General features: G+C 41.8%; 1 protein-coding gene and 1 non-coding gene across 3 annotated transcripts; both read right to left on the bottom strand.

The window, feature by feature from the left end:
• Positions 1-20375: 20375 nt before the first annotated feature.
• On the bottom strand, positions 20376-108227 carry zdhhc7 (zDHHC palmitoyltransferase 7). Of its 2 annotated transcripts, XM_080186728.1 has the most exons (9): positions 108084-108227; positions 67742-67854; positions 57089-57159; positions 55317-55638; positions 48049-48173; positions 35577-35673; positions 28861-28942; positions 24826-24956; positions 20376-22091 (listed from the first exon to the last, which is right to left on the bottom strand). In XM_080186728.1, the coding sequence occupies exons 4-9, from the start codon at positions 55620-55622 to the stop codon at positions 21915-21917; spliced, it is 918 nt and encodes a 305-aa protein (XP_080042854.1). In that variant the 5' UTR covers positions 55623-55638; positions 57089-57159; positions 67742-67854; positions 108084-108227; the 3' UTR covers positions 20376-21914. The 2 variants fall into 2 exon arrangements, with proteins under 2 accessions (XP_080042854.1, XP_080042855.1); XM_080186729.1 differs by lacking the exon at positions 67742-67854.
• Positions 89961-90091, bottom strand: LOC145342760 (small nucleolar RNA SNORA71). The gene has a single exon (XR_013886615.1). It is a non-coding gene; the product is annotated as a small nucleolar RNA SNORA71 (small nucleolar RNA).
• Positions 108228-108703: the final 476 nt, after the last annotated feature.

Genomic DNA, 108703 nt, shown 5'->3' with positions numbered 1-108703 from the left:
CTGTAATTAAGGCAATGGGTGTGCAATTTAAATATAAATCAAATCTGCATCTGAGTCCATTGTAACTCATATAACATTATACTATTAGAGAAGCTGTTTTTAATTTGCAGCAGATTTTCAGTTCTAGGTGTGCCAATACATGCAGTATCAGTTGTGTTTTATGATGTAAATGTAAGTGAAACTAGATATAATTGCAAGTGAATTCAGGGTCAGCACTGACATTTAAGAGCGATTTATGATTGGGCTTTCCTGATCTAACACTAAAGCTGGGGTATCGGCCGGGATTCTCCCGATCCGCTCGAGAAGCGCACACACCAGCAGGCACACACCATTTTGCAAGGTCTGCAATCAGCAGCCAGCCGGCCGCGAGTCTCCCCGGCAGGTTTTTTTTTTTGCGCGGTCATCTCCGCGTGGAAAACCAGTGATGAGCTGTGCATCATAAGGAAATGTCATTGAAAGTGACATTTCCAGATAATTAGCAGGCCTGGGATGGTATTCTCCAGGCCTGTTATCACCTACCCGCCACCAACTCCCCCTCCCCTAGCCAGGAGTGGTTCCCACCAGCTCATCGTTAATGTAAGCCTTACTTGTGACTAATAAATGAACTTTACTTCACTTGAGAGGGGATTGGGCCTGGTAGTCGGTGTGGGGAGCGGTCAGGGCTGGCCATTAGAGGAAGGACGGGGGGGGGGTAGATTGGCGCTGGCCATCAGAGGTGGGGCTGGGGTGAGGTAGATTGGGGCTGTTCATCAGAGGAGGGGGGGTAGATTTGGGGCTGGCTCGGGGAGGGTGATGGGGGAAGTGGTCCGGTATGGAAGCAATCGGGGGAGAGTGAAGGGGTCGGGAAAGCCAGCGATGGGGTGGGGTAGGGTGCTTCTGGGGACATTGGGCAGCCAGCAATTCAGGGGGTTGTGGGATGGGAGGGGAGCCAGTGCGCATGTGCCTATCTCTCCACTGACAGATAGGCACACGCGCAGTGGCCTACTCAGCGCTATGTCGCTGGCCTCTCCAACTGGAATAGGTCCTGTCCCCAGCTTTCCAGAGTGAATCAGGCAGAGGCACCCTGCTTTGCTCAGAGTGTCAGAGATTCACTCTGGTGAGTACATCCAAAAAGCAGGCAGGATTAATTCTTGTTTCCCTGCCTGTTGGGCACTTAGTTTTGTTTTGGGAGAATTCCGACCATAGTATTTCCGAATTGAAGAAGAATCAGTGCAGCACCTTGTCATTAAAATAACCTCTCCCATCCAGGAATATCCGAAAGTAAATAACAAATATTAAAAAACTAAACTTGTCATATTTTTGAAAGGCTGGCTATCTCGGTTCCCATCAACGTAGCAACGTTATTTCAGGGGATAATAGAATAAATTCCAATTCCCACTCTGATGACTGTGCCAGGCTGCAGTACTGGAACAATACAATGTCTCCCAAGATTAGCACATTTTGTGCTAATTGGTGAACTGCATAACCGCACCAACTTAATGAGTTTGTTCAGTGGAATCAGGCTTGGTGTGGAAAAAGTAATCATAAAAATAATGAGGTCACTGAAGAAAATGATCAAATAATTAACAATTCCATTCAGAGATGGTTTGATGAGTTTGCACATAAGAGTGGGAAGATGGGCGGCACGGTGGCACAGTGGTTAGCGCTGCTGCCTCACAGCGCTAGGGTCCCGGGTTCAATTCTGGCCTCGGGTCACTGTCTGTGTGGAGTTTGCACATTCTCCCCGTGTCTGCATGGGTTCCCTCCGGGTGCTCTGGTTTCCTCCCACGTTCCAAAGATGTTGCGGGTTAGGTGGACTGGCCATGCTAAATTGTCCCTTAGTGTCAGGGGCACTAGCAGCGTAAATACATGGGGTTATGGGGATAGGCCGAGGTGGGATTGTTGTCAATGCAGGCTCGATGGGCTGAGTGGCCTCCTTCTGTACTGAAGGGATTCTATGATTCGTGCTGGTGCAGCAAACTTAAGAAGCTGGGCTGAGTTGTTTGGTTGAGATGAATTAAAAGGGAGATGATGATTCTGCACCTGAATTAGCTTGACCCTGCCACGAATGATGTGGAGATGCTGGCGTTGGATTGGGGTGGGCACGGTAAGAAGTCTCACAACGCCAGGTTAAAATCCCAATGGGTTTATTTGGAATCACGAGCTTTTAGAGCACTTCTCCTTCATCAGATGTGTGAAGGAACAGCGCTCCGAAAGCTTGTGATACCAAATAAACCTGTTGGGTTTTAACCTGGTGTTGTGAAACTTCTTACTGTGCTTACCAAGAATAGCCTGATACTGATGCTGGCCAACAGGCTGTCCATACCCCCCCACATGTCCTGCATGAGAATGAATGGCAACTGCAGATCAAAAGGAAAATTAACCCAAGGAACATCATTGACTGAAGAATTGCCAGGTTTATTCACTGGCCATTGAGAAAGGTCAGCAATGGGAGTAGGGGAGTGGAATGGTGCACTCGAACCCCAGTGGGGCTGGCTGCACCAAAAATGTTTGGAAACAAGGAGGCCCTCCAGTCCTCAGCAACAAAGCGTCATTTAAAAGGAAAACTCCTCCAGAGTCCCCCCAGACACCTGGTCTGATTCACTTCACTGGCCAGCATGTGGGAGCAGGGAATTTGGTCTCGGTGTCAGGGCAGGAAAGGCCAAGGACTTCTTGAAGAATGTGTAGTGAGTACGCCTGTACTTCCTGGACCACAAAGGAAGCACATTTTCTCAATTGGCTCTATTCTCTCTCCACAGATGCTGTCAGACTTGCTGAGATTTTCCAGCATTTTCAGATTCCAGCATCTGCAGTGTTTTGCTTTTTTTGTCAATTTGCTATGGCTGCTTCTGGCACGTGATGTTGGCAACAGCCTGATGTGAACTTAATACTACATCTTTCTGAGATTTTAATAATGACCCCATTGCAAGATGTTCAGGAGATCTCATGAGGAGGTTTTGTCTTGTCAAGTTTAATGGTAGGTGTTCATTACTGGTGGCACAATAGTATAGTGATATACTGCTGCCTCATAGTGCCACGGACCTGGGTTCAATTCCCAGCTTGGATCACTGTCTACGCGGACTCTGCATGTTCTCCTCGTGTCTGTGTGGGTTTCCTCCAGGTGATCTGGTTTCCACCGACAGTCCAACCACAGTGCTGGTTAAGTGGATTGGCTATGCTAAATTGTCCCTTAGTGTCAGGGGGATTAGCAGGGTAAATGCGTTGGGGTTACAAAGATCGGGCCTGGGTAAGATAATTATCAGTGCAGGCTCAATGGCCTCCTTCTTCACTGTAGGGATTTAATGATTCTATTCATAATTATGTACATATATACGGCCTAAGTTCTAAGATAGGAGCTGTCTCCATGCTTGCCTCTACGCTCTTCTCTCTCTAGTAGACGACTGCCCTCTAGACTTGGGTCAAGTGTTTCTTTGCATCATAGAGTGGGCAGCACTGTAGAATCATAGAACCCTACAGTGCAGAAAGAGGCCCTTTGGCCCATCGAATCTGCACCAGCCACAATCCCACGCAGGCCCTATCCCCATATCCCTACATATTTTATCCGCTAATTCCTCTAACCTAAGCATCTTCGGACACTAAGGGGCAATTTTAGCATGGCCAGTCAACTTAACCCGCACACCTTTGGACTGTGGGAGGCACCCGGAGGAAACCCATGCAGGCATGAAGAGAATGTGCAAACTCCACACAGTGACCCGAGCCGGGAATCAAACCCAGGTCTTGGAGCCGTGAATCAGCAGTGCTAACCACTGTGCTACCATGCCGCCCGTGTGCCCAGTCCAACTTTTAACTTGTCAATGTCGGACGCTGATACAACTGACAGTACCTGTCATCAGCAGGACACTCATCGAATGCGCGATTGACGTTATAAAAATTACGGATGTCAGGAGCATGTTAGGTTGGAGCCCTGAGTTAGAATTTTCATTCCTTTTGGTAAAATACTGAATAGGGATGGAAAGGTTGAGGGAAATCTGGACTTTCTCACCTTTATTTCTTATGTGATTTCTGGAAAGTGGTATGAATGTGGATTCTTTTAAATCCATTCATGGATATGGGTGTGGTTGGCTGGGTCAGTATTTGTTGCCCATCCCTAATTGCCTTTGAACTGAGTGGATTGCCATTTCAGAATCAATCACATTGCTGTGGGTCTGGAGTCACATGTAGGCCAGGCCAGGTAAGGGCAGCAGATTTCCTTCCCAAAAGAGCATTAGCGAACCAGATGGATTCTTAACACAATCGACAATGGTTTCACGGTCGTTATTAGATGTTTTAAATGTCACCATCTGCCACGGTGGGATTTGAACCCAGGTGCCCAGAGCATTACCCTGGGTCTCTGGAATTTCCAGTTCAATGACAATACCACTGCACCACTGCCTCCCCACAATAACACAGATAGAACAAACATAGAACATAGAACATTACAGCACAGAACAGGCCCTTCGGCCCACGATGTTGCACCGACCAGTTAAAAAAAAAACAATGACCCACTAACCTAAACCAATCCCTTTTCGTCCATAAACCTATCCACGGATCTCTTAAACGCCCCCAAACTAGGCGCATTTACAACCGCAGCAGGCAGGGCATTCCAATCCCTCACCACCCTCTGGGTAAAGAACCTACCCCTGACATCCGTCCTATAACTACCCCCCCTTAATTTAAAGCCATGCCCCCTCGTGCTAGCTTTCTCCATCCGAGGAAAAAGGCTATCACTGTCCACCCTACCTAAACCTCTAATCATCTTACATGTTTCAATAAGATCCCCTCTTAGCCGCCTTCTTTCCAGCGAAAACAACCCCAAATCCCTCAGTCTCTCCTCATAGGACCTCCCCTCCATACCAGGCAACATCCTGGTAAACCTCCTCTGCACCCTCTCCAAAGCCTCCACATCCTTCCTGTAATGTGGGGACCAGAACTGCACACAGTACTCCAAGTGCGGCCGCGCCAGAGTTGTGTACAGTTGCAACATAACGCTGCGACTCCTAAATTCAATCCCCCTACCAATAAACGCCAAGACACCGTATGCCTTCTTAACAACCCTATCTACTTGATTCCCAACTTTCAGGGATCTATGTACACATACACCTAGATCCCTCTGTTCATCCACACTATTCAAAGTCCTCCCGTTAGCCCTATACTCAACACATCTGTTATTCCTACCAAAGTGAATTACCTCACACTTCTCCGCATTAAACTCCATCCGCCACCTCTCGGCCCAGCTCTGCAACCTGTCCAAGTCTTCCTGCAAACTATGACACCCTTCCTCACAATCTACCACACCTCCGACTTTGGTGTCATCAGCAAATTTAAAACAGATAAAACAGATAAAACAGAATCGTGCTTGCCTGTGATTCCCCAACCCACAAGTAACTTGGCAATGTGATAAGCTTCACTGTTAGCCTTGTGATAAAAGCATCTCACAATCTGTCTCACCATCTACACTCAGACATGGAAAATAGTCCCAGAGAAATGGATGGCGCCTGACTAAAAGGAATTACACACCCCGGAGAGGGTAGAAGTGAATATATTGAGATGAAAAGTCAGTTAGCTGAGTGGGTATTTTGAAGCTGTGAAGTCAGAGCATTGCCAGGAAAAGCTGCTACGTGATATATTTTCCTTGTGGTTATTTTTTTGAGACTTTTCTTCAGCAAGGAGAAGACATTGGGTGGCAAAGTGGCACTGTGGTCAGCACTGCTGCCTCACAGGCCAGGGACCCGGGTTTGATTCTTTGCTTGGGTCACTATCTATGCAGAATTTGCATGTTCTTCCTGTGTCTGCGTGTATTTCCTCCAGCTGCTCCACTTTCCTCCCACAGTCTGAAAGATGTGCCGGTTAGGTGCAATGAACCTTGCTAAATTCTCCCCCAGTGTACCCAAAGAGGTGCCGGGACGTGGCGACGAGGGGATTTTCACAGTAACTTCATTGCAATGTTAGTGCAAGCCTACTTGTGACACTAGTAAATAAAGTTAAACTTGTTATTGTCTGAAAGTATATCTGCTGGCTCTAAGCATCTTACCCATTTGACTAGGACCAAAATTGAGCAAAGTTCAGGAAGAGGGCAATGCAATCTACATTTCACTTACAATGCAATTTAATGAAAATGTGTAATACAGAATCTAGTCACGATTACCACTTATTTGACATTCAGCAAAGTGCTAAATCAGACTGTCAGATCGTCAAAGTTACAGTATCGGATATTTTTCCCCTTTGGAGAGTTTTCTAAATTTGCCAACATCAGGCAAAATTTTTGAGGATGAAAGCAAACACTGGTTGGGTTCTGCTTCTTGCATCAGTCAAACTGATCGAAAAATCAGCATGCTCCAGTGAAACACATCTGTCAAAGGGAACTATATTGATCTAAAAACACTCACTCTAAAACATTAAGAAATAAAAACAAATTGAATTTAAATAAAAATCTTAAAATGCTAATACTGATTTTGCAATTAAATGCAAAGGCTTTTCTCCTTGCATTAGTAACTGGTAGACTGACATTATCAATAAACATTATATTTTCAGGAGGTTCCGTTAATTCCGCATACAGCTATAGTTTAAGTCTATTTATTAGTGTCATCAGTAGGCATACATTAATACTGCAATGAAATTACTGTCAAAATCCCCTAGTCGCCACACTCCAGTGGCTGTTTGGGTACATTGAGGAAGAATTTACCATGGCTAATGCATCCAACTAGCACATCTTTGGACTGTGGGAGGAAACTGGAGCACCCAGAGGAAACCCATGCAGACATGGGGAGAACTTGCAGACTCCACATAGACAGTGATCCAAGCTGGGAGACGAATCCTGGCCCCTGACGCTGTGAGGCAGCAGTGCTAACCACTGTGCCACCACAGGATGCACGATTAAACATGAATATCTAAAGGTTCTTATCCAATTTGTGCCACTTGTGCCATTTGCATGGCAGCATTGCACTGTCTGCCTCACTGCTGAAAGGCACTGAATAGTGTGAAATTGTTGCACTCGCTAAGTGGATGTGAACATTGCGCAGGAAGTTACATGTTTTCATTTCAAGTCTAAGCACTCTTTTAATAATGTGATGAATGTTAATTCTGACCAGTCAACCTCTTTAGCATTGAAAAACAATGCTGCAGTTTGAAATTTTTATCCTAGTTTTCAAATCTCACCATCAAACTTCTTTCCCTTATTGCCTTCAACCCCATAACCTTCAGAGATGTTTACGCTGATTTAATTCAAGCATTCCTTGTTTTACTGAGCCCACCATTGGTGATAGTGTCTCCACAGTTTCAAGCTCTGCCTAAGCCTTTCCACTGTTTTTCCGGTCTCTAATATCTCCTTACACTGCTCAGTGTCAAATTTTGTTTTACGATGCTCCTGCAAAGAACTTTGGACATTGGATCATGTTAAAAGTGTTATTCAGATACAAGTTATGGGGCAGAATTTTCCCACCCCACTTGCCATGGGAATCATAGCGGGTGGGACACAGACAATGCAAAGATCCATTGACTTTGGACAGGATTTTCCAGCTTTGGGGTGAGCGCGGACAGAAAATCATGCCCATTATTTTTACTAGGTAAAGTCACCATAGCCCCAGATGTCTATAGGCTATCCACCCCTTTGAAAGGGGGGAGCTGACTCGTGGTGATTTAACCTGAGGATCATCACACCTCAGGCAAAGGGCAAGGTTGAGAAAGCAAGGCCCCTTCATGAATAATCTCAGCTGGTATGGGAATTGAACCCACGCTGTTGGCACTGTTCTGCCATCCAGCCAACTGAGCTAACCGACCCCCATATTATTTTTATTACAAGCATGAAATTTTAGTATGCTTTCAGAATGAACTATTTTTGGAGATTTTAGAATTATACATGAATATTTTTACGATTCCTTGTTCTCTCTCTTAGTCAAAACTTCCTTCATTGCTTTTCCTTTACAACATTTGGCACTGAATTCACCCACTGAAGTTTACACGTCTCTAAGCTCATTGAGGTTTACAATGTGAAAACAGGCCCTTCAGCTCAACAAGTCCATGCCTCCCAGTTTTTACCACTGAGCTAGTCCCAGTTGTAGTCATGATGTGGAGATGCCGGCGTTGGACTGGGGTAAACACAATAAGAAGTCTGACAACACCAGGTTTAAGTCCAACCGATTTATTTGATAGTAAACTCGCAAGCTTTCAGGGTTTGCCCCTTCATCAGGCGAATGGAGAGTCTGAGGCCAGATCTCTCCATTTGCCTGATGAAGGGGCAAACCTCGAAAGCTTGCGAGTTTACTATCAAATAAATCAGTTGGACTTAAACCTGGTATTGTCAGACTTTTTACTGTGTCTAGTCCCAATTGCCCACATTTGGCCCATATCCCTCTATACCCATCTTACCTATTAATAGCTGTTAATTTAACAATGCTTCAAACTGATTGATTAAAGGGAAGGACAGTTGTTGGCCCTGTTCACTCAGGCCCCTGAAGCCATGTTTCCCTCACTGCAATGTTAGAGTCACAGAGGTCTACAGAAAAAGCCCTTCAGCCCATTGCGTCAAAAACACTAAATATTATCAATTCACGTTCAGCAACTTGCCATGTAAGACATTCAACGTACAAGACCAAGTGTAATCAACAGTTAGCTGTTCTACTATGATAAAATCTGGGTCATCGTTTCTCAGCCTCTGCCATCTCCCTGATGTCTTCCGACTCATTCAAATAGAAAGTGAGATTAAAAGTGAGTCATCAGCTATTTTGCTTCAAATCATTCCATGGTCAAGATTAATTAGATCACTCTCACACTGTAACTGATGGCAATGATTGATTATGAGTCCACTGCACAGGGATCCATGATTCTCACAGCAGGAAACCTCAATGATGAAAGCTAAACAACATTGCACACTTCCCTTACTGGTCGCATTGGAAATGGGGCCAAGTCACTGAATGGATTGAAGTCCATAATTAGCTATTACTGCAACAATAGTCACTAGTGGCAAAAGCTGAGGGATATCTTTCAGTATGGATGTAATAATGTGCACAGGACTTTGACTTAAAGCCCCATCAGTTTGGTAGAGTAGTCCAGTCTTGGTTTTCTGTAAGACATCAACCTCCACTAAAGTGAACCACCCAGCTATCAGGTTCGCTGTTCATCCTGCTTTTATTTCCTACTTGGATGCAAGGCCTTCTAAAGGTGCCACTGCCACATGGGAATAACCAGGAAGACGGCATGCTGTATACTGCTCTGGTAAAGTGTCAGTCCACATACAATGGGCCGAATGGTGCTTCTTCATGCTGGAAACATATATGGTTCTACTCCTTTCATAAACAAACAACTATTTGTTGAATACCACTACTAGAACTTTGTAAAATACATTTAAAAAAAACACAGACTTGAATAAGAATCTGTTCATGTTGCCATTTTTAACAAATTGTTTGACAGTTACAACTATATTCTTACATTGCAATGAATATTTATCTTTTAATGTGGGAATAAATAATGAACTGTTGGGTGATGGACAGGATTAGGGATATAGTGGACCATTCTTATTATTCTAATGTATATGTACTGTTTGGATATTTGATGGACTGTTTAAGAATGCAATTTTAGACAGCGTAATTGATGAAGAGCATATTGACAGGACAAAAATGTGACTCAGTACATCTCCCTAATCTGTCTTACAAACAGTAGTAAATATTCCCAAGATTCCTGACACGTGGCATATGGCTAAAAAAATCAATAGCTGCACATCATTGGGAGCATCAAACTGCTTTAGTAAGTGAAGCGTACTGATAAAATGGATTGTGATTAATTGTGATTAGAAAATTGGCAAAAGAATAGAAATCTGAGGAATAGGTAATGGATGTTTTCAGATTTTAGAGTTGTAAACATCGATATCCACCAAGAAGGTGCATGTTTGAAATTTTGGTCTTCTGTCGAAGACAGAAAATTGTGAAGAGGGATAACTGAGATCTGGAAGACATGGCTTACACTGCAATGAAGTTGTGAAAATCCCCTAGATGCCACACTCCGGTGCCTGTTCAGGTACACTGAGGGAGAATTTAGCACAGCCAGCACCCAACCAGCACATCTTTTAGACTGTGGGAGGAAACCGGAGCACCCGGAGGCAACCCATGCAGACATGGAGAGAATGTGTAGACTCCACACAGTCAGCGATCCAAACTGGGAATTAAACATGGGTCCCTGGCACTGCGAGGGAGCAGTGCTAACCACTGTGCCACGCAATGATGAGAGTGAACATACACTTATATATATGGATGTCAGATGAGGTGAGAAATTTGGATGAGAAGAATCAGGGCTGAATATTATGTGTGGGAGGGAGGTGGCAGCAGATAGCTTATCCCCTGCCCCCACTCCCCATCCAGCCCTCCAGGCTTATAAAAGGCCAAGAGGGACTTCCATTCCTCACTGAGAGGAGCTTTTGGGCTCAGAGCAGAGACTTGACAAACTCAGGCTCTTTTTATTGTTATAAAGATTAAGAGATATATTAGAGACATTATGGGTTTTGCAGAGGTGCATTGAGAAAAATTATCCTTATTAGTTGGTGAGTTGGCCAAAAGAACAAAGGGAGAGAGAATAAAAAATTCAAAAGCTTATAATTTAATTAAAATTTAAAGGCTTGTGCAAACTTGGAATAACCTTTCAAAAACTGATTTCTTAAATGGGAAGTGGATAAATATTTTAAGAAGAACATTTTTATGTGGATATGGAGAAAGATTAGGGAAATAGGTAGAGTTTTAAAGTTTATTAGTGTCATAAGTTGGCTTGCATTAACACTGCAGTGAAGTTACTGTGAAAATCCCCTAGTTGCCATACTCTGGTGCCTGTTCGGGTACACTGACGGAGAATTTAGCATGGCCAATGCACCTAACAAACACACCTTTCGGACTGTGGGAGGAAACCCATGCAGACACAGGGAGAACACGTAGACTCCACGCAAAGACTGAGCCAAGCTGGGAACTGAATCCAGGTCCCTGGCGCTGTCAGGCAGCAGTACTAATCACTATGCCTCCAATGATATACCAAATGTCACTTTCTATGCTGTAACATTCTGATTTATATGACTGGTTTAGATTTGGAAATTGATGAACAGTGTTACAAATGATAACTTTAATGAACGATCATGATGGGGTATTATAGAATTCTCAGTATGAGGCCTTTCTTTTTAATTTCACAATAATAAGTAGACTAGGTTAAGGTAATTCTAAAGTACCTTATATATATAATGAGAATTCACAATGTGCCTGGAATAAAATTGCAAAGGTATTATAAATTGCAAAGGTATTATTAACTGTATAACCATAAATTAACCACATATTATAAGCTTAAATATATTTTCAAATATATTTATTTTGCGCCTTGGCCAACTTCGTTCTGAACGCAGCACGATGGGAAACACAGTAATAGACAGACTGACTTATTTTAATACAAAAGAGCACAGAAAGGCAGCTTTTCTAGTCTGTTCTTGGATACACAAAAACAAGTTTAATCATTGGCCTGTTATTTAAGGGAGTAAATTCGTCCACAGGTTGCGAGGCTGGGGCAGTCTCTCAAGCTGATAAAGGAGGCCCTGGCTCCAGGAAAAGAGTAACTCCTTTCATCAATTAAAAATCACAGATGGTAATTATGGCCTTGGTTATTACTGTTGATGTGTGTTAGGTTTCCTGAGTAAAGGGGGAGGAACTGACATGGGCAATAAACTAGTAATCCGCTATTCCTGTTGACAGGTGGAACGTTATTGGCTAAAGTAATAATGTTGAATATTGTGATTGGGCCCTCCAGTCTGACTGACAAGACAGGGTGGGATATTGAAATGTTCAGAATAATATAATCATCTTACCTTGCAATACTAACTCAGAGAGGACAGTCAACCCTCATTGACTATGTCTCTCTTCTGGTGCATGCATTAGCAAATTAATTTCTTTTCATTCTTTAACTATATATTCAAATTTCACAGTTTATGTATTGGTTGAGTGGGGTTCAACAAATACAGGGCGCCCGGCGGGGAGTGGTGGAAACTACCTCAGAAAATTGCTCTTACAGATCACAGTTCCCAAAATCCAGCTCTGCAACTGGTTAGCTAATTAGGTTTCAACTTATACCTGGGTTTATTATAACCAAACATAATTACCTTTGGCTAATATTGCCCTCTGAATATTGAGGGAAATCACAATTCATGTTGCAGTTGGATTGACTAACGTTATCCACACCTCAGTGCACTTCATACCCTTGCAAAATTAGGTACCTTATGTAATTGTTGCTTTCTACCCATGCAGTCTTGAAAAAAGGACTTGCAGAACTGGGGCAGTGGTCATCTGAATACTTGCTATGATTCTACTCTGGCAAACAGCAGAGATTCACTTTGTATTGGAAGCAAAAGGTGGACTGAAGTAGCTGCTGTGTCTTTAAGAGCCACAGCTGGGAATCCTAAAGTACTTTCCAGATCACATGGCAATATTTGGCACCTAAGCCAATATGAGCTTGAACCTCACACATGGCACTTTGGCACATCAAGAAATTTAGCCATGGCTGGCAAACTTCTTTCCTGGATGACATCTGACTCTTTGCTTATCACTCAATATTTTTTATTCATGTGTTTCCTGCCTCCCAGTAAATTAGTGATAATTTCCCTAACAGTTTTGCATTAAAGTTGTCATTTGTGAATTAGGCATAGGTACTCCTCCCCGATTCTTGTCATCATGCCGGCTTTGGCAAGCTTCATTAAAACTTGCCTCAAGCACCAGTCATGGAATATTTAGGAAACAGTGATCATAATATCACAAGGCTTAGATTACCTACGCAAAATGAAAAGGGGCAATCTGCAGCAAAAATACTTATGGGCAGCATGGTGGCACAGTGGCTAGCACTGCTGCCTCACAGCGCCAGTGGCCCATGTTCAATTCCTGGCTTGGGTCACTATCTGTGTGGAGTCTGCACTTTTTCCCCGTGTCTGCGTGGATTTCCTCTGGGAGCTCTGGTTTCCTCCCACAGTCTGAAAGAAATGCTGATTGGGTGCATTGACACGAACAGGCATTGTAGTGTGGCAACTAGGGGACTTTCACAGTAACTTTATTGCAGAGCTCTGTAAATCTACTTGTGACGAATAAATAAACTTTAATTGGAGGACGGTCAATTTCAATGAGTTGAGAAAGGATCTGTCGCAGGAGTGAAACATCAGCAAGAAAAACTGTAAGAAAATAATGGGATGTTCTTAAAGAGGAAATAGTTTGGGTACAGTCACAAAAGGGAAAGGAAGGGCAAACACACCAGGGTTCCCTGGATACAGACAGAGATAGAGTAAAATGAAGCAGAAAAAGAGCATATAAAGCAAATGTCAGGTTGATATTGTAGCAAGAACCAGGCTGAACATAAGAAGTTCAGAGGGGAAGTAAAAAAAAGCAACAAAGAGATTATGAGAAGAGAATGGCAGTAACATAAAGGTAATTCATAACTCTCTCAGGCACACAAATTGCAAATTTTTAAGAGGAGTGGAGCTGAATATGGTTCAAAAAGGAGATCTATGCCTGTAGGTAGAGGAATGGCTGAGATAAATAATCATTTGCATCTGTCTTAGAGTCACATTGTATGAGAAAGTAATTGAGATACTGGAAGGGCAAAAGACTGATGAAGAGCTGTATTAGATTGGCTGGGTTGTCCTTAAAGTTAATGGACAAATTTTCCAACCTCCAGATTGTGAGAAACTGAAGATGTACATTGGGACCCTGTGAAAATCTTGACGTATGGGCCTTTGTGGCAATCTCCCAGCAGTTTAAACTTCTGATGGACAGTTTCCATGCTCGCTGAGACTCTCAAAGAATACCTCCAAATCTGAGTTAAAGTCAGGGCCTTGGGCAGTTCCAGGGTACTTAACTGGAGAGTTATCTGGGGAATGTTAGATAGATTAAAATCTAGTTTAACATCTGGAGAACTACACAACTGATCTCCCCACTCCCCGCTATCTTCCACTCAACTCCTGATTGTCCCCTTGACTACCTAACCCTCGACCCAACTACATCCCTCCAACCAGACCTAATTACACGCCCAACATGTCTCCTGGTTTGATTACCTCCAAATACCCCTGTTTTGACCTTATTGCTCCTGAAGTGGAGAATCACTTACCCATCTTAACCAACTCACCAACTTACCTAGTTCCTCCATTTACCCCACTTCACCTATTGCCCATTGTCATCCACTCACTAACATTCAAACTGAACCTTTAACTTTACCATACAGTAACTAGTGTCGTGTACTGTCTTCTGTTGACTGTACTTCACACTGACAGAGATCCCCAAAGGATTCTGCGCTGTGCATTTCTGTGAAAAATGGGCTCAGAAGATTACAGTAGAAATGAACAGTGGCGTTGAGTTGGGAGAAAGTTACAATGATGGCAATTAAACAATGAACAGTGTCACTATTCAGGATATCTGAGCATTACGTCACCAGGTTCAGATGTGATGCATCTGTGGATGCTGAGGGAAGTAAGGATAGAAATTGTGAGGTGTTGGTCATAACCTTCTAATTGTCCAATGCGTTAGTGGTGCCAAATGGCTGGATAATTGCAAATGTTACACTCTTGTTCAAAGAATGATTGAAGGATAATCCCAGCAACATCAAGCCAGTTAGTTTAACCTTGGTGGTGGGGAAGCTTTTAGAAATAATAATCTAGGACAAAACAAACAGTTATTCGGACAATGGTGGATTAAACGTAAATTGCATTGAACTGACTTGATTAAGTTTTTTGATGAGGTACTTAAAGAGGTGTTATGAGGGTCTGTGTGGATTTACAAAAAGGCCTTTGATAAAGTGCCATATGATAGGCTCATCGGTAAAATTAAAACCAATGGAATGAAAGGGGTAGTGGCAGAATTGATTCAAAGTTGACTAAGTAACAGGAAACAGAGAACAGTAATGAATTATTGTTTTTAAACAGGAGAACTGATTTTCTTGAAGTATAATGAAGACTTAGACTTGGGAATTCAGGACACAACTTCAAAATTTGCAAAGACACGAAGCTTGAACTGTGAGGATAGTTTAGACTGTAACAGAGCATAGACAGGAATGGGTGGACATGAGGCAGATAAAATTAAATGCAGCAAAGACTTCAGTTATGCAAATAGATTGGAGAAGCTGGGATTTATACCTTCAGAGGAGATTGAGAGATTCAATAGAGGTGTTCAAAATCATAAAGGGTCTAAAGAGACAGGAATTAATTAATCACATTAGCGAAAGGGTTGAGAAACAAAGGTTAAGATGGTTTGCGAAAGGACTAAAGTTCACGCAGCTAGTAGTTAGGGTGTGGAATACATTGCCTGAGGAGTTGGTGGAGGCTTTCAAAGGGAGTTGGATAAGCATTTGAAGAGAAAAACAACTGCAAGATTGTTATGTCCAAAGCTATGTCGAAGATGTGTGGGTTAAGAGGATTGGCAATGCGAAATTGCCTTAGTGTCGGAGGGTTTAGCTGGGTAAATACATAGGGTTACGGGAATGGGGGCTGGGTGGGATTGCAGGTGGTGCAGATTGGTTGGGCCAAATGGCCTCCTTCTGCACTGTAGGATTCCATGAAAGGGGATAGTAGGATAGTCAGTTACTCTTTCAAAGGCCCTGCATAGATTTGGCAGGCTGAATAGTCTTGTTCTGTGCTGAAACTAATCATGATTCTACTTATTAAATGAGAGTGGATTGAAACCCCAATAAATGTTTTCAGCCGAGGTTTGAGAGCATGGAACAGTAAGCGTTTACTGCCAAGGTAAACAAACACTGGAAACGAGGAACAGGTGGTGTTAATCCTGCGAAAATTGTTTTCCACAAAAGTTCCTTTGTTGCCTGGCACAAAATTGGCATGACAATAAATGACAGGATTACAGTGGTAACTTTCAAACTATATTGACAGAGTTAAAACAATATTGTTTTCACAGTTTCTAACTCACTGGGCTGAATTTTTCTTTAGGGATCCTGATAGCAGGTGAATCGCAACCCTGCCGCAACTCACGCATAACATAATTTTTGACGCATGGGGAGAGCAGTGATCAGTGTGCCCTTGAGCCTTTTCAATGAGCTCCCTATTGCCACGAGGAGAACCTCCACCATGACCTGTTGGCAGCTCCACCATTGCCATTGGCTGCACCTGTGGCCTGGCAGCCTTAGCTGGTGCAGTGGAGCTTCCCCAGCAGGGAGGCTCCCCACACCTTCAGCCTTCTTTCAAGTAAGGATCCACCTACAGCCCTCTGTGTTTCAGTGCCAGTCGAGGACCTGCAAGCTAACTGGAAAATTCCTGACAAATTCCCCGTCCTGTCAGAGGAACAGCATCGGGCTTGGGTGGGGTTGTTGGCGGTACAAACTTGATGGGCCAAATGGCCTCATTCTGCACATGATTCTTATGGGCGGCATGGTACACATTAGTTAGCACTGCTGCCTCACAGCTCCAGGCTGTGTGGAGTTTGCACATTTGCCCCATGTCTGCGTGGGTTTCCTCCGGGTGCTCCAGTTTCCTCCCACAGTCCAAAGACATGCGGGTTAGGTTGATTGGCCGTGCTAAACAGCCCCTTAGTTTCCCGGGACGTTTAGGTTAGAGGGATTAGCAGTGTAAACGTGTGGAGTTTGTTTCTGGGGTGGAATTGTTGTCGGCGCAGGTTCAATGGGCCGAATGGCCTTCTTCCGCACTGTAGGGTTTCTATGATTCTATATTCTGCAATGCTAGCAGAAAGGCAACATGATCATCAAAATAACATAATGAAATAAATCCTGTGGACACAGAATTACATAAAACACGACTTGCCAGTTTTATATGCTTTAATAAACATGAGAGCGTTGGGATATTTTTCTTGCTTCAGATCTGTGTGATGTAATTAAGTTGAAATTCATAAATTGGAAATGGCATACTCCACGTAGCTGACATGATGATTTGTATTTGTAAAGATTTGTCATTGAAATATGACCCTGTTCTATTTAGCTCTGTGAAGTACTGTAAAAGAATGCAAAGTCTACAGTGAGAAAGTGCTTATTTACAGTTGCGTACAGTTACCTAGCGAGTTACATAGCACAGATATGCAGCATTTGACATCTGGTTCACAATCATCAACTTACATGTTTGCCTTCCAATGAATGTACAGAGAAAATAAATAGGATAATAAATGCCATTTGTTGGCATTTCTGAAGAATATTGCATTACTTGGTTCTTTTTGCTAACGATGAGAAAAATTGGAAGTCTGAATCCTTGTCTGACTGAAAGGTGTAAAGCGTGACAGCAAAAATATTTCTGAATATTCAAATCTCTTTCATGGTAGAATCCTTACAGTGCAGAAGGAGGCACTGACAACAATCCCATCCAGGCCCTATCCCTAAAACCTCACATACTTAACCTGCTAATCCCTCTAACATACACACTAAGGTGCAATTGAACATGGGCAATCAACCTAACCTGTACATCTTTGGACCATTGACAGAAAACTGCAGCACCTGAAGGAAACCCAAGCAGACAAGGGGAGAATGTGCAAACTCCACACAGACAGTGATCCACGCGAGAAATCGAACCCATGTCCCTGGAGCTGTGAGGCAGCAGTGCTAACCACTGTGCTGTCCGATACAGCTGGAGAGAATGCTGTAAGCTCACACATTCTGATCGTTCACTCTCCAAATGATTCCCATTATAGTGAGCATTTATGTTTGTGTAGACAATATTTCAGGTTTCCATTCTGTTATTCAGATGTTTGTAAGATGGAACTTCATCTACCTTAAAAGGAGAAAACAGTAATGTTACAAGTTTAAAAATCATTCTCAGTTCATAAAAAACACAAATTAGAGTGCAAAACAATTGAATAAATAATTGAAATAAAAATAACTAATTGAATCAGTAAACATGCCTTGCTGAACTGAGCTATACGCCATACCTCTCAAAGCTCCCATACAGGTATCAGTTCCTTGCTGGAGTTTGATGCCACAGCAGCCAGGCTCCCGCCAATGCTCACCAAAATGGCCACTATTCATGTGCAAGTCTCAGCAATGAGCATCCAATTACTCATCAATAGCAGGGGGTAACACAGCCTGTTCCTGCCTTCACTCATTCTCTGTCCAAGCTCCCTTCCAAACACAGGGGTTCTGACTATGTTTTTCCCTTCCCTACTGAAGTGGCATACAGGCCATTTGGAGAACACCTATCAATTCCTCAGCTAAAGGCAATGCAGCAAAGATTAAAGCAAGTATCCATGGCTTGTATAACTCTAATAATCCATTGAATTCTAGTTATATTTTTATGGGCCAATATAACCATAATAACGTTGCTGTTATACGTAGTGCTTTATCCAGCTGTTGGGACAGGAAACTTAAGAACTCTAACTGAGGGTTGCAGAAACTGAGCTAACAATATTCCTTTCTCTGAAAAGAGAATCGATCAGATATACTGCCAATATTTTACATCGATGACAAATTACAAAGTGTTATTTCTTCAATATTCCTAAATTTTAACCTGATCATAAGGTAAAATTATTCTAAGTGATGTTTTAAAAAGTGAATCATCATTGAATGTTCTGCCTCATCTCCAAATCTTTTCATCCTGGCACTAAAAAGTCCTGTAACAATCATAGAATCTTACAGTGCAGAAGGAGGCCATTCGGCCCATCGAGTCTGAACCAACCACAATCCCACACAGGCCCTATCTCTATAATTCCATGCATTTACCTTAGCTAGTCCCCCTGACCCTAAGGGTCAATTTAGCTTGGCCAATCCACCTAACTCGCACATCTTTGGAATGTGGGAGGAAATTGGAGCACCTGGAGGAAACCCACTCAGACACAGGGAGTATGTGCAAACTCCACACAGGCAGTGACCTAAGCTGGGAATCGAACCTGGGCCCCTGGCGCTGTGAGGCAGCAGTGCTAACCAATGTGTCACCCCAAATAATTCGTACCATTTAAATTATCAGCATTGAAATTAAAAGCATTTTAATAGTGCAACAGATTTCCAGCCATCCATGAGCACTCTCAGCATACAACTGCAACATTGGCACAAAGCTGTTTTGCATGTTTTGAAAATAATTTTGTTCCTTTTTCAGAGTTACCAAGCCAGAGTCATTAAATGGATGGGGCAAGACCATAATCTGCCACCTCCTTGCTTGCTCCACAAACCAAATCAGATTCAAATTGAATCCAATTCACGGTCCCTACAAAGTTGACATCGTAGATCCAAGCTGATAAAAACAGGCATTAAACCTGATCTCAGGTTTGATCCTAATTAGTTAATATGAATGTAGCTTAAGTCCAATGCCAAGGCCTGGCTCCTGAGGGTGAGGCATTCTTAAGTCTGCTTTCCTTCAGAGTTAGGCTGGGCTCCAACACCAAATCTATAGGACACACAACTAGCTTTGGTGCATAGCAGAAATCACTAAACCGTTGCTGCACATGCACACAAGAAGCATTCAATAAGCACTGCCTGTCTACTGGTGCAGTGGCTAGGTGAATAAACCAAGATGAATAAACCGGGCTGTACAGTAGCACACTAGTTAGCACTGCTGCTTCTCAGCACTAAGGATCTGAGTTTGATTCCCAGCTTCAGTCACTGTCGGTGTGGAGTTTGCACTTTCTCCCCGTGTCTGTGCGGAATTCCTCTGGTTTCCTCCCACATTCTGAAAGGTGTGCTAGTTAGGTGCATTGGCGACTAGGGGAATTTCACAGTAACTTTGTTGCAGTGTTAATATAACTTACTTGTGACTAATAAATAAACAAAAAACTATAAACCAAGTCTAGAAACATAGAAGATAGGAAGAGGCCATTTGGCCCTTTCAGCCTGCTCTGCCGTTCATCACGATCATGGTTGATCGTCCAACTCAATAGCCTAATCCTGCTGTCTCCCCATAACCTTTGATCCCATTTGCACCATGTGTTATATCTAGCCTCCATTTGAATACAGAGAACAGGATCTCCAGTTTTTCCCAATGCTCCAAATACGATTCGAGAATAGAACCTAAAAAAAAAATCATTGGTAGTTGTGACAGCAATTTTCTCTCTCCAGAAGTCTTGGCCTTTTGTTTAATGCAGTCAACTTCCCTCTCACCTTCGCCAAGGGTATCAGCAGCTTACAGCTCAGACTTTCAGGATCATCACAATACAATCACAACAGAAGCACAGTGGAAATGGAATATATATATATCAATGTGGAAATGGAATATATATATATCAATAAACCATATCATGGCACTTAATACATCTCATTAGCTACATTACTCAGCTAAATGCACACTCTCAAAAAATCATTACCCAGGAAGGGACCTCTTAGTTTTCTAGAGTTATAAATGACATTGAATACTCAATCTCTATGCGCTCTATGATTGCTAAATTTCTACACGAGATTTTCCATCTTAGTTTCAGAAATCAAAACATTAAACACTTCCCATCAGTTAAAATTTTAGTAGTTCAAACTTTATTTATTAGTGTCACAAGTAGGTTTACATTGACACTGCATGAAACTACTGTGAAAATCCCCTTTCACCATACTCTAGCGCAGTTTGGGTACACTAGGGAGGATTTAGCACAGTCAATGCACCTGCCCAGCACGTCTTTTGGACTGTGGGAGAAAACCAGAACATTGGAGGAAACGCACGCAGATGCGTGGAGAACGTGCGGACTCCAAACAGGCAGTGACCTAAGCCAGGAATCGAACCTGGATCCCTGACGTTGTGAGACAGCAGTGTTAACCACTGAGCCACGGTGCTACCTGTAATAGGTTCTTTGAAAGAATTTGGTACAGCTGAAAATAATTGGACCCAATTTTTTGGCTGGAAAATCACACCTGAGGTCAATGGACCTTTCTATGGCTCTGTCCCGCCCACTGATTCCTGTGGCGGGCAGGGCAAGAAAATTCCACCCACTGTCTTCCAGTCTGCAGGATAATTCTCATTGATATAGATTCCAGAATGGAGGTATCACCTTTCAAATCACAAAGAATTATCTGGTAAAACTGAGCACGGTCTTATATAGTTTAACCAGATAGGAACGTTAAGGCTTTGCAAACAATGAAAAACTAAATCACTGCACCTGGGTTGGTTTTCAACATTTTTTTTTATGTTGCAGAGGATTAGAAACAGTGAGTAAGACTTGCTCTATCTGTACACTGAACAATCATTCTACATTAAACTGGACTGGAGAGTTGTTGTGAAGGTATTTTATATCAATTTTAGAAACAGCCATCAACAATATTACACTTACAATTCATTTGTGCATTTCAACAAAAATAATAAATAAAATTTTAAAAATGTGATTACGTTCAGGGTAAACTTTGGATTATTGACAAAACAGTGCGCACCCACCCATACCACAGAGAAAAAGAAACTTTCCTGAAATAAAAAAAATACATGAACTGAAAAAATAAAGTTTCCCCTTCTTTAGAGTTCCCTTTTATATATATATATAAAAAAATATAAAAACAGGTTAAAGAAATTATTCAATTCTAACTTATAGTTTATCATATGTATCAATTTGTAAATACAATGCCTGAACTCATTGTTCAAACTGGGTGTAAAGGATTGAATGAAATGGACTACAAATTGTACGTAAAAAAAAACATTTTCAACCAATGCCACTAAATTAACATCAACTGCATTGTGGTTTACGTTCCAATGTTTGAGATTATGTCACAAATGGTACATTGATGCAATACTGCAAGATGAGCAACTATGCAGTGGTTTACACACGTAGAGAATTAGGCTGCATAACTGCCCATTCAAAGCTAGTTTGATCTTTGCAATCCATTCTTTTGATGGCTGATGGAGGTTTCTGTCAGTTCACTAGTTCCAGACATCAGGAAATTTGCTCATAATTAGGTTACTATGTTCAATTTTAGCAGGCAGCATTTATTTAATCCATAGTACCTTAGTAGGCAGTACGTAGAAAGGAACTAAGTCTTGTGCTAATTTTATTTTAATATTAGAAAGGTTACTTTTTCAAAAATGTTCTTCCTCAGAATCAAACAGCAAATTCTGCTCCTCCCTTCATTCTTCTGGGAATGAGCCGTCTAATTCTAATGCCTGAGAAAGGATTAATCCACAGAAATGAGGGCTGTCCTCCAAAAACATTCTTCATTCCCTCCCATCGTAGCTTCCTTTCCCAAGTTGGTTTTTCATTTTTTAATCGTTCAATTTCCTGCATGATAAACAAAAGATGCACTGATTAGTGTGATTGCGTGATAGGCAAACACTCTAATTTAGAGCCTAGCTGTACATTTTGCTCTTTTATCCAGACTTGTATTTTGCAGAGGAATCAATCTATTTGTTATGGGATACTGAAGTAACATTGCAGTTTTCAAAACCATCCTTGATTCCATCAAAATTTTGGGCCCCAGTGAAAGTTCTACTTGAGAAAGAACAATAACCAAACTGGATTCATTTGTTTTCTGCAATGTTAAATTATTTACATCCTTCAAGTACCAGGGAAATGTGGCCATAGCATATGAAAAAAAACACACAACATTGCACCATCATGGTCCATATCAATGGACCAATTGATTTCGTCCCGTAACTACACTGAAATCTTCTTTTTCTTACTATTAGCACCAGAAAAATTAAATGCCTCAACACCTGACTGATTATGCTAAGTAATCATAAATTTTACAGCACAGAAAGAGGCTCATCGCATCTGTGTCGGCCATCAAGTACCTGTGTTTGCTGTGCACAATGGAAATATACACAACTGGTATTAATTGGATCCCCAGCATTCAAGTCACAACATCAGCTGTTGGGACTGATCCACAAAATATCAATGCTATGCCCTGGGTAGTTAAATCTACGGCATAATTTTCTAATCAGTCCTGCTTAGGGCGACCCCCAACCTCGGGTTCCCCAGTGGTGGAGGGTGTGAACAATGAGAAGCTCCATTAACAGTGGCAGGACCAGAAAATCCTTCCGTTGCAATACACATGTGGAGGGGGCCCCTGGACTCTAATGTTGCGTAAATACATCAGAATAGAGTACGCTCATAGCTATACTAACAACCAATTTAAGATCACCAGTCCAGCTCATAACATGGCTTATTTACGCTTGCCAGCAGCAACATACATTTTAATTCTCTGCAAACAAAAGGAATATGACCAAACCTTGTGCCTTTTTCAAACAGAGATTTTGGAGCTTAAGTTTCCCCATTGCTTTCTACATGGAAATAGTTTTGGATGATCAGTCAACTTGTCAACCAATCAGCACCCTTTTTTCCTGTTGTATAAACTATTGCAATTGTTTGAAATTTGGTATTCATGTCTTTGTCCTGATGAGTGCAAGATGAAAAGTTTCACCATGTCTCTCACTTCAGCCACACGGCAGGATTGTTCTAGGTGGTGGCTTGTATATAGAGTCAACTGGAAATTGATTAAGAGATACTCAGGAAATAGCCATGAAATGCATGCATTAATTTTAAAATTTTACCCGGAGCTTCTTTTGAACTGTATTTTAAGATGGGATATTTGCCTTGCAACAAACTATTTTTCTATTCATCAACATTTTGTTTGGGATTTGGGTCCAAGAGAAAACTAACGATGGTTGAAACTGTTGGTGAAGCATAATTGCTCAAAATTCCATGAATAGCTATATAGTGGAAAGTTTCTATTCTGATCACGTTACAAGAAGAAACAATGACACAGCAGTTTCTTCACCTCAGTAAAAGATGAAAGTGCTGAGTTGTGCTTGAAATCTTGCCTGACCTTGCTCCTGAGGACCAGGGATGCTAAAAGTAATTGAGCTATCGCTTGGCTAAGATCGGCTGCCTCAGCACAGACTGGGATCTAGGATTCTCTGACTGTGTCTGGCTCAGTACTCACCATCGTAACTGATGGGGCCACTGTGGATTTCTAAACCAGATGGTCTGGCTGACAAATGGAACATTGCTAATTACCTCACTTTAATATTTTAGTTTAAGCCCAGTAATTGGTGAAGGAGGTCACTTGCAGGTGATGCTGTCCAAGAGCATTATGCATGCTAGCATTCTTCACTTGGTGCTCGTGAGATTCTGATTCCATTGGATTGACTACAAGATTAAACATTAGAAGGAAATTAGTTCATATTGTTTTCTTCCAGGGGAGGCAGAGAAAGCTTTTCTTCAGTGGTACCGTGGAGATCTTTTGTATTCACCCAAGATGGCAGGTGGGGCCTCAGTTTCATGTTTACAGCTCTCCTCTGATGCTGCTGCATTCTCTCTATATTACTAGACTGAAATGTCAGCCTGGATTATAGGCTCATGTTTCTGGAATGGGACATCAAACCCACAGCTTTCTGACTCAGGGTGAGAATGCTTCCAGCTGTACAAAGGCACGTTGCTTTTATCCATTTTTTTGTCAAAGTCAAGATTTTTATTTGAGTTTTTCATTGATTTTAGATCAATCTTTGGTATTCCAACTATGTAATGATATGTATTTGAGCTTTTTGAATCTTTACTGGAGCTTTTAAGCTTAAAGCAAGTCAGCACTTTATCAGACTCTGGTGCCGCACAACAGGAACACTCAACTTTACAACGGTCACACGTGCACCTCCTGGCATAGATTGCTGAATTCTGATCAGTAATCAGGCATCGATTATTAATTATAGTATTCATACTGCCAAAGGTGCCAACTCCAGACGGACAACAGGAGTGAAATTGGAATCTCCCTAGGTTGCAGTTTCACCATAACAAACTTTGAACTTACACATCAGGAAAGCAGCAAAATGCATTTTGAACTGAAATTGAAATAGCAAAGTGAAGGGGAAAAGCAGAATAATGCAGATAAAAATTACTTTGAGAGAGGCAACAGGATCATAGGCCACAAGTTCTCTTTTTGTTGATGTTCTTCAACTGCTTTTATGGATTCAAAAAAAATCATACGTACAAATCTCTGAAAATTCTGAAAATGACATACCGTCTCGTCATTGCATATTGAGTGAAGCTGCGTGCCAAACATCACTGAGGTGAATGTGAGAAACAGAACACCCTCAAGGCACAAAAAGATGATTAGGATTACAGTTACAGGAGGCGAGAAGCCGCTGCATTCTGTGGAGGAAAGCATTTTGTTATCAAAATAGCCTGCAAATGAAACCATAATACTGGATTCAACATGTAATCGCTTTCCTTTCACACAATTAAAGCAGAAGTAATTCCCAGGAGCTTTAATTAATAACTTTCACGTCCAGAAACGCAATGGACAACCAAGGTGGCTGCACACACAAATTTTGAAATTCTCAACAGAGTATTTTACTAATTTGACGCATTTTTGCCAAAACATCAGACACAGGAACCCAGGTTCAATTTCCAAATTGGGTCACTGATTGTGCAGAGACTGCACATTCTCCCTGTGTCTGTGTGGGTTTCCTCCAGGTGCTCTGGTTTCTTCCCACAGTCCAAAGATGTGCAGGTTAGGTGAACTGGCCATGCTAAATTCTCCCTCAGTGTACCTGAACAGGCACCAGAGTGTGGCGACTAGGGGATTTTTACATTAAACTCATTGCTGTATTAATGTAAATCTATTTGTGACACTAATCAACTTTAAAAATCATCGATCCATCTTGCTACATCTATGCGTATTTAAATTGACCATGATATATTACCCTATTAGCTATTAAATACATAAGAATACAGTTTGCATTGCAGGTTGATAATGGTTAAGAGGCTGTCTTTGGCTTACTGGAAATTAATGACTTTGTTTTGGCCATAACTGCATACTCAAGGGTCCTTGTTAGTGTTTATCAATGATAGTCTGTCAAGCAGCAAATGTTTGCTCCACTATATCCTGTTAATACGATTCCTTTGAAGTTAATAGGTTCAACGTTCCTATGTAGCTGTGGAGCTCACAATTAATTAGATTTAAGAGTACTGCTGAACATGGTCTCTATGCTTCAATATTAAATCAAGGTTTCATTAGGTGCATAGCTGACATCACATGGTCAGAAATCAAGTTTGTTTGATATATTGACACAATGAAAAATCAGATATCTATTTATATCAAATGATTTACCACTTGATGACTTAAGTATTGCTGAAAAAAAGAAACAAACTATCAAAGTTTTTTTGTCTTGCATTCATTAAAGCAACTACACAAAATAAAACAACAGTAAAGAGAACAATAATTTATACTGCTTGAGAAGAGAGTGCAGTGGACTCTGGTTGGTAGAGGGGTCATGATGAGGAGATGCCAGCGTTGGACTGGGGTAAACACAGTAGGAAGTTACACAACACCAGGTTAAAGTCCAACCAATTTATTTGATAGTAAATTCACAAACTTTCGGGGTTTGCCCCTTCGTCAGGTGAATGGGGAGTTCTGGCGTCAGTTCAGCTTCAGCTCAGTTCTGGCCAGAACTCTCCATTCACCTGACGAAGGGGCAAACCCCAAAAGCTTGTGAGTTTACTATCGGTTGGACTTTAACCTGGTGTTGTGGGACATCTTATTGTGGTAGATGGGTTGCCATAGAGAATGCAGCAGGGACCAGTTGTTAACTGCCAAGCTTTTGCTTCACATTCAAACCAGGCAGGTCGACTCTGATCGGTCCAGGCATTCCCATGAGGATTCAAGTAAGGAACAGCTGTCCCCCCAAGCTTTTGTTTAGTTGGAAAGGTGTAACGCAAGGACCTGTCTGGTTTGAATTTGAAATACAGGTTAACAGTTAACTGCCCTCTGTTGCATTCTCCATGGCAACATCTCTCCTGATTAGAGTCCACTTGTTACCCAATCAGCACTCTCTTCCCATCAGTCTAACCTGTTGTTGCTTCACTGCTGGTTCATCTTGTGTAACTGTTCTTATGCGTGCAAGACAAAAACCTTTGACAGTATGTCTCTTTTTTCAACAATGCTCAAGTTCAGAATGACCATTCGATAATTTCCAATTTTATAATTTTATTCAGAAAATAGCTGAGCAAAATTTCTGTGAACAAAATGCTGGGAAAAACTGCACAGAAATGAAAAAAAATCACTGTATAGATGTAAAAAAAATCCAAGTGATTCATTATTAAAGAGAATCCAAATATGCCCATTTAATTAATTAAACTTAAAGTAACATCTTACACAATTTGAGACAAGGTCCCGCATACTGATTTAAGGATGCACGAATTTATTACAGAAGGGTCAGGAAATAGATGAGTAATATATCATAGATACTCTACAGTGCAGAAATAGACCATTCGGCCCATCAAGTCTGCACTGACCACAATCCCACCCAGGTCCTATTCCCATATCACTACATATTTACTCACAATTCCTCTAATCTACACATCTCAGGACACTAAAGGGCAATTTTAAAAGGGCAACCTAATCTGCACATCTTTGGCCTGAATTTTATTTATATATACTATAAGTATATATTATTTATGAGACATCCTTCTTTTTCACTATTCCAGAAGATTTTGGGTCAGATTTCGCAATCCTGTGTTTTAACTCAACTGAAATTACAATAAATCAGCAAGTTGAAAGCATTTAAAATGGATCAGAGAGCAACAGATGCTTGTCTTTCACCAAATGGGTCCTCTATACAGGGCTGAAATTGGTTAAAGCCAAAAATGCAAAATGGCCTAATAGTGAATTAGTAGCAATGCATGCGGGGAACATGGTGGCACAGTGATTAGCACTGCTGTCTCACAGCGCCAGGGACCTAGGTTCAATTCCCTTGGATCACTGTCTGTATGGAATTTGCACGTTCTTTCCACATCTGCTTGGATTTCCTCCCAGTGCTCCAGTTTATCCCACAGTCCAAAAGACGTGTTGGTTAGGTGCATTGACCCGAACAAGCGCTGGAGTTTGGCGGCTAGGGGAATTTCACAGTATCTTCATTGCAGTGTTAATGTAAGCCTTACTTGTGACTAATAGATAAACTCTTAACTCTTTTTTGTCCATATTATATCTCAAAAGCATGCAAAATCACTTTTTACAACAAATAAATTCTAAATTCACACCTTTGCTTTTGAATGCCTTTGTCCCACCCTAGCTCTGTACCCTCCCGCAGCTTGGCAAACAATTCTGGAGCTCTCCATTCTTCTGACTGGACTATTGTGCTCCCCTGCCCATCCTTGGTGTTCATGCCTTTAAACATTCAGGTTCCATGTTCTGGAATTTGCTCCATGAATCCCTCTCCTGTCTACCTCCTCCTTTAAAACTCCTTCAAACTCACAATTCTAATTCTTTCTTAATAAGAGACAGTGGCTTAGTTAAAAGAAAATTTTGGTTGAAGAAAAATTTCAGCCAAACAGAAATGTAAGTATCCTAATCTAAAAAGGTATATAAATTTGCATGTATGGTTTCGAATCTTTTTCTACTTTTTTTTATTCATCCATGGGATATGGACATCACTGGCTGGTCAGCATTTATTGTCCATCCTGGTTGACCTTGTTCAGAGGGCAGTTGAGAGTCAGCAACAGTGCTGCGGTTCTGGAGTCAAATGTGTAAGGATGGCAGATTTTCTTCCCTAAAGGACATCGGTAAAGCAGACAGGTCTTTCTAACAATCAACAATAGTTTCATGGTCATCAGTAGATTCTAAATTCCAGATTTTTTTTATTGAGTTCAAATTCCACCATTTGCTGTGGTGGGATTCAAAATCGGGTCCCCAGAAAATTAGCTGAGTTTCTGGATTAACAGACTACTGATAATACCACTGGGCCATCACTTCCTGTTAATTCAGCAAAGATCAGATATAATCGTTCCACAAATATTGGTCTGCTGAATAAACACAACTTCCTCAAAGTTAAGAACAGGATTCAGTCAGATATTCATAGTTATTTCAAAATACTACATTGGGACAAGGTTAAGTCCAAATGGGAAACAAATCTGAGCATACTGACAAAAATACTTTGGTAAATTCTGCCATTTCTGGAGGAAACTTGGTGAATCACTAATTTATCATTCTTTAATTTGCTATCAAAATAATTTTCATAGGTACAGTGCATTTTTCTGAACAAATGTGATTACTCACCACTCCACTGCTCTCTGATACAGAAGAAAAATTGGAAGCAACACAGTATCAGCGCATGGACTGAAATCAGTGCTATGTACATCTGTAAATGGATGGAGAGAAGCATTATTGCATAATGCCTGCCAGTTAGCTTCGAGCACGATAAGTCACCAAAGACGGGATCAGACTGATTTAATACACTCCAAGGTCAAAACTACATTTGCACTCCCAAAGCTTCTTACTCATTTGGTTCCCTAACTGGTTTAGCATTAACATACATACGTATCCTTAAGAATTAGCACACTATACATTAGTCAAAAAGGTTAGGCTGCTCTGTGACAGTAAAAAAGAACTTGCATTTTATAGTACATAGAAAAACTGTAATTGCTTCAAAATTGTAAAAGTGTTTTGTACGCAATACCTGTTCTTCATTGTTAGGAATGTAAACCAGCCAACACCTGGTTTCATGTAATACTGCTGAACTAGAAAGCAAAAGGAATTATAGTGGCTAATGGTATTACTTACATTACCTTGTGTTAAAAGAGAAAGATGAGAAATGCTGAGGAATGCAACTTTCCTTTGGATATAGTGACAACATTAAGGGGTCTACGTTTAGTTTTAAGACACAATTTTGCAACAGTAGGGATTGGAAATGGGCCACCCCATTCTTCTCTTCAAGCCTGTCTCCCTGTAGGCGCATGGTGACTTGAATTATCCCCAGCATATCATAGTGTTTTACATCTTAGATCACTCTAAAAAAAAATCCGCTTTTTTAACCAATAGCCCATCTATTTATTTGCACATTCTTCCTGTGTCTGGTTGGGCTTCCTCCAGGTGCTCCAATTTCCTCCCACAGTCCAAACATGTGCAGATTAGGTGGATTGGCCATGCCAAATTGCCCTTTTGTGTCCCAAGATGAGTAGGTTAGATGGATGAGCCGCGGTAAATGTGTGGGGTTACGAGAATAGGACAGGGAAGAGGACCTGGGTAAGACACACTGTCAAAGTCATGCAGACTTGATGGGTTGAACTGTATCCTTCTGCACTGTGGGGATTCTATGATTTGACAGGATCTAAAATAGAAATTAACCTCAAGCAAATCTAAAGAAAATGTGAGCTGAGAAAAGGACAGTCCATCAAATAGGTTACAATAGGACAAAAAAAAACAGGATATTTCAAAGTACAATTAGATGTTTTAATAAGAGAGTTAATGTGCTAGCAGAATGGAAGCAAAAATGAACTATTTTAGCTAGTTTTAGTCTGGTAGTCATCTTTTAATTCAATTCTAATAGTTGATTTTTAAAAACTAGTTAATGGAAAACCAGCTCATCAACATAACTTTGTACAAACGTTGTGTCATTGTTTTGGTTAATTTCAAGATTATAGGTTTGAGAAAAAGGCAAAGCCACATTAAAATAAAGCATGAGTTAGTACAAGGAGCTTGGTCTGAAATGGCTTGATACTGCTTTCAGCTATTTAGATTTCCAAGTGTCTGGAGTCCATCTATTATGGCAAACCAGTGGAAATCTATGCTGTACAGAACATCATAGCTAGGGAGGAGAATTGGAGGCTAGTTGCATCCTTATCCTCAACCTGGGATCTGGGGAACACTTGGTATGCTGAATGCACAGAGGTAAGTCAATCACAAAGCTTTCAGAGGTATCTTAGCCTGGAATCTGCACTGTCATTCATCAACCCATACACCATCGCAATCCAGTTAAGGGCCTAACAATATAAAAAATACATTCATTATTGGTGACCCCATAAACAGAAAGAGTTGTTTCTGCTTCATTTGATGTGATGGCCACCCATGATATACCCTGAGTGCTAGCTGGCAATATGTAATAAAGACAGGAAAACAGGTTCCTCAGATAGATGTCAATCCTAATTTTGCAGCATTAAAGCATAGAATTTAGATACAAAAGGAGCCCAGATGGAATCCCTTTGGGCTGAGCTGAGGAATAATTTGCAGTCTTTTTTTGGGGCTTTCCCTCACTATCATAGGGTGGAATTTTCCCAGAAACTACAAAGTAGCATATTTGGGTGAGAAAATCGGTGCAATTTATGCTACCACTGGCAGCGCAATCCAGATCACAACCTTTGGCCACTTAAGTGAAAATAACGTTTCCCTACTTGAAACACGCCACGGCTGAGTTGCCAGATGTCTGATTTGCCTGCTCTGGTGGTCAGCTGGGCACTGCTATCAAGGGGGTGCTGCATTTAAATGGATGCTCAGCAGTCATTCCCATTCAAGCCAGGAGGATGGCAGCAAGAAGATCCTTGCTTAGGTTTTTGGACAAGGCCCTCACCAGATTTCTCGATACCATGGAGGAGAGATATACGATATATCCACAGAGCAGAAGACCGCTCCCCCCCACCCAGTAATGTCACCAATCCCGCCAGCGAGGTGACTGCAAGCTGTAGAATCAGGAGGACCGGGGTCTAAAGCTGAAAAAAGATAAAGGACCTCCTACATGCTGCAAGGGTGAGTTCCCACTGTCTACCACTAACTTTCATCCCTTCCTTTACATCTGGAATGTCTCCGTTAACCCATTTGCTGCCACCTTGCGGCTTCCCAATACCAGCACTCCTCATCATAACCTCTTTCTGCCTAGGCACACTGCCCATGAACACCAGTTGTCCTTGAGCCTTGATTCACCAGGTGCAAGGCTCACAATGTCCCCTTTCTGTTCCCACAGGAAAAGATCGCCCATAAAAGAAGGGAAAGGAGAAGATGGATGGGGGCAAACCTGAGCTCTGAATTCTCACTCCCTACAAGCAAAGGGCAATGGAGCTTGCAGGGGAGGACCAGCGACATGCCTGCACCAACAGCAAGATTGGCATGTGGCACAGAACAGAGGATCCATTGCATTTTCAACCAGATGATCTATCTCAAGTGAGTAATTAAATGCCCAAACACTTGACTGTGACATTTACTAGAAGCAGGTCCCTTGTCTTGCAGGAACAGCATCTGATGAGGCTAGGACATCACAAGCTGAACTCCCACTTCAACTCTGGAAAATCTCTGAGAAAGACACGCCACATCAACCAGCCACACCATCAACCACTGCAGAGAGAAGCATCACAATCGGCGAATTTAGAAGACCCTTCCGGGTCATAATTAGTGAGCACCACACTGGTTCTGACACACATCAGATGGGGGCAAAAACATCCCAGAGATTAAGAAGTTAGGGGTTCTGTTGGATCTCAGGACTCAGCTATGCTCCAGGCATTTGCTTTGCCTCTAGACATGTTCCTAACATTTTGGGGAAAGAAGGGTTGTGGAGCTGCCTGACAACACACCTCCTGTTGGGAGAACCTGAAGCAATGAGGGAATCCCTAGTCCTCCTGCCCTGGTGCACCCTGCCCATCTGTCCTCCTTCCATCAGGTCCTCCTCTATCTCTTCCTCCACTACTTTCTAGTTCTCCTCCTCATCACAAGAAGTGGAACGTTCCATCTCATCCTCCTCCAGCAAATCGGCCCACTGCTACACCAGGCTGAGGAGGGCACAGCAAATGACAATATTGCGGGAGATAGTCTGGGGGCTATACTGGACAGCCCTGCTGGACCGGTTGAGGCAGTGGAAACCTATCTTTCAACCGCACTATGCACCATTCAACCACTGACTGGGTGGTACTGTGAATATCATGACTATGGGACTCCACCTCAGTCTCGGGCGTCCGCACTGGCGTCATCACTCATCAACTCAATAGGTAGTACTTGACCACCCCCCGCCTCCTCCCCCACCCCGAGTCATCCCAGCAGGCTGGGGTGGTCCTTGGAAGATCCTAAGGATCTGTGAGTGCCCCAGTATAATGCCATCATGCACATTTTCTACAAAATGCACACACACATGTTCAGGCGATGGTCACAGACAAGTTGGACATTCAGGGAGTGGAACCTTTTACAATTGATGAAGGACACTCTGATGCCACGGTGTTCTCAAGGCCATACGTCCCATGACTAGCTCCCTGGACTTGGGGCATTCCAGTAATGGCAATGCTTCCAGCAGCCTGGGCATCTTTGTGGGCCTAGTCCAGGTCAAAGTGGATGAAGTCAGAGATGCGGGCATATAGAGCATCCATAACCACTAGGATACACTTGTGGGCTGATGACGAGAGATCCGACAGAGATTGCCAATCAAGTCGTAGAATGACCTGGTAGCAACAAAACTTAGGACTGCCATGACTTTCACAGCCATAGGGAGCAGGTGCTGCACTGTTGTTCAGATGGAGTCTTCAGCAGCTTCAGGAGGACATCCAGTCTTGTAAACTCGAGGTCTCCTTCTCCGACCTCTCCCCTCCTCAACCAGATGACCAAAGGTTTGGTCTCAGAAGTGGGTTTTAGGGACATTCTCAAAAGCAGGTGGCGCGGTGTAGGGAGGGAGTTCCAGAGCTTAGGATCTAGGCACTGATATCTCAGAGGGTTGTGGTGCCTAAGGAGATTACAGAGATAGGGAGGAAGCATGATAGGATCCGAAAACAAGTGTGAGAATTTTAAAATTGAGTCATTGCTTAACCAGGAGCCACTGGAAATCAGCGAGGTCAGGGGTGATGGGTGAGAAAGTTAGGGCATGGGCAGCAGAGTTTTGGATGACACCAAGTTTCTGGAGGGTAGAATATTAGTTTAGTTTATTTACTTATGTCACAAGTAGGCTTACATTAACACTGAAGTCATTAACAATGAAGTCACTGTGAAAATCCCCTAGTCACTACACACCGGTGCCTGTCTGGGCACGCTGAAGGAGAATTTTGCATGGCCAATGCACCTAACCAGCATGTCTTACAGATTGAGAGGAAACCAGAGCACCTGGATGAAACCCACCTAGACATGGGGAGAACATGCAAACCCCACACAGACAGTGACCCAAGCTGGGAATTGAACCTGGGTCCCTGGCACTGTGGGACAGCAGTGCTAACTACTGTGTCATAATGCCGCCCAATATAGCACGCTGACCATGACTGTGTTGAAGTAATCAAGTTATACATAATGAAGGTTGATTAATTTCTGAAAAGCTCAGAAAAGAACAGGAAACATTTGAAGAGATTGGCAAACTTTGGAGAGTTTCCCCATGACTCCTCCCAAAATGAAAATACAGGGCCTTAGCGGCAGAAATCTGAGAACAATATACATGCACATCCCATCATATTCAAGTTTCAAAGTTACTCAGCATTTAAGTTGCCTTTGAAGCTACCAATTTAGTGTCACTGAGCTAGCAAGGCAATATTCGTGACAGGATGGATTTTGCTGCAGTTAAAGCTTAAGCTATAAATAAGTGTAAATTGTTAAAATTTTGAAAAGTACACAGCCTTACCAAAAAAACAAACATGAAGATGAATATAATTTGCCCTTTCCTCTGGTGAAAATGCCATTCTTTTCATGGAGTTTTCAAAATGTAAGAAAATGTGGATTTCTTTAAATCTTTTTTCATTTTTTTAAACAGTATGATTTGCTTTACAGTGAAATTCTAAAGAGAGTCCCTATACCAGATGGCAGAGTGTTTAGCACTGTTGCCTCACAGTGCCAGGTAGCTAGGTTTGATTCCTGGCTTGGGTCACTGTCTGTGCAGAATCTGCACATTCTCCTTGTGTCTGCCTGGGTTTCGTCCGTGTGCTCCGGTTTCCTCCCACAGTCCGAAAGACGTGTGGGTTAGGGTGCATTGGCAACGCTAAATTCTCCCTCAGTGTATCTGAACAGATGCCAGAATATGGCGAGTAGGGGATTTTCACAGTAACTTCACTGCAGTGTTAGCGTAACCATGATGTGGAATTGCTGGCATTGGACTGGGGTAGGCACAGTAAGTAGTCTCACAACATCAGGTTAAAGTCCAACAGGTTTACCTGTTAGTGCGAGCTTTCAGAGTGCTGCTCCTTCATCAGGTGAGTGATGGACTTCAGCCTGGTGTTGTGAGACTACTTACTGTGTTTATGTAAGCCTACTTGTGACACGAATAAATATACTTTAAAAAAAACAGGGGAGCAACTGTGGGGTTTAATGAAACATGATGAAACTGGACTCATCAGCATTATTATTATGGCTAACATCTCAAATCCCATCTCCCACAGTAGAAAAAAATATTCTATGGATTGAAAGACATATTTTGACCAGATCTTTTTCTATTTAAAAATAGCATTACTATTGATTCATATAATGCAGGAAGGTGGAATTCGAAGAGGATGAGGAACGTCTAGGAAACATAGGAAATTTACAGCATCCTACCTGACAATGCAGCTCCTGTAGTCAGTTTCTCCTTTAGGCTGCTGCTTTGATTTAATCAGCATTGTGTTTTAAATTATGGTGTTCCACCTCAATCTCTCTAGTTTGTAGTGAATTGTGTTTCAAACTGGTTATTTAACAGCTGCTCTTAGTTGAAAAGCACTCCGCTTGGGTCTGCTTGCCAAGACTGTTTAAAAATGAATTACTGGATGAGGCTGACTCAATGGATAATCTCCAGTATCTCTTTATCTCAGTGACAGTGCACTGAAAATTTAAATGCTGAGCTATCTAGAAGCAGGATATATTAGAACAAAATGCTTTGTCACGCATTGTGAAATCAATGCTATGTAACGGAAACATAACCTTTGTTATTTAGTTCCTTGTTTTATGCCATCAATAATATTGTGGCTTGATTTCAAAAGGCTAATTCGGGACGGGGATTCTAAATGTTAGTTCTGATTTGTTTGCTATGATATAATTTCAATTGCCTGAAATCTGCAGTAAAAAAGATATAAACTTACAGTAAAGAGTACAAAGAATTTTTGATTGTTCTCTCCAACACAGTTGTTCACCCAAGGACAATGGTGGTCCATCTTCCGGATGCACCTTTTACAAATACTGTTTCGGGAAGAAAGAATAATATCTTTTGCATAATGAAACCAATTAGCCAATAAATGTTGCACTCATTTTCAAACAAACACACATTCATATTTAATCAAATGCCTCTATCATTTTTCGAAATACAGATAATCGTACATTCAAGAATGTCTGGGACATTATAGAGTCATAGAGGTTTACAGCATGGAAACAGGCCCTTCAGCCCAACTTGTCTATGCCACCTTATTTTTTTTTAAAACCCCAAAGCTAATCCCTCATTTGGTCCATATCCCTCTACGCATCGTACCCATGTAACTATCTATTATCTACCAGTATAGTTAAGATATTTTTAAATTGGTCCCATATGGTGTTCAACAACTGTTGTACTTGATCCTGCACACACAATGGATGTTAGTGAATGCGCGGATTTTCTTCATCTTGCGTCTCATCAAAAATAATTTAGTTCAGACCTTTGGAATGACAGTTCCAAAATTATAAATTTATTCCAATGGATTTCCCTGGACTGGCTAGTGGCTAGAGCGAGGACTCATGGTCCAATTATGAGCAATGGGCAAGCTCTGGTGGGCCAGGGGAAAGCCCTCTATCGTAACTGCAGCCTGCCACTGCAGTGAAGAGTTGTGATAGACAATTAAACTAACTGAAAGGACAGGCTCCACAACCATCTCCATTCTGAAGGACAGGGGAGTTCTAGTACAATGTGAAAGATAATAAAAGCAAAACACTGCAGATGCTAGAAATCTGAAATAAAAACATAAAATGGTAGATAAATTCAGAGGGTCTTGCAGCATCTGTGGAGAGATCCTACCTGACCTGCTGAGTTAGAATCATAGCATTCCTTCAGTACAGAAGGAGGCCATTCGACTCATTGAGTTTATACCGAATACAATCCCACCCCGGCCCTATTCCCGTAACCCTCATTTACCCTGCTAATCCCCCTGACATTAGGGTCAATTTAGCATGGCCAATCAACCTAACCCACACATCTTTGGACCAGAATTTTCTGTTTGTTTGTGAAAGATGAGGCTGAAGCATTTTCAACCAATTTCAGTCAAAGTTTCTGAGTCAATAATCCATCTTGGGTTTCTTCTGAGATTTTTAGCAACACAGATGACACTCTTCAGTCAATTTCATTCACTCCATTTATCAAGAAATATCTGAACATACGTGATACTGCAAAGGCAACAGTCCCTATCCACATCACAGTTGTATCAGTGAAGGCTTATGCTCCAGAACTAAGCATGTCCCCAGTCAAACTGTTCCAGTACACATTGGGACCAATCTGGTAATTGCCCAGGTATGTCCTGTCCAGAAAAAGCAGTATGGCCAATGACCATCCACTAAGTACACTGTCAATTGTCAGCGAAGCCAACAATGCACATTTGCTGCTGAGTTAAAATCATAGAATTCCTACAGTACAGAAGGAGGCCATTTGGTCCATTGAGTTTATACCAAATACAAACCCACCCAGGCCCTATTCCTGTAACCCTCGTTTACCTTGCTAGTCCTCCTGGCACTAAGGTCAATTTAGCATGGTCAATCAACCTAACCCACACATCTTTGGACCAGCATTTTCTCTTTGTTTGTGAAAGATGAAGCATTTTCAAACAATTTCAGTCAAAGGTGCTGAGTCAATAATCCATCTTGGGTTTCTTCTGAGATTTTCAGCAAAACAGTGTAAAAGGGTACTCCCCAACACACAGTTTGGGTTGTGGAAGGGACACGTAGCTCCAGACTTCATTGCAGCCTTGGTCCAGACATAGAGAAAAGACCTCACTTCAATAGGTGAGGTGTGAGTCACTGCGTTTAACATCAAGGAACCCTAGCAACATTGACGTCAATGGAATCAAGAAGAAAGCTCTCCACTGGCTGAAGTCAAGCCCCGCACAAGGGAAGGAGATTTTTGTTGCTGGAGATCAATCATCTTACCGTTGTGACATCCCTGCATAAGTTTCTCATGGTGGTGTCCATGGTTTAAGCATCCTTGGGTATGCCAGCATGACCTTCAGAAGGTCAAAAGTAGGAATGTTCTCTGACGATTGCATAATGTTCAGCACCATCCTCAACTCATCAGATAATGAAGAGTCCATGCCTGCATGCAGTTCAACCCAGACAACATTCAGATCTGGTCTGATAACATTTATGCCACACAAGTGACAGGCAATGACCCTCTCCAGCAAGTCAGAATTCCCTTGACATTCAAAAGAATCATCATTGCTGAATTGCCCATCACTTAAAATACCGTGGATCCTGGAGCAGGGCACAGGATGGGAATTCTGAAGCAGAAAGTGGAATCGTTGTGGGTGGAGATTAGGAACAGCAAAGGGAGGAAGACGCTGGTGGGTGTCGTCTATAGGCCCCCGAATAATGATGTGGAAGTGGGGCGGGCTGTTAACGCGCAAGTAAGTGTGGCGTGCAGAAATGGGACGGCAGTAGTTATAGGGGATTTCAATCTGCATATTGATTGGTCGACCCATGTTGGACGAGGTGGGCTCGAGGAGGAGTTCTTGGAATGCTGCCGGGATAATTTCCTTGAACAGTGTGTGTTGGAGCCGACGAGGGAGTGAGCTATCTTGGATCTGGTGCTATGTAATGAGGCGGGTAGAATTAGGGACCTTGCGGTGAAGGATCCTCTTGGAGAGAGTGATCATTGTATGGTGGAGTTTCTGTTGCAGATGGAGGAGGAGAAAGTGGGTTCCCGGACACGCGTCCTTTGTTTGAATAGAGGAGAGTACGGTAGGATGAGAGAAGAATTGGCGAATGTGGACTGGGGGAGCGCGTTGGAAGGTAGGTCTGCTGAGGAGCAGTGGAGGATCTTTAAGGAGATCTTTCTTGGTGCTCAGCAGAAATTTATTCCGATGGTCAAAAAGGACCGTAGGAGGAGAGGTAATAAGCCGTGGATAACGAAGGAGGTGAAGGAAAGTGTTAAATTAAAAGCGGAGGAATTTAGAGTAGCTAAGAGCAGTGGGCGAGAAGAGGATTGGGAAAGGTTTAAATGTCAACAAAGATTGACAAAGAAGTTGATAAAGGAGGGTAGGAGAAGCTATGAAGCTGGGCTAGCACTTAATATAAAAAAGGATAGCAAGAGTTTTTATAAATATATAAAAAGGAAGAGGCTGGCTAGGGTGAACGTTGGTCCTTTAGAGGATGAGAAAGGGGACCTAGTGGTAGGGGATGGGGATATGGCTAAGGTCTTGAATAACTTTTTTGTTTCTGTCTTCACGGAGGAGGACGTGAATAATTTGCCGGGTGTTAGCGATGGAAAGGTGGTAGGACTGGAGGGTCTTAATGACATTACTGTTACTAGAGAGGCGGTGCTCGACAGACTGGAGGGACTGATTGTGGACAAGTCGCCAGGACCGGATGGAATGCATCCGAGGGTTCTGAAAGAAATGGCAGAGGTTATAGTGGATGCCTTGGTGGTTATTTTCCAGACGTCGCTGGATTCCGGGGAAGTGCCGGAAGATTGGAAAACGGCTAATGTTACGCCGTTGTTTAAGAAGGGTGCCAGGCAAAAGGCGGGGAATTATAGGCCGGTTAGTTTAACGTCTGTGGTAGGTAAAATGTTAGAATCCGTCATTAAGGAGGAAATTGCGAGGCATCTTGAAGGGAATTGCTTGACAGGGCAGACGCAACACGGTTTCATGAAAGGGAAGTCGTGTCTGACAAATTTACTGGAGTTCTATGAGGATGTGTCTAGGGCAGTGGATAGAGGAGAGCCGGTGGATGTGGTCTTTCTGGATTTTCAGAAGGCGTTTGACAAGGTACCTCACAAGAGGTTATTGCAGAAGGTCAGGGGACATGGAGTTGGGGGTAGGGTGTTAGCGTGGATAGAGGATTGGTTGTCAAATAGGAGGCAGAGAGTGGGGGTCAATGGGTGCTATTCGGATTGGCGGTTGGTGACTAGTGGGGTGCCCCAGGGGTCGGTGCTGGGGCCTCAGCTATTTACCATTTATATAGATGATCTGGAGGAGGGAACCGAGTGTAGGGTGTCGAAATTTGCTGATGACGCCAAGATTGGGGGAAAGGCAAATTGTGCGGAGGGTGTGGACAGTCTGCAGAAGGATCTAGATAGGCTGGGCGAATGGGCCAGGAAATGGCAAATGGAATTTAATGTTGGCAAGTGTGAGGTGGTCCACTTTGGTAGGAAGAATGGTAGGAAGGACTATTACTTACGTGGCGAAAAACTGCAGCAGGCGACGGTGCAGAGGGACCTTGGGGTCCTTGTGCATGAGTCGCAAAAACCCAGCTTGCAGGTGCAGCAGGTGGTCAGGAAGGTGAATGGGATGCTGGCCTTCATAGCGAGGGGGATTGAATTTAAAAGTAGGGAGGTCTTGCTGCAGCTGTATAGGGCATTGGTGAGGCCGCAGCTGGAGTACTGTGTGCAGTTTTGGGCGCCACACCTGCACAAGGATATTTTGGCCTTGGAGGGAGTGCAGAGGAGGTTTACTAGGCTGATACCGGAGTTGAGGGGGTTGAGCTATGAGGAGAGGCTGAATAAACTAGGCTTGTACTCGTTAGAGTTTAGAAGAATGAGGGGAGATCTCATTGAGACGTATAAGATGATGAATGGGATGGATAGGATAGAGGTGGAGAGACTCTTCCCGCTCAAAAAAGACAGTAGGACAGTAGGGCACAGCCTCAAGATAAAGGGGAGGCGGTTTAGAACGGAGTTGAGGAGGAACTTCTTCACTCAAAGGGTGGTGAATCTCTGGAATTCTCTGCCCGTTGAAGTGGTGGAGGCTGCCTCGCTAAATATTTTTAAGAAGCGGGTTGATGGGTTCTTGATAAGAGAGGGGATTAAGGGTTATGGGGAGAGGGCGGGAAAGTGGAACTGAGCCACGACAGATCAGCCATGATCTTATTGAATGGCGGGGCAGGCTCGAAGGGCTCGATGGCCTACTCCTGCTCCTATTTCTTATGTTCTTATGTAACTTAGCTCCTGATGTCAAATGCCTGTCCACCGTCTAAGAGGCACAAATCACGTGTATGATGGAATTCTTTCAATTTTCCTGAATGAACAAATAAAGGAGTCTGAGACTCAAGAAGTTCAATATTATCCCAGGCAAAGCAGCTTGTTTCATTGGCACTCCATCTGCCCTGAACATTCATTCCCTCCACCAGTGACGCACAATAGCAGCAGTGTGTAATGTATGCAAGATGCATTGTAGCAACTTGATAAGGCTTCTTCGACAGCACCTTCCAAACCTACAGCCTCTATCAGCTACAAGAACAAGGGGAACAGATGCACCAGAACTCCACCATCTGCATGTTCCCCTCCAAGCCATATACTGTCCTGACTTGGAACTGCATCACCATTCCTCAACTGTCTCCGGGTCAAAATCCTGGAACTACCTTCCGAACAGCATCGTGGGCATCCCTGTCACATGGACTGCGGTGATTCAAAACAATATCATTCCACCACCTTCCCCAAGAAGGGATAACAATAAATGCTGGCATTGCCAGCATCATTCATGGCCCACAAATATTTTAAAAACCTATACTGCAAACACAGTGAGAGCATGCCAATGCTAGTTCCACATAGGCCAACAATGCTAAAACCATACAAGATGGCCAAGAGGTCAGCACTTGAATGCTGAGACTCCACATGAAGGACCAACAGCGACTTCTTTTATCAGGAACTGTTTAGCTTTGCTGCAAGAGACAATTATGATTGAGGGCAGAGGGCTAAACCATCGTTTGCGAAAACTTTACATTTTTTTGATGGAAAGTAAATGTATTTTAACATTCATAAATGCAGTCTGGTTCAATAATGTTAACAACTTTTCAAAGTGCACTTCAGGCTTTTGTTCCCAGGAGATTTCAGAATGAAGAACTAACATTTGCTGGTGTAAGTTTTTATAGGTATATTCAAAAATGATGAGATCATGCAGCTTATCTTTTCAATGAAGTAAAACGAAATATTTTGGAGTCAGTTTTAGCTGATATTTGCTAGGATGTTGCAAAATTCACATAACTGGACCTATTAATTTTACCCATATTATACAGGCGGATGTACAAATTGAACAAAAAATCAATAGCAAGAATTTCAAGATTTAACCACCAGGAGTCATTAGACAAACTTAAAAAAAAATTGCAAAAACAGCTTATTAAAGGTGTTTTTAAAAGTCTTTAGTAAAATTACCTAAAGATGAAAAGTTAATTTTGATAACTGGCGAGCAATATAAGGGGCTTGTCCAATTAATGGCATGAAGCAAAGGAATTTTCAACCTTCTATCGCATTTGCTACTTGAGTTAATTCGAAGATTAAATATTTTTTTCCACTTGGTCATTTAATACGTTTATCCTGCACTTCTAATTATTGAGCCGCAGGGTAACTATTAATTTATTTTCTGGTGAAACCATCAGTGCTGCTGATATTAAGCCAGCGGAAAGGAGTTGAATCATTAATAAAAAGCAACAAGTTTGAATTTTTCACAACCACTGTTACAACACAGGCTTTCTCCTTGAAAATTGTGTTCACTTATGGAAGGGTAACTTCCATAAGAAAACCAGACTGGGCTCCAATGAACAGAACCCTACAGTTATGTACATTTGATGAATGACACAACATGCCACAGTCTCCCCATTAATTACCGCTTGATACACTGGACCTCACGCGGAATGACCCCTTCTTTGTTCGTTACAAAAAGACTGCCAGAGTGCTATGCAATTAATGGCTGATTTATTTAAAGGACAGATAATTACACAGCAGATGCACAAATGGATAGAAAGCAATAAAGATCGAATCAGTCTCCACAAGCTTAAAACGCATTTGAGGGAAACAATTTCTTACTTCTTTCAGAAGAAACTGCCTTTCACAAACTTCCCAGTGTAATGGTTATATGTGGGTGAAGAAATATTCTTACCCATCTTATGGAGCCTGAGTGTAACCACAATGGAGATGAAAACTAAAAATTTGCACCTCAACAAGAAACTCAAGATTAGTAGCTATGGCCAGAAATAAACCTTTTATAAAAAAAAGTACTACAACAGATAATGTCTATTTCCCAAATGTAGACCAAGACACACTAACATTTCAAATAATGAGGCAGACATGAAACCTGACCTAATTAGTTTCAAATTAGTGAGCGTCACTTACAAAACATGCTAGATGCTTTTTTTTACTGAAATTTTGCTCAAATCAAGACAACTTCACATGATGGTAAAATCATTTTCATAAAGCAAGGATTGATGGTGAATTCACTAAATACTGCCAAAATCAAGACTTTTCATTGGCAGGTTTTCAAAAACTTAATGAAAAATCAATTTTTCCACTAGATCATTGAATGCAAAACAGTTTGATTAATGGAGAAAAACAACAGATAATGCATAATGTGCTTTAATTTTTGCTCCTGCAACATTGCCCGCTTTGTATTCTTGGACCTAGAAGCAAATTGATTCAAGTAGATTCGGCTCATCCAGGAGTTCTGTTAGGATAATTCTAACCAAAGGTAACTTAATACCTTAAAGTAGTATATTAACATGGGCAGTGGACTGACTAACTGATAGAAGAGAGTTGAGATAAGAGGGACACTTTCAGGATGGTAACCTGTAACTAGCAGAGTGCCTTAGGGATCAGTGTTGAGACCACAATTATTTATATATGTTAATGACTTGGACAAGGTAAGTGAATGTACTATTGCCAAGTTTGCGGATGACACAAAAATAGGCAGGAAGGCAAGTGGTGAGAATGAGACAAAGAGTCCTCACTGGGACACAGACAAGTTAAGTGAGTGGACAAAATCTTGACAGATGGAATGTAATGTATGCAAATAAAGGAGCGGAAATTATCTAAATGGAAAACGACTGCAGAAAGCTGCAGCAGAGAGGCACTTGGAGGTCCTCATACATAAATCACAAAAACCTACCTTGCAAGTTCAGCAGCTGATAAGAAAGGCAAATGGAATGTAGGCCTTTATATCAAAGGGAATGAAGTATAAAAATAGGGAAGTCTTGCTAAAACTACACAAGACACTAGTTAGACCTCACCTGGAGTACTGTGAACAGTTTTGGTCCCTTTATTTAAGGATATATATACTGGCATTGGAGGCATTCCAGAGGAGGTTTATTAGGTTGATTCCAGTATAGAGGGATTTTTTATGAAGAGACATTCAATAGTCTGGGTCTGTATTTATTGGCGTTTAGAAGAAGAGGCAATCATATTGAGATGAAAAAAGATTTTCAGGTGGCTTGACAACACAGATACTGAGGCAGTTTTCCCTTGTGGTAGAGTCTAGGACCAGAGGGCATAACCTCAAGAGTAAGGGGTCATCCATTTAAGACAGAGATGAGGAGGAATTTCTTCTCTCAGAGGGTAGTGAATCTGTGGAATTCTTCACTGCAGAGGGCTGTAGAGGCTGGATCGTTAAATATGTTCAAGGTTAAGACAGATAGATTTTTAATCAGTAAGGGAATAAAGGGTTATGGGAATAAAGAGGGAAAGTGGAGTTGAGGAATACCATATCAGATATGACCTCACTGAATGGGCTGAATGGCCTGTTCCCACATATTATGGCGCCATAACAAAAATTCGCTGCATTCTGCTTCCTGTGCTTTGCTTCTCTGTAAGGGGACTGTGACATTTTCCATTTGCAGCAAAATGTAAGTATAAGTTGAAAACAAAATAACTGAAATAATAGTTTTTTATTCCAAAAAGATTTGTATATTTCAAACCTATCATATTTAATGTCAGTCAACATTTTGAAGATTTTCGTATTGTAGGGGAAACTTGCATATAAAAAAATCAGTGAAAATGGCCACCAGGCTGTTAGATTGTTGTTACAATTTATTTACTATTGCCCTTTAGAGTGCAAGCCTGATACCGTTATCCAGTCGAGTCAATATGCAACTCCAATTCCAATGTGGTTCGCGCTTAATGACTTTCTAGTCTCATAAGCCTGTTTCAACCAATACAAACAAGAAATTCTACATAGACTGCAGTGATTCCCGATGCAGACTGCAATTTTCTCAGGGCACCAACCGATGGGCAATAAATGTCAGCATTGCTATCTAAGTCCACATTCCAAGTAAAATACAACAGAAGCATTGAGCTGTAACCAAATGGCACATTTCAAAAAGACATTTCAACTCTTTATATATAGACTTGAAACAATTTAAAAACACTTCCCAATTTAAAACAGCAATTGACATTTCACAATCACTGATCCCAATGACAAGCAAAAACAGAAGTTACTTGACTCTTAAATTATTGTTAGACTTGGTTGTGACATAAAACTGATGTTCAATAGACAAGATACATGTTCTGAACTTAGTTCAAAACCACAGTAGAACTTCATTTGGAGAAACTGTTCACAGCATATATTTTATAGGCAACCACGGAATGCAATCCAATGAAGCAGAATAAAGATAGAAGTGAAGCACTTCTGTTATAAATTGGTGACCGGCTCCTAAAAATAATCTAGGTCACATACAAGACATATTCATATCATTTAGAAAGTAATGTGAGTAATATCAATCATAAGTGCTGGTTTCCCCCACCAACATCAACGTCAAACTGTAATCCACAGGAAATCCACAGTATGCTTCCTCCATAGCAAATCTAATTATCATTTTGCTCCTTCACAAAAATAAATGCATCATTCCAAAATCCCATTTTGCTTGAGTCATTCCATTTGTATTGTAATGTGAAAAGCATCCTTTACAGAGAGGAAGCACACATGACAAATATAAAATCTGCCTATATCTTACTGAAACCTCTGCAATAAATCTTTGTCAATGATTCACAATCTTTGTTTCAGTAATCTCATGAACAAAAAATACAGTTGTGATATCTTTTTTCTCAAATTTTTTTGGTTTGGTAATTAGTGATGCACCCACACTTTGACATGTTTTGTCAAAACATGTCTTCTTCCCAAATAAAATTCTTTCTTGTATACTAAACAATTTTGTCAGTTGTTAACTGTAGCACTGATTTCCTGTGACCAGTATCAATTTTCAGTTGTACTTAGAATTTTATTATTTCCCAAGTCTTGTATCCTGATTGCTTTTTGTGCTATTATGTTGCATGTTCTCTCAAGAATGGAGCAAAAGAATCTAACTGTTTTAAATTTATTCTTTCACAGGATGTGGGCACCACTGGCTAGGCCAGCACCTATTGCCCACTCCTAACTATCCTTGGGAAGGTGCTGTCTTCTTGAACCTCTGCAATCCATTTGGTATGGGTAAATCCACAGCGTTGTGAAGATTTTGACTCACCGACAGTGACAAAACCGTGATATAATTACAAATCATGATGGTGTGTGCCTTGGAGCAGAACTTCCAGGTGCTGGCGTTTCCATATATCAGCTGCCTTTGTCCTTCTTGGTGATATCAGTTGCGGGTTTGGAAGATGCTATCGAAGGAGCCTTCACGAGTTGCTGCAGTACATCTGGCAACTGCTGCCAGTGTGCATCGATGGTGGAGGAAGTGGCTGTTGGATGAGGTGCCAATTAAGTGGGCTGCTTTGTTCTGGATAACGTTGAGCTTCATCTGTGTTGATGGTGATGTACTCATCCAGGCAAGTGGAGAGTATTCCATTACACTCTTGACTTGTGCCTTGTAGATGGTGAACAAGATTTGGGTAATCAGTGTTGAGTTAAGCGCCACAGAATTCCCAGCCTCTGACCTGCTCTTGCGGCCATGGTATTTCTTTGGCTGGTCAATGATAACCTGGCCAGGATGTTAATCATGGAGGATTCAGCAATGGTAATGCCAACGATCGTCAAAGGGAGATGGTTAGATTCCCTTTGCTAGAGATGGGTCATTGCCTGACCCTTGTGTGGCATAAATGTTACTTGCACTTATCAGCCTAAGTCTGAGTACTGTCCAGGTCTTCATGCAAATGGGCATAGGCTGCTTCAGTATCTGAGGAGTTGTGAATGGTGCTGAACATTGTGCAGTCATCAGTGAACATTCCCACTTCTGACCTTTTGATGGAGGAAGGTCACTGACGAAGCAGCTGAAGATGGTTGGACCTAAGACACAGCCCTGAGGAAATTCTGACGATGTCCCAGGATTGAAGTGTTTGACCTTCAATCTTCCTTCTTTTGTGTTACGTATGACACTAATCAGTGGAGAGTTTTGCTACTCATTTTGCTTGGGCTGCCTGATGCCAAACGTGGTCAAATGCTGCCCTGATATCAAAGGCAGTCACTTACACTTCACCTCTGGTGTTCAGCTCTTTTGTCCATATTTGGATCAAGGCTGCAATGAGGTCAGAAGCTCAGGGGCCCTGGCAGAACCCAAACTGAACATCAGTGAGCAAAATGTGCTTGATTGTGCTGTCAATGATGCGCAAAGTGTTGGAAGGTATCATTTTCATTTCTAAAATGTATTAAGGAAATCAACATTTGGAAAGAACAGCATGGAAAGTACTTTTACTATACAAAGGGAGACATGATCAAAAGATTTGTTAGGAATACTTAGCCAGTAGTTGCATTTTCACCTCAATGTCATAAACTGAATGGTGAAGTAACTTTGTATCCGATGTAACTTCTAAGGCTCAGATCTAACAAAAAAGTCCAAACTTAACCAGGGCTCAAGTTTTAATATAGCTGGGTATTGCTTTGGTCGTCATATATTTATTTCATCAGAAGGTTTTAGGACTTCTTTTTGATACACGCATACTATGAGATTCCTCAGTCCATGCACCATCTGCAGCTACAAGTTCTCTAATTAACCATGAAGATATTCACAAAAGTTAATCTGAGCAAATCTCCTTCTAGTTCTTCCCCTCTTTTCCTAGAAAAAATTCCATTCATCGCCAGATCACAGGCAACCACATGAAGAACAGCTGACATATCTATGTACTGTATGGTCTGAATATTTTTCCTTCAAATAGATGTGCAATCATTTCCTGACGACAATACAGCAGATTAAATGATTCATTATAAATCAAGTGAACAAAGCTGTCTTGCATTACATTATTTGAATTCTTTGAGGCACTGAGATTTGTAATTTACTGTTATCTTTTCACTTCAAGCAACAGTAAACATGGATTCCCTTCTAAGTTCATTTCTACTGTATGAACACGACAGTAACGGTGGATAGCAACCAGTAATAATCTTCAACAAATGAATATAATGGAATTGTCGCATTACAATATGTCTCACTTGCTGTAAAAAATTTTTACTTTTGATTGCAACACTTAATCAGAAAAATAAAAACAGTCGCAGAATTGCTGAAGGCAACTGATAGCTAATTAAACATGATACAAAATTTGTAATTGTTCAAGAGTTATTAAATTGTTTGTCAATAATACTACAATTCTACAGAGATATCTACTGAAGGTCAAGAAGCCATTATAAATGGAATGATTAACACATTAGTGAAAACTGCATTGAAAGTTATGTTTTTAAAGCGTGGAATATACAGTACCTGCAATGATGAGCTCGCTCTGGCTTAATACTGCAACATTTTGGGCACTTATAGATCACCTCCCCCGGTTTCAGCTGCAGACTCTCCATATACTCTTTTGTGGCATTGCCTTTAGGTACTGCACCCTGTGGAAAGAAACCATTAAAACTAGTTAATACGAGAAGTAGAACAAAGAACAGTACATCACAGGAACAGGCCCTTCGGCCCACCAAGTCTGCATCGATCACGTTGCCCTATCTAGACCAACTGCTTATATCCCTCTTTGCCCAATCAGTTCATTGGTCTATCCACATAAGTCTTAAATGTTGTTAATGTGTCTGTCTCAACCACGTCATTTGGCAGTACATTCCAGACCCCTACTAGCTTTTAAGAGCAAAGAACAAAGATTTGCTGTGTGTAACAAACCTCCCCCCCACATCTGACCTGAACCTTTCCCACCCGCCGGCTTGAACTTCTGCTCCCTTGTAATTGTCATTTCAACCCTGGGAAAAAGCTTCCAACTGTTCAACTTATCGATGCCCCTCATAATTTTATAAACTTCTATCAGATCGCCCCTCAGCTTCCTCCTTTCCAAGGAGAACAATTCCAATTTTTTCAAATCTCTCCTGATAGCAACATCCCAGTAAACATATTCTGTTCTCCCTCCAAAGCTTCCACGTCCTTCTGGCAGTGTGGCCACCAGAATTGAACACAGTATTTCAAATGTAGCCTAACTAATGCTTTATATTAGTGTAACATAATTTGCCAGCTTGTATACTCGATGCCCTGGCTGATGAAGGCATGAGGTGGAGATGCTGGCGTTGGACTGGGGTAAACACAGTAGGAAATACTGATGAAGGCAAGCATGCTATATGCTTTCTTCACCACTTCTTCCAACTGTGCTGCCACTTTTAAGGCTCTGTGGACCTGTACTTCCAGATCTCTCTGTGTGTCTGTGCTCCTGATGGTTCTGCCATTTATTTTACAGCTCCCACCTGAATTGGATCTACCAAAATGCATCAACTTGCATTTGTCCAGATTAAATTCCATCTGCCATTTCTCCACCCAATTTTCCAGCCTATCTATATTCTGCTGTAATGTAACTCTGTTAATCTTCATTTAAAAGGAATGCTAGAACTCTATATTCTTAAGCCTTGATTACAGAATTTCATTTTTTTTTTAATAATTTAAAATCAAGAAAGGCTCAGATGGAGTAGATAAAGAGAAACTGTTTCCAGTGGTTTAAGGATAGATCACAGGTTGGAGGTGATTGTGTAATCTTCTTTTTCTCAACGAATTGCCAAAGTTTTTAGCATTTGTGTGCACTGCCTGATCGGGTGTGGACACAGGTTCACAAGCAGCCTTCAAAAGGGGACTGAATAAATGCTTGAAATGCTCGAATGAACACTTGAATGGCTATGGGGAAATGATGGGGAAGTGGGATTAACTGTTCTTTGAAAGAGCTGCCACAGAATCAGAAGCCAAATGACCCCCTTTCCTACTATACTAATTTATGACTTGAATTGACATTTAAACATCCTGAGCACTGGGAAATACTTGCTAGGTTTACTCTAAGCTTGCAGCATCAAACAATTGAAGCAAAATTGCACATCTTATCGCTGCCTATCAATGCCATACACTTAACTGTAATTACAGGTGACAAAATAGGTTTTCCTCTCCAACTATTTGTAAAATATAGCCACGTATAATTACATATATAACATAAAAGCCAGCCTTCATGCTGTCATGTTTGTGCTATTTCTTTGTTACAGTAATCTAAAACCCCCGCTCTCTCCCTATAACCTGTTTCTTGTTCTGTTTCAAACAGTTACTGAATTTTCCCTTAAAATTCCAATGGTTGCTGTACCAACCACGGTCCGTTTAAGGATTCCATGTTTCTACATCCCTCCCTGTAAAAAATAAGAATTCTCCTAACATCTTTAGCAAAAGCTTTAAATAAATGACTCCCTGACCAAAGGAAATATTATTTCCTATCAGAATCCTTTAATTTGAAAAATGTTCATTAAATGTTATCTTAACCTTCTCAAATCCAGAAGAAATAGTTCTAGTATATCAAGTTTCTATTAAAAATTAGTTTCCAAACTGATGCTGTGCAAATACAAGTTTTTGTTGTTGTTGCTCTGAAAGCATATTGCCTCACACTTGTTCAGTATGAGCAATATCCATTTACCCAACTCTTATCACTCATTCAAGTCTCTATTTATATTGAGGCAACACTTATTCCATATTCTTCAATTTTTTCTAACACGCCTCTTGTGAGACACCTTATGAATAGCTATTATCACACAAGTGTCATTTTCTACTTAATTGCTATGGTCTGAGTTAAGCAATGTATTTTTTTTCTTCAAACATTGTCCAGTCATAAATGTCTTCTTGAATGATTTTTGGCTTTTCAGCTCGTCCTTTCATTATAGATAGTGTGGTGTCAAAATTGTTCAGATTTATTTGCTGTGACATCTATGGTAGATATTCGGCGCTATTGCAAATTTGTGACTGCTCCCTCTCCGTAAATCAAATAAATTGCTCCCTTTTAACACAGAAGGAATTATGATTTATTAATTCCAGATTCCTGAAGACAATGTCAATTGAGGAGGAACCTAAATCTAAGGTACGGAGCTTTATGCATGTTTGACTGCTCCATGACTAATCAACTAAAATCTCATTCTTAAGCGATACTGTGTTGTAGTTAAAAGCACTGACACAACAAGGTAACCAGTTACAAGTATTTAAACAAGCTTTTCCTTCCTTGGGTCAAGAAAAATATGCAACCAAAAAGCTAAGCCCATGGTCTTTATCTCAAAATACTGTTTGTATGCCTGCAATTTACTTTATTTATGGTAAAATCAATTATATTTTCTATTTAATGTTATTTGAAAGGAATGCTGCCATCAATGTTCTCTGCAGTGATCAGGCAATAGTCACTAAGATCCAGTGATTAACTAGTGACATGTTATATATTAACTCGATCTGCCAGCTGCAGTTCAATACATACTATGCCAAGTGAAATACGTTGAGGCACTGATCTGAATTAATTTTGTGCAAGATGATCGATGAGTGCAAATAGAAAAATATATCTGGGGAGAAAATAAGTAAAAGATGCTGACAACAGATAGCAGAATATGATTTTCAGTCATTTTTGAAAATTGCTGCAGCATATTTTGAGAATGCAGCATGAATGGGAGCAAAGGAGAAAATGTTCCCCATTTTTCAGTGTGTTTTTCTCTCTCTCTCTCTCAAAAAGCTTCTTACTCTCTTCACTCTGGATCAGAGAGCACTTGCTTTGCTTTCAAGTGACCTTTGCAGGATAACATTTATTAAAGGGTGCGATCTTACCGGACATTCTCGCTACACTCCCACTCCCAGCCAAATCCCTGTTCACTGCAGCATGATGGGAAAATCCCACTGGCATGAACGGCCATAACTTTCTGGCCTTAGAGCCATACAACTCAGAAAAGGCCCACTGAGTCTGCACTGACAATAACTACCACTCCAGACGCAGTAATCTCATTTTTTTGCACTTGTCCCATATTCTTGAATGTTATGATATTTTAAGTTCTTTTTTTCTCCTCTCCTCCTGTTCCTATACACACTGTCTCAATCTGGCTATCTGAAAACCAGGGTTGTCTGGAAACCAGGCATTTTAAAATGTTGCCATGCATCAACTGAATTGTTACTAAACGAATAAAGTAACTTACTGGGAAGACATGGCTGCATTGGCAGACTACAGTAATTACCAACTTACCCATGCCTGTCTTTTACCATGCTTTGAATGGTCCAAGCCATCCTCGACCCCACCTGACCCTGCTTAGGCTGATCTGTCTGATCTGATCCAACCCAAACTGCCTGATCCACAGAAATGCCCAACCAGACCCTAATGGCTAATAAAACAGAAAAATCTTGGTAGTTGAAATAAAAATTTAAAAATAAAAACTTCACGTTGTGACTTTCCGTTAGTTGAGTTAAGGTTTTCTTTCTCCAAAAGCCAACAAGATCTGAAATGTGAAATGAACATGGACCAAGGCTGCAGGTTCTGAGACACGGTAGCCATACAAGTTCATATTAATGCTTTACAATAAATATTGGTCAAGTGTTCTGAAATAGCAAGCACATAACTTTTAAGATAATGCAATTCTTAGATCTCATAGATCTGAATTTAACTTACTTAAGTTGCAATATATCAATATTTATGACTAGGTATCAAAATATTCTTAAATGCACCTAAACCTTCACTCTTGTGCATAACAACTACTCAGCTTAGATCTTAAAAGCTCATTTGTTCAAATCATAGAATCATCATAGAGTCGCTGCAGCACAGAAGAAGCCATCTGATCCATCGTGTCTGCACGAACTCTCTGACAGAGTATCTTACCCAGATCCTCTCACCTGCCGTACCCTGTACGTTTACCATAGCTAACCCACCTAACCTTCAAACATTTGGACTGTGGGAGGAAACTGGAGCACCTGGAGGAAACCCACTCAGACATGGGGAACACAAGCAAACTCCACACAGGCAGTCACTCAAGACTGGAATTGAACCCATGTCCCTGGAGCTGTGAAACAGCAGTGCCAACCGCTGTGACACTGTACTGCCCAAAAGAGCATCCCAACCAGTCCATCCCCTCTGCCCTATACCCCGAGCATTTGCCACAGCTAATCCAACTAATCTACACATCTTGGGCACTGACTTTCAACTGTGTGAGGAAACCGCAGTACCCAAAGGAAACCCATGCAACAAGGAGGGAGAACAGACAAACTCCACACAGACAGTCACCCAAGATCCTTGTGCTGTGAGACAGCAGTGCTAACTACTGTGCCAACATGCTGCCTTATCACATAAAAAATTTCCAATCTAAAATTGACTTTCAGAACTGCTGCTTAGATAGGTTCACATAAGTAAAATAATATAGCACAGTTAAAGACTGAATAAACAATTAAAACACTGGCCTGGAACCAAACTATTCAGCTGAAAAATGATTTCCCAAGTCCACTAAATGGTTGTAAACATCGACAATTCAACAGAGAAATGAATAGCTTTAAACACACTGGAACATGAGTCAAATCAGTCATAATGACATATCAGCCAACAAAATAAAACATTTGGTCACCAAAGCTCATCATCATGGTATTCTCTGAGGGGGCGATTCCTCCATTTGGAAGAAAATCGGAGAATGTTACCCTTGATACAAGTCAAATAATACTGGAAACAGCTGAAACTACTGGTCTCCAACTGCACTACACTTCTTTCTTTCATACTGCATTGAAACACCCATATAATATCCAGAACACAGACACTATTTTTCTTCTGAAAGTGTTATCAATACAAAATTTATAAGATAGATATTTTCAGTACTGTCTTTCTAATTTAAAGTAAAAAAGGGGTCATATGACTACTACTCAAATTCTGCCCAACAACAAGCCTGATGGCTCAGTTGCCAAAGTTTAATTGCGGGGAGGGGGAAGTACTTTAATTTACTGAGAAGATGATGCAGGATATTTGCACCAATGGCAGTAAAAAGGGCAATCAATGTGAACATCTGTGCAGAATCTGGGCAGGCTCCCTCAAAGTCTCTCAGGGAGGTGTTAGGAATTTCAGGCTGTGTAAGCAATTATACATTAAACTGTCTATTTAATTCCAAGATAGAATGGAACGGGAGAATTCAGAGGATAGGTAATTAGCATTTATATCTGGAAACAAGATCAATGTGATTCATATTGCCATGGAGATGTACTTTGAGAGGGCAAGAGTCCAAAGCAACCACTACAGTATTGGGTTACAGACCATCCCAAGATATCCCTGACACTCATATACAAGCCAAATTGTACGAACCTAAGAGAGCAGAAGATATAGCAGCCAAGTCCTGTATTTGAAACAGACAAAACACTGACCCTATTGTTCAGCATACAGAATGCAGATGGGTGATTGCACTGAGAGTGAACAAACCAGGTTTGTGAAGAATTAAAGGAGGCTGGAAATATTGCCTAGATTGGGCTAGAGTGAAGGAATTTCCAGTATAATTCTCACAGTACAAGTCAGTCCTGGGATTGGAAGTTGCAAAAGGGAGCAAGCCATCAGAAACAGAGAATCAGATTGGTTCTGGAAGAATATAATATCCACAAAGGACAGAGTCAAGAATAACAATGGCGTGAGATTGTCAGTCCCATCAGAAGTCAGGTGGGGGGAGCTTTTCTGTATTTTAGAAAACAAGGTGTCTTTAAAAAAGTGTTTAGTTAATATTGCTTTCAGGATTAAAACCAGAAAATGTTGTGTGATCCTTTTCAAACAGTCACTGGAAATTTAAATATCATTAAAGAAGTTATGGGTTTCTATGGCTATCATTACAAATTATTATTTGGAAAAAAAACTATTAAGATTAAGGAATCTAAATCAACATCAGAATAGCAGCCTGATTATGCTTGTGCTGACTTGGCAATCTACAAAGTAAAAGAACTGATCTCTTGAACTGTTTTACCGAAATGTTTAACCTGTATAGTATGAATAAATACTGAACCAATGCTCATAACATTCACAACTGTGTTAAGTTATGAGGTCTGTCCAACTATGTATGTATCATTTCTCCAAATATATGTTCTAAACATGTATATACACTGTGGATTTGAAAACATCAGCCTGGATTTTCCAATCTCGTTCACCCTACCATTGCTGCCAGCGAGAACAGAGAATTTGGCGCTCAGCCAACAATCCATTCACTGGAGCAGGACTGGAGAATCCCAGCCACAAGCGAGGTCGGAGAATTCCAGCCGTTATCTGATTTAAAGCAACTTCACTGAACATAACTGTGGAAAGTAAACTCAGAATAATCAAACATTAACTGTAATCATGCGCTAAATTAACGTAAAATATAAAAAACCTTCAACAGAAATAAGTAACAATCATTTTCCATAACTCCTTATGAAATATCCCTTGAGGTATGGTTCCATGGTTGCTGGTTACATGTCCCTCTCCTCCAGGTGCCATTATCTATGTGTGAATGCAGATTGAGAAGGCCCTTCAAGGAGACATGCCTGACCCTTACTTCATATTACAGATACAAATATATTAACTGCAGGTGGCTGGATGGCAGTAAGCAACAGAGCTACTTTTTAGTCCCCATTATTGCCAAAGTTAATATCAACGAACTTGACTTACATCAGGATCAACCCCCTCAACCTGTCCAAATGTACTACCAATGGGCTTTGAACACAGCAGTACATATAAATATTTCAACTGAGTTTATTTGATGCTAAACATAAAATACATTTTTACTTACTGGGTCTGTCAACATTGTTCTCATATGGGATGAAAGAGCCAGTACTGCCAGACTGTTAAACACAATGCCGTTTATCAGTGAGTACCAGTAGTCTTTGGATGGCAACAGCATTACAAAAGTCACAACGAAGTCTGCGTATAAAACCAGTAGCCAAGTTATGACAGCGCAGACCATTCCACATCCATCACGAATAAACCAGATCCGATCCACCACTTCCACATTGGCAGATGAGCACTCAAAGTCATCTTCGGAGCTCAGCAGAGGATGATGGTCAACATCCCGGAATCGATGCCCTGATGACTGCATGATCTGTCAGTCTCATCTATCAAGAAAGAGCCACGTTTGTGCACAAAAACCACAACAGCAGAGTAAATAGCAGCACTTATTCCTTGGTATGTTTCTAGACAGCTATATTATTTGACGCTTTTTTATTTAAAAAGGTATGGGAGAGAATAAGTTACAGTTCTTAAAATTTATTAATCTCTACTCATTAAACTATAATTCAAGGAAGTAAGATCATACAGTGTGCTTCAAATAAAATTGCAATATCTATTCTTAATAATAAACGTGCAACATTTTTCTTTCTCACACCAGTTTTTTCATGTAGTGAACTCCTTTGTACTATGCATATACATTTGTCACAGAACAAGACACTTGAAAGTAGATCTAACAGGTGCGCTTCCAATAATTAAGGAATGTTGCCCCTTCACATTTACAGAAACTAAAATAATTTGTAGATCAACGAAGTATTGGAGTACTCAAAATAATATCATTCTGAGAAAGCAGTGTAAACGTATGTACTAGAATGGAGCAATTACTCAAATCTTTCTGGATCAAATGAACAGTGCTAACAATGGCAGAATGCAAAATCCTCTTTGGACATGCTTTAGTAATCAAGCGCACAAGGACTCCAATTTTTGACAGGAGGTGGTGAGAGTAGGGAGAAAAGGAAGGTTTGCAAACAACTCTGGTGACATTAGTATAAACTTCATCCCTTCACCAAAAGGAAATATAGATATATACCTACATCATCTCACGGAAGAAAAAGATTTACACCCTCTTGTTAATAAAACTGGGAACTCAACCCACCAACCACTTCTCACATCCCAGACCAGCAAATAGTAAAACATATGTATGAAAAAAGTGGCACAGATCTACATTTACATATAGAGGACAAACTATTTTTCTGTGGTGTCCTCTCATAAAAGCTGCATCCTACTGATGCACCAAATATTCAAGAGGAAGGTAAATAAAATTCTGCCTATATTATAAGCCTATATTACAATCTGATTTATGCGAGTTGAAAAATTACAAAGGTAAAGCCATATTAACTCATATAAATCATTCTTCTATGATTTCTGTGAGTTAAAATGGCTTTACCTTTGCATACCATCGGTATGTCAATTTGATACCCCTCTGTTTAAAATAAATAAATTTTATTTTCTCCAAGTTTTTGTTCCCATTATTAGCACGAAGCACACCTATGGCAAGCACAACATAAATCAGGTTCACCATGGTGCTGTCACAACTGCGTCCTTGTAGATCCATGCATTTCTAATATATCCCAAACTAAGTATAAGTACAGCCTATGGAAACAAAAGGTCCAATCTATTGCTAAATTATTTTGAATTGCAGGCTTACACGAGAAGTAAATCTGTGCAACCTAATTTCATTCACCAGCTTTATAGTTGTCAAAAAGTAGTACACAACTATAGCATTTTAATAACTTTCAGGACTATTCAGCAAATAAACTCATTAAAAATAATTCTTACCTAAATGCTTCAAGTTTTTCCATGAAGTTGTTCCCAAATCAAAATTGCTTTTCTGAATTATTCTTAAAGACCTGCAGATCAGAAAAAAACACAGATCAACATTCTCACTCACTGTCAATCATGAAACATTTATTCTTCATGGCTGAGTAAGACAGATACTTTTTTTGCTTTATTCTTTCATGAGAGACAGGTGTTACCGGCAAGGTCAGCATTTATTGCCCATCCCCAATTAACTACGAACTGAATGGCTTGCCAGACTATTTCAGCAGGCAATTAAGAGTCAACCATTCTGCTGAGGATTGGAGTCAGACATGTGTAGGCCAGACCAGGTAGGAATAGCAGATTTCCATCCCTAAACGATACCAGTGAACCAGAAGGGTATTTACAACAATTGATGATAGCTTCGTGGTCACCGTTACTGAGACTACCTCTTTTCACAGTTACATGAGATGATGGATCCTATTCATAGTATTAATATCTTTTTCATTTATACCATGCATCCAGCTCGTATTTATCCTTTCTTAATGCCATAACCAAGATTAGGATCTTGGGTCATTGGCTGAGAATACGAAACAGGAACAGAACTAGGCCATTTGGTCCCTTGAGCCTGCTCCACCATTCAATAAGATCATGTTTCAGCTGTTCGTGCTTTGAATTCCACATTCTCATTCACCAAAGGAACTACCTACTTCTGCCTTGAAAATATTCAATGACCCCACTTCCACTGCCTTCTGAGGCAGAGAATTCCACAGATATATGACCCTCAGAGAAAATAAATTCTCATCTCATCGTATAAAAGCAACCTCTAATTTTAAAACGGTGCCTCCTAGTTCTGAACTCATCCACAAGAAGAAACATGTTTTCCACGTCCACCTTGTCAAGACAAACATATGAATTAGGATCACAAGTAAGTCACTTGGCCCCTCAAGCCTACTCTGCCATTCAATAAGATCATACCTGATCTGTTTGTAACATCAACTCCACATTCCTGCCCACCGATAATCTTTCACCTCCTGTTAATCAAGACTCAATCTAGAACACAGAATGGTGGAAAAACTCAGCAGGTCTGCCAGATAGATGCTGCCATACTTGTTGACTTTTTCCAGCATCCACTGTTCTGGTTTCAGATCATCATTTTGCTTATTTAAGAAGCTACCTAGCCGTGCCTTAAAAATATTCAAAAACTCTGCTTCCACTGCCTTTTGAGGAAGAGAATTCCAGAGACTCGCGACCCTCTGAGAAATAGAACAAAGAACAAAGAACAACCCAGCACGGGAAACAGGCCCTTCGGCCCAACGAGCCCACGCCGCCGCATCACCCTACACCTATTCTACCCTGCGTGTCTACGAATGGAACCCCTAACTTAGCCAGATTCAGGGGAGAATAGTGTCAATTTGGTAAAACCAATCAGCCTAAGAGCACATCTTTGGGGTGTGGGAGGAAACCGACGCAACCACAGGGAGAATGCACAAACTCCCACAGACACAAGCCCAAATCCATGTATCTGCACAGCTAGCAGTGCTAGTCACCGAGCTGTTGCGGCGCCCGTCTACCGGTCCAGGATCAAACACACACACCGACACGAAGTACTAGGCCACTCCCGGAACCTCCAAGAGCAGCCCACGCACGACCCACCGTGTGCATGCCCCTCGTTTGACACGAGGTGGACCTCCACCTGTGGAATAAAAAGACAAAAACGTTAATCTTACAAGTCTGCTTTTCCGGTGTCTCCCAAGGTTCTAACCTTATTTAATAGCCCCTACCATAACCCTCCATCCTCGTTTCACTCATGTGTCTATCTAACTGAACCTTAAACGAGTCCAATGTTCCTGCCTCCACCACCCTACTCGGTAGCGCATTCCATACCCCCACAACTCTCTGCGTAAAGAACCTTCCTCTCATATCCAAATTATACCTCTTCCCCCCTCACCCTTAAATCATGACCTCTCGTATTTGTACCCAGTCTAGGGAGCAGTCTCTCACTATTAACTCTATCTATTCCCTTCAGTATCTTATATACCTCTATCATGTCCCCCCTCAATCTCCGTCTTTCCAAGGAGAATAGTCCCAGTTTCTCCAACCTTTCCTCGTAACCCAGCCCCTCCATGCCAGGCAACATCCTGGTAAACCTCCTCTGCACCCTTTCCAGAGACTCCACGTCCTTCCGGTAGTAAGGTGACCAGAACTGGACGCAGTAGTCCAAATGCGGTCTAACCAACGTTCTATACAACTGAAGCATTAGACGGCAGCTTTTATACTCTATACCCCTTCCTATAAAGGCTAACATTCCATAAGCCTTCCTAACAACCTTCTCCACTTGTGACGCAACCTTCATGGATTTGTGAACCTGCACTCCCAGGTCCCTCTGTATTTCTATACTCCTAATCTGTCTACCTTTTATCACATAGCTCCTCTCTGCATTATTCCTTCCAAAATGCATCACCTCGCATTTGTCAGGATTAAATTCCATCTGCCACCTATCTGCCCAATGTGCCAACCTATCTATATCCTGTTGTATCACCTGACAATCCAGTTCAGTACCCGCCAACCCTGCCATCTTGGTGTCATCAGCAAACTTGCTGATCACACAACCTACACTCTCTTCCAAGTCATTTACGCATACTACAAAGAGGAGAGGTCCCAGTACTGAGCCCTGCGGCACACCACTGGTCACTGGCCTCCAGCCCGACAAGGTCCCCTCCACAACTACCCTCTGTCTCCTATTTCCCAGCCAGTTCTCAATCCACCCAGCTACCTGACCTCGTATCCCATGCGCCTTAACCTTTTCTACCTTTTCTAATTTCTTCTCTCACCTCCGCCTTAAATGGGTGACACTTATTTTTAGACTGACCCTTGTTCTAGATTCTCTGACAAGAGAAAACATGCCCTCCAAAGCAACCTGGTCAATATACCTCAGGCTCTTAAAGGTTTTGATCAAGTTGTCTCTGTTCTTCTAAACTCTACTAGATACAAATCTAATCACTCCAACCTTTCCTCTTAAGACAACACACCCATTCCAGGAATTAGTCCAATAAACCTTCACTAAACTGCTTCTAAGGTATTTACATCTTCCTTTAAATAAGGAGGCCAATGCTCTACACATTCAGGATCTGATATACTTCATTCAAATTACCCCTCAGTCTTCTAAACTCTACTGAAAATAAACCCAGCCTGTCCAACCTATCCTCTTAAGACAATCCGCTCATTCCAGGTTATCAATGTAATAAACCTCCTCTGAACTACCTCCAACGCATTTATATCCTTATGCCTTCTTATAATTTCTAATGTTTATTAACAGCATCTTTGCATTTGTTCAGACGGGTATTTGAAACACTGCCCCTTAGTCAAATAATAACGTTGAGTAGGACATTATTTAAAAAAAAATTATAAATTACTAAAATAAACATGGGGGTGATTTTACAGGGGACTGTTTTCCACCCCTCCTCCCTACCATACCTCCAACCACAGGTGAAAATTCAAATTCCAAAGTAAGGATAACAAGGACAGGTGGAAAAGATTCCACCTGATTGTTAGTTCTGTTTCTCTCACCACAGACACTGCTTGACCTGACGAGGCCAAGTGTTTCAATGTTTTTCCTCATGTTTGATGCCCAAAGCTGAACACAGTACTCCAGGCAGAGTCTAACCAAGGATCTATACAATTTGACAGCAGAATGTCAGCAAAGCAGCCCCATTTGCTGCTGTTTCTCGTCTGCAATCAGCATGATTTAGTCATAAAAATTAAAAGCCTGCACACACAGATTTCCAAGGTAATTTTACAATGTATTTCTTTTCAGCTGACAAACTATTTAGGATCCCTACAGCGCAGAAGGAAGCCAATCGGCCCAACGAGTCTGCACCCACAACAAGTCCACCCATGCCCTATCCCCGTAAACCCACATACACAGCCCTCTAACCTCCCTGGACACTAAGAGGCAATTTAGCATGGCCAATGCTCATAACCTGCACATTTTTAGATGGTGGAAGGAAATTGGATCACCCGGAAGAAACCCATGCAGATACAGGAAAGACATGCAAACTCCACACAGACAGTGACCCAAGCTGGGAATCAAACTGAGGTCTCTGGAGCTGTGAGGCAGCAGCGCTAACCACTGTGCCACCCTCAGCATTCCAAATGCTCACAACAAGAGTTAACTGCCCCATGGGTTGGATTTGTTTTTGAAAGGGTTGGAAAGCAAACCTATAAGAGAAGCATAGGAAAGGTTCTTAGTCTGCATTATTACGCTGCCATCTGATTTAATCAATTAGGTTATATAGGATACGGACATACTAAACCTAATAATTATACGCTAATAGTGGTACTATTTCAACAAAAGCTTGAGAAACTAGTCTTGTCAGCACTCGTCTTGAGGGTGCTATGAGTGCCTTTAGAGCATCCACGTGGCACGTGCATTCCTGTGGATTAAACTGCAAATATGCTATATTGGTGCAGGTATTATATGTTTGCAAAGAATGTAGATCATAATGTCAATCAGTATATAACACAGACTTAATGCCAGCAATGCCATTTTGGAGTTCACCACCTGAGCTAATATCTTGCCCTAGCTGTACCACAATGGTGCTCAGTGTCTCACCACGTGCAGGTTCTGCCAACAAGATGCACATAGGGCAGAATTTGATGGTCACAGGAGAGGAATACATTCTGAAACTGGTGGCACTGACTTGAAGTGGAAGACCTTTTGTGAAATCAAACCTCACCCCCAAGAACTGCTGATCAATCGAAAGCCACCAGCTCTCAGTACTGCTAGTGCCATCTGGAGCAGTGACCACTGCCGTCAGTCACTTGGGCTTTCACCAGAGATTGTCATTGCAGCCACATGGAAGACAAGTATGTGGGCTTGATAGGGATCCCAGCAAGGGAAGCACCAGCAAAGGGGGAGGGATGGGGTGGAGCTCATCTCCTGTGGACATCCCTCCCTTCAGATTCTGGTCCCTTAATCATGCAGAGTGCTGAGGAATTCTTCCATCTCCACTCCCCCCACCCCTCCCTAACTAGGCTGCAGGCAAACCTCAACAGGGTTTGTTCTGTGGTTGTCTCAGATAATTCTGGCAGAATTCCAGTGATAGTGGGATGAAGCTTTTAAGTCTGTTCTCAGCCCTTCCTGTCTGCAGTTTGATCAGGAGCGTGGGTTGAAGATTCATCTCCAAACTAGTCTCTGAGGGAGCAGGGTCAAATCAAATGTTGACACCATGTCTTTATCAACATCACTCCATTTTTAGTGTTGCTTCACTGCTAGGCCAGGTTGCACCTTTTTGATATCTGAAAAGTAAAACTCACAAAGTTGAGGCTGTGGCGTATGGTGCAGATAAGTAAGATGTGCATGCTTACACCAACTGCAGCTTGAAAATCAATAGATTGTGTAGGGTGAGGGCTAAGTAGGATATGAAAAAAGGAATTATATACAGTGGTTTCAGCTCCACGTTTGGCCACAGACGTCGCAACGCATGCCACAATAATGGCCAGCATAATCCCCTCCATGGGGATAGGACAAGCAGATCACCCTGCCCTTGTGTGGTTGACCCTTGCTGCCCCCAGCTGTGTGCCACCTTGTTCCTACAAGTGAGTAGGAAATATGTCAGTGAATGTCATGCAATCTGTTTCACTAATGTGGCTGTCATGGTTGAATGGCTAGCACTGTGTGAAACTAGGAGATATGGGTGCAAGTACTGCAGCAGTGCTAAGTGTTTGAGAATGGGTTGAGGCAATTGAATGCTAGGTATGAAGCCTGACTGGTAAAAATGGTTGTTAGGCCAGTGATGGGAGTGTGATGAATTAAGCGGCATAGCGGCACAGTGGTTAGCAACGCTGTCTGACAGCACCAGGGAGCGGGTTCAATTCCCAGCTTCACCGTGCGGAGTCTGCACATTCACCCTGTGCCTGCATGGGTTTTCTCTGGATGCTCCAGTTTTCTCCCACACTCCAAAGATGAGAAAGTTAGGTGGATCGGCCAGGCTAAATTGGCTCTTAGTGCCGGGGGGATTAGCAGGGTAACTACATGGGATTACAGAGATCGGGCCTGGGTGGGATTGTTGTCAGTGCAGACTTGATGGGCTGAATGTCCTCTTTCTGCATTCTAGGGATTCAGTGATTCTAAGCATGTGGAGTTGGCAGGATATATACCACCTGAAGATACACTTATTGACCTTGAGGTCATTGAACATCTTGCAGCACTGCATCCATGTCCTTCGGCTTGACTTCGAGCATTGACCTGCTTGGCTATCCACTTCCACTGCCTCCTCAGCATGTATTTGAAGGAGGATGAGTCCTTGCATCTACAGGATAACTCTCCTCCCCTCCAGCACGCGCAAACGTTTTTCCCCTGTGAAACTCAAACACACACTTCCCCGTGTCACATCCTTTTCAATCAGGAATGCCAGCACCTGACTCATGCCACAATGTAAAAGATGCAGGCTAGCTCTTAAGTGGTGTTAGCAACTCATATTGATGCTTCCAGTGAAAGTACAGTGGATTCCCACTGACTGGAGACTGAGATCATTCAAATAAATAAGCAGTACAAAGTTCATGTGCTGCATGCACTACAGTCGACATGCATCATGATCCCAGGCTCATTTTTCGGGGGCTATTCAATTTATGCATTATACTGGATTACCTTGGATCACTGTGCAGAATCTGCAAGTTCTCCCTGCGACTGCATAAGTTTCCTCTGGGTGCTCTGGTTTCCTCCCACATTCCAAAGATGTGCAGGTTAGATAGATTGGCCATGCTAAATTGACCCTTGTGCAAGGGGGATTAGCAGGGTAAATGGGTGGGGTTGCAAGAGTAGAGCTTCGGTGGGATTGTGGTTGGTGCAGACCTGATGGGCCAAATGGCCTTCTTTTGCACTGTAGAGATTCTATGATTCTGTATTCTTTGATAAATTGTTCTAATATTAGTTATTTGCTCAAAGCTAAATAAGCTGCTAATTTGATTTCAGGTGGTGCAATCTCAACTACAAAAGAAGGTAGATGAGGGTAGTGCAGGTGACATTATCTACATTGACTTTAGCAAGGCCTTTGACAAGGTAGCATGTGGTAGGTTGTTGCATAAGGTTAAATCTCATGGGCTCCACAGTGAGGTAGCCAACTGGATACAAAATTGGTTTGATGACAGAAGACAGAGTGTGGTTGTATAGGGTTACTTTTCAAACTGGAAATCTATGACCAGCAGTGTGCCTCAGGGATTGGTGCTGTGTCCAGTTACTTGTCTTTTATATGAATGATTTGGATGAGAATTTAGGAGGCATGGTTAGTAAGTTTACATATGACACCAAGACTGGTGGCAACATGGACAGTGAAGGAAGTTATCTAGGTTTGCAACTGGATCTTGATCAGTTGGGCCAATGGACTGATGAATGGCAGATGGAGTTTAATTTAGATAAATGTGAAGTGACGTATTTTGGTAGATCAAACCAGGTCAGGATTAACTCAGTTAATGGTGGGGCGTTGGAGAGAGTTATAGAACAAAGGGATCTAGGAATACAGGTTCATAGCTCTTTGAAAGTGGAGTCACAGGTGGATGGATGGTGAAGAAAGCATTCAGCATGCTTTGATTTGATTTATTGTCACATGTATTAGTATACAGTGAAAAGTATTGTTTCTTCCGTGCTACACAGCCAAAGCCTACTGCTCATAGAGATGAAAACAGAAAGAGTGCAGAATGTAGTGTTATAGTCATAGCTAGGATGTAGAGAAAGATCAACTTTATGCAAGGTAGGTAGACCCATTCGAAAGTCTGAAGGGAAGAAGCTATTCTTGAGTCGGTTGGTATGTGACATCAGACTTTTGTATCTTTTTCCCAGCAGAAGAAGATGGAACAGAGAATGCCCAGGGTGTTTGGGGTCCTTAATTATGCTGGCTGCTTTGGCGAGACAGCAAGAAGTGTAGACAGATTCAATGGATGGGAGGCTTGTTTGCATGACAGATTGGGCTACATTCATGACCTTTTGTAGTTTCTTGCAGTCTTAGGCAGAACAGGAGCCATACCAAATCTGATGCAACCAGAAAGAATGCTTTCTATGGTGTATCTGTAAAAGCTGATGAGTCGTAGCTGACATGCCAAATTTCCTTAGTCTTCTGAGAAAGTAGAGGTATTGGTGGGCTTTCATGCTTGGTTTCGTTGGTCAGAATATTGAATACAGCCTTGGGATGTCTTGTTGAAGTTGTACAAGATGTTGGTAAGGCTACACATGAAATGCTGTGTACAGTTCTGGTCACCCCATTATAGAAGGATAATGTTAAATTAGAAAGGCTGCAGTTAGATTTACTAGGAAGCTATTAGGAATTGATGGTTTGAGTTATAAGGAGAGGCTAGATAGACTGGAACTTTTTTCCCTCGAGCGCAGGAGGCTTAGGGTGATCTTACAGAGGTCTATAAAATAATGAGGAGCACAGATCAGGTAGATAGGCAACATTTTTCTCCAAAGTAGGGGAGTCTAAAACTCAAGGGTATAAGTTTAAGGTGAGAGAAGGGAAATACAGAAGGGTCCAGAAGGCCAATTTTTTCACATACGCTGTCACAGTTGTAGTAGAGACAGGTACAATTTTGCCTTTTAAAAAGCATTTAGACAGTTACATGGGTAAGATTGGTGTAGAGGGATATGGCCAAACATGGACAATTAGGACCAGCTTAATGGTAAAAACTGGGCACGTGGACAAGTTGGGCCAAAGACACAGTTTCCATGCTGTAAACGTCTATGACTTCTGATGTGCTTAAACTCCGTGCTCTGCCTTGTATTCATTAGAACAGAAATCTTATCATCTCCAACCATAAATAGAAGATTGTATCTCATGTGAGTAAAAGTCAGAGAGGAAGAACTGGAACCAAATTGATTTTTTTCTTTTCTGTCCCCACTGTGATAAGAATGTTGCAACAGATTTGGACATCAAGCTCAAATGGAATGTGAATACTGTTGTAAAATGTTCCAGCACTAATGAAAGAAATCAACACGATTAGTCATCTTTACGCAGCGGAAAGTAATATTGATTTTTGTTTTCCTTTGAGCTTGGAGAATAGATGCCATTTCACATTCAGTCTGCCACCATTGGCCGTTTGCAAGCAACCTATGATGGCACTTAACTTGGTCAGATGAAAACCGGAACAGAACAAAGATGAAAACTTGGACATTGTATGAGTTTAAGTCTGGAAAGTTGCAAAGATTTAAGTCGGCTGAATGGATCTCATTATATCTCACACAGATAGAAATAGTATCCATTCTAAAAAGTTTCAACATTGTATGAGTAATACACTGTTCGAGTAATTTTGTGGCTCTCTGGCCAGCAATGCAGAGATTATGTACATGTACTTAGGTGCAGTGCTTCACTCTCTGTTCAAATACTGGCTAAATTTTTAATGTTAGCAAATAGCTGATGGAACAGATGGCCTCATGCCAATTGCCAAGGTCAAAAATAAAAGTTTCAATGTTGGCTGCCAAGCATCTTTTTGAAGTTTACTGTTAGACCACAGCTGGTGTAAACTTAGAGGTATAGTATGTGGACAAAGCTACGTTGGTTGCCTGGCCTTAAATGCTTGGTAGCTATAGATTTGATAGTTAATTGCCTGGCTTCAGTGGGTTTCAAAAGTCATACCTGTAGTATGGATGTGACACATATATAAACCAAACAAGGCAGGTCCTTATCCCTGAAGCACCAATGGGTTGAGTTGGGTTCCAGCAGATTTTATGACCATTTTCTCTGACACTAGTCCACTCAATTCAATGTACCATGGTAGGGTTGAACTCATAACCTCCGACTGCTTGTCCAGTACCATAATTAATAATTACTGCACCCTTATCCCTTGAAAAAGTCAACCAAATCTGGCCAAAAACCTCTTCAGACTATTACTGAATGCATGGCATTATTGAATATGATAAAGCATGTCATTTTCAGCATTGCAGCCAACAAAATCCACATTTGTTAATTTAAAATATACCATTACACAAGTTCTCTCTTGTCAACCTGTACTGGACATAGAACCGAAGAACTCCCAACAGTGCAGAAGGAGGCCATTCGGCCCGTTGAACCTGCACTGATTCTCTGACAGAGCCTATCACTCAAGCCCTATCCCCATAACCCCACATAGCTATCCGGTAATCCCCTAACCATCTTTGGACAGTAGGGGGCAATTTAGCATGGCCAGTCCATCTAACCTGAACACCTTTGGACTGTGGGAGGAAACTGGAGCACCCAGAGGAAACCCACACAGACACGGGGAGAACATGCAAACTCCATGCAGACAGTCACCAGAGACTAGAATTGAACCTGGGTTCCTGGCACTGTGAGGCAGTAGTGCTAACCACTGTGCCGCCCCTTGTTGATGATCAAAACAAATGCAAAATTTCAAAACAGTCAAGGACAATCACTTTGCTGGCAATATTTCCCTAACACACACATACAAAAATTTTTGATGATTTGGAGAAATGATATCACATATGCAAACACCACATGATGACAAAGTTCATTTCCATTCACAGGGTCCCACAGGAGACTAAAATAAATAAATATTAAAGCATGAAGAGTAATTCCATTGAGATTCTAAGGATTTGCTTGCAGCTTATGATACCAATGGCATTTCCAAATTAAAATTATTCAAATCAAATTGTACAGATCCTATAATATACTCCTGCAAACTACTCACTTTTAAATCATTTTGCATCGTAGACAGCTAATGCTCATGTTCACTTTTGCTTGCAGCATCTAAATTGCTCTTCACTGCTGTTAGTCCTATCCAATCAAACGCGCCCTGAGCCACTAGGGAGAAAAACTGAAGTCATTAATTCACCAATTTTTCTGCACTAATGAACCTTAGAATTCAACACTTTTGCTCCCAGAAACGGTACATAGGGAGTCAAAAAGAGGATGTAGATCACATTGGGTTTAACTAATTTCACACATCTCCAGTTTATTTGACGCATCCACCATTCTTTGCACCAAATTAGCTGGTGACTAGAAACGAAGATGTAATGAACTGGAGAGAACAATCTTAGTTTATGAAATCTGCGAACAATATACATTTATTTTCCTTTTTTAAGCTGTGCGCTTCTATGGGACACTTTCAATGTTGACTGCAAAAGCCAATACTACTAATACCAGTTTCATTATAATGCAACACCCGATTTCCAATTTCCCTACTAAAATATATTATGGCAAATACGAATGCTTTATTCATTCATTCTCAGAATGTGTGTGTCGTTGGTAAAGCCAACAGTTGTGGCCCACTTCTGCTTGTCCTGATAACTGACTAGTTAGCAGGACAGGAGTCATGGATAGGATGTGCTAGATAAGGAGATCCAAAGTGCTTCATAGACAATGAAGTGCTTTTGAAGTGTAATTACAGAGATAATACTAGCATATTCGGGAGGCCCATGGTCAGGTTATCCTGCCGAAAGGATGTTGGTGAACCAGTTGAATTTTAACAATTCTTGGTGACTTTTTTTGATACCATCTTTTATTTCCAAGATTCCTTTACCCCAAATTAAAATTCTTAAATTGACATGATGGTATTCCATTGAAGTTTTCTGGGTCATTTGTCCAGCTCTCTGGAATACTAAAACAAGAACAGCAAACAAAGAACAAAGAACAACCCAGCATGGGAAACAGGCCCTTCGGCCCAACGAGCCCGCGCCGCCATTTCAACAAAGCATTTTCCTACACCTACCCTGCCCCATGTGTATGTGAATGGTACCCCTAATGTAGCCAGATTCAGGGGAGAATAGTGTAGGGTCAATTTGGTACACCAATCAGCCTAGGAGCACATCTTTGGGGTGTGGGAGGAAACCAGAGCACCCGGAGGAAACCCACGCAACCACAGGGAGAATGTGCAAACTCCCACAGACACAAGCTCAAATCCATGTATCTGCACAGCTAGCAGTGATAGTCACTGAGCTGTTGTGGTGCCCGTCTGCTGGTCCAGGATTAAGCACACACAGTGACACGAAGTACTAGGCCACTCTCGAAACCGCCAAGAGCAGCTCACGCACGACCCACCGTGTGCATGCCCCTCGTTTGACAACACAGGACAACACAGAGGATGCTGGAAAAACACAGCAGGTCTGGCAGCATCTGCAGACAGAGAAAACAGAGTTAACATTTCGAGTCTGGCTACGGCCGAACCTCTGTGGAAGAGGGAAGAGGGGCAGGAAAGGAAACAAACCAAATATTGGGCCAGAAAAGGGAACTATTGATCTGGCAGAGCAATTTTCTAATGTGGCCTAATTCCCATTTTGGATGAGCCTCAGAAGAAATTTTCAGGCAAAAATGCCAGGAGCACGCTCCTTTTCATGATTTTCAACTAGTTCATAGATACGGTTGTAAACCATTTATAAATAGGATAGCTTTTCTCAGTTTATAAAAGATATATATAGAAGAGCAGCCAGTTTTAGATTAGAAAACCAGCCAAAATAAAAATAAAATGTAGATGCCCCTGAGCACTGCTCATTGTAAATCAAATACTATGCTGTTCTATACAGGCCTGAGCGTTATATTATGTAATATTCCACTCCTCAAATCATGTTGTCACAGTTTAACACCATAAAATCTTGTTCACTAATCTCAACCTTCAGTCAATTGGAGTTTAAACATTTGGCATGGGATCTTTGCAAATTGGACAATGTTCGTATATTTTGGGATCCAGATCTGCTGAACCCCAGTACTAAATTACTGTTCTGTAGAAGGGTCATAGGGACTCAAAATGTTAATTCTGTTTATCTCTCCACAGATACTGTCAAACCTGCTGAGTTTATCCAGCATTTTCTGTTTTTATTTTGGATTTTAGCATCCGCAATATTTTGCTTTTATTAAATTACTACCGTCTTTCCCTTTTCCAAGATTTTTGTTGAACAGATGAAAACAACATCGCACCTTGAAGCGTAAAGTCTAGAGCAATATGGATGTGCATTAGATGCAAAATTTAAACATGATTCTAACGGATGCCAATATATTTATTGCAAGTCAGGTGTTACATTATTTTATAAATACTGTCTCAATATCTTACCTTTTTGATAGTGTAAACATGTTATTTCCTCCAGTCATTATATTCTCTGAATAACAGAACCTTTCTGGATCAATCTTTCCATGAACGAACAAAGACTGCCCCCCTCCCAACCCTCACCCCCCCACCCCCACCAACTCCCAATCCTTCTCTCCTCCAGAGAATAAATACTTATGATCCTATTTCCTCTTGATCATCCAAATTTAGGCTTCACAACCCCCTTTCGGAATCACTCCAAGAATTCTACACGTTTCTCATAATATGGTGACCAAAACTGAATACAATGGGCCCAATTTTACCATTGCATTGGGAGCGAAAACATGGTAAAGTCGGGTGCGAGGCCATTAATGCAATCCGCACCTGCATCTGCACAGATTGCCACCTTACCGAAACCTGGGTATGGCGGTGATCTGCTTTGTGCCCAAAACGGGCACAACGGCGATTTAAATGCATTTGCATGCATTTAAATTGAATTAATGAACTGCCCCGCCCAACTTTATCAGGGTTTCCCCCTTCACCACTGCGTTTGCCAATCTGGGACCATGCCATAATGGACCTACTAAATAAAAGTCTGAATTGGGCGCTCCAGCTGCTGAAGAGCTTGTTGTGTTTCCAAGGGCTCTCTGACTCAGGTCAGTGGTGGGTGGGAAGGAGGGAGGTGGGTCAGATCATTGTGTGGTTGGGGAAGGGGGGTGGGGGAGGAGTGAGGGCAGATTGTTGTCTGACTGTCTAATTGGGGGGGGGGGTGGTGGGAGGAGGAGGAGGAGGTGGGACAGATGCATCTCAGGGGAGGGGTGGGGGGTGGAGGGCTGATTGTTGTCTGGGGGGGGGTGGGGGGAGGGGGCTGATCGTTGTCTGGGGGAAAGGGAGGAGGTGGGTCAGATGTTCTTCCGGGAGACGGGTGGGTGGGGAGGTGAGGCCAGATTGTTGTCTGGGGGGGTGGGGGGGGGGGGGTGGTGGTGTTAAGGCCAGACCATTCCCTTGGTGGGGTTAGGCCAGATCGTTGCCTGAGGAGGGGATGGAAGTGGGGGGGGGGGGGAGAGGAAGGAGATGGGTAAGATGTATCTCTGGTTGGGTGGGGTCAGATGGATCTCTGGTTGGGTGGGGTCAGATGGATCTCTGGTTGGGTGGGGTCAGATGGATCTCTGGTTGGGTGGGGTCAGATGGATCTCTGGTTGGGTGGGGTCAGATGGATCTCTGGTTGGGTGGGGTCAGATGGATCTCTGGTTGGGTGGGGTCAGATGATCTCTGGTTGGGTGGGGTCAGATGGATCTCTGATTGGGTGGGGTCAGATGGATCTCTGGTTGGGTGGGGTCAGATGGATCTCTGGTTGGGTGGGGTCAGATGGATCTCTGGTTGGGTGGGGTCAGATGGATCTCTGGTTGGGTGGGGTCAGATGGATCTCTGGTTGGGTGGGGTCAGATGGATCTCTGGTTGGGTGGGGTCAGATGGATCTCTGGTTGGGATGCAGGGGAAGCAGAGGGGTCTGCTGCCACTCTGCGAGCGATCGGTGGGGAGAGGGAGATTGGTCTGGGTAGTGGGTGGGGAGGTTGAAAAGGGGGAAAGTGATATGCGTGGGTAGTGGGTGGCTAAGGGGGACAGTGATGTGTGAGGGTAGTGGGGGGGAGTGAATAAGGGGGGCAGCGATGCGTGTGGATAGTGGGGGCAGGGCAGATAAGGGGGACAGCGATATGTGTGGGGGCCATCGCTGCTGCTTTTCGCCGCCCCGGGCTGCTTTCTCCACTTTCTGCGGCCAGGAATGATCTGACACGGGCACGCTTTTTCAAATTTTTTTTGTAACTACACACATGGAGTTCAGAGCTTCAATCGTTTCGGCCGTACTAAGCTTGAAAAAGCACACCCATGTCAGATTTCTGTCAGCATGAATGGAACCTGTGTCAGATCGTGTCAGTGTGAATGGGACCCGCGATTTTTTTTCAAGCTGAATGCGTATGGGGGCACCTGAAAGCAGATTTTTAAGTCGGATCTACATTATACCCAGATTCAGCAGTAAGAATGAAAATGGTAAAATTGGGCCCAATGTGTTGGTTAAAACCTCACCAATGTCAGATACAACTTTCTTCGAGGCATCAGTCATAATCTTAGCTATTAATCCCCACATTTCACTTGCTTTCAACACCACCTAAAAACATATAAATGTTTATGTATTTACATATAAATTGTCATTCAGTTCAAAGTTCAACAAAACTGTATGCTTTAATAATTAGGTTATATTTGTCTTCGCTTACACTTTGAAACATTTCAGAGGTAACCTAGAAGTCGTAGACAACTTGTGTTGGATTTCCTCTTTAGTGGCACCATGAAGTTGCTTTTCTCTTCTTGCCTTTTACCCTTCCATCCAACATGCCACGGTTTTTGTTCCTCTGCCTTCAAGTACTCTACAAACTTCAATCCTTCAGCACTTGTCCTTCTCGCTCTCCTGCCGTCATCCAATTTTGACTTACTCTGAGACAACTCTATTTTCCCTCTTTGGCATCCTTCAAAAGGTTCACTGATGGACTCATTGCTGCTCCCAAATGAGCAGAAACATAAGAAATAGGAGCAGGAGTAGGCCATCTAGCCCTTCGAGCCTGCCCCGCCATTCAATAAGATCATGGCTGATCTGTTGTGGCTCAGTTCCACTTTCCCGCCCTCTCCCCATAACCCTTAATCCCCTCTCTTATCAAGAACCCATCAACCTGCTTCTTAAAAATATTTAGCGAGGCAGCCTCCACCACTTCAACGGGCAGAGAATTCCAGAGATTCACCACCCTTTGAGTGAAGAAGTTCCTCCTCAACTCCGTTCTAAACCGCCTCCCCTTTATCTTGAGGCTGTGCCCCCTAGTCCTACTGTCTTTTTTGAGCGGGAAGAGTCTCTCCACCTCTATCCTATCCATCCCATTCATCATCTTATACGTCTCAATGAGATCTCCCCTCATTCTTCTAAACTCTAACGAGTACAAGCCTAGTTTATTCAGCCTCTCCTCATAGCTCAATCCCCTCAACTCCGGTATCAGCCTAGTAAACCTCCTCTGCACTCCCTCCAGGGCCAAAATATCCTTGCGCAGGTGCGGCGCCCAAAACTGCACACAGTACTCCAGCTGCGGCCTCACCAATGCCCTATACAGCTGCAGCAAGACCTCCCTACTTTTATATTCAATCCCCCTCGCTATGAAGGCCAGCATCCCATTCGCCTTCCTGACCACCTGCTGCACCTGCAAGCTGGGTTTTTGCGACTCATGCACAAGGACCCCGAGGTCCCTCTGCACCGTCGCCTGCTGCAGTTTTTCGCCACGTAAGTAATAATCCTTCCTACCATTCTTCCTACCAAAGTGGACCACCTCACACTTGCCAACATTAAATTCCATTTGCCATTTCCTGGCCCATTCGCCCAGCCTATCTAGATCCTTCTGCAGACTCTCCACACCCTCCACACAATTTGCCTTTCCCCCAATCTTGGTGTCATCAGCAAATTTCGACACCCTGCACTCGGTTCCCTCCTCCAGATCATCTATATAAATGGTAAATAGCTGAGGCCCCAGCACCGACCCCTGGGGCACCCCACTAGTCACCAACCGCCAATCCGAATAGCACCCATTGACCCCCACTCTCTGCCTCCTATTTGACAACCAATCCTCTATCCACGCTAACACCCTACCCCCAACTCCATGTCCCCTGACCTTCTGCAATAACCTCTTGTGAGGTACCTTGTCAAACGCCTTCTGAAAATCCAGAAAGACCACATCCACCGGCTCTCCTCTATCCACTGCCCTAGACACATCCTCATAGAACTCCAGTAAATTTGTCAGACACGACTTCCCTTTAATGAAACCGTGTTGCGTCCGCCCTATCAAGCAATTCCCTTCAAGATGCCTCGCAATTTCCTCCTTAATGACGGATTCTAACATTTTACCTACCACAGACGTTAAACTAACCGGCCTATAATTCCCCGCCTTTTGCCTGGCACCCTTCTTAAACAACGGCGTAACATTAGCCGTTTTCCAATCTTCCGGCACTTCCCCGGAATCCAGCGACGTCTGGAAAATAACCACCAAGGCATCCACTATAACCCCACTGTTGCTTCTGATTCTCTCCTGAGCTTTGCAAACTGCTTGTGTGCAAGGGGCCAATACTGCCAACTTCCTCCAACCGCTATGTCTTTTTGTGTACTGCCAGTGGATGGGCAGTCTCACTGGGTCTCCCTCCAGTATGTGTGAGCATTTGTGAATAAATTCTTGCCATTTCTGAGTTTACTGTGCATGATAATATTGACACAATGATTTTGATGAGTGGCTGAGGTGAGTCTCTTTCCCCTTAATGAAGATTCTCAACCTAGCTATACTTTCCATTGCTTGCCTACTCAAATGATAGTGGTGGTGTAGCTCTTATCTCTAAATGACACCTTGATCTGTCTACGTACTCCTCTTACCTTGTTCCAATGCCTCTCAGTTAAAACTCTTGTTCTTTACAGTCCAACCAAGTACCTGAGATAAGTACTCCTTTCTTCCTTCAGCTTCTAAGCAACATCTCATCCTAGGAGATTTCAACTTCCATCTCAGCTCTTCTAGTTCACTACCAGAGTTCGATGCCCTCCTGTCCTCCCTAAATCTCTTCCTGCATAGTAACTCTTGTGTCCATATTCATTGTCTCACACTTGATCTTGCTATTTCATGTGGTCTTGCTACTCTTATAACTATTACTGATGAGGTAATCTATCATAGAATCATAGAAACCCTACAGTACAGAAAGAGTCCATTTGGCCCATTGAGTCTGCACTGACCACAATCCCACCCAGGCCCTACCCCCATATCCCTACATATTTACTCACTAATCCCTCTAACCTACGCATCTCAGGACACTAAGGGCAATTTTTAGCATGGCTAATCAACTTAACCGCATATCTTTGGACTGGAGCATCTGGAGAAAACCCACACAGACACGAGGAGAATGTGCAAACTCCACACAGACAGTGACCCAAGCTGGGAATCGAACCCAGGCTATCACCAAATTTCTGTTCTCTACCACAAACCATATTCATAAACTTCAACAACTTTTGTGATACGTACAGTGCCCTTTTGCCCATCGAGTCCATACTGACAGACTAGAAACAGCTGAACTCCTACCGAACCCCATCTGCAAGCACTTGGCCCATAGCCCTGAAAGTTATGACACGCCAAGTGTTCATCCAGGTACATTTTAAAGGACATGAGGCAACCCGCCTCTACCACCCTCTCAGTCATCTCCCCTAACCTATCCCTCACCTTGAACCTATGTCCCCTCGTGACTGACCATTTAACTGGGCTGCATGGTGGCACAGTGGTTAGTACTGCTGCCTCACAGCTCCAAGACCCAGGTTTGATTCCCAGCTTGGGTCACTATCTGTGTGGAGTCTGCATGTTCTTCCCGTGTCTGTGAATTTCCTCTGGATGCTCCAGTTTCCTTCCGCAGTCTGAAAGATGTGCTGGTTGGTGCTTGGCCAAGTTAAATTCTTCCTCAGTGTACTTGAAACAGGCGCTGGAGCATGGCGACTAGGGAATTTTCACAGTAATTTCATTGCAGTGTTAATGAAAGCGTAATTGTGACACCAATAAATAAACTTAAATTTAAAAAATGAACCATTCCTATGAAACTCAACTCCAAACTCCATGGCCTGGGGCTTGGCACCTCCCTCTGCAACTGGACCCTGAACTTCCTACCCACAGGCCACAATCAGTAAGGATAGGCAACAACACCTTGCATGATCAACCTCAAAATTGGTGCCCTACAAGGCTTTGTCCTCAGCCCCTTACTATACTCCAGAGACACCTATGACTATGTGGCTAAATTCCCCTCCAACTCGATTCGCAAGTTTGCTGATGACACCACCGTAGTGGGTCGGATCCCAAACAATAACACAGCAAAGAGATAGAAAATCTGGTGAACTGGTGCTTCGACAATAATCTCTCTCTCAATCCAACGAAACGAAGGAGACAGTCATTGATTTCAGGAAGTCCTTGTCTACATCAATGGTGATGAAGGAGAAATGGTTGAGAGTGTCAAAGATTTTAGGTGTCTAGATCACCAACAGCCAGTCCTGGTCCCCACATGCCGATGCTATAGTTAAGAAAGCCCACTAATGCGTCTACTTTCTCAAAAAAGGGAGGAAATTTGGCCTCTCACCAACTTTTATAGATGCACCATAGAAAGCATTCTTTCTGGTTATATCACAGCTTGGTATCGTTCTTACTATTTCCAAGACCGCAAGAAGCTACAAAGGATTGTGAATAAAGCCCATCCATTACTCAAACCAGCCTCCCACCCATTGACTCTGTCTATACTTTCTGATGCCTCAGTAAAGCAACAAACAAAATTAAGGATGTCACATATACTCTCTTCTACCTGGGCATACTCTCTTCCACCTTCTTCCATTAGGAATACAAAAATCTGAGGATACGTACCAACTGACTCAAGAACAGTTTCTTCCCTGCTGCCATCAGATTTTTGAATGGACCTACCTTGCATTAAGTTGATCTTTCTCTACAGCCTAGCTATGACTGTAACCTGACATTCTGCACTCTCCTTTACTTCCCTATGAACAGAATGCTTTGTCTATGTAGCATGTAAGAAACAATACTTTTCACTGCATGTTAATACATGTGACAATAATAAATCACGTCAAATCACCTATCACGTATCCATGCACCACCAAACCACTTTTGTAACACCATCCAATTCTATCCCTGTCTCAGCTCATTTATCATTGAAATGTTCAACCATGTTTTTGCTACTTCTAGATTTGACTAGTTATATGCACACTTGGCTGGCCTCTCATATTCTATACTCTGTAAACTTGAGGACATCCAAACCCAACAAGAGGAGGCAGTTCTGAACCAGTCTCAGGAAATGAAATAAAAGAAAAATACAAAAATATGTTTTTATCTTAGGAAGTGAAGTTGGGCTGGGTGAAAGTGGGAGAATGCTTTGGTGGTAGTGTTCATAATTTAGTTATATTCAGTATAGTTATGCAAAAGGATAAAAATAGGCCAAGAGTAAAAATGTTTTAATATTTAGAAAGGCTTATTTTATGAAACTGAGATTTGATTTTATAAACGTGGACAGGAATAGCTAACTGAAGATAAATCACTGTCAGGTGAATGGGAGGTACTCAAGGAACAAATATGTTCCCATGAAGAAGTAGAATGGGAATCCCAGCTCTCGATGCCCAATGGATATCAAAGGTAAAGCAAAAAAGAGACACTTATGTCAGATTCAGAGAGCTCAATATGGCAGGGAGCTGAGGGCATATAGGAAATGCAAATATGAAATTATAAAGGGAATTAGAAAAGCAAAACGAGATGTAAAAAAAAATTTGGAATAGTATCAAAGGAAAAATAAAGATATCTTCTTAATATATAAAGATCAACAAGAGAACAGAAGGCTCCATTAAAGACCAAAAAGATAATTTTTGTGTGGAGTGGAAGAGTTGGCCATGATTCTTAATGAACACTTTGCACCTGTCTTCACATAACAAGGGGGAACAGTGTAGTTAAGGTAATCGTAGCCCAGTCAGCTGAACCTCAGTAATGGGAAAATTATTAGAAAAATACTGAACAGGTAGCCTAAACTGTGACTTAGAAAAGCACAGGTTAATCCAGAACAGGCTGCATGGATTTGCTAAAGGAAGGTCTTATGTGACCTCATTGAATTTTTATGAAATAGCAAGGAGCGTACACGAGGGTGAAGTGTTTGGTGCAGTCTATATGGATGTGGCAAATCAAATACAGTCATGGTTGATCTTCTGCCCGACTCTACTTTCCAATATGTTTTCCTATCCCATATCTCAACATTTAGAAGTTTCAGCCCTTTTAAAAAATATTCTGCATTTCTACTCTTACTACCAAAGTAAATAACCTCTCATTTCCACACAGTATACTTCACCTGCCAGCTTGTTACCCATTCAATTAACTTGTCTTTATCTCTTTGCAGTCTCTTTGTGTCCTCCTCACAACTTACATTCCCACTTAGCTTTGTATCATCAGCAAACCTAGATACATTACTCTCAACCTCGTTATCTAATTCAATAATATAGATTGTGCATCCGCTATCATTGCAGCGACTTCTCCACTAACCCTAGCATATTGGCCATTATATCCTGTTTTATTCCCTTAAATTTCTCTGATACTTTGCCTCTGGATTATCATCTATTTCTGATAAGTAGTTTGTGTCTTTTGACTGTGGAGACAGATACAGAATAATTGTTCAGTGTTATTGCCAATTCCCTATTCCTCATGATAATTTCTCCTGTCTCCGACTCTAAGGAATCAATTAAGTTGGATCCAAAGTCAGCTCAAGGGAAGCAAAGGATAACGGTTGACAAGCGTTTTTAAGACTGTTCCCAGCAGGGTTCTACAGAGCTCACTATTAGGTACCTTGCTTACATAGTTTAAAGCTACAACTTGGATTTAAATAGAACGGACATGATAAAGAAATTTGCAAATGATACAAAAATTAGTTGTGCAGTTGCTAAAGAGGAAGTATACGATAGAATATAGGAAGTTAACAATTGATTAGTAAGATTGGCAGCAAAGTGGCAACTGGGATTCACCTGAGACATATGAGGTAATATATCGAGGGGTGGAAAACAAGGCACATAAGAACATAAGAAATAGGAGCAGGAGTAGGCCATCTAGCCCTTCGAGCCTGCCCCGCCATTCAATAAGATCATGGCTGATCTGTCGTGGCTCAGTTCCACATTCCCGCCCTCTCCCCATAACCCTTAATCCCCCCACATGAAAGCATAATAAATGGTAAGATACTCAGAAGTGTACAGGAACAGATGTACCTTGGGAATGTATGTCCAAAGATCCATGAAGGTAACCGGACTGGTAGTTAAGGTGGTTAAGATAATAATTTATCTTTATTAGCCAAAGATAGAAATGTAACAGTGGGGAGGTTATGCTAGAACTGTACAAAACACAGATTAGATCACACCTAGAGTACTGAATCTAGTTAATGTTATCACATTATAAAAATAATGCACTACAGAGGGTACAGAAGAAGTTTACAAAGCTGTCGCCAAGAATGGATTTTTATTTTAGCTATGAGAAGATTAGATAGGCTGGAGTGATTCTGTTTGGACCACAGGAGGCTGAGAAGAGATTTAACTGAAGTGCACAAAATCACAAGGGGTCTTGATGGAGTAGATAGGAAGGACCTCTTTCCCTTACAAGCATGTCAATAACCAGGCATGGAGGCATAGATTTAAATAATTTGGTAAATAATTGAAGTGTAATTGAGGAGAAATATTATTATTACCCAAAGGGTGCTAGGCGACTGGAACACACTGCCTGAAAGGGTGTAGATGCAGAAAACGTCACTGCATTCAAAAAAAATACTTGGATATGCTCTTAAGGTGCTATAACCGACAGACTATAGACTAAGAGCTGCAAAATGGGTTGGACTGTATAGCTCTTTCCTGGCTGGCAAAGACAATGGGTCAAATGGTCATCTTCCATGCTACATACCTTTTCTTTCCAGGGACTGATCTTATGGCCTATTATTTTATGGGGTGTTTTCAGCAGGAGAGCACTTAAATTATGATGGGTCGCTAGTCCACTGCCACATCCAATCTGGTTCCCATAAAATGGTGAATGTGCACTGAAATTGGCTGCCCATCCATCATTAAAAACAAATAATTAATTGATATTTGGATTCATTAACAATCCAACTGATCTAAGTGTTACGCTGCCCACACCATAATGTGTTGGGCATGGACAGGCAGGAGGGAGTGAGCAATCTTTTTTCACACAACTGCTAAAAGGCGGGAACAAAGTTGGGGGGGGGGGGGGGTCGGGTCGGTGACTACGTCCTTTAGTTGGTGCATCAGGATCCCTCCAGCCCAGAATGATACCCCTCCTTTGTGTCTCAAAATCTATCCACCTACCTCCCCCTTGACCACATCCCTAAACCCTCTGATCCCCTCCATCCCTATAAGCCTGGCACTTATCTTAGTCGAGGAAGCATTGCTCTTCATCATTGGCCTGCAGTTCCAATAATGCCAGTAATGAGATCTGGTGCCCTTGCGGCCATTAGAACTGCTTGCCAATCAAATTGGGGTGGAAGTCCCGTCATGCATTTTTTAGGCTGCCTGTAGATGTGGAACTGGCTTTTTGTTTTGAACAGTAAGAAGTCTGACAACACCAGGTTTAAGTCCAACCGATTCATTTGATCGTAAACTCACAAGCTTTTGGGTTTAGTCCCTTCGTCAGGTGAATGGAGAGTTCTGGCCTCAGACAGAGCATATAAAGCACAGACAGTTTACAGATTACTGATTAGAATGCAAATCTTTACACCTAACCTACTGTTCAAGTCTTAAAGTGGCCGACAATGTGAGTGGAAGGAGCACTGATCACAGGTTAAAGAGATGTGTATTGTCTCCAGACAGTACAGTAAGTGAGGTTTTGCAAACCCAGGCAAGTCACGGGGGTTACAGATGGTGTGACATGACCCCAAGATCCTTGTTGAGACCGTCCTCATGTGTGCGGAACTTGGCTATCAGTCTCTGCTCAGCGACTCTGCGCTGTCGTGTGTCGTGAAGGCCGCCTTGGAGAATGCTTACTCGAAGGTCAGAAGCTGAATGCCCGTGACCACTGAAGTGTTCGCCAACAGGAAGGGAACAGTCTCGCCTGGTGGTTGTTGAGCGATGTTCATTCATCCGTAGTCGTAGCATCTGCATGGTCTCCCCAATGTACCATGCTTCGGGACATCTTTTCTTGCAACGTATCAGGTAGACAACATTGGCCGACTTGCAAGAGTATTTACCGTGTACCTGGTGGATGGTATTCTCACGTGTAATGATGTCATCCATGTCGATGATCCGGTATGTCTTGCAGAGGTTGCTGTGGCAGGGTTGTGTGGTATTGTGGTCACTGTTCTCCTGAAGACTGGGTAGTTTGCTGCAAACAATGGTGTGTTTGAGGTTGCATGGTTGTCTGAAAGCAAGAAGTAGGGGTGTGGGGATGGCCCTGGCGAGACGTTCGTCTTCATCAATATGTTGAAGACTCCGGAGAAGATGTCGTAGCTTCTCCGCTCCGGGGAAGTACTGGACGACGAAGGGTACTCTGTCCACCGTGCCCCGTGTTTGTCTTCTGAGGAGATCGGTGTGGTTTTTTGCTGTGGCGCATCGGAACTGTCGACCTATGAGTCAAGCACCATATCCTGTTCTAATGAGGTCATCTTTCAGCATCTGGAGGTGTCTGTCACGATCCTCCTCATCTGAGCAAAACCTGTGTATACGGAGGGCTTGTCCATAGGGGATGGCTTCTTTAACATGTTTAGGGTGGAAGCTGGAGAAGTGGAGCATTGTGAGATTGTCTGTGGGTTTGCGGTACAGTGAGGCGCTGAGGTGACCGTCCTTGATGGAGATGCATGTGTCCAAGAATGCAACCGATTCTGGAGAATAGTCCATGGTGCTGGATCATCGACATGGATGACATCATCACACGTGAGAATACCATCCACCAGGTACATGGTAAATACTCTTGCAAGTCGGCCAACGTTGTCTGCCTGATACGTTGCAAGAAAGGATGTCCCGAAGCATGGTACATTGGGGAGACCACGCAGACGCTACGACTACGGATGAATGAACATCGCTCGACAATCACCGGCCGAGACTGTTCCCTTCCTGTTGGCGAACACTTCAGTGGTCACGGGCATTCAGCCTCTGACCTTTGGGTAAGCATTCTCCAACGCGGCCTTCACGACACATGACAGCGCAGAGTCGCTGAGCAGAGACTGACAGCCAAGTTCCACACACATGAGGACGGTCTCAACAAGGATCTTGGGTTCATGTCGCACTATCTGTAACCCCCGTGACTTGCCTGGGTTTGCAAAACCTCACTTACTGTACTGTCTGGAGACAATACACATCACTTTAACCTGTGATCAGTGCTCCTTCCACTCACATTGTCGGCCACTTTAAGACTTGAACAGCAGGTTAGGTGTAAAGATTTGCATTCTAATCAGTAATCTGTAAACTGTCTGTGCTTTATATGCTCTGTCTGAGGCCAGAACTCTCCATTCACCTGACGAAGGGACTAACCCCGAAAGCTTGTGAGTTTACTATCAAATAAATCGGTTGGACTTAAACCTGGTGTTGTCAGACTTCTTACTGTGTTTACCCCAGTCCAACGCCAACATATCCACATCATTTTTGTTTTAAAGTCAGTTAGTTTGTAATTGACTTTTGTAATGCGAGGAGATGAAGTGTGAATAGACACCTGCCCCAAATGCAAATTTCAGCTACAAAAAGATTAGATAGGTTGGGGCGATTCTCTTTGGACCACAGGAGGCTGAGAAGAAATTTAACTGAAGTGTACAAAATCATTAATGGAACTTTGGGGCAGGCTTTTTGTTCTAAAGTCAGTCAGTTTGAAATTAATTTTTGTAATGCAGGGAGATGAAGTGTGAGTAGACACCTGCCCCAAACTTAAATTTCTGCCCTATGTTTTTAACCCTTTGGGATATCTATTCCTTCAGTTCTGGTCTCTTGAGCAACCCTCATTTTAATTATTGCATAAATGGTAGCCATGCCTTCAGCTGTTAAGATGTTAAGCTCCAAAACTCCCTCCTTAAATCACCTATTCTCCTTCAAACAACCTACCTCTTTGATGGAGCTTTGTCTGGATTCCTTGTGTGGTTGGTTCAGTATTAAGTTTTGTTTAATAATATTCTTGTAATGCAACTTGGAATGTTTCACTATATTAAAGGAGCGAGATAAATGCAAATTTTTGGTATTGTTGCTTTCAAATGATGTCATGAATTGAGTGCTGCCCACTGCTGTTACCATTCATGATGTCACTAAAAGGCAAGAGATATTCCTGTACAAAGCTGTTGTCAGGACGTCATCAGGTGGTAATATGGAGGGTTAGCAAAATAACAGAGGTTTATGATACACTAATAAGTGCAGAAATGTGTCCTTTTTAATAATTGCATTAATTGACCCTCAAAGAACTTGTGACGGAGAAACAAACATGACTGTTGCCTAAAATGCAATGTACAGTAAATAAATACGCTCCCAAGATCCATACTATAATCTGTGGACAGGCCCCATCCAGAGTACTGCATTCAGCTTTGAGCACTGAATCTCAGGAATTATATACTGGCCTTGGAAAAAGGTACAGTGCAGATTCATGTGAATCATACCAGCATTTAAAGGGTTAACCTATAAAAGACAGGTTGCTTAAATTTGGTTCATGTCCCCTTGAGTTGACAATGTAAAGCGATAATCTAGTGAGGTCCTCAAAATGATAGAGATTTGAAACAGCAAATATAAATAATCTATTTCCTCTGTTGGGGAACTCCAAAACAAAAGTGTACATTCTTAAGAAAGAAATCAGGAGGAATTTTTCACACAAATAATGGTGGAATCTAGAACCTGCACATTTCTGCAGAAGGCTGCAGAATACTCGGTCAAATGAAATTTTAAAAACTCAGATCAATAGATTTTGGTTGAGTAAGGGTAGCAAGGATATGTAATAAAAATAGTTAAATAAAGCTGAGGCCTGTCGTCCGTAATCTATCTGAATGATAGAAAAGGCTCAAGAGGTGAAACGGCCTACTTCTTTTCCTGTGTAACTAAAATGGTATATCCAAACTAACAAAATCAACAGGGCCTACATTTTTTTTTCCCCCCACTGCTTTCAGATTGTCAGGTTATTCTAAGACCTGTAGCCACTCTGCCCCAGTATTCCGGTTCCCTGACCTATCCTAAATGGGAAGACAAAATCGTTTTTAATAAATGTGAAATAAACAGAATTGAGATCATACTTACATGATCAGAAGAGCTAGTACAAGAATGTGCTCACAGCTTTATCACTTGTTGTTACATAGTCCTATTTGTCTATAGTGTGCCTATGCTAAATAAATACATTTTCAATACAGCAGATATGATCCAGAAAAAATGATAATTCAATTATGCCTTTGTCAATGGACGGTGATCTAAATCACCTCATTTGAGAAAAGTTAAAATATAATCAAGATAATGTGCAATGATGAGTCACTTGTATACTTTTTCACTTGCTCCTGAATGTTGCAGAGTTCCTTATTTGAATTACATACACCAATTTAAAAATGTTCTTGAAAATGTTCTTTAAAATAACGTTGGCTTTGCTTAGTGATCTAATTTCCTGGAGAGTCGTATAAAATTACAAAAGGGCACTCCAATGTAGTTATACGGCAATTAACCTGATCCGTTTCATCTTTTTATGACTGAAAAGTCATCATAAGAAAAATGATTTTCAAAGTCGCAAACATTGACATGAGTTCCAATGTCCTGTTGCTATTGAACACCCATAGGCATGTCTTGGTAATCATGAGAAACACCCCAAAATAATTAATTTACTCCAGGAATGAAACTTAAATTTTGGAGATGAGGAATAAAGAGAAAAGGAAATTCAAGATGGCAGGGGAAAAGAGGCTCTGTTGGCAACATATATGTGACAGAAATTTATTGGACCTGAAGCTTGCAATGTTACATAACCTGCTTATCTATAATATTCAAGATTATGTTTCAATTCAATGAAATGTCTTCTGACCTTTGAACAAATTAAACTAAGGTGTTTGAATTATATGAACTGAAGTCTAATACTGCATTATCAAGCAATTACTTAGAGGAATCAATATGGAAAATGCAGTAATATTCACCTTTTGATGTTCCAGGCAGCTTTGTTTCCTGTGCTGTCCTAACAACTTTCATTGTTATTAGTACACTCCAGGTTTCTTTTAATCAGCCATAGATTCCTGTTTCACATAAATATCCACAGGGACAGTGATCCTTCACTATACAACCCCATTGGTAACTACGTAATGTCCTTGTGGCACAGAGAAAATGAACATTCGGGTCTTGTTGCATGCTTATCCAATAGGAAGAGAGCAGAGAAGTAATGGTTATAGCAAAACTTTGTGACATCAGGGACCACTCACTGTACAGTATTATGATTTAATTGTTTTTGTGCATGTCACTATATTGTAAGCACTAAGCCATCGTCTGCAAATGACCATAAGCATCTCTCGAGAGAGAGAGACCATTGGTTATAAACAGCTTGAGGGACACCATTCACCAGTGTGGGCAAAGTGAGGAGGCCTCCATGAACTACCACTGTACTGTGCATGGTTAATATTTGCTTGTTTTGTACTTGTGATGCTCCAGGGCACTTGCCATAATGGTTATTGTTCCTTTCTAGTGACACAAGAGCTGTTTTGCTAATGCTGTGTTTCTTTCAGTTTGACTGACGGGAGTACTTCCATTCTTTATTAGTGGTGTCCACACAGGGGTGGTCGTGTTGATTATTGTTTGGTAGCCTTGGGGCAATCCAGTGCCACTCTAATTGGTGCATCAAAACATAAAATTACTTAATCTCCCTGAGCTAACCTGGACAGGACTCATCAGTGTGGTCTTTACCAACATTACCAACAGTTCATTTGTTGAGATAACAGAATCCATCAACATTTCCAGGTTAAAAAAAGTCGTTGTGAATCATTATAATTATGTTCATAAGTAAAGCCAGTGAGAAAGTCATTATTAATAAAGCTGACAGACATTGCTGCAAGTGAATCCTGATGCATATTGCAAGTGGATGAATTATATCAAATTGATTACATCAGAAAAATGAAGAATAAAAAGTTATCTCCAGCTTCCAGAACACACACAAAATGTATCCATCGCCACCACTAGACGGAATTAATGGGCTTCCAGCAAAAACACATGTCACTTCCAAATTGATGTGCTTTAATGTTGTGTAACATACTTATGTGATACTCTGCATTAATTTGCTCAAAGTGTTTCCTCTATTACTACCATCAATGGTTTGCTTCTAGTTTACCCCAGTGTTACACAGCTCCAAATAATCTCTCCAGATACAAATAAAACCTGAAAGGCCAAAATTTGTAATCACAATGTTGAGTGTTATTACTGTTCATGCATCCAAAACTATGTAGTAATAGTAATGTAATTTAAGAGAGCAATTCAAAGGTCAGGTCACCAGTGCCTCATGAACATAATCTACATGTAATTTCTATGTAATTCAAAGAGAGAAATAAGCTATTCAATCAAGCTGATCTGTGTTACCAGCAATAATCCCATGTACTCACTCCATGTGATATCCCTTCACTTCCTTTTTCTTTCAGCATTTATTTAACCAGTTCTTCAATGCTGTTGCTTCAAACACTAATTTTAGTGGAGCACTTAGCCTCACAAGCATGCATATGATCCTTTCTTCTGCCCTGCGATAAATCAGTTGTGATGTTGCAATGCCACTGGTGAACACAATCTATGTCTGTTTACTGTATTCCATCTAAGAAGTCTCACAACACCAGGTTAAAGCCCAACAGGTTTGTTTGGTAGCAAAAGCCACTAACTAGTTTTCAGAGCACTTGCTGCTCCTTCGTTTGGTGAGTGGGAGTTTTGTTCACAAACAGGGCAAAAAAAGACACAAACTCAATTTACAAAATAATTTGGTTGGAATGCGAGTCTTTACAGGTAACCTAGTCTCAAAGGTACAGACAATGTGGGTGGAGAGAGTTAAAGAGATGTGTATTGTCTCCAGACAGGTCAGTAAATGAGATTTTGCAAGCCCAAGCAAATCATGGGGGTTACAGATAGTGTGACATGAACCCAAGATCCCTGTTGAGGCCATCCTCATGTGTGCGGAATTTGGCTATTAGTCTCTGCTGAGCGACTCTGTGCTGTTGTGTCATGAAGGCCGCCTTGGAGAACGCATACTCAAAGATCAGAGGCTGAATGCCCATAACCACTGAAGTGTTCCCTAACAGGAAGAGAACACTCTCACCTGGTGATTGTTGAGCGGTGTTCATTCATCCGTTATCGTAGCATCTGCATATGGTCTCCCCAGTGTACCATGCCTTGGGACATCCTTTCCTGCAGCATATCAGATAGACAACATTCACCAAGTTGCAAGAGTATGTACCGTGTACCTAGTGGATGGTGTTCTCATTTGAGATGATGGCATCCGTGTCGATGATCCAGCATGTCTTGCAGAGGTTGCTGCGACAGGGTTATGTGGTGTTGTGGTCACTGTTCTTCTGAAGGCTGGGTAGTTTGCTGTGGACAATGGTCTGTTTGAGGTTGTGCGATTGTTTGAAGGCAAGGAGTGGGGATGGCCTTGGCGAGATATTCGTCTTCATCTATGACACGTTGAAGGCTCGAGAAGGTGTCGTAGCTTCTCCGCTCTGGAGACGTACTGGATGACGAAGGGTACTCTGTCCACCGTCTCCCGTGTTTGTCTTCTGAGGAGGTCTGTGCAGTTTTTGGCTGTGGTGTGTCAGAACTGTCGATCGGACGAGTCGAGCGCCATATCCTGTTCTTATAAGGGCATCTTCCAGTGTCTGGAGGTGTCTGTTGCAATCCTCAAACTTGCTGTGATGTTCGAACAAGACCTCTTCACCGCACAGGACCTTCAACTGATGCTATACACTAGATACATTGATGACATTTTCTTCCTTTGAACTCATGGAAACAATCATTGAAACAACTGTATGATGACATCAACAAGTTCCATCCCACCATCAGACTCACCATGGACTACTCTCTGGAATCAGTTCTTGGACACACGCATCTCCATCAAGGACTGTCACGTCAGCACTTCACTGTACCGCAAGCCCACAGATAACTTCACAATGCTCCACTTCCCAGCTTCCACCCGAACTATGTTAAAGAAGCCTTTCCCTACGGACAAGCCCTCCGTATACACAGGATTTGCTCAGATGAGGAGGATCATTGCAGGAGAGGATGTCCCGAGGCATGGTATGTTGGGGAGACCATGCAGATGCTATGACAACAGATGAATGAACAGCGTGCGACAATCACCAGGCGAGAGTGATCTCTTCCTGTTGGGGAACACTTCAGCGGTGACGGGCATTCAGCCTCTGATCTTCAGGTAAGCGTTCTCCAAGGCGGCCTTTACGATACACGACCGCGCAGAGTTGCTGAGCAGAGACTAGTAGCCAAGTTCTGCAAACATAAGGACGGTCTCAACCGGGATCTTGGGTTCATGTCGCACTATCTGTAACCCCCATGACTTGCCTGGGCTTGCAAAATCTCATTAACTGTCCTGTCTGGAGACAATACACATCTCTTTAACCTGTGCTTAATGCTCTCTCCACTCACACTGTCTTTACCTTTAAGACTTGATTACTTGTAAAGACTCGCATTCCAACCAAATTATTTTGTAATTTAAGTTTGTGTCTTTATGTGCCCTGTTTCTGAACAGAACTCCCACTTATCTGACGAAGGAGCAGCAAGCACTCCGAAAGCTAGTGGCTTTTGCTACCACATAAACCTGTTGGGCTTTACCTGGTGTTGTGAGACTTTTATTGTGTTTACCCCAGTCCAACGCTGGCATCTCCACATCATACTGTATTCCATCCCATCACTTTAAACATGAAAATCACCTCATCTATTTTGATAATTTAATAATAACCATAGGATCATAGAATTCCTACAGTGCAGAAGGAAGCCATTCAGCCATTGAGTCTCCAACAACCACAATCCCACCCAGGACTTATCCCTGTAACCCCACATATTTAACGTGCTAATCTCCCTGACATTAAGGGGTATTTTATCATGGCCACTCAACCTAACCTGCACATCTTTGGATTGTGGGAGGAAGTCAGAACACCTGGAAGAAACCCATGCAGACACAGTGAGAATGTGCAGAATCCATACAGACAGTGACTCAAGCCAGGAATCAAATCCGGGTCTTTGGCACTGTGAGGCAATAGTGCTAACCGCTATACCACCATGCCTTGTGATGTGACTACTTTACAGCCTGGTTGCCCTGACTTGTCAGTTTTCAACGAAACCTGACTCTTTTGGGAAGATATAACAACCATATAAAGCGTTACCAAAATACGTATACTAGCCAGAAAACCATTAGACAAAGATGCTCTCGGATAAAAACCTATCTTTCAATGCACTAGCTCCCCCTCCCTACTACAATCCAATATCATGGCCTCAAACACCTAATTCACCATTCACATCAAACTGCTGTGCATCGTGTTAAGAAATGCCATTCCAAGCTTCAATTTCATAACCATGCATCTATTGTTCTTTGCTCTGAAAGTCAGATTTTGAGTTTACTTCACCATATTAAGTGGTTTAGATAAAATGAAACTGCCCTTTGAGAAGTCTCTTTAAGATGGAAAAGCCACAATTCATCCATCTTCATGTAATGGTGATAAGAATTAACCATGCAGATTCAGCCTTCACTACACAGATTTGTATACCACATTACCCCATGTTGCAGTAACCTGAACCACAGAGTGGAGACTTCTTGGAGCAGTGTGCAGTGTCAAACTGTGAAGGGTTCTGAATTGCAACAGCTTCTTCTTTTGTCATCTTGCATCTTTCATGTGGTGAATGTCACATATCACCACTAGTTCATTCAGGACCTATCCAATTTGAGGATAGATGCTTTCTACTGTTGCAGGAATACCGGATATATTTAACCGAGTTCATTTGTCACTAATCATAAACTGGCATAAACTTGATCACATTCTGTTCTAAACTTTCAGCTATCTGAGTTCCAATGGAAGTATTTTCAGACCTTCATTAAAGAAAAACTTTCGTATCAAGGTCAAGTGTGATGCTGCAGTATATTTTAAAGATTGCTTTCTTCTCCTTCTGCCATTCTGTGATTAAACATCCAAGCTCCAAATTCAACTGTTTTACTCAAACCTGACTAAAGTTAGCAAAAGTGCGGCGGCGGGCTGGGGCGGGGGGGAGGGTGCGGGCAGCAGCAGCAGCAGTGTCATACCAGTTAAAAACGATAGAAAAGAGCCAATAAAAAGCTCAATGTCAAGTTAACAATCATATCCAAAAGCAATGAGGATTAATGGAGATTGATGTTCCAATAAACATGGGGAATTTTTTTTTGATTTAATCTTCCTGCAGTATCAATGACCTGGTAATGGTAAGTACCAAAATCACTTACGAATACAGGTGTAATCCTTATAAGAAATGATTGTAATCTGCCACCTTCCAAATGCATCAATATTTAGGAAAATGGAGAACTTGCAGAAACAGTATGGTTACCAGAACCAATGATGAACATATCTGAAGAACATATAGCCCATCTCGTCAAAATTTTTTTTGTTACTTTCTATTTAATACAATGGCACCTGCAGAACCTTTAACACTCCAACACTACACTGGAGCAGAGCACTTAGTGTGTTGCTAGCACCATCTTTCAGACCTTTGAACCAAAACCCCATCTTACCTAATTAAGTGGAGGAGTCAGATTCTATAACATTCCAAAATCATTTTTGCTAATGTCCAGCCAACATCTCTCTGTCAATTAACCCCAGCACAAGGAGACTGAGAATTCATTTGGCACCTGCGAGACTGAACGTGTGAAAATCAACTGACATATTCATCCACCAATAGTGACAGCATTTCAAAAATAATGCATTGATGGAAGGGTATGTTATGATGCTCTGATGGAAATCTGTGCTTTACGAATGAAACCTACTTTATTTGGCAAATGGATGCACTGAATTTGGAAAAGATATTGAATTTATATAGTGCCTTTCACCAACAAAATTATTTTCAAAAACATTTCAGAGGCAGATTGTTTTCCCTCATACCAGGCAACAGCATCCCAGTGAAATCAAAAGCAAAATGCTGTGGATGCCAGAAATTTGAACAGAAAGTGCTGGAAATATCAGATGGTCTGGGTGCCTCTGTGGATAGAGAAACAGAATTAATGTTTCAGGTTGCTAACCATTCATCAGAATTGCAACCTACTGCATTTGCACTATACTCTCCATTGTATAGTGTGGAGCCAAGTTTCATAGCATGCACCAACCATAACCTTGCTAAGGTTTTATATAGATTCTACTACATCTCTATATTGACATTTTATACTCTTGCTATAAAATCTTAGCACCTTTTAACTGCCTTAGCTACATGAGGTGCTGCTTTTTACGCTCGATTGAACAGAACCCGCGAATTCTTCTGCTCTTCCACAGTCCCTTAATCCAAAGTACAACTGTTACCATTTAGACCACAATTTATCATCTCACATTTACTGACATCAAATTTCATCTGTCCCATTTCCCCCCCTCCACTATCTTATCAGTATCCTCTTGTAGATCCCTTTGCTCTTCAAGATGATACATTGACACAAAATATGCCAGTTGCAAGGATTACAAAACTTTCAAATCTCAATGTTACTGTGCAAAACTGACAGCAATGTAAGAAATGGATATCCAGCATGGATATCACAGCTCCATCTCAAGGTTCAGAAACATATGCAGTTGAATGCCAAAACCTGGTCATCAGTCAGTTCTCTCCCTTCGCTGCTAACTGAAAGGTTTGAACCATTTTTGTCTCCTATCACCTGTACGTCTATCTCCATATAAGAATCACTGTTGTATACATTGAGCAGAAACAGAGTTAGAATAGATTGTGTGGGAAACCACGATCCACTTTCAACCACCCCAAAAAGCTGTCCTTTACACCTATTCACTCTTTCCTGCCCTAGCTCCATATCCTGTAATCTTCTCCAATAATCTCTCCTTGTGAAGTATTTTCCAAACACCCTCGTTCAATACATCCACTGCACATTCCCAGCTGCCCAAATCTGTCACTTCCTCAAAGAACTCCGTCAGTATGATCTTCTTTTCTGAAAGCTGTGTGGCTGCTGTCGATTTTTTTTTTAAAACATGCAGAAATAGATATTTAGTAATTTAGTCTTCCATATGCACACCATCACACATCAGGAGAAGTGAGCCACCTAACCACAGGCATCTGTACCAGAAAAAATACAAAACCTCACATTAACTCCATTGCGCAGACTAATAAAAAGAAATGGATATCCAGCATGGATATCACAGCTCCATCTCAAGGTTCAGGAAGCAGCTATTAACTCGAGTCACAACTGATGATATTTGATCACACTGAGACTCCAAAACACCACTATCTTGTATTCACTCCTACTATTCTCCTTGTCGACTTATAGCTTGAACATAATTCCTAGGCAGCGTTGGATGGATACAAGCCGGAATTCTCCAACCTTGGCCTCCAGCTGGGATTTTCTGGTCCCGCTACAGTAAATGGAGATTTGGCTAAGCGCCGAGTTCTCCATTCTCGCTGACACTGGGACATGGAAGACTGGAAAATTCTGACCACAATGGACTCTTTGCTATTTCTAGAACTGTAGCCTAAATCTGGCAGTGACTTTCAAATTGAAAGTTAAGTTAAATGTAAAATAATGTTTTTGAGAAAAGGTACCGTCATACAGAACTGCCACAAATGGTTTTCAGAAAGCAGAGGCTTTTCTCCCTTTTCCAAGGTTCAGGAGCTCATTCCTGAGGAATACAAAAAAGAACTGGTACCTCTGAGTCAGAAGGTCGTGAGTTCAAGCCCCACTCCAGGACTTGGCTATATAATCTCGCACTACGATTAAATTATTTGGTGTGTTATCTTACCGTTGTTTGTGGGATCTTGCTGTTCACAAACTGCCTGCTGTATTTCCTTACACTGCAGCAGCAACTATGCTTCATAAATACTTAATTGGCTGTGAGCTCATTGAGGCACCCCGAGGTATAAACTCAACAGTCAGCAGCTTATTGCCCAGCTGCAATTTTCCATGAATTGACAAATTAGGGGCTAAAGAGTGAACTTGCATTCAATTAAGGGTATCTGGCAGGCTCTTGCTGTTGGAGGGCCAGTATAAGGCCCTTCGCCACTACAGAAGTTGCAGGATGCCTTTGCAGTGCAGTGAAGGAGTGGGTGCCTGAGATGGGAGGTGCCCTCCCATCAAATTTTTAAAATTTATTATAAAAAGCCTTCAGCAGCTGAGCCATGAACTGCACCACAGGGGCAGTCTGTGGCTACGGGTAAAGCCAAGCAGAAAAGCAAGTTCTCTGCAACTGCCTGCAGTGCTGTTCCACATCTTCTTGTCTGCCAGTTCCAGGGAAGTACACTGTTCTCATATACCTCAGTACCTGGAGGCCAACTGCATTTTCCAGGCAGCCCCTAACAATAGGCCTTATTATGTCAATATTGAGGTGAATTGGCAACTGCTGCTTGTGGGTGGGTGGCCCTGGCCCCTAACCACCCCATCTGCCCTCCAAGGAAATGGCTTGATGGGTGGTACAGTACTCTAGGACAGCTAGAGCCACAAACTTTCGAGCTGCCATGCCCACTCCCATCAAGACGTAAAAAAGTATCCCAAGCTCTTTCTTTACTTTACAAAATTATCCACATTTTGCAGCCAACGTCAATGGCAGGCATCACCAAGTCATGTGCACTGTGCTCAGAATTAAACACTAATGTTTGAGAATTTTCCACCCTCCTCAACACGGGTTCAGTGGTTCTAACCGGCTCGCTGGGTGAGCTAAGATTATGGTGCAGATTGCTTTTGAGGAACATTTTGACAGACTTTCTCAACAGACTGTAGAGAAGCCATCAAAAAAGATGGTCTGACCTTCTGGATTTTTGTGCAGCTCAGGAAATTCTGTTTTATAGGTCTGCAGTTTGAAAGCCATATATACTGCATTTCTTTTAAATTTACACACAGGATCTGGGTGCCGCTGGCTGGGGCAGCATTTATTTTCCATCGATGGTTGCCCTTGAGAAGGTGATGGTGAGCCGTCTTCCTGAACTGCTGCAGCCCATGTGGGATAGGCACTTCCACAGTGCTGTGAGGGAGGGAGTTCCAGGATTTTGATTCAGTGACCGTGAAGGAATGGTGATACAGTTCCAAGCCAGAATGGTGTGTGGTTTGGAGGGAAACTTGCAGGTGCTGGTGTTCTCGTGCATGTGTTGCCCTTCTAGATGGTAAAGGTCACGAGTTAGGAAGGTGCTATTCAAGGAATTTGGTGAGTTGTTTCAGTGCATCTTGTAGATGGTACACGTTGCGCAACGATCGTGGGGCAAATGAATGTTTAAGGCGTTGGATGGAATGCAAATCAAGTGGGCATAGAACTATATTGCCCACAGCTGAAAACCATCTATAACAAATAGATTCATGATAATGGGTTAAAGACAAAATGTTAAAGTTTCTATTTTAAGCACAACTGACAATCAGACACAAATTGCGCTCAAAGTTGTGCAATTTTAAAAAGTGGTCTGCTCTTGAGTTTCTGCTCAAACTCTTGTGCAAATTGCTAAATATGAAATCCACCATGAACCAGAACAACTGGGCAGAGCTTTAGTTTTTTTTTACAGAAAAAGATGTGATTTATGATATGCTTCTTGATATATTTATGCGTGGTAACTTAGAAATGTTTGAGTAATATGGATGAAGATGGTTAATCACCAAAAAAAATTTTTTAATCATTCTCAACACACCAGCTGCAAGTAACCTTAGCTTAAATTATGAAAATACAACTTACGGCACAATGGTCAGAATCTTACCACTGTTCAGCTAGGTGGGATTTTATCACCCCACCGCACTGAAGGGAAAATTTGGTGGCTACTTTGCTGCAGCAGCAGCGTGGCAAGAATGGCCAATAAAATTGCACTCAATGTTTTTTAAACTAGCTCCAAGGTCACCAAAACTTGATTTGCACTTAAAATTCCATGATCTTTTCTATGAGTGGCATGATTTCGTGGGAACTGCGCAGAGAAACTCGGCCCCAAATCATCATTGTCCAGTACTGGTCAACAACAAACCTAACGATACTTTCAGGTCCAATATAAACGCTGGGATGCTCAGAGGTCTCAGGACTATCTGTTTAAAACACATTTAAAGTTTCACTAAGTGAAGAACATGTTTAATGAATAACAACTAGTGATTGCATAAACAGGTAACTTCCTTGCAATCACTAGCAGATGGAGCAGCTTCAGTAGATGTTCGTCAATGGCAAAATACTGTCAATTAATGCAAGTTAAGGTAAACCCTTTTTCAACAAGACTTAACATCTGGTGAAAGTAATTTTGTCCTGAATAGTTTACATGGAAATTGGACATTGTAAATATAACTACAATAAAGCTTCTCTTAACCCTATAGTCAGGTGTGTAGAAAGTGGATAGTGAAAGCATCCTTTCATTTTTCTTTCTTTCAACTGCTGATTCCTGTTACTTTACTTGATTGTACTGTGCTGCCATATTTTAAACTTAGTGTTTTTTTTGTGATTTACTGTTTCTTAAATCTGCATATCACATGCTACAGAAAGATGGTCAGTACTTCAATGAAACCAAGAAAGAGAAGGAAAGGACCTGCATCTATTTAGCATCTATCATAATCATATGACATTTGAGTGTGTTCACAGTCAATGAAGTAACTTCTGAAGTATAGTTGTGGTTGTAAGCAAATGCAGCCTCCAATATGTGCACAACAAGCTTTCATAAATAGCAATGTAAGAAATCAGGTTAAAGTCCAACAGGTTTACTGGGAATCGTGAGCTTTCAGAGCACTGTAATTGTTCTGAACCAGTTGTTCCTGTTCATGGTGGATTTCACATTTAACAATGAAGGGGTAGCACTCCAAAAGTTTGTGATTCAAAATAAACCTGGACTTTAACCTGATGTAGTGAGACTTCTTACAGTGCCCATCCCAGTTCAACGCTTGCATTTCCACATCATAAACAGCAATATGATACATCAAACAGAGAAGGCAATTGGGACCTTGTTGCAACTTCTTTCTGAAAGGTTATACCTCAACTTGAAGTACTCTCTCTGCATGGCATTTCCCTGGGTTATCTGCTCAAAAATCGAGAGTTGGGTTTAACCCCACGATCTTCTGGCTCAGGGGGTTACCACTGAGTGTTATCACTCAGTGACACTGAACCAAAGCATGGTAGACATGATGGTCACATCAACCTTCACAAAAAGAAATTGCTAGGGGATACCAAAGACAACTTCAAAGTCATCCAAGCTCCTCTTTAGTTAGCCATGAAAAATCTCAATAACACTGAAGGCAGAAAGATCCTTTGGTTTAAACTCTTCATGCTTTGGAAAACAGAATTGCCAAACATGATTAAAACAACAGCACAGACTCTCACAGTATTGAATCATTAACACCCTTGAGAACATTAGAGAGAAGGTAAGAACACATTTTACGAAACTAGGGCTGGTTTTCGACTTCAGTGGCTGTAGCTACAGATTCGGAACAAATCACAAGCTACTTCAGATTTTAGTCAGGCTTTATTGTCATAAGAGAATGGACTCAGATTGGCAAAATCCTTGTGGAGGAGCAGCAATTCTGTAACAAACGAGTGGAACAATTTATAACTGTCGCTTAAAAACAGGATCTGGTACTTATAATTTCTGCTATTTTTTAAATTAAAGAATCTAAATACACAACGATGTAGCAAACTAATCTCTCTTTGAAGTGTACAAAACCAGCATTAACGATACCCCAAAAATAAAGATCAAATCCATTCAATCTTATTTCCTTTCCTCCTTACTCAGCTACCACCATTCCTTAGCTACAAAGTTCTAAAGCAAAGCAATGACCACTCACAGAGCCACATTAAAGGTCACAGCAGGAACAGGATTTTAACAGTGCCTGCTTAATGATGGACAAAATAAAATTAGTAAGTTAGATTCAAAAAATTATACCCCCCAATTTTAAATGCTATAAAAAAAGTCCCTCAATTTTCTCAGCTCTTAAATCCAAGGGTGCATTATTGGGGGAAGCACCATTCATGCTGGGCCTCCACCCTATTATTCAAGCTGGTTTCCTGGAGGTGAAATAGGGCTTAGGGGCTCACAAGAGGAGGAAAGTGATGGGGAGAGAGAGAACAGCAGAGCGAGCAGAACAGGCAAGGAGGGTGCGGGCACAAGGGGGCACAAGTGGGGCACTGGGTGGGTGGGCAGGGTACAAGGGGAACATGGTGGGGTGCAAGGGCAGCACGGCCATGGTGCGAGAGGAGCACAGGATGCAAAGAGAGCACAGGGGTATGAGGAGCTGCCACTCTCCATGTCAATTCTTGCTCCTACCCACTCCCAATGACCTTCTTGCCTTCCATGCAAATGCATGCATCTTCCAGGACTTTTCACCCAGCAATTGCTCTGTACTCTGCTGCTACAACTCTATAGAAGGGTCAATCAACCAGATCTGTGAAGTATCAATAACAGAAGAAAACACTTGACACCTATTACTCTTGTGCAAATAAATATTGAGGCATTGACAAAACAGATGACAGAAAAATAGCTTATTATAACATCATGAAGCTGCCAATTAGGCAATGTCTGCCTTTCTTTCCAGCAGTGCCAATGAAGTAAAATATTTAATGGGCATCTGGGCTCTCAGCCAAGCTTCATTATGTTTGCAATGTCCACATCATGTTCAAGAATAAAACAAAATTGTTTTTCTGTTATTGTGAAACTTCTTCATGTCTCCTTCAATATATTATAATTTTAGAGAAGCCTTAGATTCTAATCTCATATTTTAATAGATAAATCAACATAATATCACGTCCAATCTATTCAAAAGAAAAAATATCAGACGTATGCAAGTGATCAGAAAGTAAACTACATTTATTTACGTTAAATCTGGCTATGTTAATCTTTAGATATCACGGTATACTAGTCACTCCTTCCAGTTTAAAAAATGATACATATCAAATATTCTGTTAATCGCAACATGATTAATGGCTCACATTGATCATAGCAATCAATGTTTCTTGTTCACAAACCACTTTATATCTTACCATATATTCTTGTGTACATTTATATTTTATATTTTAAATCAAATTAATATTACATTATCTTAGTGAATCATTGTCAGTTATCTTTGGTAAGCAACTATAGCACAATCGTGAGTTTCCTTTTATAAACGTCACCACATTGCAAGGAGATGTAGCCTACTGACAGCTGATGCTCACAAAGGTTGACAAAATGCAAAATAAAATCCCTGCATGAAGCTGAAACTGTAAATTCTATATCATAACAGATCAGAAAGTGTGATTCCTGAATAGATATGTGTTAGGTAGTATTACTTGCAGAAAATAAATGAATGAGTGGTACCAGATAAATAATTCATGAATATTATAGGTGGGCACACTTATATCAGTACTCAAAATTATTCTGTGAAGTGTAATGAACCCTCAAATAATTCGTACTTGTACAACAGGGATGACTAATTTTATTACAATTTATTTTTATTTTGTCAACTTCAATTGCTCCATCAATATGGATTTACTGAGAGACATTGCAGGCATGTCAAGTAGGCAGAATTGAGCACACAAAAATAAGAAAGCTTGGTTAAATCTCGAAACAATACACATTAAGAGCACACTCGAGTGTGTGATCTCTAAAAATAAATATTAAAGTCACTTTTGTTCAATGACTTAAAAAAAAATCTTGCCTACAAAAAGCATTTCACATTTTAGCTCGAGGTTGATTTGAAAATTAAAAACTTCCTTAGCTTCTCTCTTTGATTGTCGAAAATTCACATAACCCTTTAGTTATATCACTGCCTTGTAACCACATCCAAATATTCAATGTCAGCTTTCTTTTTTGATACACGGATGCAAGTTAGTCATCTGACAAGTAATATTGGCACACCCTGCCATTGTCTCAACCAAACCCAACTGAAAACACCCAGAAATAAAACTGAGCAGCAGAAAGAGATTTCAATAACTCAGGCTCTCAGTACCTGCTTTATTGTATTTGTAATTGCCAGAAAACCCAGCAGGCAGAAGTTAAATTCAACTGAGCACCACCCCTTCCAACCTTTTTGCTGCCGGCAAGGGAATGTTCTTACACAACAGATTCAGCCAAGAAAGCTGCATATATATCTGTCTTTGCTCTCCAGATACACTGAGCAACGATATCTAACCAATTAAAGAGTGCTCCTCCCAAGAGAAGAATTTTAGGCTTTCAAGTGAGACAATAAGTCTTTAAAAATATAATTCTGAACACCGCAACACTGTTCCACGAACAATCCACATTCTCTATGAAATACCGTACATTGCATATCATTCACGCTAAATCACAACATTACACATTTTCCAACGTTCACTGAGCACAGATATTTTGCCCATTAACTATGATACAGTGAATATAATGTAAAATTGCATTATCGCCTACTAGCTTCTGAATTTATTTCTAAATAGTATTTTTTACTTCTTTGCGTCTTTGGACGTTTGAAATAATGCAAACAGCAACTGCATAAAAATTGATGCATCAGAGAAGTAAGGGAAACCATATGGCCAATGAGTGTCGAAATGGGTAAACCCACAAAAATGCCTTTGTTACCTGAAGACTCGATTATTCCAATGAACTCCTGGCTGCTCTCCCACATCCTACTTTCCATAAACTTGAGGTCATCCAAAACTCTGCTGTCCCTGTCAGTGCCAGGGGCCCGAGTTTGATTCACGGCTTGTGTCACTATCTGTGTAGAGCCTGCATGTTCTACCCCTGTCTGTGTGGGTTTTCTCTGGGTGCTTCAGTTTCCTCCCACAGTCTCCAGGACCTGCTGGTTAGGTGAACTGACCATGCTGAATTCTCCCTCAGTGTACCCGAACAGGTGCCAGAGTAGGGTTTTCATAGTAACTTCATTGCTGCAAGCCTACTTGTACCACTAATAAATAAATTTTAAAACTTTAACTCACATAATAATGTCCTGTTTGCCCATCAGTCTTATGCTTGCTGGACTAAATGGCACCTGGTCAAACAAGGTCTTGATTTTAAAATTCTCATCCACATTTTTAAATTCTTCATGGCCTTGCGCTTCCCTATCTTTGTCATTTGCTTCAGCAAGAAGTCTCACAACACCAGGTTAAAATCCAACAAGGTTATTTGGCAGCACTAGCTTTCGGAGTCTCAAGCTCCTTCATCAGGTGAAGGAGGACTTGTGTTCACAAACGGGAAGACACAAATTCAATTTACAAGATAACAGTTGGAAAGCGAGTCTTTACAGGTAATCAAGTCTTAAAGGTACAGACAATGTTAGTGGAGAGAGGGCCAAGCACAGGTTAAAGAAATATACATTGTCTCCAGCCAGGACAATTAGTGAGATTTTGCAAGCCCAGGCAAATCGTGGGAGTTACAGGTGGTGTGACATGAAACCAAGATCCCAGTTGAGGCCATCCTCATGTATGCGGAACTTGGCTATCAGTTGTCATGTGTCATGAAGGCCGCCTTGGGGAACACTTACCCGAAGATCAGGGGCTGAATGCCCGTGACGGCTGAAGTGTTCCCTGACTGGAAGGGAACACTCCTGCCTGGTGATTGTCGAGCGGTGTTCATTCATTCGTTGTTGTAGCGTCTACATGGTCTCCTCAATGTATCATGCCTCGGGACATCCTTTCTTGTATCGTATCAGGTAGACTACGTATCAGGTAGAACCTCAAACAGACCATTATACACAGCAGACTACCCAGCCTTCAGGAGAACAGTGACCATGACACCACACAACCCTGCCACAGCAACCTCTGCAAGATGTGCTGGATCATCAACATGGATGACATCATCTCACATGAGAACACCATCCACTAGGTATGCGGTACTGCCTCTTGCGACTCTGCCAACATTGTCTGCCTGATATGCTGTAGGAAAGGATGTCCCGAGGCATTGTACATTGGGGAGACCAAGCAGACGCTACGACAACGAACGAATGAATGCCACTTGATAATCACCAGGCAGGAGTGTTCCCTTCTAGTCAGGGAACACTTCAGCAGTCACGGGCATTCAGCCTCTGATCTTCGGATAAGTGTTCTCCAAGGCTGCTTTCACGGCACACGAACACAGAATCGCTGAGCAGAAATTGATAGCCAAGTTCCACGCACGAGGACGGCCTCAACCAGGATCTTGGGTTCATGTCACACTATCTGTAATCCCCATGACTTGCCTGGGCTTGCAAACTCTCACTAACTGTCTTGGCTGGAGACAATACATATCTCTTTAACTGTGCTTGGCCTGCTTCCGCTCACATTGTCTGTGCCTTTAAGACTTGATTACCTGTAAAGACTCACATTACAACATTATCTTGTAAATTGAGTTGTGCCTTTATATGCTCTGTTTCTGAACACAAGTCCTCACTCACCTGATGAAGGAACTTGAGACTCCGAAAGCTAGGGCTGCCAAATAACCTGTTGGACTTTAACCTGGTGTTGTGAGATTTTTTACTGTGCTTACCCCAGACCAGCACCAGCATCTCCACATCATTTCCTTCAGCCCCACAACCCTCCAACAGTGACTCTGACATTCATCATTATGAAGTGCTTTAAAAGGTCAGTCATGGCACAAATCAATTCCAGTCTCCCAGACTGCCTGGATCCACTACAGTTTGCCTATTACCATAGCAGGTCCACAACAGATGACATTTCCTTGGCTCTACATTCAATCCCAGAACACCGAAATAACAAAGATAGCCTATTTATAGACTACAGCTCAGCCTTCAGCACCATTATTCCAACAAGACTCGCCACACTCCAGCACCTGTTCAGGTACACTGAGGGAGAATTTAGCATGGCCAATCCAACTAACCAGCACGTCTTTCGGACTGTAGGAGGAAACCGGAGCATCTGGAGAAAACATACGCAGACACAGGGAAGATGTGCAAACTCCACACAGACAATGACCCAAACTGGGAATCAAACCTGGGTCCCTGGTGCTGTGAGGCCGCAGTGCTAACCACTGTGTCACCCATCATGCTATGACTGTAACACTACATTCTGTCCTCTCTCCTTTCCTTCCTTATGGCATGCTTTGTCTGCATAGTGCACAAGACACAATCCTTTTCACTGTGTACTACACGTGACAATAATAAATCAAATCAAAACACAGCTTCTCTAATTCCAGCTTATTATGCATTCACAATTACAGTTGCTCCACCATTGGTGGCTGTGCTGTCAGTGATTTAAGCCCCAAGCTTCTCACATCTTTACCTCGGTTTAAGAACATACCTCTGACCAAGCTATTGGTCATAAGCGGCTCAGTGTCAGACTTTATTTATAATGCCCATGTGAAACACCTTGGGTTGTTTTAAAGGAACCATATGAATAGAACTTGTGGTTCAAAGAATGAAATATTATCCGACAGATAACAAAGCAAAAAGAAGTTTCTAATTCTTAAAGGAACTTTCTGAATAACTGGGATTAAGCCTGCATGCACAGGTGACCTATTGAGTATTTTTGTTCATTATTCATTCACCAAATGTGGGTGTCACTGACTGGGCCAGTATTTGTTGCTGTTCCCTAACTGCCCTTGCAATTAAGTGGCTTTGTAGGCCATTTCAGAGTCAACCACATTGTTGTAGTTTTGGAGTCACACGCAGGCCAGGCTGGCTAAGGACGGCAGATTTCCTTCCGTTATTAGTGAACCAGATGGGTTTTTACGATAATCGACAATGGTTCTATGGTCACCATTACTGAGACAAGCTCTATATTCCACATTCATTAACAGAAATCAAATTCCACCAGCTACCATGATGGGATTTAAATCCATGTCTCCACAGCATTAGTGAGGACTTCTGGATTGTAAGTTTCATTATAATGTCACTATGACACCATTTTCCCATACTACCATATGGATGAACAATAAATTGAATTTAAAAAACATCCTTAACTTAATAAGCCATCTCAAGTGGCTTCAAGTGTTACAAAGCAAAAATTGACTCCAAGCCACATAAGGTGTTAATTAGGGACTTAGCTATAACTGCACACTCTGTATAAACTTTCTCCTGATGTCCTGTCACATTTCAGCAAACCTATCCCATGATACCCTCCAATATGTCATGAGTAACACAACAGAGATCTGCACAGTGGATGTCCATCGTTTTGTTTTATGACGAACAAAGTTAAAGGGGGTGGGGTGGGGTGGGGTGGGGTGGGAGAAAGTGATTACAATTAAAATTACTCACCTGAATCACCTATACGACTTACCATCATAAATATCATACTCAAAGCAATCTTTTAAAGCAAAAAATTTAGGCTGCATTTTCAGCTTGATGGAGGGTAGTGAGAGTTGGGAAATTTACTGGCTCGGCATGCCTGCCTTGGGACGAAGTGTATGAAAGACGTGATTTTCATTCTGGATGGGCAAGTGCTAATAGGAGTCAGGCCCCAGAAAGAGTTTGGAGGTAGCCACAGAGGTTGCCGTGTGCCACGGCAGGCTGTTTAAAAGGCTTTCTAGCTCTCATCCCCACACATTCTTCATGCCCCATCTGTGCTACCTCGTGGCCTTGCATCAACCCTCCCATGACCCCTCATATCCTCTATGCCAAGGCTATGCCCCTCTATCCATGCCTTTTATACCCTCCATGCCAAGCTATGACACTTCTCACCCATCCATCCATTATAAACTATATAGAACCAATAAACTCAATAGTGACAAAAAGATGCATTAAACAAGCAATCATTCATAAAAATTACTTTTACTACAGGAAAACAAAAGAATCAGTCATCTAGACCCTTCAAATTTTCAACAACCAAAACTGCAGGCACTTGAAAATTCTTTATCTTATGTAAGTGAACATTGTGAAATTGACAGCATAGACAAGGGAGCTGGAATCTCCAAAAAGGCTACGTTTGCACTGGTTTCAGCACAATGGATGTCTGGGATCTTAGCCAAGAATGAAAAATGAAGTTTGGTTGACTGCCCAGGCATCCATTAGAATACTGAGACATCTGCAACCCAGGAAAAACATTTCTTGATTGACATCTCTGGCTCTCCAACTATTGTGTTAATTTCACAATATTTATTGACACAAGATAAAGAGGTTTCAAGTGCTTGCAGTTTTTGCGATTGACACTTTAAATGTTTGGATGGTTGACAATGTCACTTGACTATGGCGAAAGTAATTTTTGTGAATGAATTATTTTTTTGAAGCATTCTTAACATATCCTATAGTCACTAAAGGGTTCATTAGATTTATACAGAGTCTATAGTGGATGAATGGGCATGGAAGTGCCATGGCTTTGTATGGACAGTATGAGGGGCCACTGATGTGGGAGGCAACAAAGCTTGGCATGGAGGGTATAGGAAGTGTGTGGGAAGACTGTTTTGGTTTTCAATTAACCAAACGGACCCTTAAAATCTGGCCCAACTCCATGAAAATTGGAGATGGACCAGAACTTGCCTATTCCCGTGATGAGGCCAGCCAAGTTAGGAGTGCAGACTGAAGGCTTGCCACCTAGACTAGCCCACAGTTTTAAACATCATGAGTAAAAAATAGAAACTCTGAAAACGGGGTCAAAAATCCCAAAATTGGATCCCAGTTGCCACTTACACACTGAAGTCTGTCCAACTCCGTGAAAATCCAGCCCTTTTGACCTATTGAAGCCAAACGACAGCAATTTCAGATTTATCACCAGAAATGATGATAAATGATAAGTGATGATGTTTTTCTAATCTAATTCTCCAGGCTGTTTGTCATTCCCATTAATATTTGTCTCTTTCACACAATTATTTAACTGCCTTCCATTTTAACTTTACTTCAACAATGCTGTGGGACACAAATTTACACTTTACACTACACAAGTGGCTCTGTGGCGCAACGGATAGCGTGCTGGACTTCTAGTCAATGACTTGAGTTGCCATTCAAAGGTTGTGGGTTCGACTCCCACCAGAGTTGGGTTTTGGCGGAATGGTGGCACAGTGGTTAGCGCTACTGCCTCATAGCACAAAAGACTCGGGTCTGATTCTCAGCTTGGGTCATTGTCTGTGTGAAGTTATGTTCTCTCCATAACTGCATGGGTTTCCTCTGGGTTCTCAAGTTTCCTCCCACAGTCCGAAAGATGTACTGATTAGGTGCATTGACCTGAACATGTGCTGGAATGTGGCAACATGGGAAATTTTACAGTAATTTCATTGCAATGTAAATATAAGCTTTACTTGTGACTAATAAATAAACTACTTTCTAACCAACCTTCATAGAAAGATACAGGCCTAGATTGCTTTTCCACTGAACTGGATTTCTTTTCAGTGATATTGAAATAAGTGGTGCAAAGGATTGCAGAATCTTAAGTGCAAATTATGCTTGATACAAGTCAAGTTTCTGCAATCTTTTACGCTAGTTTTAAATGTACTGCACTAGAAGCAGGCCCCACCCACAAAACTGTCCACATGCCCAGGGTGAATTAATCACCACGAAGTGAACTCATATATTGCCTTTTGAAGACTCTCCAAAAATTAAAGTGGAAGTTTTGCATGCAATAACACTTTGTGTAGCTTGACAGGTTTTGAATGTTTTATTAATTTATTAAGGAATTAATTACTTTATCTCAATTTAACTAGAAGATAGCGCTGTATAATTTTTCAAAGTAGTTTTCAGTAATTTAATCAGGTTACTTATCGATTATGGATTTCCACTGTGATTTAAAATCCTTATTTTAGTGATAAATCCATTATCCGCTGTGTTAATTTACCACATTATCATTTTTAGCTACATCAAGAAGTATCTTTCAAAACTTTTTAAAAAAAATTATGTTTTAAAACATTCCCCAACTGCACTGTCATGTTAGGGAAAATGCGAGGGAGTGAGGGGAAATTGGGTGAGAGGAATGCTTGACAAAATTAGTTAAAATCAATGGTGAGATCCTGAAAAATGTGAATTTTTTTTGTACTTTGAGAGCCTCCTCTCGACATAAGGCAGACGTAAGATGACAAAACACATCATCACCTTAAACATGCTGCCTGAATTTTCAATCAGCTGAGGAAAAGAGTATTTGAGGGCCAGGGTCTCAAACCCAAGAGTAAGGTCATGATTTACTGGGCAGCAGTGATCCCCACATTTCTTTATGTTTTGGAGACCTCACTGGGGAAATACCACAGGCAATGTCTTTGCAAGATCCTCCAAATCTGCTCGCAAAAACAGTGGCTCAACAGCAGTGTCCTCTCCCAACCAAAACTGCTGGGCATTGAGCTGCTAATCACTCAAAACCACCTCTACGGGATGTACTTCATATGTCTGACATCAGGTTCTTGAAGCAACTACTCTACTTGGATCAAGAACAAGGAATGCTGGAAAAACTCAGCAGGTCTGGCAGAGTCTGTAGGGAACATGGTCACTGTAGGAGACACTCAGGGAGAGAGCAGAAACACTTTAGGGACATCCTCAAAGCATTCCTGAACAGATCAAACATCCCCCGGCTTGGGACTAACTGTGAAGAAGGTTCAGTCAAAAAGGCACTGAACACATCAAGAAACTTCGCTGGGAACATGCCCGAGTTATCAAAGGGAGCAAACAGGCCTCCAAACAACACGTTTACAGAACTTAATTCCCGCATGCTTTGCACATGGCAGAGTCTTATCAGCCATCTCAGAACTCATCGAACTAGAGAAGAAGCAAGTCATCCTTGATCTTGAGGGATTGCCTAAAATGTGACTGTTCATCAAATATCGGCATAATTTTGGGTACGATTCAGCCTAAGTCATTTACAATGTTTGAAGCAAAAACTCTACCCCATTTTAAATAACCTCCCCTTAATTTCTTTTCTGATCATCTTAAATATGTGCTTTCTCACCAATGGGAAGCTTGAAAGCAAATTTCACATCCATGTATCCTATTATGTATTTTTTGTTCCTCTGATCAGCCAGTTTAGTTTATCACTATTCCCAATACAAAGAACTTTTTTTCTCATGTGTTCAAACACCACCAAAATAAAAGAGGCCTACAGCCCAGAAGGAAGCCATGCTGCACATTGTGCATGTGCTGGCTCTTTGAAAGAGCTATCCAATTTATTCGCATTGACCTGACCCATAAGACTGCAAATGGCTCCTTTCCAAGGATTTCAAACTACTTTGTTTTCAAATAGCAAACACAGGTGAATGCACCAGAGTGCATGTCAGACACTTCTATGGTTCAAAAGGAGGTGAAGCAAATAAAGGTGTTGTCGTGTTAAATCAGGATAGATGGTTCCACAATCTTGAGGTCTTGATCAAGCCCAAAATGAAGATGATAATTTCAATAGGGTGAGATTGTAAGTGTATGAAGAATGTTATGTTCAAATTCTGAATGATTAACATCTAGTACAACACTGCAGAAAACAGAAGTCAAAGTCAAGGCTATGAACCATAGCCAGAGAACTGACAGAAGTGTGTGGGAGCACTGTGCAGCAAATGCCACTATTCAAAACTATTCACTGGTTCAACTGCCTCGGAGTTATTAACTACTGGTGTTAATTTTCAATTCAACGTATTTAACCTTCATACCCTAATGGCATGTCGCCGGACACACAATATCCTTCTAAAATATCATCTCGGATGTAAAGAGAGGCAGGCCAACAGGACATGCTCACTGATTCTAAATGCACACTACTGAATTACTTTTATTTTGCCATACAATGTGCAAAAGGTTAGCTCACCAATGCTCATTCCTGTTGCAAATACACTGAGCCACAGCATTCTCAACTGTCACTGCATACGGTGGATTTATAAAAAGGCAAATTACTTAAGAATGCAATTAGATTAACAATTCTGATTTGCCTGAGTGATGCTCTGGCCAAATCGGTTGGCTTTCATTTTTGCTCTGATGGGCATTGTGAAAAGGGACAAGCGGCAAAGAAGGTCGAAAACACTTGATACACAAATTGATCAGATATCTTCCTTGCCAATGTTTCTTTTCAAAATGAAGATTTACTCCAACCCCCACCCCCAGTCCAGTTGTTTTCTCACCAGTGTGGGGCACCTTGTCACAAGGCAATCTGGGGCTCAGGATCTAGTCAGTTCTTCGTGTCAATTTTGATTGAGTTCACAACAGATTCAGTATTTGAGATGAAAAGACCAACGGTTTATAAAAGGGGTGGGGGGGGGGAAGGTAAGTGAAGTGAAGGATCAGGAAAGAAAAAACAATTATAATAAAAATCAACACAGAAAAGACCCTATTCAGCACAACTGCAGTTTCTTTAGGGGTTTAGCAGGGGTTTAAGGAATGGGAATAAGGTAACTTTGATGTTTTTTTTCTGACAGGACAGTGGCCTATGCCCGATTAAGATTCAGTCAGGCCGGACAGGGGTGAAGCACAGAGCAGAAAACGGCAATTAAATCATGCATCTTTTGGCAGCAAATAAAAACAACACCAAATCTTGCACCTACCTATGAGTTGCGAACGAGGCTGCAGCAGAGGAAACGGGGTTGGGAATTAAGTTAAAAGAAATGCACCACCGGCTTTCGGCGAGAGTTTCCCATTTTCGCTGCGAGGAAACTCCGCTCCTGACACAGCCTCCGAGCCCGAGTCCCAGCCGAGCCCGAACCCGAGCCGAGTCCGAACCCGAGCCGAGTCCGAACCCGAGCCGATCCCGAGCCGAGCTCGAGCTCGAGCTCGAGCCCGAGCAGAAACCGAACCCGAGTTCGAGCCGAGTCCAAGTCCGAGCCGGAGCCGGAGCCCGAGTCCGAGTCCGTGTCCGAGCCCGAGCGCCGCACTTCCGCAAGCGCTTCGGCAACATTCGGCTAGAGTCGTGCAGAGGTTCGGGTCGGGAGGCTCTGTCATTCGCCCGGGGGGGGGGCGGGGAAATGGGACTCGGGCGGACTCGGGTGGACTCGGGAACAGTGGCAGAAGGTAATGATGCTGAATGTGAAGATCTAGTTGGTTATTAGCATCAATTTTGAGTTAACAGCAGATTCATTATTTGAGATGAAAAAAAACAACAGTTTTTAAAAGAGGGCAATGCAGTTCTACTGATTTTTCTGTATTGATTTTTATTACATTATAATTG

The sequence above is a fragment of the Carcharhinus amblyrhynchos genome, chromosome 4, assembly GCF_965287045.1.
Source record: "Carcharhinus amblyrhynchos chromosome 4, sCarAmb.v2.hapA, whole genome shotgun sequence".
Lineage (NCBI taxonomy): Eukaryota > Metazoa > Chordata > Chondrichthyes > Carcharhiniformes > Carcharhinidae > Carcharhinus > Carcharhinus amblyrhynchos.
The sequence above is the reverse complement of the archived record's forward strand: the minus strand, read 5'-3'. Positions and strand labels throughout refer to the sequence as shown.

Coding starts and splice junctions, on each gene's coding strand:
- zdhhc7 (XM_080186728.1), bottom strand. CDS start 55,622: ATGCAGTCATCAGGGCATCGATTCCGGGATGTTGACCATCATCCTCTG. Junction 28,943..35,576: donor AATTCTTTGTACTCTTTACT/GTAAGTTTATAT, acceptor ATCCATTTACAG/ATGTACATAGCACTGATTTC. Junction 22,092..24,825: donor CAATATGCAATGACGAGACG/GTATGTCATTTT, acceptor TTTATCATGCAG/GAAATTGAACGATTAAAAAA.